Here is a 144,179-nt window from a genome sequence, read left to right as displayed (position 1 = left end):
GCACCACCCCAAATATTTATTTGTCTCTTTTGTCCTTCCTTTCTTCCTCTTCCCAAATAACCAAAGATGTGCTTACTGTGACTTGAGATTAGTTTGCATTTTCTAGAATTTGTATAAATAAAACCATATCATATGCATTCAGTTTTTATCTGGCTTCTTTCAATAAGATTATAATTTTGATATTTATCCATGTCATTGTTCAAATCAATATTGAACTCCTTTTCATTGTATGGTATGGATATATCAGTTTGTTTATCTATGTACCTGTTGATGGATATTTGAGTTATCTTCAGTTTTTTAGCTATCAAAATGAAAGCTACCATGAATATTCCTGTACAAACTTTTTTAAGGGCATATGCTTTCTCTCTCTCTCTCTCTCTCTCTCTCTCTCTCTCTCTCTCTCTCTCTCTTTTGTGGTTATGGTGTGTCGGGGGAGGCAGATATCTAGAAATAGATTGACAGGATCAGATATATGCAGACTCAATTTTTAAAGAAATGACACCCTTGTTTTCCAAAGTGATTGTACCATTTTCCATCTTGCTAGCTGCGTATGAGAATTTTGGTTCTTCCTCATCCTTGCCAACACTTGTTAGGGTTAGTCTTTAAAAATATTTAACCATTCTAATAGGTATGTAATGGTGTCTAATTGTGATTCCACATCTTGCATTTTCCTAGTGACTAATGATGTGCAGGATCTTTTTCATGAGTTAATTTTCATCCATACGTCTTCTCTGGCTAAGTATTCACATATTTTGCCTATTGAATAAAATTAGTTTGTTTCTTATTACTGTGTTTAAGTGCTCTTTATATGTTCTAGATGCAAGTCTTTTATCCAGATATGGGATTTGCAAATAGTTTTTCCTTTTTTGTGACTTTCTATTGTTTTCAAAGAGCAGAGGTTTGTAATTTTGATGAAATAGGATATATGTCTTTTCTTTTACAGATTGTGCTTTAAGTGTATATAAGAAAGCTTTGCCTAAGCCAAGAGACATTCTCCTGTTTTCTTTTAGAAGTTCTATACATGTAGTCTATAAATTTAGGCTTATGTTTCATTTTGAGATAATATTGCATATGGCATAAGACATGGAGCAAAGTATTCTATTTTAGTTTTTTTTCCCAATGTGATCAATTGTTCAGCACTGTTAATTGTCTTTACATGTTTATCAAAATTCAGTTTTTCCTATACGTGTGGATCTATTTCTGGCTTCTATAACTATTCCATTGATTTGTCTCTCATTCTGTCCATCATTACTATTATGATTACTATAGCTTTATAATAGGTTTTGAAAGCACATAATATTAATCCTTCTACTTTTTTCTTATTTTTTAATTAAAAATTTTTTTTGCTATTCTAGGTGCCTTGCATTTTTATTTGTTCTTATTAGTTATACGTGATAGCAGAATGCATTTCAATTCATTGCACACAGATATAGCACAACTTATCATTACTCTGGTTGTACATGATATAAAGTCACACCACATGTGCAGTCATACATGTACCTAGGGTAATGATGTTTTTCTCATTCCACCATCATTTCTGCCCCATGCCCCCTCCCTTTCCCTCTCTCCCCTTTGCCCAAAGTTCCTCCATTTTCCCTATGCACCTCCCACAACATTATGAATCATCATCCAAAGAACATCTGTCCTTTGGTTTTTGGGGATTGGCTTTCTTCGCTTAGCATGATATTCTCCATCTCCATACATTTACATGCAAATGCCATAATTTTATTCTCTTTTAATTCTGAGTAAAATTCCTTTGTGTATATGTACCACAGTTTCTTTATCCATTCATCTGTTGAGGGCATCCAGGTTGCTTTTACAGTTTAGCTATTGTGAATTGAGCTGCTATGATGTGGCTGTGTCACTATAGTATGCTGATTTTAAGTCCTTTGGGGAGAGACCAAGGAGTGGGATAGCTGGGTCAAATGGAGGTTCCATTCCAAGTTTTCTAAGAAATCTCAATACTGTTTTCCATAGTGGTTGCAACAACTTTCAGTGCCACCAGCAATGTATGAGTGTATCTTTTTCCTCACATCCTCGCCAACACTTATTATTGCTTTATTCTTGATAATTGCTGTTCTGACTGGAATGACATGAAACCTTAGAGTAGTTTTGATTTGCATTCTCTAATTGCTAGAGAAGTTGAACATTTTTTTCATATACCTGTTGGTAGATTGTATATCTTCTTCTGAGAATAGTCTGTTCAGTTTCTTAGCCCATTTGTTGATTGGATTATTTATTTTTTTTGGAGTTAAATTCTTTTTATATCCTGGAGATTAGTGCTCTATCTGATGTGCATGTAGAAAAGATGTTCTCCTACACTGTGGGCACGGTCTACACATTACTGATTGTTTCATTTGCTGAGAAGAAGCTTTTTAGTTTGAATCCATTCCATTTATTAATTCTTGATTTTATTTCTTGTGCTTTAGGAATCTGGTTAAGGAAGTTAGAATCTAATCCGACAGGATGGAGGTTTGGGTCTACTTTTTCTTCTATTAGGTGCAGGGTCTCTGGTCTAATTCCTAGGTCCTTGATCCACTTTGAGTTGAGCTTTGTTAATTTCATTTTGCTGCATATGGATTTCCAGTTTTCCCAGCACCATTTGTTAAAGAGGCTGTCTTTTCACCTACGTGTGTTTTTGGAACCTTTGTCTAGTATGAGATAACTGTATTTATGTGCTTTTGTCTCTGTTTCCTCTCTTCTGTACCATTTGTCTACATGTTTATTTTGGTGCTAATACTATGCTGTTTTTGTTATTATAGCTCTGTAATATAAGGTTTGGTATTGTGATGCCTCCTGCTTCACTCTTGTTGCTAAAGATTGCTTTGGCTATTCTGGGTCTCTTATTTTTCCAAATGAATTTCATGATTGCTTTTTCTATTTCTATGAGGAATGTTGTTTAGATTTTAATTGGAATTGCATTAAATCTGTAGAACACTTTTGGTAGTATGGCCATTTTGACAATATTAATTCTTCCTATCCAAGAACATGAAAGATCTTTCCATCTTCTAAGGTCTCCTTCAGTGTCTTTCTTTAGTGTTCTATAGTTTTCATTGTATAGGTCTTTCACCTCTTTTGTTAGATTGATTCCCAAGTATTTCATATGAATTCTGGAAACAGTTTGTCAGATTCTGACTAAAGTTTGTTGAGATTTTGCTTGTGATTCTATGAGCTACAGATCAACCGATGGTGTGTATGTGTGGTGTGGGGGGTGAGGATAAGGTTGAGGGATGGGGAGAAGGGAGATTTTAATAATAGTGAGAGTTCTGCCTTACAAAGTGTTCTCTCTTTTCATTCACTTAGGTCTTCAATTGCTCTAGGCAGGGTTTTACAGTTGTTGTTTTTTTTTTTTTAAAGAATTTTTTTTCACAATACCTTTATTCTATTTATTTATTTTTATGTGGTGCTGAGGATAGAACCCAGGGCCTCACACATGATAGGCAAGTGCTCTACAACTGAACTACAACCCCAGCCCGGGTTTTACAGTTTTGAGTGTATAAATCTTTCTCAAGATTTGGCAGATTGGTTTATCCTTCTGTATTTTGTGTTTATTAAGTTTTTTTAAAAGACTTTTTTAGATTTGTTTTAGGTTCATAGCAAAAATGAGCAGGATGGAGTTCCCATACACTCTGTGCTCCCACTTATGCGTAGCTTCTCCCACTGTCAATATCCCACACCACAGTGTACATTCTTTACCACTGATGGACCCACATTGTTACATGTAGATCACCCACAGTCAACAGTTTACACTAGAGTTCACTCTTCATGGATATTCTATGGCTTTTGAGAAATATATAGGGATATGTGCCCATCATTACAGTACCAAGAAGAATTGTTTCATTGCTGTAAAATCCTCTATGCTTCTCCTAGTCATCCCTTTTTCTCCTCCCTCAGCAACCATTAAACCTCTTGCTACTGTCATAATTTTATGTTTTTCCAGAATGTCAGATAGGTGGACTCATACAGCATGCAGCCTTTTCTGATTGACTTCTTTCACTTAGTAATATGTATTTAAGGTCTCTCCACATCTTTTAAAGGGTTGAGTTGATTTTATTTTATCACCGAATAGTACGCCACTGTATGGATATGTCACAACGTGTGCACTTACCTACTGAAAGACATCTTTGTTCCTCCCAAGCTTTGGCAATTATGTGTAATGCTGATATAAATAGTCATGAGCAAGTCTTTTTATTTTTTTATAGACAAAAGCTTTCAGCTCATTTTGGTAAATACCAGGGACCACAATTGCTGGATTATATGGTAAGGGTACACTTGGTTTTATAAGAAATAGCTAAACTAACTTCCAAAGTCGTTGAAACATTTTGCATCCCCACATCCTTGCTGATATTCCGTGTTGTCAGTGTTTTAGATTTTCACCATTTCAACAGATATACAGTGATATTTTATTTTAATTTGTAATTCCCTAATGACTTATGATGTTGTTATCTTGTCACATGCTTATTAACCTTCTGCATATTTTCTTTGGTGAGGTATCTGTTCAGAACTTTTGTACATTTAAAACTTTTATACATTTTAAAACTAGATTTCTTATTATTGAGTTTTAAGAGTTGTAGGTATATTTTAGATATTTCACAGACAGATATGTGATTTACATATATTTTCTCCAAGTTTGTGGCTTACTTTCTCATTCTCTTGAAAGCACTTTTGTTGAACATATTTTCTAAATTTTCATAGAGTCAGGTTTATTAATTCATTCAAGGATTATATCTTCAATTTTGTATCTAAAAAATGTTATCACCAAATCCAAAGTCCTTTAGATTTTCTCCTATGTTATCTTTTAGAATTTTTGTAGTTTTTAGTTTTGCATTTTATATTTTGATCTACAACCCACTTGGAATTCATTTTTGTAAAAGGTGTAAGGCCTGTGTCTAAATTTGTTTGGGGTTCATTGTTACCTGGTCCCACCACCATATGTTGAAAAAGTTTTATGTTCCATTAATATATTTATGTTTTCCACCCGTACCAACTGTCTTGTTTGTCTGTAGTTTTAGAGTAAGTCTTTTTTTAAAAAAATAATTTATTTATTTTAATTAGGTATATATAACAGAAGAATGCATTTTGATTCATTGTACACAATTGCAGCACAACACATAGAATATATTCTATGGTTGTACACGATGTAGTGTCATACCATATGTGCAGTCATATGTGTACCTAGGGTAATGATGTCCATCTCATTCCACCATCTTTCCTGCCCCCAAGCACCCTCCCTCCCCTCCCTCCCCTTTGCCCAATCAAAGTTCCTCCATTTTTCCCATGCCTCCCCGCACCCTGTTATGGATCAGCATCCACTTATCAGAGAAAACATTTGGCCTTTGGTTTTTTGGGATTGGCTTACTTCTCTTAAAGTCAGGTAGTGTTAGTCCTCCATTCTCCTTCATTATTATGCTCTCTCAGGGTCTTTTGGCTCTCCATGTCAACTTTAGAGTCAGTTTGTTGACATACTCAAAATACTTTGGTGGTATTTTGATTGGGTTTGTGTTGACTATGTAGATAAAGTTGGGAAAATCTGATGTCTTGACAATAACGACTCCTCCTATCCTCAAACATGAAATATCACTCCATTTATTTAGTTCCTCTGAGATTTCTTTAACTAGAATTTTATAGTTTTCTCCATTTAGATTTTAAACACACTTTGTCAGATGTGTCTCTAAGTACTTCACTTTTTGAGTACTAATGTAAATGATATTGTTTTTAATTTCAAGTTCCACATGTTCATTGCTGGTATATAGGAAAGGAACTGACTCACGTCTATTAAACTTGTGCTTGTCAGTTATTAGTTCCAGGAATTTCTGTTGATCATTTCAGATTTTTTGCATAGACACGTTACCTGTGAACAGAGACAGTTTTAAGTCTTCCTTCTTAGTCTATGTGCCTTTTATTTCCTTTTCCTGCCTTGCTGCATCCACCATGTTTTTCAGTACAGTGTTGAGAAAGCAGTGGTGAGAGCACACAACCTTACCAGGTCTGGGTCTTTGTGCAAAGCTTCTGGTTTGTCACCATTGTGTGGGATGTTACATGTGGGGTTTTGTAGATGTTCATTATCAAGTGAAGAAAGTTTCTTCTTCTCCTACTTTGCTGAGAGTTTTTATCATAAATAGCATAAAATAATTTTTCTGCATTAATTGATACGGCCATGTGGTCTTTCTTTTTTATTTGGTATATTCATTGAGTTTTTGAGTGCTGAACAAGCCTCACATACCTGAAATAAATGGCATTTGGTTATAGTGTCTGATGCTCTCTTTTCCAATTATAAATTTCAGTTTCTAATATTTTGTTATGAGTCTTTAGAGTCGATTCTTGTATGTGGATCTTATATATTGATCCTGTAACTTGCAAGCTAATCTGTTAGTGCTCCATCTCTTGGATTTTCTAGAGGATACCAGGTGAGTAGTCACGAGCACTCTGTGTCTGTCTCTGTTCGCTACTCTACCTCACTAGCTCCCTTGGCCTCTCATACTCCCTTTGTCTTGAATCAGGGGAAATAATGGTCTTGATCTGGGTTCCTGCTCCATGTACCTTGGCCTGGAAATGCTCTTCATAAAGTAAAGCTATAGGGCTTACCTCTTTTTCACCTGTCCATCAGGATCACTGTTGTTCACTGACTGATGCTCAAAATTTTTAAATTCATTGTTCCATATATTTTGTCAGTTTTTTGGTTTTCTTTTTTTTTTTTTTTGTCATACTGGGAATTGAACACAGGGATGGTTTGTCACTGAGCTATATCTCCAGGCCTTATTTACTTATTTATTTTTGAGATAGGGTCTAAGTTGCCCCGGCTGGCCTTGAACTTGTGATCTTCTTGTCTCAGGTTTCTGAATAGCTGGGGTGTGCCACCACACCTGGCCCTTGTCTGTTTTTTAAAAGATTTAAAAAATACTTTGTATTTTTAGGCCATAGCTTATTCAACTATTGTCTTACTGGTAGATATTTAAGTCATTTCATTTTTTTTCAGAAATGAAATGTAAAGAACATTCTCCTCAATATTATCAGAAAATTATGCTGAATTTTGCCCAAACAATGAATTGAGGTATTTAAAATTGTGTTGAAAATTAGCAAAATTGAGTGCCCCTTCTATTAAGAATATGATTTTTAAAATGACTAAAACATAGAGTGAAAAAATAGGAATTCAGAGTCACACTCACCTTATCCAGACCCCTAGGGGAATTAGGTATTCTGAATAAATGACATTTTTAGACAACTGAAAGGTAAAAATCACACTAAAATATGATGTGATCTCAAGCTAATATTGAAATCCTGAAGACCATATTATATACTTTCTAATTTTACTGTAAGAAATAAAATTAAGTAATTTAACATCTTGATTCAAAAACATGCTTATAAATATAAACATTTGTATTCAGGTGTAGATGTGGAACACTGAGATGAATCACTACTGGCAAATGCCCTCAGGGTTACAGAAGTAGAATGGCTATGCATTTTAGCTGATTTACTGGTAGAATGATTCTTTTCTTCCTAGTGTTCTCATAAAGTATATTTTATCTGTAGATCTTTATCAGTTATCAGAATCTGTCACTTCAGATTGATTTATATTCATGTCTTTTTATTCTCTCCAGATTATTAGTTCCTAGAGGGCAGGGACACTGTGTTCTTCATGGTTTTAAACCCCGCAGTGACGGGGTAAATATTAGGTATGATTAATTATATCAGGTGTACAGAGGACTTGGGAGGATGAGAAATTTTATCCATCCCTTTTGGATGAACTGTGGCATACTTAAATATGTTATTTAGAAAAGCAATATTGAAAATGCTAACAGTCCAATGTGAAAGCAAAACAAATCCTAAAGTTTATTTTTGTACTGATGAGAGTTTAGTAATATGTACATAGACCAGCAAGAGCCCATGAAGAGAGTAAGGGATGAATGGAATGGGCAAAGGAATCTCTCTTCAACTCTAAGCGGGAAAGAGCTCTTATTGCAACCATGTCTCCCTCTCTACATGTGTTCTTGCTGGTCCATGTACACATCACCAAGCTCTTTATGAGTATGTACAGAAGTTTTAGGCTAAATTGTAGATTATTTCCTTGCTTTAACATTGGACTGTTAACATTTTTATCACTGCCTATTGAAAAAGAGAAGAAGAAAAGCTTAGGCTTGATTCGGTGGTTTGGGTTTTTTTTCCTATCCAATAGTTTGTCATGAAGTCAACAAAAGGGAAATTCTTAAAATTAATTAATTGAAAAAATTGCATACACTGAACACTTACTATTCAATGATTACTCAGCTAGGGAGATTTGGGATCTACTTTGTAGTCTTTTCCCTCTAAAATGGAATTTGCTTTTGGGGCAAAGAAGGCAAACCCCAACAAGAATAAGCTAGAAATTAAACTATAAAGCACTTCTCAAAGGTTTTTTTTTCACACTATGAATAATTTTTTTTTGGCCATTTGAAAACATAATGTGGAAAAAGGATAGCCAATCCCAAGTTTGAAAGAGAGAGAATTTTTAGGAAGATTTGGCTATACTTTGACAGAATTAACTTCTGCATTTGAAATTTTATTCATAATTTATGATTACTATTCCTTCCCACGTTCCAAGAAGGTTAAACTAAGAGTGAAATATTTTTCTTTCTCTTTTCTCTTTTGTCTTTATTTTCTGTGAGGATTGCTTGAACACCCCCAGAGAGTGGTCCGAAGTAGCTTATAGGAAAGATGTACTCTAGAAGAAAGACATATACTAAGAAACATGCTGATATTCTGTTCAAGTGTTTGACTGCATTGTTTAGGAGGAAGAAAAAGGATCTTGAAAAAATGATGAAGAATACTATATACAATATTATATTTCTAAATTACTGACTTTCAAATACAGAAAGATTCTGTTGTAGAGTATATCCTTCACTGATGAATTTTCTTTTCATTAAATTTTTTTTCTAATTAGTTATACATCACAGTAGAATGCATTTTGATACTTCATACATACATGGAGTAAACTTCTCATTCTTCTGGTATGAATTTTCTTTTCTGGTACAGTTGGTGTGTGATTAATTTTATTAATTGCTTAACTATACCATCTTTGCATGTTAATAACTCATTGAATCAATTTGGTGACATCATTGCATTTTAGTAACTCACTAAATAAATTCGGTAACAATTGAATCTAGAGCTTGAATAAAAAGATAATAAAGGTAAGGTAGGTTAAGAATAAGTTCCTGGGGCTGGAGGCATAGCTCAGAGGTAGAATGCTTGTTTAAACAATGGAAATGGGTTATTTCCACACATTCTTTTTCTGTCTTATCATATTTAAATGAGCATATCTTGGTTTGATTTTCTGAAAAACTTATGAAGAAATAAAGCAAAAAGTACTATAGACATTTTATGTGTATGTAAAATTGTGTACAAGTATACAAAATGCTTAGTTGTGAATGATAAAAAACATTCATTTAAATATTCATTGGATTATTCTTTCATAAGAATAAAGAAATATGGCATCTAATGTTTTAAAGCATTGTGTGTTTTGAAGAATGGTGATATTTTATTCCTGGTCTCCACTCTGTAGGTAATATAAAAGTGAGCAATTAGGTGCTATTAGTAAATACATCTTTGTTAATTAAAAACATCTAGATTTTTAACTTTTCTATATGGGGAGCATTAAGGCTAATTTCACAGGCACCGTCTTCTGGTCTGCATTGACTTGGTCTTCTGGACTGTCAATTGATGCCAATGGTATTAGGTGGCTCAGGTTAGTGGAGATCCCTGGTATTGAAGTGATGATTTAGTGAAGCCCTAGGGTTTTGTGGATGACACCTCAAGTGTCACCAAAAGGGAACAAGTGGGTAGCCTTGTCCTGTGCCCAGATTTGAATTATAGCAGTTCCACATTTCTTCTGCATATTAGAGTTCTACAAAAGTCTCCTTTTGAAAAACGCTTTCTTTTACAAAGAAGATATTTGGAAACCCATGATACAGACGCACTTCTGGTGCTTTTTTGTGTATCTCTCTTTTCCTATGAAAAATTCATCTGTGGGTAAAACTTAAATGAAAATGGAAAGTACCTACACAATCAGCACCTAAAGCACTATAATAATCCATAATTGCTACAGTTATTAATGGCATATCATTAGTGATAGCTCACTAAGGGATGTAGCAGAGGAACAATAAATTATAGGTTATGACTAATTCTCTCTACCTCTCTCCAACTGTTTCTGCTAATTTTAGAAAGCAAACAGGAAAGGGAGTGAGAGAGTAGTACTATTTGGGGGATAATCCTGAATCTGTTCTAATTTTTGAAAGAAAGTAAATCATTTGTGTGATTGACATTCTAATTATTACTATTAAAATTATTTCAACACTCCTGGTTACTAATGACATCACAACACCACACACCCGTGGAGAATTTTCTGTGGAAAGGAGCTGAGAGCAGGAAACCTGCACTGATTTTAAAATATTACAATTTTGGATTGAAATGGACATTCTATTGAGGATATCTTACATTTTAAAAAAATTTTAGTTATAGATGGACACAATACCTTTATTTTATTTATTTTTCTGTGGTGCTGAGGATCGAACCCAGTGCCTCAAATATGCTAGAGGAGCGCTCTACCATTGAGCCACAGTCTCAGCCCCAGGACACCTTACATTTTTGAGGTGAAATAGTATCCTGTGCTGTTGATTATTTTTAGCCATAATCTCATCCGAAGAATATTTACATAGCAAGAAGAAAACATCCTTGGAAGAGGACCAGTGATTTTGCCTCTCAGGATTGGTGTGAGGATCCCACAAACCCTGTGACTAAGGTCCACCAGGAAGCTGGCCTTCTTTTGCTGGAGTAAAAAGGGGCGTGGTTCAAAGAACTAGAGTCTGGCGAGTAATTGAGATATGGTAGAACTTGATCTTTAAGTTAATTAAAACGGATCCAAATGGCTCGCTTTGTAGCACTGCAATTCTCAAAGGCGAGTTTTGTGAGATATCTGTAGAAAAGTGAGTTTCAGGAAAAAACTTCTATAAAGAGCACAGTTAAGAATCTGTACTGTGGCCAGAACTTATTAGGCCAAGACTGTGGTGTACATAAACTCTTTAGGAACAACTCATGGATCATGAGTGAGTTAAACTAAAATTGTGTCAGACTAACTGAACTGGCAAGCTGGGCCAATGCTTCGTGGGAGGATAGTCCTTGGGGACAAAGCATAGAAAAATGACAAGTGAAGGCTACCTTTGATAGCTTGATCCACCTTCCCTGCTTTTGATAGTATATCGGTATGTGTGAGCTGGGTGGTAGGTTGGGGTGGTAGTTAAGAGGTGAAAATCTTTAAGTGGGAAAATACTCTTTCCCTCACAACTGAGATTTTTAAAAAATATTTATTTTTTTAGTTTTAGGTGGACACAATATCTTTATTTTTATGTGGTGCTGAGAATCGAACCCAGTGCCTCACACATGCTAGGTGAACGCACTACCACTTGAACCACATCCCCAGCCCGCAGCTGGGATTTTTGAAAGTGTCCTTTGTTGCTCCTTTCCATGGCACCTGCAGAAATCCACACGACCAATCCACAAAATTCAGATGTCGTAACAATTCTACCTGTGACTGTATAAATCAATGCTTATTTTAAAGGATTGAGAAAGGATTGGGAAACTGCAAGCCGTGAACATCACTAACAGGGATTGTAATCCCTCTGTGTGAATTTTGCTTCAAAGTATGAAGAAAAGCACCTACTAAGACACATTTTATAAGTGCAGGACATGCCTCAAAGAGAAGAAAATAGCCCATGAGGCACGAGAGCCTTCTCTAAGTATAATTCAATCACTCCATCAGAAATATGTTAAAATATGTTAAAAAGTGGGAAGATCTTGAACTTGAGACAATTTCAGGTTTTCAGGAGAGCTGGGGCCAGTAATTGCTGGGGAGTCTGTTTGCACAGAATGTGCTTCTGGGAGGGAAAGAGGAAAGAAGGAGCAAAGTGGGAATCGGCTGCCATCACGGCAATGTTTGCTTGTCACGCACTTGTCAGATTTTGCATTTTATTTTTGAGAGTCTGAGTAGAGCAACACACAATAGCCAGAGCATACATGACAATAAAACTCTGATCCACAGCAGGAGCCCAGAAGCTAGACTACAGCTTCTTCAGTAACCGGTTCCGGAGGCTAAACCACAACCTCTTGAACGACAAGTTCAGGAAGCCAAACTACAGCTATGCAACCAACGGCCCTCAGTGGTATGAATGTGGCCAATGACTGCCAAGCTGCCTCTTTTTGTCCCAATTTCCAAGTCAGGACCAACCACAGAAAGACAAAAGTGTTCTCCCAACCAATCACATAGGGTGCTCCACAACTAGTTATCCTGCCTAGTTTCCCCATAGCAACAAGCCCCCATCAGAGCCCACCTGAAACCTTCTTTTTTTTTTTTTTCCCATGCAAAGATTTCCCACTCCACCGTCTGCTTTTGCATCTCTTCCAAAAGTAAATGATGGGGCTGACACCCCTGTTAGAGCAAGCTCTGAATAAATTTCCTGGTTGTTCTCATTGGGGTGGTTTTCACTTATTACCACATTCTATAGTGTATATGTTTGTTTTCACAAAACAGTGTTGTTTAGCACTAATGCATTAAATTGCCAGTGAGTAAAATGAATGTTTTGGAATGGCACTCTGTTTAATCCTATAACTCTGGGCGCTTAGAAGCCCTAGTTTAAGAATCATTAACTTTAGGATCACAGAGTCTTTCTTAAAAACAATTATGTTAAGGCATAATTACACACTGTATCATTTACCCATGGAAAGTGTATGGTTCAATTATTTTCAGTTAAATGCATGTGCTGTACCACCATTACCATGATACGGTTTTAGAAAATTTTTATCACCCTAGAGTTTCCTTATGAACACTTGTGTTTATCTCTGCTTCCGTTCATGCTTTAGACAAGCACTAATCTCTAGATATTTGACTGTTCTAGAAGTTTTATATAATTGGTATAATTTCTAAGTCCTTTTGTATCTGATTGCTTTCAATTAGCATAATGTTTTCTCTTTCTTACGGCAAGTATTCCACCGCGCCCATAAACCATATCATCGTGTTTATTTATTTGCTAGTTCATGGACACTTGGATTTCCAGTTTTGAGCTTTCATGAATAAAGCTGCTATGGCTGTTCACTTGCAAATCTTGGTGTGGCCATTACATTTTCCTTGGGTAGATACGAGGCATAGAATTGCTGGATCATATTAGTAAATATAGTTTTAACTTTTTAAAAAAATGTTCAACTGTTTTCCAAAGTGTGCTGTCTATTTTCCCACCAGCCAAGAGTGAGGTTTTTAACTTTTCCACATCCTTATCAACACTTGTTTTTTTTTTTCTTTATCAGAGCCATTTAAATTTAAACATATATTTCCCTAGTGACTCAAGATATTGATCATCTTTTTATGTTGTTTCTAGTCATTTGTATCCCTTATTTGGTGAAATATTTATCCTAATTCTTTGCACACTTAAAAAATCTACTTGTCCTCGATGTATTTTGTATATAAGTCCTTTATAAGATATTATTTGCAAATATTTTCTTCTAGTCTGTGTTCACATTGCATTTTCTTTTCTTTTCTTTTTTTTTTTTTAAATATTTTACTCTTTAGTTGTAGTTGGACACAATACCTTTATTTCATTTATTTTTATGTGGTGCAGAGGATTGAACCCGGGTCTCACACATGCTAGGTGAGCGCTCTGCTACTGAGCCACATCCCCAGTCCCTCATCTTGCATTTTCTTAAACATATCTTTTAAAATGCAAAGTTTTATATTTTAATGAAGTTCAATTTATCAACTTTTCTTTATGGACCATTCTTTTATTGTCATTTCTAAGAAATCATTGCCTAACTCAAACCACAAATATTTCTCCTGTGTTTTTGTTAGTATAAAGCTAGGTTTTTAAGTTTTAGCGTTTACGTTTATGATCCATTGTGGTTTCTGGGTATGGTGTGAAGTCAGACTTTTTTTTTTTTTTCTTCATGTATGAATACCAATTGTCTCAGCACTCTTTGTTGAAAAGACTATTCTTTTCCAAGATGAATTGCCTTGGCAGCTTTGTTGAAAGTTAACTGATTGCAAATGGGAGGGTTTGTGTCTAGATCTTTTCTTCTGTTTCACTGATCTAGATTACACTGCTTTGATTGCTTGTAACCTTGTGATAAATTTGAAATCTGGTAATGTAAAACAGCCGATGTTTGTTTTGGCTATTCTAGGTCTTGTGCACGTCTGTATGAAATTTAGAGTTTGTCTAATGTTCCATCATCCTCCATGCAGCTTTGGCACTGAGAAGGCTTAGGGCCTGGTGATGCAGGTTGGTCAGTCCACTGAAGTGCTTGATGTGTGTGACAGATCAGCTACCGAGGAACGACTGTAGTGAGATCTCTTGTGTCTGCTGGAGTAGGAGATGGCAAAGAAGTAAAGTTTGCTTCTTTGAGCACTTCATAAAAATTCTCACAATAACAGCATGAAGATGGTATTGTTATAACTTTCACTTTTTAGATTAAGAAACTGAAATTCATAATGGTTAGGTAAATTACAAACAAATGCTAGAGTTAGTATTCAAACCAGGATACTGCACCCTAGGACATTGCTTGTAAATACTGTGCTCTATAGCTCTGCTCACCAGTCTTTCTAGAAACTGGGAAGGGTGAGCACTCAAGAGGTAAGGCTGACAGACTAATGTTCAGAAAAGAGTTAATATAGTAGGCCTTAGACTTAAAGAGGCCTGCTTGCTGTGTTGGCTCTTGATTGGCACCTGGGACCTTGGATTTCAGGAAGGTTCCCCCACCTTACATGGTAAGAGGGCTCCTTGTGCTCAGACTATACAAATGATGTGGCTCATACTGAACACCTGTTTTCCTTCCGGGAACCTGGAAACTTGGCAAGTGTCTACATCATGCCCCCAGGGAAACCTATATCCAGTGAGCTTCCCAGGTGGAGAGTACTTCACACTGTCACAGTTCAACACTTGGAGGAATGAAGCAAGTCCTGTGTGAGGAGGACTGGGGAGGACTCTTGGAGGGTTATACCTGGTTTTGTTCTGGAAAACTGTTATGCACAGTTTTCCTTTTCTGATTTGGCTTTGTATCCTTTTGTTGCAATAAATCTTAACTCTGAGTTCATCTATACACTGAGTCCTGTGATCCTTCCTAGCAGATGACTAAAACCTGGGGTGATGGGGACCCCTAACATTCTTAATCATGTGAGAACTTATCTAGAACTTATATAGACATTGAGGCCTCATTTGAACCCATCAGGATTGTTGCAGGGACAAAGTTGATGGGGAGATCTTCACATCCATAAAAAGTAAGGAACTTAGGAGAATTTCTGCTTACACCCTAAAAAATATGAATTTAAATTTAAATGAAAAAAACCATCAAAGTTGAGGCATGAATTGATGAAAATTTTTGATAGATTTTTTTTGAAGAGCAAAACAGAAAGTAAATCAATTAGAAAATGCAAGTGAAGGAAATAAAAAAGAAACTACATGTGGAACATTTAGAAATAGTCATTGAAAATCAGAGTAAAGTTAGATGTGTTTTGGACAAATGGAATATTTTTGTGATCCTTAAAACAATTAGTATCTCCTGTTGGAAGAAGAAAGACCTTATGTCAACACAGGAAAAAATGCTTCAGATTAAAGTGGTCATTTTAAAATTTTTCATTGCCAATGTCAAGACTAATAAGTAAGGGATACATAATATGTTACTAAAAAAATACACTTTGAAGTAGATTATTTAGTGCATTACTATTTTATAGTCTTTATAGGAATAACTGTAAGTATATAAGTATGCATTGGCGTTTTTAAAAATATTTTTTTACTAATTTTTTTTGATACACATGACAATCGAATTACTTTTGACATAATTGTAAAAGCATGAAATATAGTTTGCTATTTCAGCTCCAGTCATCCTATTGCCCTCCCTGTCTCCCATACCTTGTTCCCTTCCCTTTAGTGTACTGGTCTTTCTGCTGTTTACTTAAAGTTTTTTTTTTTAATTAGTCTCTTGTGGATGCACATGTTGGTGAGATTCACTGTGAAGTATTCATATATGTACCTAAGAAAGTTAGGTCAGATTCATTCCATTGTCTTTCCCTATCCCATCCCTTCATTCCCTTTTGTCCACTCCACTGATCTTTCTTTTCTTCTTCTTTTTTAAATCTCACTTCTTTCTTTGGATTAGCTTCTGCATATCAGAGAAAACATTTGACCTTTGACTTTTTGGGATTGGCTTATTTCACTTAACATGACAGTCTCCAGTTCTATTCATTTACTGGCAGAAGAAGTCATTCTTCTTTATGGCTGAGAAATACTCCCTTGTGTATATATACTATGTTTTCTTTACACATTCATCTGTTTAAGGCATTTAGGTTGCCTCCACATCTTAGCTATTGTGAATTGTGCTGCCATAAACATTGATATGACTGCATCACTATAGCATGTTGATTTTAAATCCTTTGGATTTATACTGAGGAGTGGGATAGCTGAGTCAAATGATTCTTGAGTCAAGAATACAAAGAGTAGTTTTTTGAGGAATCTGCATACTGCTTTCTAGAGTGGTCATCCCAATTTGCAGTCACACCAACCATGTATGAGTATACCCTTTTCCTTATATCCTTGCCAACATTTATTGTTACTTGTTTTCTTGATAATTGCTACTCTGACTGGAATGAGATAGAATCTCAGTGTAGTTTAATTTGCATTTTTCTAATTGCTAGAGATGTTGAACATTTTTCATATGTTTGTTGACTATTCATACTTCTTCTTTTGAGAAGTGTCTGTTTAGTTCATTTGTCCATTTATTGATTGGATGATGGTAATTATTATTATTATTATTGGTGTTATGTGTTTTGAGTTCTTCTGTTTCCTGGATATTAATGCCCTATCTGAGGAGCAGGTGGCAAAGATTTCCTCTGTAGGCTCTCTATTCTCATTCTTGATTGTTTCCTTTGATGTGAAGCAGCTTTTTAATTTGATGCCATTTCATTTATTGATTTTTTATTTTACTTCTTGTGTTGTAGGAGCCTTGTTAAGGAAGTCAGTTCCTGAGCCAACATGTGGGAGTGTTGGGCCTACATTTTCTTCTAGGAGGTGCAGAGTTTCTGATCTAATTCCTGGGACTTTGATCCAAAAATGTGTTTTTAAATTTAATAATAAATTTATAGGGGTCTATGAGATATTGTATGTACAATAACACATTCACGAAAAAATGCAAAGTATTGTTATAGTTTGGATACAAGGTGTCCCGGCCAGAGCTCCTGTATTAATGCAGAAATATTCAGAGGTTAAATGATTAGATTTTGAGAACTATAAACTAATCAGGCCACCTTAGTTTGAGTGGATTGACAGGTGGTGTATGCCCTGAAAGGCTTTATCTTTCCTGCAGCCCCTTGGCCTCTCTCTGATTACTGGCGGTGATGAGCTCACTAGGGTTCCTCCCCAACACCTTTCCGCCATGATGTTCTGCCTCACCTTGGGCCAAAGCCAGTTGACCAATGGACAGAGATCTTTGAAACCAAACCACAATAAACCTTTTTTGATTTGAGTTGTTTGTGTCAGGTATTTTGGTCAGAGCAACAAAAACGGACTAACACAACTATTGATATAAATTTTCCATCAGAAAAAGCAAATAAAAAATATCACTCATTCCACAAGAATGTGCTTATGTATATTGATAGGCGGGCAAAACAAACTCAGGGTAAAAAAAAAGAAATTTTGTGAATGCAAAGGTAATTTCCTTGAGCAGAAAAACTATAACCAACCCTCAAAGCATATTATTTTATTCATTTCAAATAAATACATTCAAAATGTATGTAAACCAGTTTCATTAAGTAAAAAATGTGCAGAGTCACCTGCACTTTCTTTGTAATTTTCTTGACAGCTTTTATTATTTAGTGGGCCTCAGTGTCATTCAAAGAGGAATGGCAGAAATTTTAGGCTTTGAAAAAATAGAGTAATTTTCATCTAATTGCAAATGGGCACTACAAATACACCAGTAATATTAATAGCTATCAATTAGCAAAGGATTCTTGAATTTACATGTAGATGCCCATACATTAATAAGTGTGCATGAAATTCATGTACTAAGTAGTTAAGTGCTATAAAACAGTGCTGGACTCACAGTATTTGTGTTATATCTGTCTATTATTTAATTGTATATCATATTAAATAAGTAGAAGTAAGTTCTGCTCTATTAGTTATGAATGGAGGTAGGTGATTTTCAATCTGAACTTTTGACTTTGGAACTGTCTATTTTAGTAGTCAGCGTATAATTGATGATCATTAAGGGCTGAAAGGTCAATCATTCTCTCAGAAATGAGTTAATTTTGACATCATCTTGCTAGGAGAGAAGGAAATATGACATGAATGACTGAGGCAGAAGAACTGAACGGGATGTTCCTAGGAAAGTAGTATCTGCTCTGTGTTACCATCTATATTTGTTCTTCAATGTTAGATTCTTTGCTGATTTTGTTAGTAGGTTTTACTGTAAAACGAAACATTTTCTTTTTTATGTGACTCTTTCTGGCAAGGGGTCATGATTTAATATATGTTACTTACAGGAGTGAGTGTAGGTGGTGGGTGGCTTCTGATGTCTCTCCTTGATCCCCGCCTCCTGGTATTCATGCTTTTGTGTAAACTCTCTCCATGGATGTGGGCTGGGCTCAGTGAATTGCTTCTGATGATCAGAAAACAACAAAAGTGATGGGAAGTCATGTTTGCGTCTGAGTTGCTAGCATTCTTTGCATTCTCTCTTGCTGCCTTGCTTGTTGCAACGTGAGGAACTTTGTGGAAAAGGTCATGTGGCAAGAAACCAACTGACCTCTGGCCTGAGAAACAGGCCTGAGTTCAGCAGCATGACAGGATCTGAATCCTGTCAGCAACCATATAAATGAGTTTGGAAAGAAATATTTCTGACTTGGATCTTGAGATGACTGAGGGCTTGAAAACGTTGAGAGCTAGAGGGTCCAGTTCTGTGTCTGGATACACGACCCAGAGAAATTGTGAGATAATAAATGCTGTTTTAAGCCATTAACGTTTCGTGATAATTTGTTACACAGCAATAGGTGGCTAATACACTGAACAAATTGAAGAACTGAATAATTACTTCATGAATTTGGTTTGTGGAGGCATACAATTTGGCTAATTTAACTCTAATCATCTGAGACACTATATAAACCTCTCTGAATAGGTAAAAGGAATTATGAAGTGTTTCCAATATAAACTGTTTTTCTAATAACTGTCCTTCCCCCATCCCCACCAACTCTACACTCAGACGGAGCTTCTATTTATTTTACTGACAGAGATAGAACTATAACAGAATATTTCTTTATACTTAATTGCTCACTAGCCAAATGACAAAAATAAAATAACTTGACAAAAAATGCTTTGCATCTCATAGCTGCTGGCTATGTCATGTCAAGGAACATGAAATACAGCATGTGTTTATAATTCATTCATTACCCGGGAAAAAAAATTACTGCCCATGGGGTATTCTCGCCAAACTGCTCCTTTGAGTGATCAGCCTGGATCATACCAGTCATGATGTGTCACATCATACTAGACATTGTGGATTGGCACCGTCACATGCCCTGTGCCAGATGGAAACTGTCAGAGAGATTTTCTTTGAACTTAGCTTGTATTAATTTTCAGTGCTTCCTCTCACCCTACATGTGTAGTAATAATTCAAAAAGTATTTTTGTCAGAAGGTTGAATCCTAGAGAATGTGATGAAAGATATTTTGTCAGGTGTGCTATTAAGAATTTGCCATATTTTCTTCTTACGACTTTGGGTCAGTTCGTCCATGTGAGCAAAGGTAAGGAAAGTCAGGCGGAAGCTGACTGAGTTACTTTACTTTGCAGCAGCAACCAAATGAAATTAAGAGGTTTTTCTGGTTTTATTTTATCCAAGGTATAACTTAACACTTTTGTGCAAGTTTTGTAGCTCTGGTTTGAGGTTGTCCTACTAAAGAGTTGTGGTTTTAATCTTCTGATGAATATTGCTGACTCTAAATAATTTAACTTCTGGCTTAAGGGTAGCTTTTGGATGGCACAAATTTCTTTCTTCTGCTTCTGTATTTAGGGCACTCTAATTAAGCATTTCAACTAGAAGCAGAAGGTGACCTCAGGTTATCTTGGGGTTTAGTTTATTGGCAGTTCTGATAAAGAGGTTTAGGGAGAAGAAAATGGGAGTTTCCCGAAAATTTCAGCTAATTTTAATGTTCTACATTAATTTGGATTCTTTAAATAAAGGAATCAAGGGTTGATTGGTTTTAAATATCTCCTGCCTGATGTTGATAAAGGTACAACGTTTATTCATAAAAGTAGGAATTGACCCTAATGATAACTGGTGTGTAAATCTATAGATGAATGTTATAAAAATTCCTAACATTATTGATATGGGCAATTGGACAAAGACAGCCTATTAAACCATGAGTCAAATTTACTTACTTTCTGGGAGTGTGCTGGTCTTTTTAGAGATAAATTGATCTTGATTATCTGTTATTTGCTCAGCTTACTTGTAATCAGCCAGGAGCGGCAAGTTACTCAGCATTCAGGCACATGCAGTCCTGATAGTGCTTTTCTCACAGAGGATTCTAGTGGGAGTTGCTTTCAGGCAACTTCAAGACATGGTGCTTTCAAATATTACATGAAAGGAGGCACTTTCTCTAAATAATTTGATAGTGTGGAAGAAGTCAATGGACAATTACCTGTATATATTTAATTTTAGGCTCATCTCCCTATTTTAAAATTACAAGTAGTTGTTCTAATATACACTGCTATTGTATACATCAATGTATTTACTCTCACTGTTCCTTTTGCTTGAAAATTTCCAACTAATGTTTATTTCTCCTTCAAGACTCATCCCAGGTGTTGTCTCCAAAAAGATGACTTTGAGTGCCTCACTCAGATTAGCTGCCTGTTTTCTGTGTGCATACACCCTAAGTTTACCTTCCTATCCTAGCACTTTTTACATTGTACTATAAAATTGATTTACTTGTCTGATAATTCTCTTTACCCCAAGACCATAACATCTGAGGTCAGGAACTGTGTCCCCTTTTAACACTGTAGCCCAAATGACAAGGATAGCACCTCACATAGATTTCATTTTTGCCATGCTAGGGATCAAACCCAAGCCTTGTGCATGCTAGACAAGTGCTCATCATCCACTGAGCTACATCTCTAGCCCTCAATAGCTCTTTATTTTGATATTAAATAAATAAACAATTTCAACTTCAAAAAGATGACCATTCTGTTTGTTGGCTCTATGAAGAGTTTTCTACAGTTTTCTCTTAGAATTGATAATTTATTAGAAATTTCCAACCATAGAGAATCACAATTCAGAATGTTCCAGATCAGATCTTCCAGAGAGTTGGTGGTCTAACAACCTTATTTTGAAATAAAAAAAAAAAGCAAAGTTACAAGTGTATCATGTTTGAAATTTTGAGAAAGGACTTGACTCTTTTGAATCAGATCCTAGTTAACTAAAATTTTGATCTCCATAGATGGAGAAAGCTTTCTGATAACCAGTTTTACCTGAAATCATTACTTTTGGTTATTAGTTACTGTTTTGGGTTGTTCATCACTGTGCTAGAGATTGAATCAAGGGCCTCATTTATACTAGGCAAGCCCTCTACCACTGAGCCCATCCATTGCTGGTATGCAACAAACTACCCCCAATCTTAGTGATTCATAGTTGTGTGGATTACAGTTGTAATTAGATGGCAGTTGGTGTTGGAGTCCTGTGAAAGCTTCATTGGGTTGAATAGCTAAGGTGACTTCTTCATTTACCTGTCCAGTTCCTTACCTGCTAGAAAGCTGTGGCCTGGAAGCCAGGTATTTCCCCTTCCCTTTCTGCCCCATCTTTCTCTCATTCTGTCCATCTAACTTCTCCATGTGTTTATCTTGGACTTGTTCATATGGGAGTCTTAAGGTAATTGGACTTGGTACATGGGAGCTGGCTTCCCCCAATATGAATGTTCCGATAGACCCAGTTAGAAGCTTAAAGCTTTCTTATGACCCAACTAGAAGTCGAATAGTACCTTTCTGCTGTATTATATTGGTAAAATAGGAGTCAAAATGTCAGCCCAGATTCAAGGTGAGAGAGCCACATAAAGCTGTTGGGAAATGGTTCCTAGGAGAGTCACCTTTGGAGAAGAGCTACTATTCTACAGATTCCATTCTTTTAGAATATGCTATTCTTCTACAAATTCTATATCCTTTCCTTTTGTAATTTATTTTATCATATTAAATATTTTAATATATTTTTAAAGCATGGCAGGCAGAATAATGGCCCCAAAGATGTTCCTGTCTTAATCCCTAAAATCTGTGAATAGGTTTGGTCTCACAGCAAAGGAAATTATTAGCTTACAAGTAGAATAAAGGCATCAGTCAACCTTAACCTTAAGATAGGGATGACCTGGGTTATTTTGGGGGAGAAGTGTCCAGTTTAACCACAAGCATCCTTAAAAATAGAAGAGGGAGGCAGAAGACAAGTCAGAGCCAGAGAAGGGGATGTGACCATAGATGCAGTCAGAGTAATGAGATATAGGAAGGACTCAACTTTCCTCTGCCAGCTTTAAAGATAAAGGAAGAGGTCCACAAACCAAGGAATGCAGGAGGTCTCTGGAATGTAGGTAAGGCAAGGAAATGGTTCTTACCTGAGCTCATAGACAGGAAAAGTGTTTGGATTTTAGCCCTGTGAGACCTGTGTTAAACTTCCAACCTCCAAAACTAGAGGAGAATAAAATACATTACTGTAAGCCACTAAGTTTGTGGTAGTTTGTAATGGGAATAGTACAAAAAGAACACAAAAGGCAATATAAATTTGAGGACCAACAAAATGTATGCATATATCTCCACTTCGTGCATGTGTTCACTCTGAGCAGTTTAGAAAATGACTGTGCTATTACACCTCTTCAGTTACAATGTAACTTTTATGATATAGGCAATGTTCTTTTTGTTTGCTAAGAGGACATTTGGTAGTCAAAGTGATTTAAGAAATTAAGATACATTACTCTGTATCAAATACTCTATTTTATATCCTTGACTCAACCTCAAATATTTGGGGCTGGGAAGATTAAATATTTGGGATATAAAAAAAATTATTAAATAAAAATCCTTTATTATTTCAAGAAGATAAATGTATGACATACTTTCCTGTTTGAGTAAGTTAAAGTGCAATTAAAAATAAAGCGCTAGAAAAAAAGTGTGCACAGGAAATTTTATTGCCTTTCAACCTTTTAAGGGAGAAAGAACACATATTAGTGAGCTGGAAAGATTATAGTGAGATATTTGCAGTCTATTAGAGATACTACCAAATGATTAAGAAAAAAATTCTTTTTTGATTAAGTTTTGTGAGAAATTGGCTATAATCTCATGAATCAATATTCTATATGTATATTTTTATGGAAAACATTATCACAAAATAATATTTGTTGCTTATACAACAAAACTAATTTTGCACTTCATCTGGGTTTTTTTGTAGAAAAAAATCAATTTATAATTCTATCAAAGATTTTCCTTTAATCCTTTGTTGTTGTTTTTTTTAGGTCACACTTTCCAGACACACACACACTCACAAACACACACAAACACATATTTTTTAAACAAAGGTGGATGAAACTCATATGCTATTTTACCTTAATTTTAACTTGCTTTGTGCTCAGCAATATTTTGCTAACACATTTCCTTTCAATAAATATGTCACCATAATTATTCTTGGTGGCTGCATTAGTATTTCACTAAATGGATGAACACAGTTTGTTTAATCAGTTGGCATTGTTGGCCATTACACTCTGTTGCTAAGCAATGGTAAAATTAATTTCTCTACTTAGAATATTTTTGAGCCTTTGTCAAGTTCTTTCTTTAGGATGCTTTCCTGAAAATAGAATTTTAGGATTATAATGGGTGCGCATATGAATGTGTTTTGATATCCTCTACATTTATTTTATTAAATGCAAATTTCTGTTACCTTTAAGAGACATTTCAAAGACCCCTTCTGTTATTTGATCGTTTTATTCTTGGTAATACTAACAGCTCTTATTTCACATGCCAGTGTGCATCTTGGATGACCACTAGAGGTCATCTAAGAAATCAAATATCCCACCTGAGGCTCAAATTTTTCAGAGGTTGACCTTCATATAAATCACAGAATAATCTTGAGTTAATGCTTGCTAACTCTAATAACATTTAATATTAAAGTCACATCTCTTTTCTTCCTGTGCATCATCTTACTAAAAAAAAAAAAAAGCCTTTATGACTGTGGAAGACTTGACAGCATTTAATTGTATTTTCTCTGTGGCTGGGAGGTGGTGCATGGCCTTTGGTTTGTAACTTGTTTCTTTTTCATTTTTTTACGTGTCACCTTCACAGAGTTTGCTCTTTTATACTTATTTGAATGAATTTATGCCAAACAGCTCATCTAAGAAAACTTGAAGTCAAGTGACTAGTGTAAATTATCTTGAGGCTGTTTTATTAGGGTGGTAAGTACTTTTGCTCTTCTTCCCTTCTAGAATGACATAGAAATGGATGTATTAGAGTTTAAGCAATTTAAGCCCATTTTATAATAGTGTTGGTTATTCATAGTGTATTGCCTATACTGAAACTGAAAAACCAAATGGTTTATAAGTACACTTTTATACCATGATAAAGTTAAAAAATTGTAAGTTGAATCAACTAAAATTTGGTGACCATCTGCAATGAACAATTTAAAAAGTTTTGTTGTACAAATCTTCTTTGCTTTCTGTGAAGATGGGTTAGAAAGGACAAGCACCAAGCTTGATGGTTAATTTTATATGTCAGCTTGGCTGGGCAATGAGAAGCCCAGAATTTTGATTAAACATTATCGCTGGGTGTGTCTATGAGGGTGTTTCTGGTAGAGATTAGTATTTAAGTTAATGAACTAAGTAAAGCAGATATCCTTCCTCCAAGTGGATGGGCATTATCCAATCCTCTGTGGACCTGAATAGAACAAAAAGGTGGAAGAAGTTTGGATTCATGTTCCTGGGCCTGGCTGCATGATCTAGAACAACAATTTCCTGCTCTTGATGTTTCTGGTTCTCAGGCCTTCAGGATTGGTCTTGAATCTGTGCCATCAATCTTTTAGATCTTAGACTTTGAAATACCTCACCAGCTTTCCTGGATCTACCACCTACAGATGGCAGGCTATGAGACTTCTCAGCTTTCACATTACTGAGCCAATACTTTGTAATAAATGGCATTCTCTCTGTCTAATCATATCTCTTATTGGTTCTGTTTCTCTAGAGGACTCTAACTAATACCACATACTAATCAAGGAAGTATACTGATCAAGGAAGCAATGGACCTCCTATTTTTCTTCTCTGTCAAAATTAATTTGTTTAGGGGCTGGGGTAGTGGCTCAGTGGTACAGTGCATGCCTTGCACGTGTGAGGCACTAGGTTTGATCCTCAACACCACATAAAAATAAATAAAGGTATTGTGTTAATCTACAACTAAATTTTTTTTTTTGAGAGAGAGAGAGAGAGAGACAGAGAAAATATCAATATTTATTTTTCAGTTTTCGGCGGACACAACATCTTTGTTTGTATGTGGTGCTGAGGATTGAACCCGGGCCGCACGCATGCCAGGCAAGCACGCTACCGCTTGAGCCACATCCCCAGCCCCTATAATTACATTTTTATTCAGCACATGTATATATACTTTTTTAAGGTTAAATGATCATCACAGTTTGTGGTAAGCTAAGTTCTCTATCCTCTTTCAATGTACAGTGCTGATGGGATTCTTCGGAAATCTTTTAAAATATGCCATTTGCTATGGTTTGATGTTGTTTGTCCCCCAGGGGTTCATGTGTTCATATCCTCACTGTGCTTATGTGGGAGTTGATTTAACCTTGAAGAGGTAGGTCATGGTAGGACTCTGTAGGTCACTGTGGATGCTGCCCCTAGAATGGAATGATGGCCCTGGGAATGAGTTCTCATGAGAACGATTTGTTTTAAAAGTCTGAACCTGAGCCCTGAATCTCTTTCTGGCTTCTTGTTTGACGATGTGACCTATTCTCCCCCACACACTCCCATCTACTATTGCTGTCTGCCATGAGGTGACATGTTATTTGGACTTTTGGTCTTAAATTCTGTGAGCTCATTAAACTTCTCTATAAAGTTAATATACCTCAAGTGTTTCATTTAAGCAAAATATATACAAAAAGGGGGACTAAATCAGAAAATAGGTACCAAGGTCTGGGGCTGTTCCTGGGATTATATGATTGTATCTGAAAATGCAAACATGTCTGAATCTGGTTTGCAGGCAGTGGTTGAAAGAGTTTGAAGGAACAGGCTAGAAAAAGCTTAGAGTGCTGTAAGCAGAGTATGACAGGTGATTATGGTGAGGACTCAGAAGATAAGGAGACTAGGGAAGAGCTGGATGGACCATTGGACCAAAGGCCATCCTTGTGATACTGTGGCAAAGAACTTGACTGCATTGTGTCCATGCCCTGAGACTTTGTGAATGGCTGAATGATAAAACTAATTATCTGTCATTCAAGATCTCAAAACAAAGCTTTCTGATTGCAGCCAGAGTATTATTAGCTGATTTTGGTCAGATTTATAGTGAGCTTTGAAGCAAAAGGAAACAGAGTGGGGAACTTGATAATTTGAAGGCTGGCCAAGAAAGGAGTAAAAAAAATAAAAAGGGTGTTTGGGACAGGAAGATGTGGTGGAGCTACAGATTACCCCAAAGAGAGGAAGCCTGTCCTGCTGATTGTCAGGACAGTTGGAAAGAGTCCTCAAAGGCACTGCAGAAATCTTTGAGTCTCCCTGGAAGTGTAAATTTGCTTTAAGGTCTGAGGCTGGGTGCTCTCCAAAGGCTCGCTCACCAGCACCATGTTGGGATTCTGACTGCAGCTCCGTGGCCAATGTATTCACTGTTCATAAAGGCCCAGGCTCTGCTTGTGGTGGCAGTAAACCTGTAGATTGTGACATGCATATTGTCCTGGTCCTACAGGTGTGTGAATGAGTTATGGGGTCATGATACTTTCACTAAGATTTAAAAGGAAGGCCTGGGAGTCTAAGCAGAAGTTTTCAGCAAAGTTGGAGCCCCTGGGGAGAGTGCTTAATGGGGGGATGCCTTATGGAGCTGTGGGACAGAGCCGTGGTAGGACCACAGGAAAGTAGAGCTGTCAGCAATGTGCCAGGCCTGCCTGGAAAAGTGGCTGACGTCAGCAAGTAGCCTCAGAATACAGCCCTGTGGAGTGGTGACCAGCAAAGCAGTAGGGGTGGCATTACCCCCAGGCCTTAGGGACCCACCCCTTGCCGTAGTGTGCGCAGATTTGAAGTCTGCCCTGCTGGGTCAGTTATTCCTTTATACTTACTTCCCTATTTCTCCTTTCTGGAACAGGAATATTGTTCTGTGCCTGTCTTGCTTTTGTATCTTTGCATGTTAAATTTTATTTTAAGGAGACTCCAGTTGAGTTTGCCTTGAGTCTCAGAGGAGACTGTGGACTTGGACTTTTAAGCCATATGGGCATGGGTTAAGACTCTGGCACCAGTAGAGATGGAATGATTGCATTTTGCCTTGAGAGAAGGACATGGCTTGGACATTGTTTGTCCCCAACAGATTCATATGTTCATGTTCTCAGTGTGGTGATGTAATACCAGATTCTTGGGACCCCCAATAGACCTCCAGGAGCCGAATCCGAAGCAATCACACAAGAGTCTTTATTGCAAGCTCCAGCCTGGCCTCACAACCGTTCCTATCGCAGTGGTCCCAGGGAGTGGGTCCTGGTCCTTTGTTCAGTGAGATTTTATAGGTTTTAGGGATACTCTATGTGTCACAGCATCACACAGCAAATCATTTCACAGAGCGGGAAAATCAAACAACAACTCTTAACATTGATTAGCACATTCACTGGCGGGAACAAGTTGGGTAGGGGTGATTGGTGAGTACAAGAGGGGGATTCCTTTGAACTGATTGGTTTAAGCCACGAGGGGTGTACGTGCTAAACTACATGGTTTCCCAACATGTTATCAACCACCATAAACTACTTGGGGGTCATCTGACATCCCAGGTATTTTTCCTGTCTCATGCTGATTGGTGGTTGCTAGGGGGTTGCTATGGGTCTTCACCTAGCCTAATTGGGTCTCCTGTTATTTGCAGACAAACAACTCAGCAGGGTGGTTATCTGCCTAGGAAGGCTCTGTGGGTTTTTCCAAGGACAAGGGTCACACCCCCTTCCTTAGGACAGGCCTTGAGGTAGAGCTGATATTATTTATTTTCAAAAATGGAGTCACATCAGTTTCTTAGCGATATGGGAGCTGATGGAACTTTTAAGAGGTAGGGCCAAGTGGGAAGGCCGTAGGTCACTGGCGGTGCAGCCTTCAGGATGGAATACTGGTCCCTTGGAGGGAGTTCTGATGGAAGTGATTTATTACAAAAGCCTGAACCTAAGTCCTGAATATTTCTATGGCTTCCTGTTCAATGAGGTGATTTCTCTCTACCTGAGGTTCTACCATTGCTATCTGTCATGAGGTGATGAACAAAGAGGGGTGGCCCTCACAAGACCCTGGTTGGGATTTCAGCCTCCAAAACTATGACTTAATTAAGGCTTTTTTCTGTATAAAGGTGGTCTGCCTCAGGTATTTCATTATAGCAAGGAAAAAGCTACAGCAAGGAGTATAGAAAGGAATATACAATATTCCTTGAAAAAAATATACTAAGGGGCTGGGGATGTGGCTCAAGCAGTAACGTGCTCGCCTGGCATGTGCTGGGTGCTGGGTTCAAACCTCAGCACCACATAAAAATAAAAAAAAATTAAAAAAGATGTTGTGTGGGCTGGGGATGTGGCTCAAGCGGTAATGCGCTGGCCTGGCATGCACTGGGCTCTGGGTTCCATCCTCAGCACCACATAAAATAAGATGAAGATGTTGTGTCCGCCGAAAAATGAAAAATAAATATTAAAAAAAAATCTCTCTCTCTCTCTCTCTCAAAAAAAAAAAGATGTTGTGTCCACCGAAAACTAAAAAATAAATATTAAAAAATTCTCTCTCTTAAAAAAAATTATAGGGCTGGAGATGTGGCTCAAGCGGTAGCGCGCTCGCCTGGCATGCGTGCGGCCTGGGTTCGATCCTCAGCACCACATACAAAAAACAAAGATGTTGTGTCCATCGAAAAATAAATAAATAAAAATATTTAAAAAAAAATATATACTAAAATATTATTTTGATAGAATCATTCAGTATCTTAATTCATATCTACTCCCCCAAATAAGAAAAACTACACAATATCACTTGGCAATAATCTTTTGGAGGGCCTTTCATCATGGAAAAATGTCTTCAGTTTGGGTAGATGCAGTAGAAATAACATTTGATTTCAGAGTGCCCAGATAGCTGCCCATCTAAATTGGATGCTTAATGGAAAACACTTCTCATATAATCTTTTTTTCTTAGCAATGATCTTCTATTGACAGTGACATAAATATTATAAATATTCTTCACTGTTCTTGTACCTGTTGTTCTTAGGATCCCTTTAGAATCATACATTATTGATCCTCTCCCCCCTCCCCCTCAAAGAGCATTTGCTTATGTGTATTATGTCTAGATAAATTTAATATATTTGAAGTTGAAATTGAGAAAAATTTAAAATAGATAAAGGGGCTCAGGAGATGACTCAGTGGTAGAATACCTGCTTAGCATGCATGAGGCTATGGGGTTCAATCCCCAACAACAAAAAACCCAAACCCAGGACCAAACCAAACCAACAACAACAACAACAAGACCCCAAAACAACAACAACAACAACCAAAATAAAATACAGATAGTCCTTGATTTAAAATCTTTCAGTCTTACAGTGATACAAAAGTAATACAGTGGCAGTAAGCTTCAGCTCCCTTTCAGACATGCAAGATAAATGAACAATACTTTAAGCTAGGATGTTTGGTAGATTACATGTATTCAATGCATTTGTGACTTACAATAGTTTCAGCTTATGATGGGTTTATTGGAACATAACCCCATCATAAATTGAGGAGCATCCATACTGACCATTTATTTAAAAATAAAATACCTATTGCATATTAGCATAGGTACCTATTTTATGGAAAATACTTTCCAAAACTGAAATAAAAAAGCTAGAAGAGTGGCATCTTTTAATTTTGTTTCAAGTTCCTATAATGTCTGACTCAATATGCGACAGCTGGGTTCTTCATATCTTCTCTTGCACTCCAGTTCTTGTAATGTCACAAGTCATGTAGCCTCGGGAAAACCTCCTGAAAAGGTGAGGATAAAAAAAAGGCAAGCGGCATCTTAGCATTATTATGAAAATGGTTTTGACTTCATGGACTCCCTGAAAAGGTCCTTAGGACCCCCAGCATCTCCCAGCCCACACTTTGTGAACCACTATGCTGGATTATGGAACTGTGGCCACCCTTGTGCATCTTTTCTGCAGAACAAAAACATAGGAGCTAGTATTGCTGAGTGGTATTAGTATTACAGCCTAGGATTTGAAGTCTATCTGCCATTCAATTGCTTTTAAAAAAATTATTATTATCATTATGGGAAGAGTTAAACTTGTAACCCTGAGTTTTCTCATCTGAAAAGTGAATATGACAATGTTTACTTTGTGGGGTTGTTTCTTTAGAACTTGCATTCTCAGTTACCCGCTAAGAATATCTGATGGCTTTAGTTATTGTGATGTCTGAGACTCTAGTGGATATTGAGTATATGGGTAAAGATCTGTTTCTAGTCCTCCAGAGAGGAGGACTTGGTTCCATACTAAGTTCAGAAAACAAATGAGTAGTTGAAAGATACTGTAGTATCTGTATATAAAATTATTGTTAACTGCTACTACTATTACTATGAATATTGTCCCCTGTGTTACAGTGAAGACGCTGAGGTCCAAAGCAGCTCAATCACTTTCGTAAGATTCATGTGAGAAGAGATGGAGGTGAGAATGTTCTGGGGTTACCTACAGAGTCCACATTCTTAACCAGTACCTTTCGTAACCTTCTAGGTAGAATCTTGTCGTACTACAAATCGTGGAATTGGAATCAAGAGTTTGATTTTGATCTTTTTCTGAATGTGTATTTATATTATAGGAAAAAAAATGATTAAAATTTACATCCATTATTAGATTAACCATGGAAGCATTGTTACAAAATAAGGGGTGTCTCATGTTGATTTTTTTTTCAGTCATTCATTTGTAGTCGGTCACAATTTCATATACTCACCAATGGTACCATGTTAACTTGAATTATATTTGCTTCCATTGCATCTGGTCTGACTTCTCAGAATTTCATGTTACCATTTATGCAGTTGTCTTCTTATGTTTTTCTCTACAGGGATTCTCACTTTTGATTGCATAAAAAATAATTTTCACTCAAGCGGCAGCGCACTCGCCTGGCATGCGTGCAGCCCGGGTTCGAACCTCAGCACCACATACAAAGATGTTGTGTCTGCTGAAAACTGAAAAATAAATATTAAAAATTCTCTCTCTCTCTCTCTCTCTCTCTCTCTCTCTCTCTCTCTCTGTGTCTCTGTCTCTCTCTCTCTTAAAAAAAAAAGAAATAATTTTCAGCATGATTATTACTCAACAGAAATGAATTGAAACATTTTTAAAGGAAAGAGAACTTCTTTCATTTGTTAGACTTTGTGAATGAAATACCTCAAACATGTTTTTTTCCTTCCATTTCAAGGATTTTTAACTGCTTTGGACCGTCTTGTTATATCAGTGACATAATTCTCCAAAGCAATTGAAATCAGAGTAATGATTTAATTTTGTTTTCTCCAACAATAATTTGATACAAAATTGTATTTTTTTTGTATTTGCATAGCAATTACATGGCTGATTCGGAGCTGGGCGTACGAGGATAAAATTAATCTCTTCTGATGAGTTTTCTTTTATTAAGCAGAAACTTCTATGTATAACTGGACTGCTGATATTCATTGTTTTTCTTGGATAAAGCTATGTGGCACCATTTAGGTAATATGTGCATTTTAATTTGTGTTAATAAGGGTCAGCATTACCATCTGGACTATAATATAAGGCTACCTCTTGAGGAAAAGAAATTATCCATTTTAAAACCCTTTATAAGACTTTCCTTTTAATAACGTTTATTTAATTATGATATTGAAGGATAATTTCATTCTTTCAGAATCAAAAAAAATTTCTTCATTGAAGTAAGCTCAAATGCTGTGAAGTCATCTGGTTTGATGGGTCAGAAAGAAGTTCTGGATGAAGTATGAAACCTCAGAGATCCATCATGGCTTCCATCACATAAAAATGTTCTGGCTCTCCTTTGCCTCCCTATCTTCTTTAAGCATTTTGTTTTTAATGTCTCTTTAAAACATGCACTGTGAAAGTCTCTCCTCCCCGGGGTTCTCATTGATCAAAGTCATCAACATCCTTCCTCCTCGCCTGCTAATTCTCTATAAAATAGACGAACCCCTACCAGGCTGATTCGATGAGGTTTCTGGATCATTTCTCGTGTGTTTCTATTTCTCTCTTCTGCACCCTTTCCTACCCTATTTCCAGTCCATCTCTAAGCTGCCTTTGCCTATGTTAAGTTAAAACCCCTTACATTTTATAAGGTAGTTTCAAAAATTTATATTTGGAGGTAGTTGTTCCCCCCCCCCCCAGTTTAAAACAATAATCCTTTGGGTGGCTTCCAAATTAATTAGATAACACAATTTTATATACAAAACCTTCCTAATTTAATATAGTGATTATACATCATTCGCATACTTGAGAATGCTATATAGACTGTGTTTAAAAACAATTTCTAACACAGTGATTTTTTTTTCAGTGTTGGTCAACATAGTGATTTTGAATAGAGCAGATATAATACTCAGAGAAGCATGAAAAAAACTCCCTCCCATGGTTTGGTTTACATGTAGAAGATTGTTTTTAATTTTAATGAATTGTGAGCTTCAGACTACACAACAAGAAAAGAGAACACTGGCTTCAGAAGTTGGAAGACTGTGCAGATGTACAATAATTTTGATATCCTTAAAGAATTGCTCCTTATACACCTGGGAAAATATCTAAGGATTTTAAAGATCTATTTTTCCAGGGAAAAAAGAGTCGCTTTTAAAAGAGTCACGCTGAGGCAGGGCTTTAGGATTTCTCCATTGTAATCCAGTGGGAAAGACTCTAAACTCAGTCCTGCACAATGTATAACATAGTTACAAAAATTCTGTCTTAATTAAAATTGCCTCTCATGTATGGGGGAGGCAATGTCTTTAGTGGTGACAATTTCAATCACTTATTCTGTCAAGTGAATGCATTTTATCATGGTGTTGCAGCTACTACATTTTTCTTTAAGAGACTTCCGGAACTTGTCCTGATATCCAGGATCTATTATGGAAATAAAACTAGAATTTTCACATAAAGACTGAAAGGTGCAAGAAGCAAATGCATATCACTTCCTAATCTACAGATTCACAATTCTTTTGACATAGGAAGGGGTACCCTTCCCGTCTCCAATCTATATTGTATGAAAAGCCTCCTAGAAGGTTCTTTTCTGGGGAAAAAAATGGTCCTCTTTCTGGAAAATAAATATTTACATGGAATTCTTGGGAGATTTTAAAGTCTATGAGATGTGCTCAGTATTTGGAAAAAAGTTTTTTGAGTTAATCAAGTGAGCTTGCTACCTGCACTTGGTGAACTCAGGCATAATTTTGAGGGCAGATGTTTCTCAATGAAGGCAGGAGTCCTTGAATGAATAAGATCACTAACCTGAAACTCATGCTGCTAGAGATGCTTTTATTCTACAGAAGGTAAAAATGCTTCCAAAGCTGAGATACTTTTCTTGGAGATGTTGGAGACTTTATTTGAAACTTCTTCAGTACTTCTTTTACATAGAAGCTTCTGTATAAATTTAATCTCAATGAAATTTAACAATGTCCTAAATAAAAAAATGACATTGTGGGATGTCAGTATAAAAGATGAATTTCTTCTTGACTCCTACTTGTGTGGCCCAATGGGATGACAGATGGCGTGAGCAACAGTAAACTATTAGCTCTCACCCTACATCAACTTCTTCTTTTTTTTTTTTTTGGAAGGGGAGAGACCTTCTCAGCCTGTATCACTGCTCCAGGCAGCCTACTAACTGGTGATTTGTGGTAATAGCTCCAGCCATTCTAGCTTTATCTAAGTTATATGTTCTTCACACCAGGCAACTGACTGATGATCACAGAGCTTAAAATAACTCAGTGAATTTGGATTGGAAAACTTAAAACTCTTTTATGCTAAGATAATGTTTGCTACTGTATTTGAAAATGATCTATTTACTCAGTTGCACAAGATGGTAAAATGCTTTATGCTACATTTCCTATTATTTCTCCCTTAATTAAGCAATGGAAATTAAATGAGGGGATATGTGAAAGACATTTCTGGAAGGGAGACACATTCTGTGAAGCTTTGGGGACATTTCTAATAAATAACTTGAAGTATTTGGAAAAAGTTTTGAGTTACTTTGACAAGAAAAGTAGAAGCAATATGGATGGAAAGGGAAGTATCAAGACTTTAATCATACACTCCAAAGATACTGGAAAACCATATGTGATAAATCTGGTTCTTGATATTTTTTGGCTACCGATGGAATTGACGGTGAAATCTTTGTAAACACTGATTTTAGGAAAATAACTAAATTCTTGGGAGATTTTAAAGCATATGAGATGTGCATGGATTAAATTTAGAAAGCATCAGAAGAAAAAGAGTCAGTGTGTATGAAGGAGTAGCTCAGGAGGTAAAGGGAAGACAAAGGTGGGAGAAAACAGTTTCTCTGAAGCTCCCATCAGCAAATCCAGCCTGACCTGTGTCCACATGCATTTCTCTGGTTGGTGGTGTTTCTCCTCTTACTTCATCTAATCTTGTATCTGTGCTGTACACCCGCATCCATGCTTCTCATTGGCTCTCTCCCCCTCCCCCCTTCCCAACATTTCATCCTACCAGAACACTAGCTTGCTTTGGTCTTTCCTGTCTTTGAAAAGGAAACCCATAATATTCCAAGTCTTCATAGTTCTTCCAGGGATCCCTCCATTGTAGCTCCCCCTTCACAACAGAGTTTGAGAGAGAAGATGTATCTATGTTTTTCTCTCCTACTAACTCCATTGAGACCCCTGACATTCTTACTGCATTTAATCCACTACAACTCCCATTGCCCACGGATGCTGTCATACCTCCTTCTTCCCTACGCAATCTCAGCAGCTGTCCCTCTTCATAAGACCCTCAGGACCCAGCCCTGTACAGCCTCCTCTTCCACCTGCTCCTCCTAGCTCACCATGTTTGGGTCTCACTTGTTTTCTCTTAGGTCTTTGGATGTTTCTAGCTCTTTTCTTCCTCAGGGCCTGTCCCTGCTGGGGATCTTCGTTTTTTTGTTTTTGGCAGGAGAGAGCTCTTCTGTACTCTTTGCATGGATAATTTTTCATTCTTGGCTCTTGTCTTTAAATGCTGTCATCTTAGATGCCTCCCCTAATGCTTTATTTATACTCAGTTCTTCTCTGTTTTAGCCCTACCCCCATTCTTTTTCCTACTTGGTATTACAATTTATATAGTTGTGTATTTGTAGTTCTGTGGATGACTGCTTTTCCTTCTTCCTTTTTCTCTCCCCTTCCTCTTCCTCTTCCTTTCCCATCTTCCTTACTAGTCTACAAACTTCATAAAGGAGCCGTATTTATGCCCTGTCCACGGTCATGGCTTTGCTATCTGGGACTGTGCGAGGCATTACCTATGAATAAGCACAGAAGAGATTGATTATAAAAAATATATTTAATGGGAATATAATATTTAACAAATAGACAATAGTTTTCATCCAAATAAATAGGTCTCATTTTGAATTAAAGTGCTTAAATAAAAAATAATCCTCTCGAGTAGTTTTAACAGTTTTATTCCTTCATGCATATGATACTACTATAAATAAGTTGTCTTTAGTTCAAAAATTTTAGTGAGCTTTTGAAAAGCTTTGGATTTTATTTTAGCCTCCCACTTGTCCAAATCTGCATGCTTGTATTCAGTTTAAATTAAGTCAAGGTGTGTGGCTCGGTGCACTCTTATAGAGGCTCAAGTCCCCTACACTGTCATATTTACTCCACTCCCCTCTGTGATGCTGAAGTGCCACCTTTTTTTTTTTTTTAACTTTAATGTCACCTGATTTGGGTCACTCTCCTAAGGCTTATTAGCTTCCACTTCCCAGTCTAATTGCAGCCAGAAGCACAGAATAATTTGAATACTTTTGACAGGGATAGCTTTGGATAATCTTTTATTTATGTAATTAGTTTGGCTTAATTAAGGGTCAAACCTGAGGGGCTTCATCTCATATCCTGCATTAAATGCTTTTAGTTTTACCCAGGGTAATTCCATTGCAGGACAGATAAATCCCAGCAGGACATTCTGACCTGGTTCCGTCCCCAGTACACACAAACAGATAAACTCAATTTGAGCTTCAAGGTCTTTGTGTTTTTGACTTATTCATCTTTTCCAAGGCTGCGTGGCACAAACATTGCTTCCGTTCCGTTTTCCCTTTATTCTTTCTACTTGACCCCAATCTTCTCTTTTTCTAATATGAAAATGGACGCATTATCTTCAAACAGCTGTTGATAACTGCCTATGTGTCTGGGAAGGGAAGCTAACTCCCACTGGGACACGAGGCTTTTCCATTTCTCCTCTCTAAGCACAGAAATTCTTAGAAAAATGATTTCTTGTCTTTTAGAAATTTTAGTAGGTATAGAAAGTTAAAAGATTGGAAAGGAAGAAAAGATATTCTTCATTAATAGCAGGAGTCCTCGGGCTGCTAAGTAAAGGAGGGCAGGCTGGAAGACAGGTCATTGAGACAGAATTGGCGAGCAAATTAACAGGAGGGCTTAGGACTGAAAGCAAAGGTGAAAGTCCTGGAGATCAAGGTTTTGTGTGGGATGAATAATGAACATATCATCTACTCATTGCCGTAGCTTTCATTATCTTGGTTTTACTCCTATCCGACAAATGCCTAGGACTTTGTGGATCTTGTCCAAATTTGTAAAAGGATTTTTTTTTTTTCTATGAGGAGAAAAAAAAAATGTATGTTTGTGATGAAATGCTCACCTTCCCGTCTTTTCGCCTTTCAATTCATTCCGTACCATGCTGGCAGACCATCTCCCTGAAACACGCCTTTCATCACGTGGCTTTGCCAGTCAAGAATCTCCAGTGGTTCCCAATGGCCTATTGCTTCGAGTGTGAACATCTCATTGTGTACTTTGACCACATCCAGCATTATTTCCTACTGTTTGTCCACACATAACCTTTGCCATCTCCCCTCACTTACTCCTGGCTTTCTCTTGGCTTTTGCATTTTTAAATTGGTTTCTACAGAACATATCTATTTTTGATACTAACAGACCAGTTCTACTATGGTTGATACAATATAAATAAGGTATGTTTAATAATTTAGCAGGGTGTGTCCAGGGGAATACTAAAGAAAAACACAAATAATTAACTTTATGCAGTTCTGTTGCCTGGAAGGACTTTATTTTCTCCTTATTATAATGTCAATATATATATAGATCACAGAAGATCGTTTATCTCGTATGGTCTGTATCAGTGCTTCACAAACTTGAATATGAGCAAGAATCACTGGGAGACCCTATAAAAAAAGAGATTCCTGGGTCCAATTCTCAGAGATTCATTCACATAACTTGTGGCTTGGGACTCTATAATTCCCAGTTCTAACAAGTTGCCAGGTGGGGTTGATGCCAAGTGTTCAGGATTACTTCAAGGAACTCTAGTATACCCAACAATCTTCAATATGGGGAGAAGGGGTGACACGCCAAGGAAGGCAGTTGACTAATCTGATGATTCATGGCTTGTAGATAATAGCTCTGGGACTCAGGTCCTCTGAGTTGTGATTGAATATCATGACTGCTGCCTCCTGTTGCCTTGTATAATCTATATAGTTGCAGACGTGCAGCTCAAATCTTACTTCAGTTGAACAACAGCAAAAAAATGAGGACTCTTAGTTGTAATCATCTCTGATGCTTAGCGACTACATTAGTTCTCGAAGTCAAAGCCACAGAACCAGTCTTCCCCTGGGTTTTCAGGTTTTTGGCCACAGACCAAGGATTACACTGTTAGCTTCCCAGGTTCTGGGGCCTTTTTGGACTTGAACTTGGCCATCTTATCAGCATCTCAGGCTCTCCAGTTGGCAGATTGCCTGTTGTGAGACTTCTCAGCTTCCATAATTACACAAGCAAATTCCCCTAATGAATCCCTTCTCTCTCTATATATATATCCTATTTATTTATTGCCTCTGGAGAACTCTTGATTAATTCACATTATGTTACCAAATCATACATGGTTAACAAAAAAGTCCAAAGTATAAGATAGACTACTGACTTTAATGTAACAATATAAAATGCTCATGACTATGATTTCCAATGTCACATTTTGTTGTAGTATCAAAGAAGAAGAAATACACTGAAAGAGTATTAAAATACTTCCTTTCTTAAAACAATATATTTGTGTCAGGTCACTTTGATCCTTAAATAACCTATCACAACAAACTGAATACAGAGGCAGATATAAGGAGTGAATTGTCTTCAAGTAGGCCAGATGGTAAGGGGAAATTGAAGCAGCCTTTATCAGTGCCACTTTTCTCACCAAACCATTTATTTATTTATTTATTTTGGGAGATGTGGCTATTTATTATTTATTTATTTATATGTGGTGCTGAGAATCGAACCCAGGGCTTCACACATGCCAGGCAAGTGTGCTACGCTGAGCCACAGCCACAGCCGCAGAAGATGTGGCTATTTTAAAAATAACAGTATGTCACTTATGATGCCATACAATGGGTTGGTTATTATTTTAAAGTAAATAAATGTTTTTAAAAGTCTCAATATTATTTTCTAATATGTTAAGTAATAATAACCGAAATCTATAGCATGTTTTTGAGAGTGTAAAGGGATCCTTAGACCATAAGTTTGAGAATTGTTGTCTAGTTTTATAATTTTTTGGTAACTGATTACATTCAGTATGTTAGTAAGATGAAAATAGAAATGGCCTAAACATAAAAATAACAGTAATGGCAAATACTTTGATTTAGACTTTGCTAAAATTAAAAGAAATTCTTGGTCATAATGATAAATGTCTGGGAAAAAATTCTATTATGTAAAATATTTTTAATCATTTTTTATTTTACTTCAATAATGCATACACATACATTAAGAAGTCAAATTATGTTTTAAGTGTACTATCCTAATCTTTACTACTGATTCCAGGTACTCCATGGGTAATTCCATTTAGTTTTTGTAGTTGTATTTTTCTAATATTTACCCCCTTGACGAGGTCCCTATGTACTGATGTGGAGTCAGACAACCTCACTGTCTCTTGAGAGTTGGCTGTTCTGTCTCTTCCCCAGGGACCAGCTCTGTATAGTCTCTGACACCACTGAGCCACCATGGAAGAGCCTCTCACTTCCAGCCTACGTCCCATGTCCCATGTGCACCTCTTGCCTCACATCCACTATTGACCCTGCTTTGTCACCTGAACCATTGACAATTGTGTTTGCTTAACTAAAAACTGTGAAGGGTATCTTTGACCAATAAATATAGAAGCTGGTGGTTGAGTCTTCCCCCTACATGCTGCTTTCAGTAAATGGCCTCATGTCATGGTCAGTTATGCAGCCTCTCACAGGGTGATCTTGTGAGAATGAGCCAGCAGTCTTGCTCTATTCCAAAAGTAGGTGACTTGATTAATAACTTGGCAATCACCTTTGATGCATGCTCATCCTATACTTTTCTCATCCCCCCTTTCCCTCATTTGTCTTAAGAAATGGGCAACACACCAGCCTTTGCCTCTGTCTCTACTTTGTGAAGAACACAGGCAAAGCCTCTCCACATTTCCAAGCATGTTTTAAACTTTTATTCTTGATTTTGCAACTTAAGAAATTACCAGTTCACTTCTTTTTTTCCTTGGAAGATGAGGATTTAAACTCTTACATTTTCATCCCCTCCTATAATATATTTACATCTGCTATGTCTTCGGTAGGTTCTGTTTCAATTTTGGATAAATGAATAGTCTGTGTGTTACTATAACTGTCTTAGTATATTAGAACTTCTTTATGTAGTCAAGTATACTGAAGAATTCATTAATTCAACTTGAATGTGTACCTGTGTGTATGTGTGTGTACAGTCTCCTCCTTTCTGGGAAACTCCATTGTCTTGCCCCCATCAGAACTTGCTTTCTAGGTTACTACACATCTGTCAGTCTGGAGTATGTTTTCACCATCATTCTTTATTTCACTTTTGTGTTTTAGTTTTTTTTAAGTCTGTCTACTTTTATACATTGATAGTTTGGTGTGATGGTTAATCTGTCAACTTGATTGATTGGGAGATGCCTAAGATCAAGAGGCTTGTGGGTGGATTGATGAGGGTGCTTCCATACATCTCTGGAACAGTAAACTGAGCCAGGAGACCCATCCTGAATAGAGGCTGCACTGTTCAATAGACAGAGGGGGGAGGGGGGCCTGAATGGAATAAAAGGTAGAAGGAGGAGGTTGACATGCCTGTATAGCTCCATTCTTCTTGAGCAGGTGTGTCATTTGCTCTTTTTTAATATTTATTTTTTAGTTGTACACAATACCTTTATTTATTTATTTATTTTTTTGTGGTGCTGAGGATAGAACCTAGGGCTTTGCACATGCTAGATGCGCGCTGTACCATTGAGGCACAACCCCAGCCCTTGACATCACCTGAGGATGTCAGACTCCAGCTCCTTTACTCTCAGTGTAGACCCTGACCAGTGATTCTTCAGGGAGCTTCCAGGCTTTCAGTCTGGGACTGGGACTGCATCATTGATCCCTCTTGTTCTAAGGCTCCAACCTCTGGCCTGAGCAGCTACTGGTTTCTCCATAGTTCCAGTGTTCAGATGGCCACTGTGGGACTACCCAGCCTCTGCTCATGTAGGCTTCCCTAATAAGTCTCCTTTTATAACCATGCATATACGTACCCTCTTGGTTCTGTTCCTGTAGAGAACCCTGACAAATACCTTTGGGTAGGTATTGAATGCTAAGTCAATTATCATTTTCCCTCAGGCATTTCTGCATTGTCTCTCTGTATTTTTCTTAAGAAATTTGATAGCATTTTGATTTCTCATCATCTAAGAGATTTTTTTTTCTCTTTCTGGAAGCTTTTAGAATCTTTATCACAAGTGATATGAAATTTTATGGTGATATGTCTTGATGTGTGGCAGTAATGGCTAGCTGTCTACTGAAATCCCTTCTTCTTTTCCATAGTGTGGATCTGAGGTTGGAAAGAGGCAGATAGATGAGAAACCTGGCTTTTTAGCTTTTCGGGGGGATGGATGTGGCCATGGACTAATTCTCATCAATGGAATGTTAGCAGGTGTGTGCTGTTTGTATCAGCATTTGTATGAACTAGTATTCTGCTTCTATGCTTTGACTTTCCCCTTACACAGGCTGGAGGGAATGACATCGATGAGCTAAGGGATGGCAGAGCCACCAGGTGAATGATCATAAACACCTGAATCATCACAGGGAAGAGGCCTCCTTCAGTTTTCAAACTTATATTGTAGTTGAGCCATATTTTAGGGTCTTTTTATTTTTTAGAAAAATCATGATATCACTTATTTTAACTAAGAAACTGTGGATCTATTCATGTATTAATTTGAGTACTTCGTGGGTCCTCTCTCTCTCTCTCTCTTTCTCTCTTTTTTCCATTCTGGAGATTGAATCCAGAGCACTTTAGCACTGAGTTACATCCCCCAGCATTTAAAATTTTTATTTTGTGATAAGATCTTACTAAACTAGGTTGTCCTTGAACTTGCAATCTTTCTGCCTCATTCTTCCCAGTGGCTGGGACTACAGGCTTGCACCACCATGCCTGGTTCTTGTCTGACACTATGGAATATGTCCTTTATGTTTCTTTTATTATTTCATTGATAACGATTGTACTTCACTTTCTCAGTTCTTTCTTTTTAGAACACAATTAGATGTGGATCTCTGGGTCAATCCTCTAAATTTTCTTATTTTTTATTTCCTCTAGTCCAAACTTTAATTTTTGGGGGAGGGATAGTGTGCATACATGGTATGCCTTCAATGCTATCTTTACCACTTCTAATGCACTCTTAGTTATATCACAACTTTATTTTTAAAAGCTTTTCATTTCTGAATATTCTTTTTTCTAGCATCCGATTCTTATTTCATACTGCAATACCTTTATTTATGTTTCTATAGGTATTAATTATCATTGTTTTAAAGTTTTCTTCTGCTTCCTGCATTTCTTCCTCCTCCCCCGAATTTCTTTCATGTATCTTCTTATTTATTTAGGTCTGTTTCTTAAATAATAGGTGCTTCTACTTAAAAGATTGCTAGTCTTTGAATATCTATCTATAGAAAATATGGAACCATTGAAAAGTTGGTCAGAGCTCTTTGTATATGTGTGGAGAAACTGCGGGCTTCACTATAGGGTGATGAGGTGACAAGGTGGCTTTTTTGTTAATACATCGAATAATTTCAGTATCTGCAGGTCTACCTTGGATTAAGTAGGGTCCTCAGGAAACACCCTCCCATTTCTGGATTTGGAGGTTGGGCCTGATTTCTGGCTTTCTAGTCAAGGGGGAGCATTGGGGAGAAGAATGTAGTGGTGGTGGGGTTTGGAATTGAGCCTTTTGATCATTTTACACAAAGACTTTCACTTATTCTGTTTTCATATAGTATATCACCTCACACTCAGGGGTGCAATCATCTTTATAAGGAAAACCTGTTTTCTTTGGGGCTCAGGAAAGAGGAGTAGCTTGACTTCTTAGCTTGTACATGGAGGGATCTGGGTTTTAATTGTCTCTATCCAAATTTACTCAAACTCCTGCTTTCAATGCCACCTTGAACCTGCACCATCAAATGTACCTATTTGATACTACAACATCAGAAGCCTCCAGGCACCTAAGTCTGAGACTCTGGGGCAGGAATCACTGTCTTTTTTTGTGGCATGTCACCATCTAATCTGATTTTAGCCCTTTCTGTTCTGTTAATAATTCTCCATAAATTTTTCAGCCTCCAAAAGTTTGTTGAAATTTTTAATTTAATGTCTCTTCATCTCCTATACATTTTGAGAAATTTTGTATTAAAAAATTTTTTTAGTTGTTAATAGACATTTATTTATTTATTTGCAGTGCTGAGGATCAAACCCAGGGCCACACACATGCCAGGCAAGTGCTGTACCGATGAACCACAATCCTAACCCCAGAAATTATATATTTTAAATTTCTTTTCTGCCACACTAGTGGCAGAGAGAGAAACAGAACAGATATGTGTGTTCAATCTCCCATGTTTAACCTAAATTTTTGTTTTATAATTTTTAAAGAAGGAGCTTGGAAAATATTTGTATCTTTGTGATCATATAAGCATAAGAAAGGAAGAGAGTAGACAGGGAAAAAGTTTTATTAACATTTTATGTCATGCTTTATTCCTTATAATTTTACTGAAAAGCTTCTTGGCATATCCAGTCCTAAGCTCTTCGTGGGTTAGTCATCCAGTGTGAAACACAGCGTTTCTCTTTAATCTTCCTTGAAAGTAACATTAAACTTTAAGACATTAAATTCTTTACTTAATCTATAGAATATATTGCTTATATAAATTGTCAATGAACTGTGTTAATGAGATCCACCACTAAGTAAATTGCTTAAGTTCTCCTGCCAGTCAGAAAACCATAGACACTTGGGTGTAGTTTTTCTCCTAGCTGACAATTCAAATTAAAGAAGAAAAATATTGGCTCTAGTGGATTAGAACCTGAAGCACAACTCAAAGCTTAAATGCTGCCTTTATATTGTTTTGCAGAAATGTCTTCTCTATTAATTCAAATTAGGTTGCTGGAGGGCAGAAGGAATGGTACTGACTTCCTCTGTGTTCCCTCTCTTTCCTTCAGGAGTATTTTTAAGCTTTTTTTTTTTCTCTATCTCATCTTTGTCTGAATCTCCTGATATACTTGTCAAAAATGCACATCTACTATATCAGAATCTCAGTGGAACGGCTTTGAAATCAGATGTTTAGCAGACATGGGAGGTGATTCTTAGTACTGTAAAATTTGAAACCTAATTTCATAGTGTGTTCAGTGGCATAGACATTATTAAGTCCTTGTTTAATTAAGTGAATGTTAGTCCCATACCACATCTCATTGAAATTTACATATTCATATTTACTCCTATAAAAGAAAATTTTGACAATTTTTAAAGACTAGGCTTTGATAGGTAGTCTCCAACAAAGCCTATGTAATGATCTATGTAGCTTCAGAGAAAATTCTTCCAAAATTCAGGTGGGGACTATTTTATGTTAATAATTGAATTTTGAAGTTGTGGTATTATCTTTTCTTTTCTTTTTTGTTCCCCTTGAAACATTTTTTTTAGTTATACATGATAGTACAGTCTATTTTGACATATTTATACAAACATGGAGTATATGTCATTCTAATTAAGTATTCAATATGAGTGAGCCTCATCTCTTATTTCCTTTAGGATGTTTTTCATTTTCTGCTATGTTCTGTTCCAGAACAGAGCAATACATACGTATTGCTTTGTCACAAATCACCTTGAACTTAACAGCAAAGATATCATCCTATACTTACAGATTATAAGAACAAAAAATTTAGATAAGGCACAATAGAATGGCTTCTCTCTGCTCCACAAAGCCTGGAGCTTCAGCTAAAATCATGGTGGCTGGAATTGTGAAGGGACTTCTTCACTCACTTTATAGATGGGAAGCCTAGAAGGCTGGGATCAGCAGATGCTATTGACCAGGCATCTGGTCTCTCCCTGAGGCTTGGGTTTTGAGAGCTTGGAGCTGGATTCTGAGGGGGAGCATCTCCAGAGGGAGCCATGTTAGGGTATGATTTGTGGGAACCAGGCAGAAGCAGTGTGGCTTTTTTTGTGTGCTTTATAGTTATACATAGTATTTGGGTTCATCTCAACAAAACTCATACCTGCATGAAATTCGATTTCAGTTCATGATCCTTCCCCTTTTCCCTCCTCCTTGCATGGCTTTTTATGACCTAGCCTTGGAAGTGACAAGCATCACTCCTATCTTACTGTATAGTTCAAATCATTTACAAGTCTACCCATCATCAAGGGGGAGCATATAGATTATACCTCGAAATAGGAGGTGTACTAAAGAACTTGGTGGCCATATTTTAAAATCACTACAATGACTAAACCAAGAAGCACCTTAAATCATTCAATTTCTAAAATACTTTTTTAGTTCTTTGATCATTATAAATAAGAATACTTCTCTCTCTCTCTCTCTCTCTCTCTATCTCTATCTCTCTTTCTCTTTGTACCAGGGATTGAACCCAGTGGCGCTTATGTCTTATTTTGAGACAGGGTCTTGCTAAATTGCTTAGCTCCTGGTTAAATTGCTGAGGCTGGCTTTACTGGGATTATAGGCAAGTGTCCCTGACAACCCCTTACGCCCTTTTCTTTTTTTGATGATTCAAATATAGGCAATATACCTAGCTATATATTCTTTTTTTTTTTTTTTTTACATTTTTTTTTATTGGTCGTTCATAACATTACATAGTTCTTAATACATCATATTACACGGTTTGATTCAAGTGGATTATGAACTCCCGCTTTTACCCCGTATACAAATTGCTGTATCACATCAGTTACCATTCCATTGATTGACATATTGCCTTTCTAGTGTCTGATGTATTCTGCTGTCTGTCCTATTGTCTACTATCCCCCCTCCCCTCCCCTCCCCTCCCCTCCCCTTTTCTCTCTCTACCCCTTCTACTGTAAATCATGTCTTCCATTTGTATTCTCTTGACTTACCCCTCCTTACTTCTTATATGACATTTTGTATAACCCTGAGGATCGCCTTCCATTTCCATGCAATTTCCCTTCTCAATCCCTTTCCCTCCCACCTCTCATCCCTGTTTACTGTAAATATTCTTCTCAAGCTCTTCGTCCCTACCCTGTCCTTGTTTATACCCCTTATATCAAAGGAGTCATTTGGTATTTGTTTTTTAAAGATTGACTAGCTTCACTTAGCATAATCTGCTCTAATGCCATCCATTTCCCTCCAAATTCTATGATTTTGTCATTTTTTAATGCAGAGTAATACTCCATAGTGTATAAATGCCACATTTTTTTTATCCATTCATCTATTGAAGGGCATCTAGGCTGGTTCCACAGTCTTGCTATCGTGAATTGAGCTGCTATGAACATCGATGTAGCAGTGTCCCTGTAGCATGCTCTTGTTAGGGCTTTAGGGAATAGACCGAGAAGGGGAATAGCTGGGTCAAATGGTGGTTCCATTCCCAGCTTTCCGAGAAATCTCCATACTGCTTTCCAAATTGGCTGCACCAATTTGCAGTCCCACCAGCAATGAACAAGAGTGCCCTTTTCCCCGCATCCTCTCCAGCACTTATTGTTGTTTGACTTCCTAATGGCTGCCAGTCTTACTGGAGTGAGATGGTATCTTAGGGTAGTTTTGATTTGCATTTCTCTGACTGCTAGCGATGGTGAGCATTTTTTCATGTACTTGTTGATTGATTGTATGTCCTCCTCTGAGAAGTGTCTGTTCAGGTCCTTGGCCCATTTATTGATTGGGTTATTTGTTATCTTATTGTCTAATTTTTTGAGTTCTTTGTATATTCTGGTTATTAGGGCTCTATCTGAAGTGTGTGGAGTAAAGATTTGTTCCCAGGATGTAGGCTCCCTATTTATCTCTCTTATTGTTTCTTTTGCTGAGAAAAAACTTTTTAGTTTGAGTAAGTCCCATTTGTTGATTCTATTTGTTAACTCTAGCGCTATGGGTGTCCTATTGAGGAATTTGGAGCCCGATCCCACAGCGTGTAGATCATAACCAACTTTTTCTTCTATCAGATGCCGTGTCTCTGATTTAATATCAAGCTCCTTGATCCATTTTGAGTTAACTTTTGTGCACGGCGAGAGATAGGGATTCAGATTCATTTTGGTGCAAATGGATTTCCAGTTTTCCCAGCACCATTTGGTGAAGATGCTATCCTTCCTCCATTGCATGCTTTTAGCCCCTTTATCAAAAATAAGATAGTTGTAGTTTTGTGGATTGGTTACTGTGTCCTCTATTCTGTACCATTGGTCCACCCGCCTGTTTTGGTACCAGTACCATGCTGTTTTTGTTACTATTGCTCTGTAGTATAGTTTGAAGTCTGGTATCGCTATACCACCTGATTCACACTTCCTGCTTAGTATTGTTTTTGCTATTCTGGGTCTTTTATTATTCCATATGAATTTCATGATTCTTTTATCTATTTCTACAAGATATGCTGTTGGGATTTTGATTGGCATTGCATTGAACTTATAGAGAACTTTTGGTAATATCGCCATTTTGATGATGTTAGTTCTGCCTATCCATGAGCAGGGTATGTTTTTCCATCTTCTAAGGTCTTCTTCTATGTCTTTCTTTAGGGTTCTGTAATTTTCATTGTATAAATCTTTCACCTCTTTTGTTAGGTTGATTCCCAAGTATTTTATTTTTTGGGGGGATATTGTGAATGGAGTAGTTGTCCTCATTTCCGTTTCAGAGGATTTGTCGCTGATATACAGGAATGCCTTTGATTTATGCGTGTTGATCTTATATCCTGCCACTTTGCTGAATTCATTTATTAGCTCTAATAGCTTCTTTGTAGACCCTTTTGGGTCTGCTAGGTATAGAATCATATCATCTGCAAATAGTGATAATTTAAGTTCTTCTTTTCCTATTTTTATGCCTTTAATTTCTTTTGACTGTCTAATTGCTCTGGCCAGTGTTTCGAGGACTATGTTGAACAGAAGTGGTGAGAGAGGGCATCCCTGTCTTGTACCAGATCTTAGAGGGAATGCCTTCAATTTTTCTCCATTCAGAATGATGCTGGCCTGTGGCTTATCATAGATTGCTTTTACAATGTTGAGGTATGATCCTGTTATCCCTAATTTTTCTAGCGTTTTGAACATAAAGGGATGCTGTACTTTGTCGAATGCTTTTTCTGCATCTATTGAGATGATCATATGGTTCTTATTTTTAAGTCTATTGATGTGGTGAATAACATTTATTGATTTCCGTATATTGAACCAGCCTTGCATCCCAGGGATGAATCCTACTTGATCATGATGTATAATTTTTTTGATATGTATTTGAATCCGATTCGCCAGAATTTTATTGAGGATTTTTGCGTCAAGGTTCATTAGAGATATTGGTCTGTAGTTTTCCTTCTTTGATGTGTCTTTGTCTGGTTTCGGAATCAGGGTGATGTTGGCCTCGTAGAATGAATTTGGAAGTTCTCCCTCTTTTTCTATTTCCTGAAATAGCTTGAAAAGTATTGGTGTTAGTTCCTCTTTAAAGGTTTTGTAAAACTCTGCTGTATACCCATCCGGTCCTGGGCTTTTCTTAGTTGGTAGTCTTTTGATGGTTTCTTCTATTTCCTCTATTGTTATTGGTCTGTTTAGGTTGTCTATATCCTCCTGGCTCAATCTGGGCAGATCATAAGACTCAAGGAATTTATCTATGCCTTCACTATCTTCTATTTTATTGGAGTATAAGGATTCAAAGTAATTTCTGATTATCTTCTGTATTTCTGAAGTGTCTGTTGTGATATTGCCTTTTTCATCCCGTATGCTAGTAATTTGGGTTCTCTCTCTTCTTCTCTTCGTTAGCATGGCTAAGGGTCTGTCAATTTTATTTATTTTTTCAAAGAACCAGCTTTTAGTTTTGTCAATTTTTTCAATTGTTTCTTTTGTTTCAATTTCATTAATTTCAGCTCTGATTTTAATTATTTCTTGCCTTCTACTTCTTTTGCTGTTGTTTTGCTCTTCTTTTTCTAGGATTTTGAGATGAAGTATGAGATCATTTATTTGTTGGTTTTTTCTTTTTTTGAGGAATGAACTCCAAGCAATGAATTTTCCTCTTAGAACTGCTTTCAATGTGTCCCATAGATTCCGATATGTTGTGTCTGTGTTTTCATTTAACTCTAGGAATTTTTTAATTTCCTCCTTGATGTCTTCTAAAACCCATTGATCACTCAGCAACCTATTGTTCATTCTCCAGGTGATGCTTGCTTTTTCCTTTCTTCTTTTATCATTGATTTTCAGTTTCATTCCATTATGATCAGATAAGATGCATGGTATTATCTCTACCCCTTTGTATTGTCTAAGAGTTGCCCTGTGACATAGTATATGGTCTATTTTTGAGAAGGTTCCATGTGCTGCTGAGAAAAAAGTGTAGCTACTTGATGTTGGGTGGTATAGTCTATATATGTCAATTAAGTCTAGGTTGTTAATTGTGTTATTGAGTTCTATAGTTTCCTTATTTAACTTTTGTTTGGAAGATCTGTCCAGTGGTGAGAGAGGTGTGTTGAAGTCTCCCATGATTATTGTATGTTGGTCTATTAGACTCTTGAACTTGAGAAGAGTTTGCTTGATGAATACAGCTGCACCATTATTTGGGGCATATATATTTATGATTGTTATGTCTTGTTGGTGTATGGTTCCCTTGAGCAGTATGAAGTGTCCTTCTATATCCCTTTTGATTAGCTTTGGCTTGAAATCTATTTTATTAGATATGAGTATGGACACTCCTGCTTGTTTCCGCGGTCCATATGAGTGATATGATTTTTCCCAACCTTTCACCTTCAGTCTATGTATATCTTTTCCTATCAAATGCGTCTCCTGTAGACAGCATATTGTTGGGTCTTGTTTTTTGATCCATTCTACTAGCCTGTGTCTCTTAATTGGTGAGTTTAAGCCATTAACATTTAGGGTTATTATTGAGATATGGTTTGTTCTTCTATCCATATTTGTTTATTGATGTTACTAAACCTGATTTGTTATCCTCTTTGACTACTTTCCCCCCTTTACTGTCCTACCTCCCATTGTTGGTTTTCAATGTTGTTTTCCATTTCCTCTTCCTGTAATGTTTTGCCAAGGATTTTTTGAAGAGATGGTTTTCTAGCTGCGAATTCTTTTAACTTTTGTTTATTGTGGAAGGTTTTAATTTCATCTTCTAACCTGAAGCTTAATTTCGCCGGATACACGATTCTTGGTTGGAGCCCATTGTCTTTCAGTGTTTGAAATATGTTATTCCAGGATCTTCTAGCTTTCAGAGTCTGTGTTGAGAGATCAGCTGTTATCCTGATTGGTTTACCCCTAAATGTAATCTGCTTTCTTTCTCTTGCAGCTTTTAAAATTCTCTCCTTATTCTGTATGTTGGACATCTTCATTATAATGTGTCTAGGTGTGGATCTCTTATGATTTTGCACATTCGGCGTCCTGTAGGCTTCTAGGATTTGGGATTCTGTCTCATTCTTCAAGTCTGGGAAGTTTTCATGTATTATTTTACTGAAAAGACTGTTTATTCCTTTGGTATGGAGCTCTGTGCCTTCCTGTATCCCAATGACTCTTAAATTTGGTCTTTTGATATTGTCCCATAATTCTTGGATGTTCTGCTCATGGTTTCTTAGCAGTCTTGCTGAGCTGTCTATGTTCTTTTCCAGTTGAAATACTTTGTCTTCATTGTCTGATGTTCTCTCTTCTAAGTGATCTACTCTGCTGGTAGTATTCTCAACTGAGTTTTTAAGCTGGTTTACTGTTTCCTGCATTTCTAGGATTTCTATTTGTTTGTTTTTTATTACCTCTATCTCCCTGTGAAATTGATCTTTTACTTCCTGGATTTGTTTGTCGATGTGATCTTTCATTGTCTGATTTTGCTGTCTCATGTCTTCCTTGAGACTCCAGATCATCTGAAGCATATATATCCTCAACTCTTTATCTGACATTCCATCTGTTGCAGCTATTACCTCTTCTAAAGTTGAGTTGACCTGCATTGCTTGTGGTCCTTTCTTTCCTTGTCTTTTCATACTGCTCGCGTTTCTTTCTGCTTGGTGCAACTGTTGTGTTTTGAAATTTACCCCCTATTTATTTATGTTGCTCTTGTATACTTGAAAAGTCTCCCTTGCAGGTGCGGGCGGCGGCTGTGCCCCTACTCCTATTGGGGTGACGTGTCTACCACGCTGGCGGCTCTCTGGGCCTGTTCCGGGAGTGGAAGGCGGCTCTGCTCTGTCCCTATTCCAATTGGGGTCTCGTGACTACAATGCTGGCAGGACGCTGGGCCTGTTCCGGGCGTGGGCGGTGGGCTTGGCTGGCGGGATTCCACCTAATGGCAGTCCCTAACCTCCCTGCTTGCTAATTAATGGCTTCTCTGAGGCGCCACGCCTTCTGTAGCTGCGGGGCAGGCCGCGCAAATCAGTTGGCCTGGATCTCCGGGGTCCTGCTGCTGGCTGTTTTGATGTTGCAAGCTGTTGGAGAGTGGTGGTGTATTTTTCAGCTTTCCCGGATGGTGGCCGCTGACTGCCTGGATGGAGTGTCCGCTGTTTTGATGTTGCACTCTGAAGGAGAGTGGTGGTGTATCCTGCTGCAGGCTGCTGGGATCCCTGGCACTCTATCACTTTGATTTTTTCTGCTTGCCCCTCCCCCAGCGCTGGCTAGCCAGGTTTCCTTTTGGCTGCTACTGGGAGGAGGGGTTGGAGGTCAGGTGTCTCTGGTTTCCCCCTAGCCTGTATGGAGGCTCAGCTTGATACTCCCTCTCCCGGCAAGCCTAGGAGAGATTTTATGCGAATTCCCGCTGTCTGGGGGGTGAGCTGAATGACACCGACCTGTTTTGATGTCGCACTCTGAAGGAGAGTGGCGGTGTATCCTTCAGCTTTCCCGGATGGTGGCCGCTGACTGCCTCGGCGGAGTGTCCGCTGTGGGGGATGGGACTGTACCGCTTCCTTCCCCTTCTGAGAACCCGTGCTCGGCCCAAGGGTCCGTGTGGGCTTGGCTGGTGGGATTCCACCTATTGGCCTTCCCTAACCTCCCTGCTTGCCAATTAATGGCTTCACTGAGGCGCCACGCCTTCTGTAGCCGCAGGGCAGGCCACGCGAATCAGTTGGCCTGGCTCTCCGGGCCCTGCTGCAGGCTGCTGGGATCTATATATTCTTATTTACATGATACTTTTCCCAGCCACTCTGTGGTGTTGATTTGACCAATGACGTCACTGATGTGTTAGAGGTAGAACAGCACGGTCAAGGTTGCACAGTAGGGGAGTTCTGACTCCAGAGCACGGGCTCGTGGATACTATCTAATCAGCAGTACTTTCCTTTCAGGTAAGATCCTCCGTCACTAAGTCCAGGGAAGTTGACATAATCTAATGTTGATGCTGAGAACTGAAGTAAATTTCGAATCACATTCTATCAAATATCCTAAGCTTTTTAAAAAGTTGCTTTTGGCTAAATGGTGGCTGGATCGTAAACCTTATCATCTTGGAAAGCACTCAGGGACTACAAATTTTTAAGGTTTTCATTTCCTGTGAAAAAAGAGAAAATGTTCCTGGTGGTACTCTGCTGTTGAATTTTGACCAGGGAGTAAAAAGATGCCTTTCTCTGTGAAAAGGGCAGACACTTCCATTTGTTTTCCCCTGAGGGGTTGGCTATTTGGTCTAATTTTTGTGATAAGCTGACTAAGGGTCACAGAATGTCAGGCATGCACAAGGCCTTGTGCAGCTAAACCTTGGACAGGAGGATGAAAGGCAGATAGCAGGTGGAGCCATAAATAGAAAGCAGGCCTAGGAAGGGTCAGACCAGGGCACATGGAGTTAACTTTCCCGAATCAGTTAAAGCAAGACTCATAGTCCATACACTAGGTTGAGTTAAAATTTGGTTAACGAAGCTTAAGTTCAAACTGGAAAAAAAAAATAAATCTAAGTGGGGGAAGCTGCAAAAGTCACCTTCTATTGAATAAAAACGTGAAACCAGTCCAGCTGTGCTTTCTCTCCTAGAAGGCCTGTTTATTGGCCGGTGGAGGAAGAGAGGCTGAAGATGGGTATTTACTCTCCTAAAGATTTACTTATGGGTCATAGAAACAGCAGCCAATTCCTAACAAGCAGTTTGAAAAACAAGAAAGAAGAGGACAAAACTCAAAAACTTGTTTCTTTCTTTTTCGTTTTTCTTGGATTTCTGTGTTTCCTAACATAGAATCATTGACCTGGGAACCTATTTGTATTAATTTTCTATGGAAAGATGATGTAGTCTGAACTTATCCTTTAAGATATGGGGCATCTCTTCTTGATATAAGGATTTTCCTGTACCCATTAGTTATATGCTTATTTTATATCCATCCTCCATGTTGCTTAAATTTGTAAATTCATAGATAATTAATACCTAGACTTTTTCTCTTCCTGAGAAGTTTAGGTAAATATTACAATGCTTTGAGTCAATCAACAACATTTATTTAGTACAAGTTTATTTTGTCCACTATTTTATTAGTTTAAAGGATAACAGATAGATAGATGGCAAATCTAGCTATGCCCCTTATCCATTGGTCACCTTTTAAATTGGTCACTGTCCATTAAACTTGACCTTGGATTTTTTACAACATGTTTCAGGTATTCACTCATATTTAATTTGAGTTGATACTTGAGTGAGGCTTAAAGCATTCTTTTTTCTTTCTTTCTTTCTTTTTTGGTACTGGGAATTGAACCCAGGGGTGCTTAACCAATGAGCCACATCCCCAATTCAGCCCTTTTGTTTATTATTATTATTATTATTATTATTTTTTTTTTTAATTTAAGATAGGGTCTTGCTAAGTTGCTAGGGCCTCACTCAGCAAAGTTGGCTTTGACCTTTGGATCCTCTTGCCTCAGCTTCTTGAGCCACTGGGATTTATAGAGTATGCCACCACACCTGGTGCTTAAAGCATTCTAAGTGCTAATAGTGAATATAGAAAGAATGTAATCAATTTGGAGCGACTGTGGAACAGGTCAGATTGATTTAAGGTAGTGACTGATAATCACATATCTTACAACAAATGGAGATCATCCTGGAACTAGGTGTAGCAGATGTGGCTGATGCTCCTCCCATATCTTGTTGGATACTGAGTTTTCCTGCACCTGTGGAAAGTTCCCACCCCACTGATACGTTCCCTTCCTTGAGCAGGAGCATCTTTCCCTTTGTGTACAGGCTCTCTCCAGTGTTACTAGACTTTCTCAGCTGTGAATCATAAATCAGAAAGTTTGGGGAGCTAACTCTGTGCGAGGCAACTTCAATAAATAGAGATGGCGGGGGGTGGGGGGTGGCAAAAGGCCATTCTCCCTATCTTCTGCTGGGAGGGTCCTGGGGTTTGTCCCCAAGGGTTTCTCAGAGGATCTTCAGCAAAATTGAACCCCCTTTGCTTTTTATTACCATGAGTCTGGCAAGATCTGGAGTGAAGGAGGATAGACATGGAGCAGAGCTTCAGTTGAACTGTGATCAATGTGTACGAAGGATAAGAAACAGACTTTTTTCTTTTAAATTACTGAGATTTTGGAGCAATTTGCTACCAGCATATCATTAGCTAAATTGACTAACAAAGTGGTCCTTAAAAACGTCTTAATTCTTAGATTCCCTATCTTGGTTAATCATAGTATTTACTAGGAAGATTTTACATTTATAGACTTAAAATTCTTGAGTCTAATTCAATAGTTTTGGAGTGGAATGTAGAAATCTGCATTTAAAAAATTTTCTTAACTGGTTCTAATGATCCATTATTGCTTATTTGAAAGGTAAAAGGAGATTGACAATTTGAGAAGTTTCTATTCTTTTAACTCTTTTATAACAAATGCCATTGTGATCTGGGTCAGAATTTGAATTAATTATTAAACCTTTTCTCCTAAAGAGCAGAAAATTAAGCTCAATTATATACCTAATAAGGGAAAATTCAGAATTAGTATTATCAAAACTAATAAAGCTTAATTGTACATCATATAAAGGCCATCAGAGTTCAAACCTAATCAAAAATGATAAATGCAGCATGTTACTAAGGCCATTAGTAGGTCAGAAAAGCAAAGAGTAGTAGCACTTTAATAATAGAAGGTAAATTTGTTGCATAGATATACCCAAAGAAATAGTACCCTTGCTATAAGAATATTATGTGTCCACAAGGAGAACTCACATGGAGGCCAGATCAAATTAGAGGTGGTTTCAAGGGCAGTTGATGAAATTTTCTAGCATCGCACCTGGCAGCTCTGTCCCGTTCCCTTGTCTAGGTCACTGCATATGTTTACATTGTAGAAATTACTTATGCAATTTTGACCCTATACTTTATACCTACTCTGAGGAAGTCATTTTAATAGATGCTTCTGGTTGTTTAAAGTTCCTTAAGGAAAGTGTAGCAAAATAGTGCTTCACCTATAAAGGCAACTGAAGACAGAATATAATAATTACAATAAGAAAGAAACGCTCCCTATGCCTACCTAGGTCCCACAACGATCTCTGTCTGCAGGGACCCTTGCATGACAGTTCAGTGTAAGTCCCATAGTCAAGGATATTGCTAAGTATGTTCCACAAGACTCAGAGCTGCATGTGCTGCTGCAAAAGAGGCATTCTCCCTGCTTTTGCTTCCTCATTACCACTCATCTGAGTACAATCTGACATGCGACACTACTGTATTTCTCAAACTAACCCCTCCAAAGTTCACCAAGGACTTACTCAATTTATCATCTCTCCAGATTTTGACACCATTGATAAATCTCTTTTCTTGAAACTTCCTTTTCTTAAAAGAAAAAGACTCTACAATAGGGTACTAGTCATTACATGTCTATTATGTTCTCACATTGTGCCTTAGAGGCGCAACAGGGTTTTCATTTACTAAGCACTTGTTACATGCCAGGGACTATAATATGTTATTTTATTTAAGACTTATAACAACCCAGTGAAGTTGCCAATATTAGCTTCATTTTTCATATGAGGAAATTGAGGTTTAGAGAATTTCAGCCATTACCCACAGTCATAATAGAACAAATACACAGAGGTGAGACTCAAACCCATGTTAAACTCTAAACTTGTGTTCTTTATTATATGAGAGTCTCAGAACCCTTTTGTGATGGTCAGTTTTATATAAATTTGACTAAGCTAGGGGATTTTAGTTAAAAATCATTTCTGGGTGTGTCTGTGGGGTTATTTTTGATGGAGATTAGCATTGGAATCAGCAGTAGACTGACTAAAGTCCTCACCAATGGAGGTGGATATCTCCAATTTATTGAGGTCTCAAATATAACAAAAAGTTGGAAGAAGGGAAAATCTACTTTTTCTGTGTTTGAGCCAGAATATCCATCTATCTTCTCCTGCCCTTAGACATCAGCACTCATATTTTCAGGCCCTCAGACTTGGACTGGGAATTATACCACTGACTTTTGTGTTTCTTCAGCTTGCGGATGGCAGATAGTTTGAACCAGTTCCAATAATAAATTTCTTTTACTTCTTATGTAAGAAATTTATTATTGGATCTATTTCTTTGGAGAACTCTAATATGGATTTTGGTACTGAGAGTGGTTCTAGGGGCACAGATTTTAAGGATGAGTTTTCAGAATTGGTCCTGGTATATTTGAAATTGGCTCTCTAATCTTATTAGATAGTTTCAGTAGTGAAGAAAGCACTGATAACCCATGGCATGAACTGTTTGTAAGTAGATACATGAATCAACTGTATTGGATCCTGTTAATCAATGACTTCAAGAGAAGCAAGGAGCTAGGTGGCTCTGTGTACATATGTTTAAAAATTTTTGGAAAACTAAAAAATATAATGACATTGGTTGACTGCTCTTAAGGTTGCTGAACAAAATGATGAAAGAAAAAGATCAGCTCAAGGATTCTAGTTTCCAGCTCAGTGACACATAAATGACCTAAAAATGTATCCCGAGGAAAGCTTTGCCTTCTATGGGCACAGTCCTGAAGTTGCTAAATATTATATTCAGAAACTCATTTTGCAATTGACTCATTTACAACAGAAGTTTAACTCTGAGCTTTGCAAATGTCTACTTTTAATGTGAGGGCACTAATTGGAAAAGAATGGGATTCTCTAAATTTGGATGTGTGTGTGTGTACAAATCGTGATGAAGCTGGGGACATTGAACTCCTAAATTCTGATGAATCTTCTTTACCTGTGGAAAAGATCTCACCTCCAGAGAAGAGACTTCACTGCCAGTGAATTGGTCTTCCTACCTTCAGCAAAAGTGACTTTCCTAACCCATGTAGAAATGGCTTCCTCACTCTGAGTGGCAGTAGAATTCTGACCCTATTGGTAGTGACCTCCCCACCCATGGTGGCAGTGGCCAACTAACCCATAGTAGTATGGTTTTTCTATTTCAGTCTAAAGGGATAAACTTTTCTCGCTGAACATGCGGTATACACCCTCCATGGGGCAATTGTCTGCAAGACAATGCTGATACTTCTCAGATTCCACCCAGTACCCCTTTTTGCTTCTAGACCTACAACTGTACTCAAAACGCAGTAGGACCCTAAAGGTGAGTTACAAAGTATAAGGCATGAGGAAGTGCACTACATTCTGAAAGAATTACTTGAGTCTTCTAAAATTTATAATCATGCATAATTCATCTTATCATATTTCTGCATGTATCTAACATAGTTTTATAAATCTCATTCCCCTTTACCTTCCATTTCCCTCCCCTCCCAATCTACTTGCTCTGTTATACTGATCTCCCTTCTATTACTTCAATTAGTGACTTTTATATATATGGTGGTATATGCATACACAGACATAATTTGGTAGATTTGTCTATAGTTTAATTTGGGAGATTTCATTCCCCAGTACCTCCCCTCTCAACTCCTTTCCTTTATTCTATCATTCACTCTTCTATTTTCTTGAGATCTCCTAACTCCTTTTTTTCCCTTTCTAGTGTCCACATATGAGAGAAGAGTTTTTAATTTATACAAAAAAATGGGAATATATGTGGGAATGGATTGTAAAGGTGTGGAGTAATGGTGGAAGAAACATAAAGTTTGATAAGGCCTCATTTATCAGTCTGGGATTATTAAACAAAGATTCTGCATATACTCTTTCAGCTTGGGAGTTATGAAGGACTCTACCTGTTTCATTGGTTGGCTGAAACATGGGTCAAAAGATGACTATCTGTGAGTGAATTGGAAAATATGGCTTACTTTGATTTAACATAGAGGAAGGAATTTAAAGACTAGGGTGACTGGGATGTTAGTGTGTAACACCTGCACACTCACAAAGAGAAGATCCAGAAAACATACCTTTCACTTTGACAAATAACTTATGAGGAGAGCCCCAGCGTCCTTGAAGTGTTCCCTGGTTACTCTTCTATGTCAGTCAGACCTCACAGTGGAAACCCAGGAACTTATCTAAATGCAGTGGGATAATTGAATCTGGGGATACTAAGGGCCAAGTAATGGCACTCAGCTGCCAAAAGCAAGGTGTCATGGTTATGTGAATGGATGGCAGACTCAAAGTAGTAATCAGAATAGTTGGATTCCCTTAGACCTATGGGGTTGATCATCGAGTTCATATAGGAGTGAAATACTTGGGAATCCTACTATATTCTTATTTGATCAGTATAAGAGGAATACTTTCAGGTGAAGTGAGCAAAAGTCTAACTTGAATCATGGAGATGGAGATTCATGACCACTCAATCAATTCCCAGAATTGAGCCACTTTATGAACCCAGAATCTCTAGAATAAAGATCCCCTTGAGGAAGGACCCTTGTACCCTGCTGAAAATTTATACTGCAAATCTTTATTTCAGCCTTCCTGAAAGGGTATTAGGACTTTTTACTAGGGTATTTATTATGCTTTGGAGGAAAATAAATAATCAGACTTTTTGAGGACTATTAAACATTGGCTCTGAACTGATGCTGATTCCAGAAGGCTCCAAACTCGACCATGGCCTCCAGTCAGAGCAGAGGCTTATGGAGGTAAGTTGATCAGTGGAATTTTAGCTCAGTTCATCTCACTGTGGGTTCAGCAGTTCCTCAAACCCATCTTGTCATTATTTACCCAGCTCTGAACACATAATTGAAATAGACATTAGCAACTGGCAGAATCCTTACCCCCTTTCACTATCAAAAATTATAAACAAGCCCAAGGAGTTTTTATGTGACTTGTATTTGATATTTTTCACAATAAAAATTTAAACTGGAAATTTAAAAATATGTATTAATTCATTTAAAAATAATTATACATTTGTATAAATATTATTATGAGAAATAACTATGTTAAGCAAAACTATAATGACGAAAGTGACATTTCCTTCACTTTTCCACTTCTTCTTCAAATGTGTAGTTGTAAAAAGGAGGAATATTATAATAGCATCTTTCAGATAACTGTGGGGTTCTTCCTTTGAGGAACACACACACATTCAATAAGTGGAGTTTTCTTAAAGGTTAGTTGTAATGTGAAACCTGAACCATATCTGTGAACTTCTGTTCTTTCACATTAGAATTCTTTGACCTATTTTGCACTCACCCCAACCCCATTTTGTGCTTTGAGTAAATCTTTTACCTGTGCATGACACAGCTTGGGAATTGTGAAGGGCTTAGGAGTTGTCTAGAGCTTTCCCTAACCACAGCCTTTTATCACCTTCCATTAAAACCAAATTTGAGTTATGAAACATGAAACTAAGTGTGTATTATAAAACATGAAACTAAACAGGAATATAATTAAAAGAAGGCAGCAAGTTTCTAAAGTAAATTGCTGAGAGCCGATAAAACTACAGACACTTTAAGGAAATTTCTGATTTTTGTGAATATTGAATCAGAGTGTGGACTTGGAACTGTCTTGATAATTCTATGAGGCTGATATATTATTTCCTAGATGCCAATGTATTTGGCAATAAATATAAACAGGTATTCATCTTTTGCTATTAACAATCTAATTAACTTTATTATCATTGATAGTTTTTAAATGTTCCAGGTCAAGGCTATTGAGTTCTAATTTTATCTTGGCAGCATCTTAAAATGTTACTTTGTTCTATGGCTGCTTTCCACCAACCCATTCAACATAGGTGACATTTCACTACTATAGATTTTCTCTCTCTTTCACAGAATGGAGATTTCTCTGTACTCATTAGCATTTGTTAAAGGCAATTGAGGATAAACATTCTCCTACTTTGGGCCAGGTCATTTTGGTTCCTTCCTTTCTTCCTTCCTTCCCCTACCTATTGTGACTAAGTGTAAAGTAGATCATACATTCTTTTCCACTGCAAATAGAGGCATCTGACAAGTTTATGTGTTAGAATCCTTTTCATTCTCCAGGCCAAGAAAGATAAGGATATAAATAGACAAGATATAACATGTTGGTTAAAATGCAATCATTGCTCACAAAGAGGTGAAAGCTCAATACTGCTCTATAGTGTGCTTGGTTCTTGTATATTTTCTTTGGACTCAAGAGGCAAGGTTCTTGATTTTTATACTTCCCACAGCCTTGACTACAGCAAAAGGAGACTGCTTTCCTAACTAATTTGCAAAGTGGATGACCACAAGACATTTAGAGAGAGTGTTATTTACACTTAAAAAAATTACCAACTACTTCAATGTCTTCTCAAACTTGTGTACACATCTCTAGATCAAATTCTTCCCTAAATTATGAGTCAGACATACTTATGTATGACTCGTTACTTTTCAGTTTTTAGTGAGTTGAAATTCTGAAAGTGTAAAGTCTCTCTTGATATTCTCTGTAGAATTAGTAAATTATGTCGATAGCTGGAACTTTACATTCTCAAGATACTTTACAAGCCTCTCAGGACTTTTTTTTTTTTTTTTTTAAGCCCACGAGGAGCTGAGGAGAGAAACTTATTTGAACAGGGATATTAAGCTGGTGTAGGTCCCCACTGTCACCTCGGCCTTTCATGATGTTCTTGTGGGCTCTCTGGCTAAGGGATTGTATCAATCCTTGCCTTCATTACTTAATTTGAGCTCCACTTCTGAGTCACCTTTTTTCTAATGTTCTTGAGGAAACTGTACAGATAGGAAGGAATGTAACTCATTAGCATTTCCTTTGCCCCTTCTGTGTGCAGCTAACTTCAGCTCCCTTTTAGAGAATCAGCACAAGTCTCTCCTCTTCCAGAATTTCATGGTCAGCTCTCTCATTTTTGCTGGACTAATGTTTCTCTCATGGTACCTTTCATGTGCCTCCATCTTAAGAATGGCAAAACACATCTTAACTGAAATAGAAGACTTCTTTATTTCTTTATCTCTGGTGGCTGCTGCCATGTTTGGTATAGTCAGGGATGGGATCCAATGGTACTAAACTAGTCCCATGGTGCCAACCAAGGAGTTTTAGTTAAAAGTGATGACAACCTCTCTGCCCTCATAAGTTCAGGGAATGAAAAGGAAAGACCATGCCTTAGTTGAGATGGAGAATAGAAGGAGGAAGGAAGTTGAAATTTTTCAGTGAAGAAGAAGTAAAAGAATAGCCAAATGGAAGAGAACAGTCTGTCCTTGCTGACATTGCTGAAATCCTTGTGTAGCTAAGTCTATAAAAACAAAAGTTGTTAGGATAGGTGACTCATCTCACACTTTAAGATAAGCATAGCCCATTTGGGCAATGAAGTTATATTATTCATGTACTATATACCGATGTTTCAATTAATGACAGACTGCATCTACATGGTGGCCTCATAATATCATATGCCTAGTGAGGTCCTAGCTGTCTTTGCCTGAGTTCACTGTGTGATGTTCATACAGTAATGAAATCATCTAATGATGCATTTCTCAGAATGATGCATTGTTAAACAAAGCATGACAGTACTTTCTCTCATCAAATGTTCCACTTCTACCATATTATATGAGTTCTAACTGTTGATTATGTTGGCAGAGGATGAAACATTTTTTTTTCCCTTAGATTGCTACAAGTTTTTGAGGGGTTGGAGGCAGAAGAGTGGATGTTTCCTTGAGACATGGTAGGGAAGAAATATGTCTTACACCCCGGAATCCCCAGGCCCATTGAGAGGCTCCTATCTGGGCTTTGTAGCATCCCCATAAGAAGCTAAGTGCCTATATTTATAATATTACAATGAAAACTGGCATTTTTTTCTGTATTTATACTAAATTATTAGCTTTCAAAGCTTATTGACTAAATATTAATGAATGAATTGTTTTCTTCATACACAGAAAGAGCCCAGGAAATACTTTTCTTAGAGATTTACCCAAAGTAGCAGATAGTCTCTTCTCTCTAATGAGTAATGGTGTCCTTTTCTTTCACTTTTCCATCCTGTCCAATAATAAGCCCATCTGAAATCACTGGATTTGGATAAGATATTTTGGAAAACCCACACTTTGGGCAACTTTCCCCTCCTGTTCTGGCTGCCTGAAAACAGGGGTTCTTTATTCTCAGAATCTGAGGAAATCTGTGGATGTAGCTAGAATGAAGATGGGAAAACTTTCATAGAATAATGTTGTTTACACACTGGCAACGAGGAGGAACTCATTAAAACCAAGTTTAATGTGACAATTTTAGAAGAAGAAACTATATATTTCTTTTCACTTTGATAGGCATAAACCTAAGCCAGGTATCTCTTCCATCTCTCGGCCTCAGGCAAATTCCTTGATTCAATTTTATCTTTCATAAAAATGGTATGTTTGTGGAGCAGGGTGAGGGTGAGGATCTTAAGCAACACACTGTGATATTGGAATGTTAAAAATATATGCCTCAGACAGCAGTTTGACATTTGAAGAGGCTATCATGAAAAGATTGAGAAAGCAGTTGAAATCAATTTGGCTATTCTTCATTTGTACTGTAGTGAAGAAACACGACACTAGTAATAAAGTTCACATTATTTTGGTAAAAATATCTTGAAACAAGCCTTTTATTAGGAGTGTGAATAAAATTTATCACAAGAGAACAAACAAACAAAAAATTCAAACACCCTCAACTAATAAAAAAGATGCACCCCAAATTTAGCTATAAGCCATGCAAGGACTGAGGACTGAGGACTGAGGTACTTGTGTTTTGATATTTCTCCTAATAGATAGATCTTCTTGTAAATTAAGTTGTGACTATTTTTTCATTTTTGGATCTTATTTAAACAGGTCCAATACTAGTGGCTGAACCAGTTTAGTAGAAAATAGTGTTCTCATTGTATACGACCTAGGGCAGTGCTTTACAGATTTTTACAACAACGAGAATGTTTCCATTTGGGTGCCCACAGAAACAGACTTTGAGACTGCTTCCTTGTGCAAAATAATTTATTTGAGAAATGTAAGAAACAACAGTAGGGAAATGGGAAAGTGAGACAGGGAAGGGAAGGAAGCCAATATATAGTACATTATCAAGCCAGTTAATACTAATGGCCTTTGGCACTTCATCTCAGAAGGAAACGGGGTCACAACATAGAATACACACTTCAGACATATCCTAATTTGGAAAGGAGGACTATCTATATCTATATATCTATGTACCTATGTATTATCTATCTATCTATCTATCTATCTATCTATCTATCTATCTATCTATCAATCTATCTAATCACCTCTCTTTCTACCCACTGTGTCTTCTGTCATCTAGCTAGCTAGTGGAATGTTAATTCTTTACTCCCGTCATTCATTAGTTGAGGGATGCTCCACAGGGAATAATTTCCAGAATTTGTGGTCTACAATTTTCTCAGGTAGAACAGGCTTTCAGAATCTTCAGAGAAAACCCCTCGGGCAAGGAAATTCATAATGGTAGGTGAAAGCTGACCCATAAATACTAGAAATCCACTATAAGTTGTCACCCATGAGAGACTTGCTCTGTATCTACTAGAGAGGGCATTTACTTTCTGAGAGGGCATTCTTGCATTACCCACTGAAAATGTGAAACTTTAAAATACATTATAAGATATAAATATGAAGTTTTGCTTCATAGTATACTGATAGTTATAAGTACATTATGTTTAAAATTACTATCAGTTGAAAAATATTTTTCTACAATCTAAAAATTTTTTAAATAATAAAGAATGTCTGCCTGTTTTCTTTTGAAACTGGAGTCTAGGACAAGTGTTGCATGCCAGTTTATATGGGGACCAATTGCAGGGATTAGGGGGTAGTGCTAAGGGAATGAGATGGGAAAGAAGGGAAAAGCAAAATAAGGATGAGTTATCTGTGTTTGTTGATGGGTACTTCATCATGTGGTTGCTGGTATCTTCTGCGGAGCCTATCAAATGCTTTTTCAGAACTGTCTGACCAGGGACCAAGAGATAGAAGTGTTTATCCATCATCTTTCTGTTCTGTAGGGTTCACTAATAGTACTATAGGCAATAACTGTGCTGCCTGCAAGGTGGTATATGCCTGAATGACAGTCAGGTTCTGAAAAGCTCTGGACTAGTAGCAAGGGGTGAGAAGGGCAGGCTAAGGTGGGTCACTGTCAGATTACATTTGGGAAAGCTGCTAGAAACTTGCACAGAACTGGTGTTTGAGATGAGATGTGGGCTACAATGATGGACTGTCATGGTGCATACAAAGTACCAATACAGTGAATGTCTGATGGGAGTTGAGGGTAGGAAGGGGCGTGCCCTAGGGTGATGTGTGGGTTTAGCATATCCTACTCCTTTGTTGAATCCAGATGCTTTTTGACAGTGCACTTTCTCTCCAAAATCAATCAATCAAACAAACTGCATTTTTTTCTTCCTTTCCTCTCACAAATAGTCACTTATTAACATCACATTGTTATATAAATTTGTTACTCCTTAAAGTTACTTATTATTATTAGAATAATAACAGTTAAGACCATTTAAGCTTTTTTCCTTTCAAAATATAATAACCTACTAAGTTATGGAAACATATTTCATAAAACTAAACAGAAAATATAAATTACTCATACATCGCGCAGCCTTTAATTTGACTTAATTTTCATGAAAATCCACATCCTTCTTTGTTACATTGAATGTGGAGGCCTGCTTTTCCATACTCATGTACAGAAGTAATGACAAGGTAGTTTAATTTCAACTCTGCTGGCAGTTACAGCTCCCTCCAACCACACACTCGGAGGGAGCCAGGAGCATTATTTATTACAGTAAGTATTTAAAGGCACTGTCATAAAGAACTCAATATCACATCAGCTGCTGCTGTGCATTCCTGTAGTACTGTCTCTGAAAATAGGCTGGTGTGACATCAGACTCAAGGGAAATGGCAGGAAAGCTGCTGATCAAAGAAAGTTTCCTTTTATTATACGAAGAGATAGAAAATGCGTATAAATAAACATTTAAATATTTGATTTAAGCTTTTGGCTTTATTGGTTTAAATACATTGAGTGTTTCATTATGTCAACAACAGAAGTCTTTTCAAATCAAGATTCTGGAAAGACTTTCAACTTGTGAGATTTTTGAAATAGATACTGGTACTGGTTTTTGGTCATTCCTGACAGTGATTACTCCTGAATCTTAATGAAGAGAATTACAAAATTTCCCCTGACTTGTGACTGCTTCAAATCAGAAGGCATATGGGATTTCCTCATCCACAAAATAGGCATGATAATCATGTCTGTAGTTTAGTGTACAGAATGAGACTAGAGCAGGGCTTGGCACATGGTAAGCTCTCAGCAAATGTTAGTTGTTAATATTTTTATGTTTATACATTATAACCTGCTTGGGTCATCAGATGCTTATCTAAATCTGTGTAGTAAAAACATCCAAATATTCCAAGCACATAATAGGCTAATTAGAGGCGCCATCAACAACACTACAATATGGTTAATAACAATGTTTTGTGTACTTGAAAATTGGGAAGAGCAGATTTTAAATGTTCTCATGATAAAACAAGATTAATATTTGAGATAAGCATATATTAATTAGGTTGATTTAGCCATTGCACAATATAAGTATATTTTAAAATGTTGTACACTATAAATATTGACATTTTTATTTTCTACTAAAATTAATTACAAAACAATAAAACAACATTACTGATATCTTTAAGCCCTCAAATTTAAACTCAAATGTAATTCAAAATTTGGAAAATTATATAGAAAATTTAAGCCATACTTCCAATTATTCCTCAAGTTTTCCCAGTGTGTATATTCCAAGTGAAACATGGGTGCAAATTCCTCCATATGTTTAGCAGATCTTCAGTGAATTCCTACAAAGTGCTAATGCATTTTACATTATGGAAGATTCATCAGTGATCAAAGCAGTTGGAGTCCCTGATATCAGTGAGATCAAACTATAAGAATAAAGGCAAGACAATGAAAAAATAAGCAAATATATGAGTGCAGGTAATTATAGACTAAAATAAAGATTTAGAAAAAGAAAAAAAAAAAAGACTAAGGAGCTAGAAAATAGCTGTGGGAAACCATTCCACAGGGAAGTTAGTGAAGAATCCTCTAAGGAGGTGACATTTATGACAAACATTAAGAATGACACTGAGAGGAATGAATGAATGAATGAATGAATGAAAGAAATGAAACTAAGTCAGCCACATAGAATGGAGGGTGATGAGGAGATGAATCATTTCATGAAGAAAGACCAGCAAAGGCTAGAGGTAGAAGACCATGTTCTTGGATTGGTGTGATGAGGGAGAACTGTGCAGAAAGAGATGGAAGAGGGGGACAAACCCACAGTTAGGAAGGTAGATTTTTTCTGATAGCCAGGTAGTGATATTGAAGGGTTTCAGCAGAGGACAATAAAATCTAACTTATGTTTAAAAACATCTGGTTATGGAACATGGACAATACTGTGGTAGTGATATAAACAGGAAATCCATTTGTTGACTCTGAAGTTGTCATGGGAGAGATGGTGGTGCCTTGGCATGTGGCAGTAGTATAGATACAGGACAGTGAAATGAATGTATTTTGGAGCTAGAACCTGGGAAGACTTAGTGAAGGATTAGAAAGTATGGAGAGAGGAAAGATTCATTGATTTTTAACTTGAATGAGAAGATGGTAGATCTGTTTCCTGAGTTGGGAAATACTTGGTGGGAGAGCCATGTTGTTTTATGAGATTCTTCTTACACATTCAAGAGGAAGTTTCAAGTAGGTAATGATGAGCTCTGACTTGGATTTAGCTATAAATTTGGAAGCTATTGTAATAGATGATTTTTAAAGTGTGAAACTAAATGTGACCATCAAGGGATACTATTGAACAAATATATATAAGATCAAAAAAGAGCATGGATTTTCCAACAAGATTTTAATAGACAAAAGCATGAAGAGTGACTTGAAAGTAAGAAAGTAGAGCTAGTGATACAGGCAGCTCATTCAAAGAACTTTGCTGAGGAAAAGAAGGAGAAAAAAAAGTATTTCCTAATTTGTTGGGGGTGTGCATTTAGGAGATTTTGTTTTAAAAGATGAGTTGTAGTAAAAATATTTGCAGACTGATGGAAATGATCTAGTAGAGATAGTGGATAAACAGCCAGGCATGAGGAGATTATTGAAGCTGTAAAATCTTTGGGAAGGTGACAGGGTTGCAGCCAAGGCACATGTGGAAACAATTGCTTTTGATAGGTGTAAAGACACTTTTAAAATTGCAAACAGGAAACATTTGGAGAGTTGATGGTAGAACTATGACAGAATTCTAATTTAGTAGTTTTTTTTTTTCAATGACTTTGAGACAAGATCCTCATCTGGGAGGATAGAGAGGAAGGTTGAGGATAGAGGAAGGTCATCTGGAAGGTGGGAAAATAAACTTTCTTGGAAACAGTAGTAGGGTTGCTAGGGAAGGTGACCAAGCATTTCTTTTTTTTTTTTTTTTTTTTAAACAGGCACAAAATCCATTTTATTATACAAGAATAGTACACAGTAAAAAGAGTATTTCACTTAGTCCTACCATTCATAGGTAAACCAGTTTATAGTTGGTGTGCAGCTTTATATTTATATTCAGATTTATATTTATGCACATATACATATATAAATATTTTCACCAAAACACATACCATGACATAATGGTCTCTTGGTGTTAATTTAGATCTCCCGCTCATTTGGTATCCGTATTAAGTGTGTATCATTAATAACGTTTCACTTGGATGTACCAAAATTCATGTAATTCCATTATTGGACATTGTTTTAGTATATTTAAGACACTAAACAAGGCCCCAAGCCACATCTTTGTTCCTCCATCTCTGATATTTTCTTAGGATAAAGTCAGAGATGGAATTGCAAGGACATAAGATGTTAGTAACCTTTTTTAGGGCTTGAAGATGTCTGAAAGGTGTATCTGTTACATCCTGCTTCCACACGAATTCCTCTGTGTAGCCAGTGCCCAAGCTACAGTTTCCAGCGCAGATGAAGACAGCCAGGATGCCCCAGTCAACACTCCTGCCCAGTCTGTCTGTCTGCCTTGAGGTGGTTCAGCAGCTGTGGCATGACCTGCTCTGGTTCAAGGGCTATCTGAGCTTTGAACTTCTGGAAAATGTTATTTTCCCTGGATTCATGCTTTACCATGGAATCCAGTTCTCCCTCAAGAGCTTCATCCGTGCTTCCTGTGATCTCAAAGTCTTCTTCCTTTTTCACAACTTCAGGCACAATCTCCTCCTCTGTTTCTATGACAATTTCGAATTCAGGAAAAAGGAAGTTATGGCCTGGAACTGTATGGTCCAAATGACCTTGGGTACAAGGCTGCTTGTGCTCCAACCTCCAGTCCAGCGTCTGATGCTCCTTACTGCAGTAGTGTGCTTGGTGGCATCCGGAACACGTTTTGGGGCCTAAACAGCCACAAACCCTGCAGAGATGAGCGACCGACTTAAGTTGGAGACACACAGGTTCTGATTCTGGGAAAGGGTTCTCAGAAGATGGCTCACAGGAGTAAAACTCATTTTTCCTGGATAGCTGATTCCTAAAAACTTGCTGGGGAACTGCTGGCTGCGCAGCCGCCACGCAGGCACCTGCTCTGCAAAACCCAGTTCCCCTCACTGGGCCCGGGTTGCCGCCATCCAGGAGCAGGCGAGTGCGTGCGGGCCGCTGGGCCGGAAGCGGAACTCACCCAAAACCGGAAGCCGGAATTCGGGCCGCATTTTAGGTTATCATGAAATCACGGTGAACCCCTTGAACCAAGGTGTGATATTTGTTAGCAATATACAAGTGCTGACTGGCAGGCAAAGAGAAGAAAGAGAAGAAAAAGAAAACGGATCAATTTTTTTTTCTTTTAACTATAATGGAGCAAGATAGGAAAAGGACATTGAGTATGTTTCTGAGAGTTTGATTATAGTCACAGACTACAGATTCTAGCTTGCGTTTGAGGTGGAAACCAAAGACAGGGAGTGGGTGAAAAAGTAGGGAGGCCATAGATGGAGATCAGAGTGAAAACAGAAGTAAAGAAATGGACCCTCTAGAGTGATCTGGGAGAAAAACTGTCGTGGGCTATTTCAAATGAAGGTTTTGGTGGTGATGCGTGCTCTCATTTGAATGTCGCTGTCTAAGCTCATGCTGAAATTTAATCCCCTTTGTAAGGCATTAGGAGGTGGAACCAGGTGGGACCTTTAAGAAGTGATTAATGGATTCAGTCACTCATGGATTAATGGGTAATCTCTAGCGTAGGTCTGTTATAAAAGCCAGTTTGATCTGTCTCCTGCCACTCTCTGCAGAATTACCACAAGCCTTGCCAGATGCAGCCCTTTGACCTCCCGACCTCTAAAACCTTTATTCTTTACAAATTACTCAGAATAAACCTTTATTCTTTACAAATTACTCAGTCTTTGGCGTTCAGTCATAACAAAAAACAATGAACTAACAAAATGCATTTGCTGACAATAACAACATCTTGGTAGTAACCACAGAAATGGGTGACTAGGATGGCAGAGAAGTGTATAAAAATGAAACTAAAAGGTCTGAAGGTGTAGCTCAGTGGTAGTGTGGTTGTCTACCATGCATGCACAAGACCCTGGGTTTGATCCTCAGCACTGGAGGGGGGGGAGGGAGGGAAGGAGAAGGGTTGGGGGGGGAGATATCAGAGAATTGGAAAACCAAGTTTCTTGATAAGTCATTTCTATGGTTGCTGAATTACTGAGGAATGAGGAATGGTGTAGAAGTGGAGGAAATGTAGGAATAAATGGGAGGTCTGTATAAATTAAGTCTACAGAAGAGAGTAATGGGAGGGTGGGCAGCATAATAAGATGGCATAGCTTCCTAAGACTGTGGGTTTTGAAAGCTTTTAGAGAAACAAATGATTGAAAAGCAGCAGTGTGGATCAAAAAGAACACAAAAAGGCTCCTTTTCTGTCCTTGAGACAGCTGCCGAGAACATTTTTAGATAACTGTAGGAGCAAAGGGACATTCAAGGAAAAGGTGAGAGTATGAGTGGGTTTGTTGGTCATAGATCTGCAGTTCCAAAAGGCACAATGAGTGGGTGAGGGAGGGAGAGAAAAGGGTTAGTTACGATATGGAGCATATCAATGCTATCAATGCTGAATTCCTGAATAATTTCAGTTTTAGGTAGTGACTGACCTCTTCCAAAAGTTGATGGAAATGGTGTTGGAGAACACAAATGTGCCTTCCTCAGCTATTAGATACAGGCATACTTCAAGAAATCACATGGAAAAACTGTGCTGTGCCACAGAATTGCATACACATTTGAAATGCTTGAACTTGTGTGTATCATACTTAAATGATCAACTCTTAGGTTATTGGCACTTAAGGAGTGTCATAGGAGTCCTGCTTCTGTTTTAAGGGCATCAGCTTTTAGGTTAGACTAGACTTGGAAACTTCTCTCTTCACAAAGAAGATTTGGGTAAAACCTTAGTGAAAATTTCAGATAAGAGTAGAAAACAATTCTAGTAGCTGATTTTAGACATTCTTTCATATTGCAACGTAGGGGACAAAACTTGTCCTTGAGAAACAGTGAAAGAGGACTCTTTATTTTTGAATCTGGATTCTAAGTGATTGTGTACGTAGAGCCTGTGTTAGTGCTCTCATACAAACAATTGACTATAAAAAGATACAGTAGCATGGGAAGCAAACAGCATGGAGCAGGAAAAAAACATGGACAGTAAAAGAAAGAATAGCAAGGGGTTAGGGCCTCATTAATTCTTTTTTTTAAAATTATAGATGGACAAAATACCTTTATTTTACTTATTTATTTCTATGTGGTGCTGAGGATCGAACCCAGCACTCACACATGCAAGGTGTGTGCTCTCCCACTGAGCCATAACCACAGCCCTAGCGTCATTAATTCTTAGCTAGGGAATTTAATATTAGAACCTCACTGTTCACTTAAGAGTCTTTTTTGGTGTGTATAATTATGCTAATGCATATATAGTGATCATATTTAAAATTTCAGTTCCAATAATGTTGATAAGTTGTTCTTAACTACTTTTTTTTTCTTCCTGAAGTTCCAAGACAAAGAATATTTCCTCATTCTATTAAATGTAGCTATCTGGATGTAATTTAACTTGGATGACAATTGCAGTCAAGATTCTGGAACTCAAAATGGGGAAGCCAGGTAAGCCATTCCATTTTTAGAATGTTGTTTTAATAAGGTTTATTCCTGTCTGGGTCTGCTGCATTTTACATATGCAATCACCAGCCTGGGAGTAGGAAGAGTTATTGCCATGACAACCAGGACTGACTGACTTGCCTTTCAGGAATGGTGACGATTCAGCATGTTTGTAGATGATACATACCTGTGGTTCTCAATGACTTTCTAGAAGGTCATATGGTTTTGGCAAATGGTTCTAGTGGTGTAGAAAGATGGAGAAGAAAGAATGTGAGCTAAATTATAACCATGCCTCTCCCTAAGTCAGGTATGTATCCTCAAGCAAGTCTCAATCTATTGGGACCTCAGTTTCTTTATACAATTATATGAAGCTATAGCTGAACTATATAGTCTTCAGGGTTGCTTATGGATCTGTTTCTCTGATTACATAGGCTTATGTATGTATGGGCATACAGAGCAAGATAGTCTTCTCTACTTATATCATAATCCTGTCATCACTTTAAAGTATTTTGTGTATTTTCTGTTTGTCTTTGTTTCAAAACTTCTTTATTTAAATCACAAAGGAACCCAACTTCTTAATTTTGTAATTTTTGATTTGGCTCATTCTCCACATTTTATTAAAAACAAATAATCCAAAACTCTTGCAGATTAAAAGTTATCATAAAGAAAGATGACTCTAAACAAGTTTTGAACAATTGTAACTTTATTGGGTCACAAGTATAATTTTTCAAGGGAATGGATTTGAATGCCTCAGTTCATTTGATACATGTGTACACGTTTTTTTTTTTTAAAGAGAGAGAGAATTTTTTTAATATTTATTTTTTAGTTTTTGGTGGACACAACATCTTTATTTCTTTTTTATTTTTATGTGGTGCTGAGGATCGAACCCAGCGCCCTGCACATGCCAGACGAGTGCGCTACTTCTTGAGCCACATCCCCAGCCCCAAACATGGGTTTTTCTAAAAACAAGCAAGCACTTCAATCAGCAGTTGATTATTTTGATTATTGTGCACAACAGAAATGTAAACCAAATCTGCATCATGAATTTGTTCTTTATTTTTCCTGGCTGTGTGTAGTAGCTGGCAATCCATTTTGGCTATCATTTGTATAATAGCTAGTGAACTGCTGGTTTTTCTGTAACATAAAGCAATGTTTCATAATGAATCATTTTGTCTGTTCATGTTCAAGTGCCCCAGCTCTCCTATCACCTGAAAAAGCTAGTTATGATAGTATGGTTTCAATTGTCAGAAGCCCTCTTTATTCTGGGGGAAAAAAAAAAGATTGACCCACATTTAGATATTTTCCTATTCAGAGGACTTTGAGTACACTTTTATATAACAGAGCCATTGTTCTCTTGCAGTTTCTCCTCCTCACTTCTAATTAGGGTTCTAGGGTAATTAGAATCATCATTTCTTTAATATAAAGGCACACAGGACCAACCTGTTACTTGCTTATTGGAAAGCTCAAGTATGGGCTAGCTTCTTTTGGTCCATCTTTCTATTGTGCTTTTGTCAGGTGCAGTTGACTTAGATGTGTCTTTTCACTTTGTCTTTCTTTGCTTTTCACCTTTATTTCCTACTCTTCTTTTTATTCCATGCCCTTCCCTTAATCTAACCTGTTTTCTCAGGTCTTCAAAAATTTCCCTTTCTTTCTCTTAAATGTTTCCAGACTTTCATCTGAATTCATGTGTTTATCTTTTCTCATTTTACCAATCAGCTCATGTCCTTATGGCCATGGTTCATCAGGCACAGGTGCAGGTACATGGGTCCCAATGTTTAGAAGGGTTCCCTGCTTGATTTAATACCTACTGTTGCCATCCTGAAATAAGTTTGAACTAGAACCTTTGTGTTTTCATTTTGCCCTGCCCCACTCCGTTATGTAGATGTAGTTATTTCTCTCCCCTTCAAGTTGGACAAGTATTTTGTATTTTAATTTGTTTAAGTAATTTTCATTCATATTTTTTTTTCATTTATTACCTTTTGGAAGTACATCACTCTGATTATTAATGTAATCCTTGTTAGGTCTGTTTATTTCTCAATCCTTCAGGAACATAGCTTTATAAAAAAATTGTGTACAGTTGACTTTTTTTTTTTTGCCACTCTATGGGAAAGGGAGCATGAGAATCAATAGAGATTAGAATTCACATAGGGAATGATCATTTTTGGAGAGCATTGTATAGTTTTTCACCTCATGAGGTTAAATTTTCTTCCTTGTTTGTTCGGGTTAATTGGTTTGCTCTTCCTGAATACACAATAATTGGTGGTTGGGGGAGGCTACTGGGTGGCAGAAGTAAGCTAACTGAGGTTAAATATCTCTGGTAATAAAGGAGATGGATTGTTGTATTTTTTGCTCTTAAACGTAAAAAAAATCAATCATTTTTTAATTTTCACAGTTTTACTTGAGGGAATTAGTAGGGTTTAAAGACTTTTCTAAATATATTCAGATATCTTTTTTTGGTTTTCACAAACCAAATGGCCTATTTGGCTGGTGGCAGTCTGAGTCACTTTACCTTGTGATACTGTCTGTGAGGAAGCATTTAAATAGTAACACAGTCGATGTGCCCCAAGGTTAACCCACGTGTAAGCAACTCTTTAAAAAAATTTTTTTTTTTAAATTTAAGCAAACCTTTGTGTATCCCTTATTTGGAGCCAGGCAGTGTCCTAGGCCCTTTAAAAATGCAGTCTCATTTAATTCTGTGAGCTAGGACTATTAATTACTTCTATCCTATAACTGAAGCAGAAATAAATTATATAATTTTCCCAAAGACACGGTTGTTCAGTTCTAAAGCAAAAATTTGAACCCAAGCTCACCGATATCAAATTGGTGAGCCTAGCATCTTTTTTTTTTTAAATTTTCTTTTTAGTTGTAGATGCACACCATGCCTTTATTTATTTATGTATATGTGGTGCTGAGAATTGAACCCAGTGCCTCACATGTGCCAGGCAAGTACTCTGCCACTGAGTCACAACCCCATCCCTGAGCCTTGCATCTTATAACTTGCTGCTGTCCCAATGTGTCATCTGTTTAATTTTATCTGTCTAGTCCCTCACAGAGTTGGAAGCCTAGATGAGTGATGGAATAAATTGTTAGGATAGTAAAGGACTTTCCAAGTCTCTATTTCTATAACTTCTCTTCAGTGACAATATGTAATATCAATGTAAATGGATATGGAAACAGACAAACCCAGATACTAGAACTGCATGTGACTCTAAAGCAGAAATATCTGAGATTCCATCTTGATCCTGGTTCAGATGAACACCTGACAGTATGTTCCTGGGAACTAACGTTCAAGAGATGCTTCACCAACTGTCACTATCCCTTTTGGAAACTTGTGATCACAGCTGATGACAGTGCTGAGGCCTTTTATCTGCTGCCACACTTTTTCTTTTGGCTAGACATTACAGAGAGCAGAGTTAGATGGCCAATCAATGTGCTGCATCAGAATCAATAGATCTCAGTAAGCATTCCATTAGGCCCCAGAGCCTTTCCATTTCTCAGTTCTGTCTGGGCTCTGCACATTCTCTCATGAAAAAAGAGAGTTTGGGGATTATTTTCCTCTACCTGTAGCTTCACATGGACAAATGAATCCCCTATTATTGTAGAAATCTAGTCAATAAAGCTGTCAGAAATTTTAAAACATTGACAGTAGGGCCAAGTTCAGTATACTTAACCTCTGTAGTAAGTTCTGAGTGTGAGATATAAGAGGAAGAAATAATGTTTAGAAGAAAGTGCCTTAAAATTAAAAAAAAAAGAAAATAGTTAAAAATGTTAGATGATGGAAGAGAATCCTAAACCTGAGGTTTTGATAACTGAATTTTGGCTTGGTTCTGTTATTAAGGATCCTGGGCAGTTAATTAAATGTCTGCAAGATGAATGGATTTAACCTGGTAATTGTTAGTATCCATAACAGTCAGGAATGTTAATTTCTTTTACATTAAAGAATTTTATTCCTTGAGTTCATTTCTATCCTGGGAGGACAGATACTCATGGAATTCACATGATTCAAACTGGTATAAGAAGTGGTGTCAGGTTCTTATTATTGTGACCTCTGCCCTTATCTTTTACTAGCACCTAAGTATTGTCACTTGGCTTCTGCTTCCCTCTCCCCACATTCAATAGCAAGTCAGAACCCATATGTCAGCTTTGCTCTTATTCTAGAACCTAGGAATTTTTTCTCTGATCTCTTTCTTCAGGAAACAGGCAAATAGGGCTCGAGTGGGTAGCTTTACCTCCTACATATCTTAATTTCTTTCTTAGAATCCTAGAAATAATGCTCACTCAAAATAACAGTTTCATACATAAGTTAGGGTAATGCTAGCAGTTATAATGGGTAAATGTCAGGCCTCAAGTGGGTTACACAAATTGGGTATTCTTGATTGACTCGTGGCTTTCCTTCAAGCAGCACTTCAGAAACCTAGCCTCCTTGTATCACGGGCCCTGCCATCTTCTCTATGTACTTTTCAGGGCCACCATGTTTGTCTGTAGCATGCATTGGAAGGGGTTCATCATGAAGTGTCATGCATGGAATCTTTGTGTGAGCCAGACCTGGAAATAGTGTACATTGGTTTGGTTTCTGGTCCATTGACTACATCCAAGATAGCAGGGAAATGTAATGTAGTTCTTACATACAAACAAAAGGAAACTGGTTTGATGTGTAGCCTGATGTTCTCAAAATCTAGACTGCATCAAAATCACTTGGAAAGACTGAAGCTCCAGACTATTGGGTTCCTGTTCTAGGTCTAATTCTGTCTGTATTTCTCATCAGTTTCCAGGAAATGCTGATGCAGCTGATCCAGGGACAGCACTTTGAAAACTACAGAGCTAATCACCCATGTCCTGTATTTCCTGAAGAATTTCAACCTTGAGGGAGAGAAGAGAAGAACAATTGATGGACAGGAGAATTTTAGCTTGTGGGGAGGTGGGTACTATGGAGCAAAGGTGACTTGAATGTGGTCTTGACTCTACTAAGCTGTGCGGTGCTGCAAGTGACTTCATCTCTTTGTGCCTGTTTTTCTGTCTGTGAAATGGGAATGATAAACTATCAGTTCCACCAAAAACAAGAGATTGTTGAGATCAAATGAGATATGTGTGGGGTGAAACACTTGTCTTAAAAACACTTGTCTTAAAATTCCTCTTGAGGCAAGAATTGTCTTTTTTAGGAAAAATATCTTGACAATTTACTTGCGGGTGGGAAGGGAGCCTTAAAGGAGACAAAAGGAGGTAAAACCACTCTGCAGAAGAGATGAATGGGGATTTAGAAGGAGAAAACACTCAGGAGAGAAGGGAAGAAAGCAAGTGAGGGAGGGCTGCTGATTGCCAAAGCAATAGCTAATGCTATTTCATTTCTTTGTGCTTCTGAATGTAAAACTTCTCTGTACCCCCAAACTTTGGTAAAGTTTTGTCTGTGAGAATCGGTGAACAGAAAATGAGACTGGTTCAGTTCAGAGCTGAGACAGGAGGATGCCTGGGGTGGGAGAGCAGGAGTGAAAGTGAAGGCTGGAAGCAGGCACTAGAGCCACCGTTATCTTGAAAACCTAAGCCTGAAAGTTTGGTTAACGCTCAACCCAGAATATTTATGGAACTCTGAGTCTCAAAAGTTTACATAGACGGCTAGGGGTGTAGAGAATAGTAGAGTGCTTGCCTAGCATGTGCGAGGCCCTGAGTCTGATCCTAGAACACACACACACACACACACACACACACACACACACACACTCAATATATGATTGATAATTTCTGTATATCCCAAAGGCCATCTAAAATTATAAAATTCACAGTAGTATCACTTAAATTACATTTTTTTCAAAATCTTCCTTATTCATCCATGTATTGTTTATATTCTTACACTCCTAATTATACCTTTATCAAGAGTTTATGTCTTATTCTTTTAAGTTTAGGTGTGGCTGCATTTTCTTAAAGCTACAAAATTATCCAAACAGAACAGATTGAATTTCAAGGGTAGGAAGTTTTTCTAATAATAATTTATGGTCCAAGTATAATGTGATGAAGGAAGGTGATGTACACACAGGTTCCCAGCCTGAATCTGCCAAATGGATCGAAATAGGAGTAAAAATTTCTGGCCGTAATTAGAAATGTTCTTAATTATTTCCAAAAAATGCTGCATTGTATGTGTATTTTTTTTTCAGTAAAAGAATGTGTAGAGATTTCACCCCGGGGTAAGATTTTCATTTCCTATGCATTTTCTTCTGAAATTATAAAAAGATGGGCCTCTTCCTTAATTTCTGAGAAGAATATTATAACACTTTTATTATCATGGTACAGTTTTTGAAAAGTGTAAATTTTACATTTTCACCTTTGTTGTTTCCCCCAAGCCCCTGCCTTTTTGAGTATTTGCAAGCTTCTCCAAATGACAGGCACATCCACAATGCAAAGAATTATCTTTTTTTTGGGCTGTTCCTGGGGGTAATGATTAGTAGCATCTTCACTGAATATTTAGCTTCCTCAAAATTGCTTATCTGTGCTGTGGATCAGTGAAAAAATCTGAGTGAGCTGTCACTACTTTACATAATTAAGTTTGTCTTGCCAGCAAAAGAAAGTAACAAAGTATGGAGTGAAAGAAGCCTAAGGTTGGCTGTTTAAAATATTTTCTGTTCATGCTATTTTTTCCACTTAAAATAACCTGAAACAAAATCAAAATAGATGAGATTGAGGAGGGAATTTATGCAAAACAGTCAGGCTGACAGCTCACATTTTCCTGTAAAACTCTTAGGAATTTTCTTCCTGCAGTCCCCTCCGCAGTCAATGATAAATAGTAAATGCTAAAAAGAAAACAATTTCCTATTGTTCAAAAGCTGACTGGTTTGGTATGTGGGTGAGGCAAAGGCGAGGATAAAGAGGGAGGTCCTATTGTAGAGAACAAATCAGAGGCACCAAAAGAATAGATAATTCATATCACTTTACATTAGTACAAAATCACAGCACCAGACTGGGGCTAGCCCCATTATTTTCCACTTAGAAAATACGTTCCCAAATTAGTGCCTAGATGGAATGGCCAATCACTTTGTAGGCATGCATGGATGAAAACACACTTTGTGGGCGGGACTTGTGGCTCAGTGGTAGAGCAAGCACATAGGAGGCACTGGGTTCCATCCTCAGCACCACATAAAGATAAATAAAATAAGATAAAAGTATTGTGTCTATTTATAGCTAAAAAAAATTAAAAAAAAGAAAACACACTTTGTTGCTTAGCTGCACTTAATCCTTTATTTCCCTTTCTTTTGAGTGGGCTGGTACACCCAATGGAATCCCCTCCCATGTATTTATTGAGCTTTCTGATGTATGCTAGTGTCTTTCTCTGGTTGGTGTAATAGGGAAAATTGTATTTGCTTATCTATTGCAAATGAAAATCACCTTGGGAATATAAAGAGCATTTTCAATTCTGCTACCATTATTTCAGAAGCAATCAAATGCAGAGGAATGAAAGTCAAACATAGAGAAAAATGCTGATAGATTGGGCAATCTGCATGGCTCTCTGGGACCATCATTATTTCAGTGTTCAAGAGGAAAATGCACATTTGAAAGATGATAAATTCCATCACGTACAATCAATCATTCATCTCTGATAGCAACAATAATTGTGGAGGAGCTAGCATTCAGATATTATTAACTATCTAGTCATTGTATTGTTTCAAACATACTAAATTCTTATGTAAGATTATGTGACCATCCCTGTCCCATTAGAATATGACTCTGGGATAATTTTCAGATATTGGTTCTCAGTGTCAATCACCTGTGAATGATGAGGTCAAGTAAATAATGTGGGCACTGAGAGCAAGATGTTTGGCCTTGTCTTTGTTCTAGAACATTTTGTCCCTTTGTTCCAGATTTTAAAAATAGACTATCTGCATTTTATGCATGCGTTTCTCCTTTATAATCTGAAGGTGATTTTATTAATACAGTAAATCTTGGTTGTCTGATACTTTAGGAAGATGCTTTTTCTGGGTAAACTAAAAGCCTGATATGGCTCTTCCTGATGTTCTTAAATATTTTATTAGCAGTGTCTCTTCCCCTCCCCCTTCCTATTCATAGTCTCCTTCAGTTTAATGATATAAAGCAGGTGGTAGGATTGTCAAGTCTGGGTTTCCATTAGAAACAACCCCTGAAAACCTGGTGTGTTTTCTCCCTTATTTTTTCCCATTATTAGATGTCTCAGGCTCCAAAGGCTCTTATAGCAGTTTGGAGAAGTGTATATCTTGTTTGAAGCCAATGTTCTGAGAATTTTAGAGCTATCAAGTCAGGTATTGTGGTTTTTACCCTTTTCTTAAAGTTTTCAGTTGTAGATTCTGGGATTCTCTTTTTCTTCCAAACTCTGGAGAGAGCTCAGACTTCAAGACCACCTCCCCTCCCACTTTCTTCTGGTGCTGGAAGTTGTATTGCCAGGAAGGGATGGGTTTGCCTTGCAGGGAGATGGAGCTGACTTGATGTTTGAGAAAAGGCCATTTAGTTGCTGACAACTTCTTTTATTAATTAGAAGATGGTTCAGAAATTTTATCATTCTTATATTTAGTAATCCTCTCCACCAAATATAAATGAGGCTAACTATTCAGATTATTATTTAGTGCAGGAAATGAGGCTTACCTTCTTTTTATTTTTTATTTTTGACAGGAGAGAAAGAAAAAAGAGAAAGGAGAGATACTATAGGGATTATGATGCTTGAGAATCTGCTGCTTTGGGATAGAAAGAGAATGTTAATAAGAATTAGAATAGAAGACGGTCATTCCCTGCTCTATTTGAAGAGGCCTAAAAGCTCCTGTTGTCCCCACACCCCTTATAAACCTTTTATTGAAATATGATATACACACAGAAAAGGGTGCATGTCATAATTATGTAGCTTGATGCATTTCCACAAACTACCATGTAATCACCACTCAGGGCAGAAAACAAACCTAGCAGCACCCAGAAGTGCTCCATGTATTTCCTTTCATTTATCTATCCCTCACTCCCAAGTGAGAATATTCTATCTTCTAGCAGCACAGATTTTTTTTGCCTTTTTTTGTCATTTAATATAATATAAACACAAAAATAATATATGTATATATTACATAGTATATATATATATAGTATAAATAGTATACATTAATATACCAATAGTACTGGTTTATATCATATAACAATCATATATTTTGTTAACTATAAATGGAATAACATAGAATACGGTCTTATGTATGAGCTCTTTTCAGCTGTGTGTCTATGAGATTCTTCCATGTCATTGCATGTAGTTTAGATCACTCATTCACCCACTACATTTTAACTATCTTAATTGAATTTTCTACTCGTGAACTACCATTTTCTTAGAGAGCTGAGAGTGGTTAAGAGCAAATCAGGAACTAGGATGTCTATGTGGAAAGCACAGCTCTTCTATTTATTATTAGATCACACGGGACAAGTTACTCAAGCTTTCATTGCTTCAATATCCTAACCTGTAAAGTGAGGGTAATAATGCCTTCCTTCTGGAGCTAGTCACTAATGAGGTAGATATTAACTTATAATTGATGCATGAAAAGCATTGAAAAGTGCCTGCGTATGGACAGCACCACGAAAATGTAAGCTATTATTGGTTCTGTAAGTGGCACTGAAGTTCCTTCCCTCCATGTTATTTTAGGCTCTGAGCACAGAATGGGATAGTGCAGTGTGCTAACTTACCAAAAGTAGGGAAGATGTGACTTGCAGAACTTGAAGGGTTTGTTCATTTGTTCTTGGTTTCCTCTCCACTAATCTTAGAGCTAAGTATTTACATCTAATTTTCAAAAGTTTATTTTAAATTAAAAACTCTACATACTGGAAAGCTAATAAATAATATCATATATAGTGGAAACAATTTAATTTGCTACAACAGCTATTTTTTTTCACAAAACGAGACAGGAAAGTATTAGCTGTAACCAACTGCATAATTTTACTTTAATCCACTGTCCCGGTCCCTTATAGACTGTCAGTGCTGACAGCATTTTATGGGAATGGCAATGTGGATGATCAAAAGTGACCAAAGCCTTTTCCACCTTCCCTTTCCTTCCTTACCTCCACTTATCTTCCCTTACTCTCCTCTCCCATCTCATCTCCCACTTTCTTATACCCAGATCCAGGAAGACCAGAAACAACGGTGCAATACTGTTTATCTGTGAAAAATAATACACTAATAAATCCTAAATTATGTTTTTTCTCTTTTCTTCCCATCTCAATATTTCTCCAGCCAGCATCAGACTTAGGATATACAGTCTCACAGACTTGAAACATGTTTTGTGGAAAATGCAATTCTTTTTATAAGAAAGACATTAGACAGTCTTTATAAATGTCTACTAAAATACATAGATATTTTATTATTTAAAGTGAGTTTTACATTTCCCCAGTATATAGCTTGCGTTTTGTTATTTTGAGCAATGTCAGTCTATAAAAACCTCCAGTTCTAAATGCCATCAGGTGCTGTGATTTTCTGAGAAAGTGGTTTGAGAAAGTTCAACAAAAATTGCACTGCTATTGCCTATTGCTTTAGTCCAAAAAAAAAAAAATCCAATTTCTCATTTTCATTGGTATATAATGTGTGAAAATAGAATTTCTAGAAGACAGAGGACACAGATATTATAAAGTCTTAAGGGGAGCTATCTTATGGAGAGTTTCTTGGCTGGCTTCTCACATATAAAATTACAAACAATGTTTGATAGTTTATCAGGAAATACAAAAGACTATATATTTCTGTCAAAGTAAATAACTCTATTGGCCTCATTAGCTCCTATGCTCCGAGGAAGCAAGTATGTGTATAGAAATGATACTAGTGAACTGAGTTTTAAATAAGTTTTCTATAAAATAGAAATTTTAAATACTGGAATAAGTCAACTTCTATAGATATCAACACTGGAGGTGTGGGTAAAGGAGAGAGTAACCTTACTGCATTGTAATGTAATGGTATTGAAGTCCCATGATTATAGCCAGGATCCTCTTGAGTATTTCAAGATGGAATTTTATTAATGATATTAAAAAAACATTTTTGGTTTACCTACTTTTGTCTTTGTTTTACACACTTATCTTATTATCCAGTCTTTTAAGATTCCCTCCAGGCTGTGTTTGTGAATGTGAGTCAGGATGGATAAACAATGCATGGCCTTTCTGTACTAGTCTGTCAACCCTGAGGGAATTATTGCTGAAACTATTTCAGAGGATTAGTAAGGTGAATATCTTGGTCCATTCTGTGCCACTAACAGAATACCTTAGACTGGATAGTTTATAAAGAACGGATTTGTTTCTTACAATTCTGGAGGTAGAGGAGTCCAAGATCCATGTGTGGGCAGTTTTACCACTGGGTCAGGGTCTGGCCTCTGCCTTGAAGATGGTGCCTTAGATGCTGTATCCTACTTCTGAAAGCTCATCTCCAGAGGCATTGAACCCACCTATTGGTGAGGGGGGAATCTCTCATGACTTAATCACATTTTAAAGGCCCCACCTCTCAAGACTGTTACATTAACAGTTACATTTCAGCATGAATATCAGAGAGGCCAAACATTCAAACCATAGCAGTGATCCTAGTCCATGTGGGATAGTCTAGTTTTAGCATGAAGAGCCCCGTGTCTTAGAAAGTCCCCCAGTCAGGCAAACTGGGATGTTGGTTACCCTGTGGAGAGCTTCTTACCCCTAGATATCTCTATCACTACTCTGTCACAGAATCCTAAATGAATCCTTTGGACTGTTTTCAGGAGTTCTATTGTTAAAAATGCACCAATATAACACATTAATATCAGTCTTCACCCATTTTTTATAGTGAAAGTCTATTTATCAGACATGTAGCATCCATTTAAGTAAGTGGGCTGAGCCATGTCTGAAGAGTAATTACTGATAGTGGAAGGAAAAGGACAGTACCAACCATTTGTTAAGCACCTACTATATCTAAGGAATCTGTGGGACTCTTAATAGAGACAGTTCAGAGAGAGGACACCAGGCCTCTGGAGGTATGAGATTGGGTTAGGAGGTGAGAGATGAGGAGCAGCTCTAAAAGAAAGGTGTTATAGGTTCAACCCCTGATCTGAAATGTTTGGGACCAGAAGTGTTTCAGACTTCAGATTTTTTTTAAAAAAAAAATTTTGCATATACATATGAAGAGATCTTGTAGGTAAGACCCAAGTCTAAACATTAAATTTATTCGTGTTTCCCATTCACTTTATACATATAGCATTAAGTTAATTTAGCACAATATTTTAAATTAATTTTGTGCATGAAACAAAGTTGCATGCTGTGGAATTTTCCATTTGTGGCCTCAGGTCAGTGCTCAAAAAGTTTCAGATCTGGAGCATTTTGGATTTTGGAGTTTGGGATTAGGGATATTCACCTGTACCTTACCTGGGTGGAGAAATCAGACTTGAGGACAAACCACAGACTGGCTCTTGAATCCTAATTCTGCATTTTTCTAACAATGTAATATAAAACTTTCCTCATAGGGGTTGTTGTGAAAATTACATAACATATCATGTGAAAAATACTTAGGATACTGCCTCCTTCTTAGTAAGAACTACATAAATTTGATTCCACTACTCCTGTTGTTGTTTTGTATTTTTTTTTTCAGGGACACCCTGCTTGGAAAGCAACTTTTTCTTATTTATCCTCACTTTCAAGAGCTTATTATTCCTTTCTTTTTGACATGTAGGTAGGCTATTTGATGTGTTTGCTGGAAATCACAGGTTTCTTGTTTATCTGTGCATATGGATGTATAAATAGAAAAGAAACCAACAAAAAGAAAAAAGATGGTCATAGTAGTCAACTTTTCATTGTTGTGATTGAGATACCTGACAAGCACAGCAGAGAGGAGAAAACATTGAATTTGGCCAAGATTTCAGAGTCTATGAGATTTCTCAATCTATGGTCAGCTAAGTCTACCACTCTGGGCCAAGGGTGAAGCAGAACCTCATGATGGATGGATGTGGCAGAGGAAAGGTTCTCAATTCATGGCAGCTAGGAGAGAGGGGGGGAGAAGGAGGGAGGGAGGGAGAGAGAGATAGGGAAACGGACACACACACACACACACACACACACACACACACACACACAATTTAAACCCCAAAGGAATGATCCCAGTGATCTACCCCCTCCAGCCACACTACCTGGCTATAGTTATCACACAATATAGTAGTCCTTTCAAATCACTAATTCATCTAATGGATTAATCCACTGATTAGGTTATGGTGCTCAATGTTGTCATTTCACCTATGAACATTCCTGCATTGTCTAACATGAACTTTCAGGAGACACCTCATATCCAAACCCTAACAATGATCTGAACTTTGCTTATAAAATCACAGACACAGGAGCATTGTTTTTCTTCTGTGCCTCTTCTTAGTTCAGTTCTATTAGGGTTCTTCCAGTTATCAATTCAGAGTCTTCAATTTTTATGTGATTTAGCTCACACTTAAGGGACTATATAAATGCAAAATAACGAAAAAAGGAGAACGATTCTGGGACTTCCAGATCTGTTCTATCAAAAGAACTGCAGATAATTCTTCATTTTCCTCCACATAACTCTGCCTGAACATTATTTATGATGGTAGCAAAAGAGTAGACACAGAATGAGAATTCATTCTGCTAAGGCATCTCAGTTATTCATAGGTGAACTGACGGCCTGAGCTATCATCAAATTTCACTAGCAACATTCCAACGATATAGTCATATAAAATTGGAATTGGAATGAAATGTAACTTCACATGTATTTGTGAATTTAAAAGGAAAAAAATACCATTTCCCCCTATTGGTGTCAATTTAAAGTATACTTTTCTATTTTCTACGTAGGTGCCTACTGAAGATAGGCACCAGTATTAGTGGCAATTGTGGCACTTTCTAAATATATATATCCTTATATAAGTATTATATGTTACATGTAAACACTGAAAGGACCTTTAAATACTTGACATAATGTAAAGAACAGAAAATAACAGATTGTCCAATTTGTAAGGCATAGGAAAGAATGCACATGTTGGATGAGTTTCATCAGTGTTTTAATTTCAGTTTTCTTTCTGCTATATAATGCTATTTTTCTTTTTTATAATTTTGGATTAACACTTATTTTTCTCTTTAGAATATAGCTAGATAATTCGATATGTACATAAAATGTGTAATGATCATATCAGAGTGTTTAAGAAAAATTTCAGCAAATTATATTGACTAGGGTTCTAAGAACAGAGGGAAGAAACGGAAGAGTGCTTTCCAGGATGCCAAAGGAGATCCGATAGTTTTAATAATTTTAAAATGCTAGTAAAATAAAAATATAACCAATATTGTCAGGAAGAGCATAGGGAGGTGGAGCAAAGACAGATGTGTAGAATATATCCACAATGCCTGATCATCAACTTTTTAAAAAAATTATTAAACCCTAGAAAATTCTAAGGAAATGATGCCTTACTAATTGTTTACCTGTAGAGAACACTGTACTTTTATTTTCCTTCATAAAGTAAAGGAGTAAAAACAGAGGTTAAGCTCCATTTGTTTCTGATTTCTAACCACATTTAGTTAAAATTTTTCTCAATATGAGATTGCATATGGGTACAATATGTACTCACCAATGTCAAAATTTATAGGCTACCAACACCAAAATTAATGTATTATTTGTTAAAAGTTCAGTTTTTTGACCATCCCTCAAACTTACCAAATTATAATCTCTGAGGAATATGTTCTAAGGTTATCTCTTTAATAATCTCCCCAGATGATTCTGAAGCACCACAATGTATGGGAACCATATCTAAGCTTGACTCTTTCACCTTGATTAATGGTTTGATATTGCAGATAAAGTAAAAGAGGTCTATGCATTCCCTCGGTTTTAGTGCTATTTGTACTATTTTCTTTGCAGGTGATTTTTAGTTCTATTGTTATGTTGAAATGCAGAATCTGAAAAAAACTACCAAAGAAATTTCTTAGAATATAAAAGGTTAACTCTCTAAGGTATGGGTCTGTGAGGTAATTCTTTTGCATAAACCTATGTGGTTTAAGTAAAGGACAGTATTTCTGTTAGAATTCTGTAGAACAAACTGCTGCTTCAGAATGGAATAATAATGTCATTTAGTAGGATTTAGCAGGTTTTTTTTTTTTTTTTGTAAAGGCTCAGATAGTACATATTTTAGGATTTGCAAACCATCTCATTGCAGCTACTTCACTCCAAAGTTGTGGTATGAACACAGTCACAGATACATGGACAATGCATAAATGAATGGGCATGACTGTCTTCCAAATGTGATAGTAGAAGCAAATGTGACTCCATTTTGTTTTATGACTTCATCCTGTAAAACAGCCATGCCAAGTAGAAGGGTCATGACTGGGGCAAGATGTTCTTTTCCTTTTGCTATAGAAACCTTTAAGAACACGGAACTACCTAATGGGGCATTATTTCTGTAAGTAGGGTAATAGGGCTCTGTTTCTATAACTGGGGTGACTGGGCTAACTGTGATTAGTTAGGTTCCCTCTGCTTGACTGCACTCTCCCACTTCTGTAACCTGGCTTGCTTGCATTGGCTAGACCCCCAAACATCCCTTTTGCGGTTTTCAAGCTTATAAGGAGGGCCCTTGCAATTGTTCGGGGCTGATCAGGGGAACAGCTTTATGTTCTGGTCAGCCGCCACCGGTGCATGCGCTTCAATAAAGGCTTGATTCGATTATACGTGAGTGGTCTGGAAGTCAGTTTATGAAACCCCAGGACGAAGCTTTAACTGTAACACAATAAAATTTTATTTACAAAAACTTTATTTACAGACTCTATTTGCACCATGGTTCATAATATGCTGATCCTTTTCCATAGAAAACATTCGGTATGTGATTCGATTAATATTTAAAATAAAACCCCACATATATGGAATATTTATAATCTATATTTTTGAGAAAATCGATAAAATAAAGTACAAAGTATGGATGTAGTTTTTCCTTTACTTTCTATTCTATTTTCTTTGCTTTCTATTTGTGATACAGTGGCCTTTTTGGAACTAACCAAAGTGTGGGATAGTTTGTAATGTGGCCACAAATTGTCCTCTCATTAGGAAGTTAAGTCTGTTTTCACGGCCCTTTCAGTTGGGCCCTGTGGTTTTCTCCATCCAATAGAAAGCAGCAGAAAGGGGTGTTGGGTGGTTAACCCTAGTCCCCAAGAGGGCTGTGACTTCCAATCTCACTCTGATAATCCATGTAGAGAGAGGACCCAGCTGCCTCACCCAGCCTGGCTGTCTTAATTAAGGCCCAGCATATGAGTCTACCCAGCTGAGAACAAATTAAGCCCAATTATCAGGTCACAGAATTTTGTTTTAAGCCACTATGTTTTAGCATTTTTGTCATGTAATAATAGATAAATGATATAAATAGGTGTAAGGTCATGAGCTGAGAGTGAAAAGGGGAGTGTGTGTTTGAGTTTCAGTAGAAATATGGAATGGGCAGTATGACATAGCACATTTCAGAGTTTTCTTGAAAGGACTAGGGAAATAGAGTAAGATCCCTGGAGAATACCAGGAGTTCACTATGGTAAAGGAACTCAATGTGGTTTATGAACTTAGAAGCCAGTTACCTGGGCATGTATGTATAGCTATCAGGTATATACAGGTAAGAAGCAATTGTGTTTGATTGAACCACAGGTGATGGTGTTTTAGCAGGTGAGCATGATGAAGGGAGAGAAAGGAAAGTAAAAGTATGGTTTGATTATAGTCAGTGAAGCAATTAAAATATCAAACTATATAGAATGGAAACTGAGGATATGGTGACTATGAGAGACCCTGAAGGATCAATGGATTGTTGTTCCCTGTGAACAGGGTATTAGAGAAGGTGAGCGGAAAGGATGGGAACTGGTTGCCAAAGACTGCAGGACTTAAAATGGTAATCATGGAGAGGACCATAGTTTTCTAATTTTGCTGATTTCCTTTCCCAGAATTCTCTCCTTCCCCATGTTTCTATTTAGGGAGGGTAGACCCGGTGCAGTGGCCATTTTGTTTTTAGGCTCAAGGGTCTAGTGTGGTGGTTTTTTAGCTCTTGTGCTCTCAGCCACTTTAGGCTCAAAGGTCCAGTGTGGTGGTTTTTTAGCTCTTGTGATCTCAGCCGCTGGCGTATTTCCCTGCTGGGCAGCAGCAGCTGGGGCCTGCTACTGTCCCACCTCTGGATCCTCCTTCAGCTTCTCCAACCTGGTATTCAAGTGTGTGTTTTTTGGCTGCCTGATAAAGGGCACCAGCTCCTGCAGGACTCCTGCTTCCTTCAAGTCAGAGGCAGTGAGAAGCTCATGGGGGTTCCTGACTGTCCTCAGGGGTTCTAACTTGTCCCTTGCTTTTCTCTGCTTATATCCAGGTTCCCTTTTTAACCAGCTGCCCTGGGGACTTCATGCTTTCTCATCTGACACGAGGACAACAACCTGACAAGAGTGAGTAACCAACTCCCTTGAGTCTGCGTGGTCCAATCCCTGATTTGTCATTTTGTGGTTTGGTTTCTTTGACTGAACCCCGACAGGGAGGGAATACTGGTATTGGTAAGCTCTAGGGGATGAACACACGTGTCAGTGGACAGGGAAGAGTAAATAATAAGCTCACTGGGAGAGAGATGGTCAAGGAACTGAAATGACAGGGAGTTGCTAGGATAATCTTTATGTATACTGAGCTCACCAAGAATTTTGACCAAAATAGTATTGGAGAGAATGATATTGAACCCAGAAGCTGAACCTGGGGATGGAGGGGGTTTTGCTAAAAGGCTATATAATAACTAAAAGGAGCTATAGTAGTTCTCTGGGCTGATAATGTAGTTCTGTCTGATGGCACAAACTCTCAAGGGGAGGTTGAAGGGAATGATGGAAGGAAGGGGTGCAGTATGGCATTGGGTAAAATAGGCACAAATGAAAATGGAGGAAACCGAGGAACGATGTGACTGGAACTGTACACATGTTGCTAAGTCCCACAGCTCCTTTGTGTGAAGTTCCTTTTTTCTTCTAGCACACAGCACTTTTCTGACCAGACTGTGTTGTGACCTAAGACCTTAGATATTGATCTGGTGACCAGGAGGAACTTTTGGATCAACTGTGGGGAAGTGAATCTAGTTAATTAGAGGAAGTGTGCTGATGGGTATTAGTTGTAGCCCCAACACCAGCTGCGTCTGGTGATAGGGATATGCCGCCCTCTTAAGGATGGGGCCTAGCTAGGTATGGTTACATACCCCAGTGGCTCAGGAGGCTAAGGCAGGAGGATTGCAAGTTCAAAGCCATCCTCAGCAATTTAGTGAGGCCTTCTGTAACTCAGAGAGACTCTGTCTCTAAATAAAACTCAAAAAAGGACTGGAGATGTGACTCAGTGGTTAAGTGCCCCTGGATTTACTCTCCAGTACCAGAAAAAAGAGGGGTCTAGTGTAGAATGCCACAGGGCTCTCCTGGCCTCTGAGCTCTCTTTTGGGTTAGCTGAGGACCCTGTGACTGTTATCTGTTTTCCCTCTGCACTACCCTGTTTCCCAGTTCCTCATAGACACAAATCCTGAGAGCACTCCCCAGTAAATGTGCATGTACACTGAAGCCTTAAAGTCTGTTTACTAGGAAAGGCACCAATAATTCCCTCTTCTAGAAACACTCCTTCCTGTTTCTAGGGTGCCACATTTTCTTAGGTCCCGCCCTGCCTCATTAACTTTTCTTTATCAGTTATATCATGGGTTTTTCTTTTCTCTCAGGTTTGTAAATGTTTACATTTTTCCCTCTACATTCATTTTGAGATGATATCCTTATTCAAGATTTTAAGTATTATAGATTTTCACAAAATGGACTGAAAGAACTTGGATTGCTATGTCAAGGATAGGAGTCTACTTTCAAGGTTAGTTGTCATAAATTTGAGACCAGTTAACTTGATTATATAACTTCTCCTCCTAGCCATATTCAGTTGATCATAAGTAGGCATTTACTCATTCATTTAATATTGGTTTGGCTTCTTCTTTGTCAGACATTTCTCTAAGCAAACGAGAACAAAATAGACCCAAACCCTTATCCTTGTGGGGTTGCTAATCTGGTAGTCACATCCCATTTCTCATAGGTCCTTATTGACAACTGGGTAACACTGAAATTCTCTGATCTTTAGTTTCTTATTCTATTGATTGGAAAGAAAAATGACTATCTTGAAAGTTATGTTGTGAAGATCAAATGAGACAATAAAGTGTTTAGAATCTTACACATGTTAGGGATTCAATAAATAGTTCTGACTTATGTCAGAGATAGCATGATATATGTATATATATGTGTATATATTTAGTCTTGGATTTAGTTGCAGCTAACAACTATGGGATTTCAAATGTCCTTTAACCCAAGATATCTATTTTACAGCATTAATAAAAGAGATGAGTTCATTCTATCAATAAATATTTAATGAGACTATTTTGTGTTGTGCACTCAGTAACAGACAATGCAAATTTTTCATTTTTCTTTTGCTTCAGGTGAAATGATTATTAAATAGACTTTGTACCTTACAGCATGCTAAACAAAAACACACGTTTCAACATTTGCTTGCTTCTGCATCAGTCCTTGATGAGCCAGTTATGTTGAAAGTCTTTCTTCCTTACCCGCCCCCAAAGTTTCTACAACTTGTACCTCCACTTTCAGCTGACCCTAATCCTCCCCTCCCACCAGAGACTAGATTCTTAGAAGTTAACGTATTGCTTTCCTTTTTAAATTTTTAAGTGATGTAAGGCAGTTGCACATTTCCTGTGTCTTTGACACTAACTAGCATTTTGCACCTCTCTGCCCTGACATTGATCTTTCAGCTTTGCCTGTGTCTCCCAACCCGGTTTCCTTTTGGGGATGAATTCTTCATAGTTTCTTCTCAGTTCAGTTCTCTTGTTCAGTATGATCCCTCCACTTGTGCCTTGATTCTGTCCTTGTCCTGTTTCTTCTTCATACCTCACCAGCATTCTCTCTAACTTTCCCAACACCTGCCTTCCAGCCAGTACCCTGTGTTTCATTTGAGTGTTTCCCTCAGTGTTGGTCATGTTCTTTCTCCTCCTCTTCTCCCTCCATTTTCTCCATCTTCCTTCTATCCTGCCTCACTTCCTCTTTGGTTTTGTTTTAATTTCTGCTTTTTATTCAGGCTGCTGTATTTTTAGAGGGATAAGAAAGAATGAGAGGTGGAGGAGAAGGAGTCTTGGGTCTCTATCCTTGAGCTTTATTGTTTTATTTATCTTTGTCCTTTCTTATATTCTCATGGGTATGCATACCCAGCTTCCTCCTCGCTATGTGAAAAGAAATTCATCTAAGGTCCCCAAAGACTGCCTTGTTGCTACAGGCAGAGGTCCTTTCTCCTGAAAATCTTGCTGCACTTGGAGTAGTTCATCTAAAACATTCTTTATGTCCTATACCTCTTTTCATTTGTTTTCTTCCTGCCCTGACCTAAACTATAATCCAACTACTGATAACCTTGACCTATAGTTCAAATTTGCATATTTATTACCATTCCAGTCTAAAAACAGTACGATTTTTTGGGGGGGTTTCCACCTCATTGTTCCTGGGTTAGTCTTTAGTGAGACTACATAAAGCACATGGCTGAAATCTCTACTAGATTTTGTAGCTCTGTGTGATGTTACTTGATGCTGAATTAATCATTTATGCCACAGCAAAATGCCACATCAGCATTGAGATAGGGTGGAAGCAGAAAAGGATCAAATCCAAAGCTTTTCTTTCTCCGTTGCTTTCTTTCCTGTCTTGTAGTTGGTTCCACTCTCTTCTTCCGAAATACAAAGAGAAAATAAGGAAGAAATATCAGTAGAAAGATGGACTCATATGCAGCTGTAGGAGTTTCTCAACTTCTCAGCTACAGCAATATGGAAAGATGATAAACAACTCTTCCACATTTTCCTTCTCAGTGTGCTATCTCAGTCCTTAGAGCGTTCTTTCTCTATTTTAGTGTTGGTCACTTGTTTTCTAAGGGTTTGCTGGCCAAGAAATCTCCCATGGAGAAAAATATGAATTGGTCTACTTTATTCTCTTCAAGTGAAATTAGTGACTGAAACTGAAAGCTGTATTTGCTAGCTGCTGGATGAAAAACAGACTTTAAAATGCTGATTGTCTAATTTCCATAAGTAATTGGAAATACCTGAGATAGCTCCTTATGGTCGTATACTAGTCTTGTGAAATCTACATAGGGTCCCTAAAAGGTAGGCTTACCTACAGAAGAGAAGAGCTGTGTGCAAACTGTGTGTGTGTGTGCGCGCGCACGCGAACCTTGAGGGGGTGTGGAGAGAGATGTGTGAATTTGGGAGGTTATAGGAAATTGTTGGTTCTTAGAAGAATTTCAGTTATACAATTTAAATGCTGAAACTTTTGACTACCCATTAACATGATACATCAACATTTAACAGAACAATGAAGCAGAGAGAGGATCTTAAAAAGTCTTCTACTTTAATTTGGCACAGAAATTGGCAAACTTTCTGTAAAGGACCACATAATATTTTAGGTTTTATAGGCCACATGGTCTGTGCTGCATCTATTAACATACAATGCATATTACTAGAGTTCTTGGACCACAGTGAATAAATTTCAGATTTCATTTATATTCTGGCTGCAGCAAATAGAGGTAAAGGCAAAGTACTTGATGTTAAAACTTTAAAAGGCTTCTTAGGACACTTCTTTATGCATCAACTTCTCAAAGGTGTTAGAAACCACCTAAGTGAACAGGCTTCTCCAAATTTAGGACTCCTGGGAAAAGCCATATGGAATAGAATGTGCTTCAAATAACTTGGTTCCTTTTTCTCTTGCCTATCAGAATGCTCTACTGTAAAATGCTGTATTCCTTGATATTAAGAAATAAATCAGGAGATTGTATTCATTTTTACACAAAACAGTGTTGGAGAATAGAATTGATCATCGTTTTTCATGATATTTGGCTGTTCATTGGAAGCATTTGCTGATGTTTTAAAAGTGGACTAGGTGTTTAAGTCACTTGTACTTACTGATGTTTAGAAAATAATATGTTTTAAAGGTTATAACCCTTAGAATTTTAATCAAACTTATTTAAATACTAAGTAGAATTATGGGTTGGAGACTAATATAATCAAGGGAACATAAGATTTTTAATAACCAAATTGCATTTGTTAACTGCTTAACTTACTGGTGCAGAAAAATGCACTGGACTATAATAAGTGAAACAATCTGGTAAAGGGAAGAAAATGGAGAAGCTAAATGTAAAAATGTTTCTAGGGCAAATCAAAGTATTTTGAAATATTTATGCTTACCTGTCTATATAAATTCTTAAAACTCCATATAGTATTCTATTGGAAAGAAACTTAAAATGTATACTAGATATGATGGTACTGCCATTTTTCATGTGGTATCGTAGAGATACTTTGTTTCATTGACTACTGCCCCCAATTGTGCTTTGGCTATTCATGATTTCTTTTTTTGTGGGGGCGTGTGGTAACTGGGGATTGAATTTAGGGGCACTCAACCACTGGGCCATATCCCCAGTCCTTTTTTTGTGTTTTATTTAGAGACAGGGTCTCACTGAGTTGCTTAGTGCCTTGCCTTTGCTGAGGCTGGCTCTGAACTTGGGGTCCTCCTCCCTGGGCCTCCTGAGTCACTGGGATTACTGTGTGTTTCATTGTTCCTGACTTGTGATTTCTTTTTATAGATATAAATAAAGGGGCAGAGTTGCCCTAAGTAGAAGATATGAAGTATTTGATGCATTTAAACTCCCTTCTTGGGCTGGGTTGTGGCTTAGTGGTAGAGCACTCGCCTAGCACATATGAGGCCCTTCATTTGATCCTCAGCATAAAAATAAATAAAATAAACTCCCTTCTTAGTTCCTCCCTTAAACTGGTACCAGGAGCTTCTCATTTTCTTCCCCATATCCAATGCCTTGAATTGAGAACTAACTTACGATGAGGTTTCAAAATGGTCCAGGGGGAGCTCTGGGGACAGATGCCTCCCTTTCTTGGGCTCTAAATGGGTGTGGCCACTGAGGCTTATGTTAATATTGCTATCAATGCTCTAAGCAGCAATGGTGTCTTATTGGTAGATTGGCATGAGAAGTCCAACCTTTATTAAGAGTATAGACTCACAGGCATTTTGATTTCCTTGCTATAAACGTTTTCTGATTTTGGGGAAAAATGTATTAGTGATATACTTGATCATTCAATGTAGCCTCAATTTCTACAAATGTTTTAGAATTAGACATACTCATTGATCTAAACTTGATCTCTTAAAAGCAGAATGTTAGCTCTCACATGATAAATTCAAAAGAGGAAATGGTAGCAGTTAGTTTAAGAAAAGCATAATGAAGCATCTGCAAAAGAGTACAAAGAATTTGCTAAATAATAAAACCATGTCTTTCAGTGTTAGGTATATATTTTAAAGGAGTTTGACTAAAATGAAAGACAAAATGTTTTATAGTTGTGCTATCTTAATGGAAGCTACTTACAGCAAATAACTACAATTTGCTTTTTGATCTGAATGCTGTAAAGTCACTTATCAACAAAAGCAAATAAGCATGATTTGTCTTCAAAATTCAATTTTTGTATTTGTATTGTAAGCAACCACCAAACTTCTAAGCAACAAATGGGTGAGTTGACGAAATCATTCTAGTTTTCTGAGTAAAACCTAAGTAATTCTCAAAAATGAGACTATGAATACATGGACAAAACCTCCTTTCCCCAGATGGTTTCTCTTATTTGTATGTTTAATGATGAGAACCAAAAAAGGAAAAACATAATTCTCTCTTGGAATATTGAAGAACAAGACAGATTAATAAATATTTATTAAATAACAAGTAATTCTAAGATAGTGTACTAAACAGTGTTACATCAATAAAAATAGTGGGTCAAACATAGTTCTTGTCCTAAAACAGGTACAAAGATAAGTCACAATAGAAGTTAAATAATGTAACTTACAGTTAAAGGCACCAGGAAAAAAAAATGTCTTGGCCAATGTAATTTGTAATTGATAGCCAATTCAGTTTTATAGTTCATTTCTTGTCAGACTTTATTCTTGTAGACAGGCCATTCAGTTTATAGCTGTGGATAGAGGCACCTCCCTAAATCTATGCCTTTAGGTGGTATATGAGAAGGTGAGGTTTGCATTTCCTACTTATCAGTGGTATCCAAAATAATCAAACTTATGAATGCACAGAGTAGAATGGGCTGGAGCAAGAGAAATGAGGCACTGTTCAATGGTGATAAAGCTTGAGGTTTGACATATGAGTAAGTTCTAGAGATCTGTGCCTGAGGTTAACAATACTGTATTGTGCACCTAAGATTTTTCTTAGGACGATAGAGCTCATATTAAGTGTTGTTACTAATACGACCGGTTACCCTAATGAGTTCTTGCTTCCCTGAAAGCTGAAGTATAACACCAGAGAAGCACTCTGAGGCAAGTGTAGAGTGTAAAGTAAAAGGCTTTATTAAAGGATCGCAGAGAAGATATCCCCCCAGAGGAAGAAGGGGATCTAAAAGGTGTAATCCATGGGAAGGGGAGGTCTTATCCCTTTTGTATCTAAGGTCTTCTTTTGTCCTTCTACATTTCTGTTCTTTTTTTGCTTTTTTTCCTCTATATAGCATGTGATAGGGGATGCAGGTGGGAATGCCAAATGGTGGAAAACAGATGAGGCTGGAGAGGAGTGATCTCGGTAGGAAGGACTTAGGATGATTTGATTAGCACCTCCCTATTTGCTGGGAGCTGCTTCATTACAATTCTTTGGAATGGGCCAGGGCCTTGGGGCCATTAACATTTCAATCTCCAAGGTGTAGTGCTGATTTCCTGGGTTTAGATTGGACTCCATTTTCTTTATTTGACTCCATATCAGACCCGATTTACCTAGCTACACTAACTACCTATCTTTAAATCTGGCTTTATTCCTAACAATCCTCCTCCCCCAAAACAAATAAAAAAGCATGAAGACTTTTTTTAGAAGTGATGAATATGTGTATTACCTTGATTACAGTGACAGTGTCTTCAAGACTCATCAAGTTGTACACATTATGTGTATATAATTTTTTTGTATATCAGCAACAATAAAAACAGATTTCTGGTTTCCAGCGATTGTGGAAAGGGGAGGGTTGGGGAATGATTTCTAATGGGAATAGAATTTCTTCTTGAAATAGTTTAAATGATCTAACATTGATTGTGGTATCTGTACTACTCTATAAATATACTAAAACGCGTTGAATTGTTTATTTTAAGTGGATGAATTGTGTGGCACATAAATTATATCTCAAGGCTGTTAGCAAAAAAACAAACCAAAAGATCCCAAACAGCAGACTTGTCTATATTCTGTGGCTGAATGAAGGTTTTGTTTTGTCTTGACAGATGTAGGAGATTGGTTTCTGTCATCTGGCACTTCTTATTGTTTGATATCCAGGAATTGTAGGGGGAATCAGATCTGTTTTGCTTGTTTGATGGTAGCAGGACCTGGCTTCTCTGTGAAAGATCATACCTTGTATTTGAGTCCACTTTTTCATTGCTGTGACCAAAAGACTGACAAGAACAATGTAGAGGAGGGAAAGTTTATTTTGGCTCATTTTTTGAGGTGCAGTTCATGGTTGGCCGACTCCATAGCTCCAGGACCAGATAAGGCAGCACATCATGGTAGAAGGGAAGTGAATCAGGAACTAACAACCAGGAAGAGCGCTCTGCTCATCAGGGGAAAAAGAAATGAACCTCAAAAGTATGGCCCCAGTGATATGATTCCTCCTGTCACATTCTCCACACCCCCACCAAAAAAACCCCTGTAGTTATCATTCTGTTAATCCATATCAGTGGATTAATCCACTGATTAGGTTTAGGCTCTCATAAATTAATAACTTCACCTCTGAAGATTCTTTTTTTTTATTAAGAACTTGCTGTTTTTAAGTAGTGAGATGCTTTATTTTTTTGCATTATAATTCTTATTACACATATATACCAATATTTTGCATATCTCTGTATATAAAGTTTGTTGACATCCAATTCTTGTCTTCATATGTGTACTTGGATAATGATGTCCATTACATTCCACCATCCTTGCTAATCTCCTGCCCCCTTCCTTTCCCTCCCACCCCTCTTCCTTATCTAGAATTCATGCATTCCTCCTATGCTCCCCCTCCCTACCTCACTGAGTCAGCCTCCTTATATCAGAGAAAACATTCCACATTTTTTTTCCCCTTACATTGTCTCACACATTAGCTTTTGGGGACACATCCATGTCTAGACCATGACATCTTGCTTGCCCTTGGTTCATGTGGTTTAAATCGAACAGGGCCATCTCCGATTCCTGGCTGGCTAAACCAGAACCCTGGATCCTCACTGGGCAAGGTGTCACTGTCTGCTGGGGCTACTGAACTGGTCATCTATGGGGCTTGGAGTTCTCATTAATGTCTTCCTTGTCCTTTTGGGAAAGCCCACTTGAAAGTATAACCAGCACACAGGAGAGGAAAGAGAAGTCAGCTCCACAATGCATGGACCTTGATCCACCTACCCCTAGGCTTGGTAAGCAGTCATGCTTATGTTCACCAAAATTTTGGTGAATAACAGCATATAGAACAGAGGAATCATAAGATTGTATCACTGTTGTCTTAGTTTATAAACACACTATGATCACACAAAGAAGTCACCTAATGATACAACTCTCAGAATGTACCCTGTCCTCAAGTGATACAAGTGTCTATGCATGTCACTTATAAACTCTATTTTAAATATCCTGTTCTTTAGGAATAGGATTTTCAGTACTGTTTATTCATTTTAGAGCTCTTTAAAAGTTGAAGGTAGAAATTAAATTCTCTTGTTCTCCAAATATTTTTTTTTGTTTTAGAAGATAATCATGATTTTAAATTCTATGTATCACATCTGGGTTTAGTATCAAATTTTAGTTAACATTTCGAGCATCGTGCTTAGCTTTCTAAGCTTATATATGGTATAATTGTGGATATGTTTCTCATTTTCTACTCAGAATTGGCATTTTTGTTTAAAACATCGTACATTACAATTGAGTCCTACTTGGGTTATCTACTGATTCAGAAAAGAAGACAAACTTAAGCACACTTAAGTTTTCAAGAGTTTAAGCATTCAGCTGTTAGTAAATCAGGGCAACACCAGTCCCAAAGCAGCTAATCCTCCTTCAGGATGGGCAGGAAGGGAAAATTCATAAGGTGATTGTAAAAACACAATTAAAACAATTTTGATTGTTTAGAATTGGAAATTCCTAGTTTTAGAGGTTTGTTAGTGGTTTACACCTGATAGTTTCTAGTTTATATTTAGTTTATATTTAGTTTATATTTAGTTTATATTTAGTTTATATTTAGTTTATATTTAGTTTATATTTAGTTTCAATTTACTGTTTATATTGGGCTTTGGTTTGTTCATGATAAAAATTGTCAGTCATCCGTGCTGAGTGGAAAATTTTTTTTAACATCATGAAAGGCTTCTGAGGCCTATTTTAATAAACTTATAATTTCCTGTTATACCTTTTAAATCATTTCTTTCTCAGACACTTCATTATATACAAAGTGCTGTAGAAAAAAATTTTGAGCTCTTTGTATGTATTTCTTAGTATTCCTGTATGGTATAGTACATGTGTATGGTATAACTGCTACTAACACAGGCATGCTCATTCTTTGAAATGATATTTAAGCAATCCTATACAATTTTGTTTGAAGGAGAAGTTTTTAGAAAATTTTAATGTCAAACATAAGTATCTTAATATGTCGGCAATGTAACATTTTTAATAATACAAAGGAAAATAGAATGACTTTGAAATCTTTGTCCTTTGAATGTTTAACATGGATTTGCTGACAATATTACCAGAGTCCCAGGACAAAGGCCCTGACTCTGAGGGTCCTATGGTGCCAGGTTATTCTGATAAGCCAATCAAAGAGCTCAACAGTGGTAAAGGGCAGGAAAAGAGCTTTTAATCAGTGTGGCCATGCTGAGAACAGACATAAGAGTACTGTGGCCAATGATTTATCTTGAAGGGGCTCATAGAAACTTTAAGAATTTACAGAAAAAGGCTAGGGCTGGGAGCATTCTTGGCTGGGGGATTTGTATAGCTAGAGAGTACAGCTGGTCAGGCTGTAGTCGGGTTCATCATTGATTTGTATATCCCTAATAAAATATTCAAATACCTTTGGCCATTTATATTTCCATATTAGCCAAAGTGAACTATAGACTCAGTGTGATCCCTATCAAATGCCAGTGGCATTTTTCACAGAAAGGATTGGTTCTGGGAAGGTCATCATTGAGAGGTAATTTGGTTCCTATCCTGAGATGATTGTTCCTGCTCAGGGTGGCTGCTTTGGTTCCATCATGGGTTGGTTGTTCCTGCTTAGTGGGGGCCATCTCATCATGGGGTGATCTGTTTTGTACTGTTCTTTGGGGGTAGTTTCAGTTCTTTGTCATAAAGATACTTCATGGATCATTGTTATGGCCCTGGAATGCAAGGTAACTGCAGAAGAGTGGCTCAGAAAGAAGGGTTAAGAGGCAAACTGAGTCAGGGAGACAAAATGTTGGTTCTGTTACTGGACCTCTGTTCAAATGTTTGATATTTGTACTATTGATTGAGATTTGAATTTTTTCATTTTGAAAAACTGACTTCAAAAATGTGAGTCAAGTTATCCTGGTGGGTAGAAATCATCCTGGTAAGGGAACAGAGAGGAGAGGTTTTTAGGGTCAGATATTTCATTGTCTCTAAGTGTAAATACCTTTATCCTGCTGGGAGTGGTGGCGAATGCCTGTAATTCCAGTGGCTTGGAATAGGAGATAGGAGGATTGCAGGTTCAAAGCCAGCCTCAGCAAAGGTGAGGAACTAACTAACTCAGTGAGACGCTGTCTCCAATAAAATACAAAATAGGGCCCGGGATGTGGCTCAGTAGTTGAGTGCCTTTAAGTTCAATCCCTGGTACCAAAAAAGAAAGAGGGAACAGAAAAACAACAAAACAAAACCTTAATCTGCTCTAAGGTGATGAGGGGGGAAAAGGGATGAAAAGGGAAAACAAAGGATGAAAATGACCAGAAGAGCAACTTTAAGCAAGCCATTGACACTCACTGAGGTCTTAAGCACCCATTTTAGCTTAGGGAATTTTCTTCAAGTGTGCAAGCTCACATGAAAGCCTCTGTGTGTAAGAGGAAGGATTGTGACAGGGTGGTGGCAGTGGGAGTTTGTATACCTGTTCTCACAGACCATTTCTAAAAGCTGCTGGGAGCAACTCTGTTTCAGTCATCTTGTGGGAGGCCTGGTGGAGACACTGTCTAGGGACTTGGTCTCTTTTGCTGTGGATGATGATGCTTAGTGTGATCTGAGGGTCTATTACCTATTTAGATAGTAAATTATAAATTAGCTGAGAATAAACCAAATAGATAAAGATACATAATTGAAATCTTGAAGTCAGCCTCAGAATTCATATAATTTTTCCTTCATTTAAACATGGCTATATTTATTTTATCCAAATGGACAAGTTTTAATGGTAAGTTATTGTTTTTCTCATAACATTAGTGGAAATGTAGTGACCATCAGTGAAGACAATCAGTTAATCTTTCTTCATCTATAGTGCATATTTACCTGGCACCAGTAAAATAGTATAAAATCTTTTAGCTCTTACCAAGAAACTAATTAACCTATCAATCACCCCATATAGTCACCCTGTATCTTTTCAAGTGAAAATATGGAGGTATTCCACATGTAAATGAGGTGAGGCAGTATTAATTTGTCTTGCTGTGTCTGGCTTATTTCACTTTTGATGTTCTCCAGGTTCATTGTTAAAAATGGCCTGCTTTTTTTCAAGGCTGAATGTTGTGTATATGTACACAATAATTTCCTAATAGGCTCTTTAGGTTGTTTCTTAATAGGCTCTTTAGGTTGTTTCATGAACAATGTTACAATGAACACAGAAGTACATATATCTCTTTGAGACGGTGATTTTTATTTCCTTTGGATATGTATTAAGAGGTAGGATTACTGGATTACATCAGTTGTATTTATAACTGAGTAACCTCCATAGTCTTTTCTGTAATGGCTATACCAATTTACATTCTCACTGACTGCATTCATATTCTCTTTTCTGTGTGCCCTTAATACTTGCTGTCTTCTAACCTTTTATTAGCCATTCTAACAAGGAATTGGTACCTCATTGTGGTCTTGATTTGTATATCCCTAATAAAATATTCAAATACCTTTGGCCATTTATATTTCCATATTAGCCAAAGTGAACTATAGACTCAGTGTGATCCCTATCAAATGCCAGTGGCATTTTTCACAGAAAGAGAAAAATCCTAAAATTCATCCGAAACCACAAAAGACCTCAAATAGTCAAAGCAATCTAAGCAAGAACAACGAAGGTGGAACCTCCTGATCTCAAATTGTATTACAAAGCTATGATAATCAGACAATATGAAATAAAAACAGACATAGATAGTGGGGCCGAAAACAGGGCCCAGAAATAAAACCCATATATATATATATTCAACTGGCCTCAACAGAGGCACCAGGAATATACAATGGTGAGGATGTTTTCTTAAACAAATGGTGATTAAAACTGGGTATCCACGTGCAAAAGGATGAAATTGGATTTTTCCACCATACATAAAAATCACCTTAACGTGGATTAAATACTTTATGTAATACCTGAAATTGTAAAACATCTGGAAGAAAATGGGGGAAAGCTTCATGATCTTGCTCTTGCGAAAGACTTTCTGTGTATGACACTAAAAGATAGGCAACCAAGGTAGAAATAAGCAAGTGAGACTACAACTATCTACAAAGTTGTAGCACAGCAAAAATAGTCAATAAAATGAAAAGGAAGTCTATGGAATTCTGAGGAAGTCTACGGAATTCTGAGGCAATATCTACAAACCAGTAAGAGGTTAATACACAAAATATATAAGGAACTCATACAACTCAATAGTCAAAAAAAAAAAAAAAAGGAAAAAAGGAACTAAACAAATACTTGTCCCCTCAAGAGGAAGTCCCTTCCTTTTGATGGGCATACATTACATTCAATAAATTGACAGTATTTAGAGATTTAAGATGTGGAACCATATGTGTCAATATTTAAGATCTACTGGCATAATGACTCCTTTTATGTGGACATTTAAATTTTCAGACTTTAGTGATAACTGAGTTACGTCCTACTGGCAAAAATATTACCAGATGAGTTGTCTTGGATATTATAAGACAGAGGGAATAATCCACTGCATGCCATAAAAATTAAATGGAGACAGCCAGTGTACTCAAGAACCTAAAGTTTTAATAGCTTAGGGCCAGCTGTGTGCACATAAAGGCAAAGGATGTTTGTCACTGACACATGCTCACAGGAACGGTAGGTTTAGTCTCCTCCCCCATTTAAGCCTAAGAAATCTTCACATAGCAAAATTGTAAACTCTCACTCTCTAAGTTGGCAATGCTAATTATTGTTAGAGAGTTGTGGGATGCAGTGTTCAATATTGATCATGTAGTACAATTAAGGTGATATTGCCAATTTGTTTATTTTAATGTCTGTTTTATTTATGATGAAGCATATTTAACTTATTTGGAAAGTGAAATACCCAATTTACCCAACACAAAGCCTATTTCAAGTGCTTGGCTGCAATCGATAGCTCTGTAATGAGGCTGGGATGTGCTTATCTGTAGGTACTGCGGAAAGTGTAAGTGCGTAGCTATCAGGGTACTGGCATTTGCCTTGGAAAACAGATTCTTGGCCCATTTTAGTCCATGCTATATGCTGAGTCATTTCTGCTTTCTCCCTGACTGATTGTAGGGGAGCTCAGTAGGGCAGCCAAATGACCTGCTTTCTAATGGACAGGGCTGCATCTGCACCACAGGAAAGCATTTTTAGTGTTGCATTAATGAAAATATGCCATGAGGTCAGTACCTGTCCTAACAGGAAAGATTTCCTGGAGTGTTTATGTAAATTCAAACACCCCAAGCATATCCTGAATTAGGAACCACATGCTGATTTCAGGCTTGAGCCATAACAAAAGATATTTGAGGGGGGAGTATGGGTACTGAGCATCTCAGAAGAATGGTTTTGAAACAGAAGCCAATTTCAGTAGTAGCTCAAGGGGATCTCTTTCTGAGATGATCTTTTCTCTGATTCAAGTTGCATTAAACAAGCCAGAACTTGTACATATTTTCTTAGAAATTGTACCTATTTTACTAAAAAATAGTAAATATTGTGTGCTTGTGTGTAAATATGTGGTCATGTTCATGCCAGTGGGTTGGGGAAGATCCGTTAGAAAGAATATTTCCTATGCTAATATAACCTGAGAATTTCGAGGGGCTTTTATGTATTAGAGAGATGTTCTAAAGCACATCAAATGTTCAGGGAAATTTTGCTACAGTCTAGCCTAGGGAATTGTTATGTCTGCCTGACATTGGGTCTTGGAGATCTTATGGGAGCTCTTATGTAGTGCTCACACACCCTGCTGATTTCAGAACAGAAATTTAGAGTGAGCCATCTCTTCTGACCTCCAATTTTGTCTTTAACTTGAGGTTCTACACTGCTTTTATACTGGCAGACTGATGGATTCAGAATTTCTAGGGTGGAAAACAAAAAGGAAATTTAGAGATATAGAAATGATAGAGTTGAGGATTATAGGTGATAGTGTAGCACAACCTTGGTCACCAGGGTGGGGTGGGGGTGGGGGTGGGGTGGGAGGGAGGCAATGCCTTGAAATTAGACAAAGAATGGAGGGAATGGGGATTCAGAGAAAGCAGAAAGGTAATAGGTTGGAGTCTACACCATAGGTTGGAGTCAAAGTAGGATTTAAAGCAGTGGAGTTAGGATAGGAATAAATGTCCTGGAAGAAAGGGGACTGGTGAATAGGTGGCAGAAGAGGCAACGGTTGGCTCCATGGAGGCTGGCTATGGTTCAGCAAGTTTAGGACTGTGGTTGATGATTCCAAAATTGTTGTGATGGTTTAGATATGTGGAATCCTCCAAAAGCTTACGTGTGAGACAATGTAAGAATGTTCAGAGGTGAAATGATTGTGTTACGAGAGCCTAAACCTAATCAGTGCATTAATCCACTGATGAGAATTAACTGGGGCATAACTATGGGCAGGTTGGGTATGGCTGGAGGAAGTAGGTCACTGGGTGTGTGCCTTTGGGGTTTATTTTGTCCCTGGTAAGTACAGCTCTCTATTTCTTTGTTGCCACATCCTGAGCTGCTTTCCAGTACCACACCTTTCCATCATCATATTCGCCTCACTTCTGGTCCAGAGTGATGAAATCTGCCATCTATGGACTGAGACCTCTGAAACCATGAGCCCCAGATAAACTTTTCCTCAATTGTGTTGTTGTTACAAGTCTTTTCATCATAGCAATGCAAAATCTGACTAAACCAATTGGACTACAAATTTTTGGGCAGCAAGAATAAAGTAGATGCTGGTAATTCCCATTTTGCCCATTTGCTGTCTAAGGCTGAGTGTCTGTTCAGTATGAAGTTATTTTATTCCTTTTCATTTATAACCCCTAATTGTTTATCAGTTCTTCTGTCTCTTTAGGACACCTTGGGCAAGTCTGCTTGCTTCCCATCCATTTTTTTTTTTTTAGTTAATGGAAGTCCAATCCTGCCTGTTTAGAACTTGACTTTGACTTTTCTTTTAACATAGGGTAGTGTTTAAGAACCAGGACTCCTGAGCCAGAGCTAGAATTTTTTTTTTTTTTTTTTTTTTTTTTTTTGTCACTAGATGGATAAACTAGGGCAAGTGGCTTGAATTCTTTAGATTCTTGTCCTTTACATAGGACACTAGTAAATATCTCTTTGGGTTGTCATGAGGATAAAATTAGTTAATACCCAGTGCACTGCCTGCCATGTAATGTTATGTGTTTGATTAATATCACTACATCCCTGTTCTCATGTACTTGGGGGGCTAGCATGAGGAAGAAACTGCTTTGTTCTTCCAGCCTTATGAGGGAGTTGGGAGGTAGGTATTGCCTGGTTAGGAACATAATTTGCTTCATTCACTTCTGATTTCTCTTGTGTGTATGTGTATATGGGTTGGATATGGAGAGGGAAAATTGGAGGACAGAAGTATCTTGTATAACTGGATCCTGAGACTGCTTTTCTGGATAACTTGCTGTCTCCTGAGGGCCTTTTCGAAGCTGGTGTCTGTTTGTATAAATTTATATGTATAAATTTTGTTGAGGGTCCTGAAGTCCTCCCTTGAAGTTCTACATTGATAAGGAGGCCTCCTCCATCCCTCAGCTTCTGCTCCAAAGACCTTACTGCTTTATGCCCCTGGTGACCAGTGGACAACCTTCATTAGTATCTTGTCTCATTCCCAGTGAACTAAAAGCCTTAGAACATTTGGGAATCTTAAAAAGTAAACCTTCAGAAAAGCTGTCTCAACAAAATCTGACATTCTGTTTTAGAATATAAAGGTGCTTAAATAGTAAACAGACCTACATAGCACCATTCTGTCATGACAAAGTTATTGGCCTAGGGTCATTTTTAAAGGGATGTTTTCTAAGAGGGCAAGGTGACATCATAAACACTGGAGGGGCAGTACTTACATAATGGAAAAGCAGGTGAGATTCTAGTGATGAGAGAAAGTCTCCAAATATGTTATGCTGCGATCCATGAGAGAATGTCGGCTTTAAACACCATGTCAGCCCAGAGGTAGCTGTGTCACTGTGATTAAAAATAAGAAATACATATTTGGTCTCTGCCCACTGGTTCCATTGTAATTTTTTGGGGTGATAGGAGCACCTATCTTTTGTTATAGTATTTGGTCTTAGTCCTGGGTGGTGTTTTAAGAGCTTCTAAGACCTTTGGAATCTCCAGTATGAAAATAGTGTCTTTTTGTAAGTTAGTGAAATGACTGGAAGGCTTCAGGATAGGACATAGTTATTAAAATACAGCATGATTTAAATCACCCCACCTGTGGAAACTTTATAAAAACTCTAAATGAAGAGTTTAAGCAAACTTTCTGATAGATGCATCCATGTGCCTGGTTGGTGACACATCTTAAACTTTTGGGGAGCAAGAAGCTTCTGGTTTTGAGATCCTTCTGGGCCTTGCTTTCTGTTCCTCATTATCTGGTTCTTGGTATGTATTTTTTTTAGGTAATATCTTCATAACAGTAATAGTAAAATATTCCCCTGAGTTTTATGAGTCATTACAGCAAACTACCAAACTTGAGGGAGGGGGTTGTGGGAAGCCCTGATTTATAAGCAAGTCAGATAAAAGTGGCGTAACCTGTGACCTACTGCTTGAAATTGGCATTTAAAATGAAAGAACACTCTTGTGGGAGTGAGCCCTTAATCTGCGTGATGTTAAAATTGAATTAAATATTAGGATTCACGTTTGGTTTCTGCAGAGAACAAGAGAATTGCATGGAAAAAGCCACATTTGGTACCAGAAGAGCTGGGGAGTAGAGGAGCAGGGTTCTGCAGTAGCCCTCAACTCTCCCTTCTTCTGATTCAACGATAACCCTGGAGAACATAACTGGTTCTGAAGAGAGGAAGAAGACTAATCCTTGCAAAAGAGACATGATGTTTGCCAGTGTTTTCTGACTCAAAGTAGACAGAATTAAGCAGGTTTAGAAAGAAGCTCGCCTTTAAATGAAGTTTTCAGTTTTGACTCCGAGACTGGGTAATGTTAATTCTGAGCTGAGAACATCCTCTGGATCCATGTAACTTTTTGTTAGGAATAATAGGAATAGTTTTGGTTTTTGCCTGTGGTTTTGCTGTTTTAGGGAGACAGGAGCTGCCATGGTGAGTTTTCAGGAGTAGTCAGGGACGAGTATAGTTGATCTTTGATAGTACCCTTTTGTATTCCATTTGTTCACCATAATGGTGACATGCTCTCAGTTTTAGAATAACTAAGGCTTCACTGATATTTTTATTGTTATAAAATGAATCTTACACATGGATTTAAGTTAGATATCAAAGGGCATATAATTTTGAGATGTAACTATTCTAATTTATCTTGACTTGATAATGCTACTTTGGTTAATGATCAGGAAGCAGTAAGAGGAAGAAAGTCTCTTAGGGGCCTATGCTGTTTTGTGGGGAGCTGACCTAATTCTGTGCTCTTCTCGGGCAATGCTGTACCACTTTTGCTCCTTTCTTTGGGAGCCCCTGCAGACTGTTTCCCAGGTTCCTTTACCAGCAGGGCTCTACAAGATAGTTGGAAGTGAGAGGACAGTTGGTTATTTGGTAGCGGTAGCTGGCATGTGCAACAGATGTTGGAATGGGAGATTGAGGGGGGGTTTGTTTTACTGGAATCTGATCCAAGTTTTGAGAAGGTTATGATATTTATTTTTATTTCTTGTGGTATTGGGGATTGAAACCAGGGCCTTGTGCATGCAAGGCAAGCACTCTACCAACTGATCTATATCCCAGCCCAAGCTTGTGCTATTTTGAAGATTATCACTCAGAACACAAACACCTATTCAAATGACCTATCAAATAGATCATTTATGTAAAATTGATGGAAAAAATGTCAAATTAACACAGTTCTAGACTCATGCTTTGATGCATCGGGAATTTGTATGAATTTTCTTTGTCTTCTAAAGTTGGTTATATCTGTGAAGAAGACTAATTTTAATTATCCTCATTGCTAACTTGACCACTTTTTGCATGACTATTCAAGTAATTCTTTTATTATCTTTGAAGTATACAAACCTTGCTGGACTATTCTTGTTCTTCACTATTCTGAGTTGATTTTCCTTAGGACATAGGACATGATGTCCCTTTTATGTATAGATTCAAGTTTTTTTCCTTTTTCAATTTCAAGATTTTTTTTCCTTTTCTCTAAATCAGTGTTCTGCCCTATTTTATTTTCACCTTTTGGATAGCAAGTTATGCATATGCCTTTTCTCAGCAACTATCACTGTCTAATTTTATACTTAAAACTTAACATTTGTTTAATTTTACTTTGTCTTTCCTGCCCTGTGTAACCCTTTCTTTACTTTGAGCTGTGTCAAATCTCCCTGCAATCCTTAGTTTTCATTTCTTCCTAGTTGTATTACTAATACCCCTATCACCCATTCCCACTCTTTGCCTCTGTTGGTCATGTTTTCTCTCTTCCTAAGGTTTCCTCCAACTTTACCATGAGTTCTTTGATCTGTAGTGTGATATTATTTAGTAGAGGTGATTGTTTTCCTCAGTTTAAAAATTCATGGTATAAGTTTAGATGACAATTTTTGTTCATCTTTACAGCCAAAGGTTTTGGGTGAAAGTTTTTTTCTCTGTCTTGTCTTATGATACTTTTAAATAGCTCTGTGTTGCTTTCTTTATCATCTTGGAAAGAGGTGACTATATCCCATGCTAGCTTTTGGAGGATGATCAGGTTGGACAGGAGTCAAGACTGTATTCTAGACATTTCTTACATATTTTTGTGTGAGTTTGTTGAAATGTTTTTCAAGTCAATTAGGCAGTTGGTGAATTTTTCACTACTATTGAAAGTTTGTCTTTTCCCCTAGTATCCACTACTACTTAGAAAGTAAGGGACCTACCATCTTAGCTTCTCAGAGCCACATCTTGTCTAGCTAAGCTCTTGTGCTTACTTGTACAGCCTGATACTCTTTTGCAAAAAGGGACTTGAGATTTTGCACCTCAGTGTCCATCCTCCAGTTTCAAGCTGTGGACTGTTACATCTTTCTCTGAATTCTACCCTTGCTGTCTTCATCCCACTTCTTCAAACCTATTATTTGATCACTATTGTTTTTGGTAGCTCTTCCACTTTTATTTGAAATTTAGGATTTTGTCTTTACTTCAGTTTCAGAGAGTTGTTTTGTGTTTTTTGTTCTTTTTTCTCCTGTTTTGACAATAGAATTCTCAGATCATGTTCATTATAATTACTTGCAGTGCCTATTAAAAATTCAGGTTCCCAGGGTCCTTTACAAGGTCTACTAAAGCAGGGCCTCTTAGGTTGGCTTCCAAGTTTCAAAATTTGTATTATGAATCCATTATGAATTTTACATACATAGAAGTTGACAACCACTATTTCAGGGAATGAATAAATCATGACAGTTCTTTAAAGTTCCCTTTCTTCATCAAACATGGTTTGCAAAAAATTTGCCCCGAATATATTTAATGATTCTGGTTCTGTATTCTTGTCTCAATATTGCTTGCTGCTGTGCAGAACTTGGGTCCTACCTGTGATCCGTTTTTATTTTCTACGTCTATGAAAGTCCCTAGGAGCTTCAACTCCTCTAGGGTATCAGTCTATATGCCATATACACTTTTTATCCTGCATTGTCTGAAATTCAGGAAGTTTCCCCATCTTCTTGATTTGTTTAAATCCCCAGTGAGTAATGGCTTCAAATATAAGTATTGGCAGCTGTTGGAGCTATATAATATATCCAAGTCTCTCGAGCATTCTTTAAAGAACTCCTAAGATCTACTCAGTACATATAGCAGGTCTTAATATTCCTATGCTAAACCTCTGGTCAGCTTATTGGAGCTGTGAAAATGGAGAAACTTCATGAAGAAGGAGGGGGAATTTGTAATTGTCTTTCATCTGTCTGCCTACCATTCCAAAAATGACAGCAAGGACTCAGAATTTTAAAAGTGAGAAAGGTGGCATTTGTGTTTCACAAGTCTTGATTTTTGTCACTCTTGGTTTCCTGTGAGCTGATCCCTTTTATGCTGTTTAGAGGTTGACTTCAAAATGGCAACTAATTAAAAGTAGAAAATTTAGTATCTTTTGAACATGAGCACTACTTTAGAGATGAGAGAAGTAGCTGTCCTAGATTTATTTTAAAGTGATTTACTTTTAACTCTTTGACCAAATTGAGCATCATAGTAGGTTACTACTAAATACAGCTCACAGATATTTTTTTCTATGAAGATATATCTTAATTTTCTTTCTGGTGCTAACAATCAAAGTGGTGTATCTCTGCCTCAAGAATATTTTTTCAATGGACAGGGATATGATCTGAATATCAACTAAAAAACATTTAGAAGTCTTAGGATACCAGACTTTGACCCTAACAATATTGTAGCATGTTTAAAAGTAGTTATTATTTTTAAAGTGTTCCTCCAAGTAGCATCAGATTTTAATTTTTTAGATTATGTTTTCTCTCATTGGATATAACCTATGTGTGGCAGTTTGACTTGGCCAAAGGCTTTGCTGCTGGGGTAGAGCACAAGGCAATTCCAAATAGGGCAGATGTCACAGTCTTTCCTAACACAGCTGCCAAAGTGACATTTGTGGAAGGTATGTTTCTGTCCATAGCCAGCAACTCTTGAGAATAACAGTCTAACCCTGACTTGTATATCATGCTTAGGTTAAAGCATAGAATTTTATATGGAGACATTTAGGGCCACCATGCCTTGGGCCAAAAAAAGTAATATATTGTACAATACATGTTTGCTTTGGCTAATAGTGATGAAGGTCAGCATTGGGATTGTTCTTTCATGAACAAATCGTAAAAGATGGACAGGAAGGATGCTAACATTTAGAATGCCAGCTATGTCCCAGGTATTACAAGCTTCTCTCATTTTATTTCATCCTTGCAATAACGTTGGTTTACATCACAGTACTGTCAAACCGAGACTGAGATTAATTGACTTGCTGAAGGTCTTAGGTCGCAAGTAGTGGGTTGGAGTTTGAATCCTGGCAAACCTGGTTAAAAAGATCCCTCACAAATACTGCACTGTCCTTTCCAGACCTTTTTGCTGCTGCCCATGAATATTTTGGACAAATGTTAAAACATATTGAAATGAATTGATGTTCTTACAATGATGTCTGCATATTGGTCATCTTTATTTGGAAAGAATCCTAATCTGTAAAATCAACATGTGCACATGAAAGTTTTTAGAATGCTTACTCTGGAACATTCTGGTCTTTATATTGGAGAAACCTGAAAACTGTGCCCTTGAGCAAGTTTTTTTTTTTTTTTCTGAGCCTCACTTTTCACTGCTATAACATGGTGATAATAGTAATGTTTAAGATTGTAGAATGAATTGGAAATAATACTTGTAATGGGCCTAGAACAGTGTGTGGCATCCAGTAGGAATTTGGAAACTGGGAGCAGATGTTACTATTGACAATCAAGAAGTTCATTTTTTGGGGGAATCATTGCCAATTTATTAAGGAAATTAAAAAAAAAAACTTTTCTTTTTAGTTATACATGACTGTAGAATGTGTTTTGACATATCAAACATACATGAAATTAACTTCCCATTTTTTGTGGTTGTACATGATGTGGAGTTACACTGGTTATGTATTCACATATGAATGTAGGAAACTATGTCCAGTTCATTCTGCTGTCTTTCTCTTCCTATCCCCCCTTCCTTCCCTTCATTCCCTTTTGTCTAATCCAGTGAACTTCTATTTTTCTCTCCCTCCCCACTTGTCTTATTTCACTTAGAGTGATAGTCTCCAGTTTTGAAATTCCAGTTTTTTTGAGATAGTATACTTTTTGCTATGTGCAAGGATTACTCAAGCTTCTAAAAATCCACATTCTGTGCTCACATTGTAAATTTGTTGAGATAGGCACACCAATTGGATATAGTAATGACAATATAAGTATTCTTATATAGTAAGTTGGTCAAAATTTCAACACAGTAAATTAGTGGGCTATATATTTATGTATTTATGTATGCTTTCAGATAGTTACCTAATGCTGAATTCTCAGTTTCATGAAGAAATCAATTTCAATACAACTTGCCATTTCAAACGCATGCACAAAAGTAATATTAAGAATTCAAATCCGGGCTGAGGATGTGGCTCAAGCGGTATCGTGCTCGCCTGGCATGCGTGTGGCCTGGGTTCGATCCTCAGCACCACATACAAATAAAAAAGATGTTGTGTCTGCCGAGAACTAAAAAATAAATATTAAAATTCATTCTCTCAAAAAAAAATTCAAATCCATTAAGGCAGCCTTAGTAGATCTATCAAGATCATTAATACTGTCACATTTACTCTTCATTTTGTTTTGGTTTTCCTTTAAAACAAAACAGAGCAAAACAAAAACCCAACACTTTGGAAGTATGTTAAAGGAAATCCCAGATTTTCTAAATGCATCTCAATGAGGGCAGTTTATTACCACAACATTATATATAGCACACTTAACAAAATGAGCAACGGTTTAAGCTATCCTGAAGACTGGGCAATCCGGGCCTTTACACGACTTGCTAGCTTCACATAAATTCCACGGTTGCACTTAAAATCCCTTACCATTTGTGTTGAATCTAGAGCAGACTCTTGTGGCCTCTTCTTTTCATGACTTTGATCTGTGCAGAAACTAGGTCACATTGTGTAGAATGTGCCATATTCTGGATTTGTCTCTGTCCTTCTGGCATTTAACTTGTTTTTCTATTTCACAAATGAAAGAGCTCTAGTGTAGAGGCTTGATTATATTTAGATTCTTTTTTTTTTTTTTTTTAAGAATAGTCAGATGATACCAGGTGTTTCCTAAAGAGGCCACAGGGTCTGATTGTCCCACTTTTGGTGATGCTGAAGTTGAGTAGTTTCAGATACTGAAGATACTGAAGTCTTCCTTTAATGGTCATTGTTTGATGTATCATTTTGTTAGTGAATAAAAAGTACATTTCTAATTCTATTATTCTTTAAAAAAAAACAACTTTATGGTGGCATAATTGACATGCAATAAACTGCATACATACCAAGTGTGCCATTGGAAGTTTGGACATAGGAACACCTGTGAAACCATTACCACAATCAAGTTTTTGTGCCCCCCTCTGCTGCTGCTCATTGCCTTTCTACCTCCATTCCACTGATTTGCTCTGCTGTTAAAGATTAATTGGTACATTGCCTGTTTTTTCTAATACTCATCCTCAAAAAGTGAAACAAGGGTTGTTTACAAAAGAAGTTTTAAAAAAGTTGTTTCATTCAGGATGATAATTCAAAAAGTTAAAAGAAACCATTGTACTTTGTTACACTTGAAAAATGAAATGAGTTTAAGTTTGGCCTGTTATATGTGATTGATGTAGAAAACAATAGGAACGAGATGGTTCGAGAGCTTCCCAAAACTTCTTGACCATTAGTATTTCCTCAGAGAAGTCATTTGACTGATCTTCTTCCCCCATACAATTTTTGCAGATCTCTAGGATCTGAAAGATAATAACAGGACAGGGATTTATTCTTTTTCCTTTATTATGTTAACTACCCAGGCTTGGCTGCTTACATTACAATAAAACATACAGTATAATTTCTGGCATCTACACAAACATTTTTACTCTTTATTGAAACTGTAAGCAGGGTAAATTGTTCTTTGCTTTCCAGTTCTTAGATTTCAATTTATCTTTAGCTAATTATTTAAGGCAGAATACAATGTGTTGTAGTTTTTCATTTGGCAGGCATATGAATTGTGGAGCAAAGATACCTGATTCAATAGGACCAATAACTTTTAGACTCTCTGCCTCAAATCCTACCACTAGGAACACATTGTGATCAAACTAATAACTCATAGAGCTTGGCATGATACTGCAGAAAGGCAGAAACTTAGTGAGGGGCAAATGAAATGCTGCAGCTATGGGAAAAGTTGAACTGACAGTGAAGTAGGAAACAAGTAATTTAAAAATGAGTGCAACACGAACATGATGGCAGCTTGATTTTAAAAATTTCCCTGAACTCCTCTTATTATTCTTGTTTGTCTGTTTAGTTTATAAGTGGCAATACCCACAGGTATATCAACAAATCAATAGGTGTTTTTTTTCCCCTAAGCCCCACATGTCTTTGGCCAAACTACCAACAGCAGTAGGATCTGTCTAAGATGAACTGCTTTGATGCAGCGAAGAGCAAGAAATGAAATGCAAACATTAAAATCTCAACCTTGTAACTTTGATTACATAGTGACACTATAGCTATGGTAATGATTTTTTTTGTCTTAAAATCTATTTTATCTCATCTCTTACCAGCTGACTAATTTAGTGTATTTTCTTCCACTTTATTTTTTTTTTATTGTCAACATTTATGTGTCTGTTTTAGGTGTGACTTAAGAGCATGTGGCTGGAAGCAGGGCTGACGGTGTAATTCCACATGGTTGTGAATGGTGTGAATGGTAGATCCATTTGGGTTGGTCAGTACTTGTACTATACTAATTGAGTTTTGTTAATGCAAGATGGCAATCTTGGTAGTTCAATTAGAGAAGTAAGTTTTTTTTTTGTATGAGTGATTGATTAATGTTTTTAATTTCCACCATCTTACATAGTTCTGTCACAACCAGCCAATTTCTTATTTGATACCTTGTGGTAAGCTAAATAATATCCTCAAGCCCCATATTCTAATCCCTAAAACATATTAATGTTACCTTACATGGCAAAGGGATATTGTATATGATCTTTTTAAGGATCTTGATCTTATCCCAGGTTATCTGGGTGGGCCCAGGATAATCGCAAGGGTCCTTATATGAGGGATGCAGGAGTTTGAAGTTATGTGAGGAATAGACCACGAGCTAAGGTATACAGTAGTTCTCCAGAAGTTGAGTAAAGCAACTTCTTAGACAACTTGGGTTGCCATAAATTCATATCCTCATAGTGTTGAAGACTAGAATTCTCAAGATTAAGGTGTCAGCATGGTCAGTTTCAGGTAGAGGTCCTTTTCTTGGCTTGCACACGGCCATGTTCCTGGCTGTCTTCAGACGGGGCTTCTTGCACATGGGTCTTGCCTTTGCCTCTTCCTCTTCTTGTGAAGATAAGGAAGGGCCCATCCTTATGACCTTGCTTAACCTACTTGTATACTAAAGACGTTATCTCTAAATACGGTCACCGTTGGGGGGGGGGGCGGGAGGAATACATGTCAGTTCATAGCAAGCAAGGCCACAGATTATCCCCTAGAGCTTCTGGGTAGAATTCAGCCTTGCCAATATTTTAACTTTAGATTTCTGGCCTTTAGACTTGTAAGAGAATGAATTTGTATTATAAGCAAAACTAAGTATGTGGTTACACTGGCAAGAGGAATACATTCCTTTTCATAGTTTTTGGTGACTTTTTAAAGAGAGGATGAGTGCCCTTTGGAATTCCAGCTTTTCCTAGAAACTTGAAACTCATCTATGAAACTGACCACCACAGTGAGCCTCAGGCTTGAATGTCCTCTGGTGCTCTGAGAGGCCACCAAGAGGGGAATTAGACAGTTCAGCACTTGGCAGAACTCTTTGTAGTAGAGAGTCCCTGTGGCATTCATGAACCTCACATTTACTTTTAATTTTTGGCATCTACAGATGGTTTCTCTGCCAACTTGGCAAACCTTTTTACAAAATGTGTTTCAAATATTGTATCCAGAATTTTAGTTGTTCCAAACAGGAGGGAGTCTTCAGGGTGTGGGGTCTGTCATAATGGTGGAAATGGAAGTCTGGGGAGTCTTTCACAATTATTTTTCAGAATTACTCCTCCCCCTTTAGGCAAGGTATACAAGCCTCATTACTTGAAATCTTTCTTACTGCTTCTCTGGAGCTTGGGAGTTATCAAGCCAGGATTTCTGAGTTAACCTCTTATCTGGGAAGAGAGAGAAGTTAAACACTAATCACGTCTATCATGGGCTTGTTAGAGACTTTTTGTCTAAAGAATTCATTATCTGCTATTTATAAAATATTTCCTGGGAGGGAAGAATTTGGCAGCCATGTCTTTGCACTTGAGTATGTGGTTCTTAAAACTCACCCTGTTTATATGCTTGCATCCCAATTATCTGGTGGATTGTTCTTAAAGAAAATGCAAAATCTGGAGTAGAGACATGGATTTCACTGTCTCTGTGCCTACCCCAGAAGTTTCTTCTTCTTTGATTGTGTATAGGTTCTTAGCATATGGTTCACTTGGGGCTTCTCTAATTCCAACAGGGAAAAATGCTGGAAAAGAAAGTGAAGGAGTAGGAGGGGCAACCAATAAATCAGCTAGGTGATTTTTTTCATTCCAGGTTGACTCATCTGTATTAATAAGGACAAATTTATCTTTTCATATTTAGCATTCTTTAAAGCTCAGCTATAGTACTGATAAGAACTGCATTTAAACATTCTCTTTTTTTTCCCCATAGTAGTATTGGTTTGGTAATGGCTTTAATAGAGAGTCATTGTGGTTGAGTCACAGATAATACATTTTTTTTAAAGTGCATTTTCTCTAAGAATGTCACGACAAGCTATTAAAATGGTTGAGAAATAGAGGATGAAACCTATTAATACTTGAGTGGAGTCAGAATGTTCTTATTTTTAATATAAGTGGCAAATGCCAAATAAATGTTTGGTATTGTTAGATTACAGAATGAGTTTATTGACAAGCTGGGACAATGTAAATGAATACATTTTCTTGTGTGTGTGTGAGAATTGAGAATATTATAGGAAAAGTTGGGTAATTTGAATTAGAGGAAATACTATTGTTAAAATATGTATGCCAATGAAATTTGGGGTAGAAACACATATTTGAGGTTTTTTCTGTTTTTACCATGAGCATCAGAAAAGTGATTACATTATTAGCTTATACATTGATAAACCTTTTTGAAAAATTGTTGCTGTAGCAACTATATATAACCCTCAAAAAGTACTCCATAATTATTGGCTTTTAATCTTCTATAGTACATGATAGATAATTTATATAAAAACTTTATTTTTAAAGGAACTGTTTTTTGATTTAATTCCATTTAGAATCCTTTTAATTAACTAGAAAATTAGTTTTCTTAAACTACCAATTATTTACTTTGAATCAACTTTGTCTTTTAGAAGGCTTCTCTCAACTAAGTAACACTATTTCTAGTATTCTGTAATGCCGAAGACTATTATACTCTCTGCTTGAAAGTATTTTGTTAGTCCTTTATGAGTTGAGGTGATCAAAACGGAAGGCAGTAGTCACAAAAAGGCTTTCAATAATTTTAGTGTTATGTGCTCACTACGTTTTATATCCTGTCCTCAGTATAGTTTAAATTTTATTTATCCATCTTTGAACTGCTTCTGCTCACTGAACAAATGTTTTTTGCCTGAAGCTGGTGCAGCTAATTCAGAACAATGAGTTGAATTATAGTTAAATTGTTGTTTGCATTGTGCATTATTAGGTACTTTGATACCAGGACTTGAAATTTGCCAACTTCTTGAAGACATTGCTGATTCCCACTCTCAAAACTGGGTGAGGGTGTTAAAATAGGATAGCTTATGCAAAGTCTGCTCCTTTTGTGTGTGAGCTCCCCCAGGTCTCCATCCTGGAGTGACGAGGCCTGTTCTGATGGTTGTAGATGGAGGACCCTGTAGCTAGAGCATTGCATATCAGTATGCCTACTTCCACCTCATCTGTCATTTTATACTCATCAAGAGTCAGTGTGGCCATTCTAAGTGAAATTCCTGAATTCCAAAGCTGAAGATAAAAGAATAATCTTTATAGAAACATGACACATGAAGTAAACATAATCTAACATTGGGTTTTGCTTTATCATCTATAATATGAAAAGCTAGAAGACAGTGAGAAAATATCTGTACACTTGTTTCTTTGACCTTTCTATTGTGGTCCTGTCTACATGCTCTGGAAAAGTAAGACCTATAGCCCAAGAATCTTATGTGTAGGTAAGTTATCATTCATCCATGAAGAAAAATACATACCATTTTGGGGTATATAAGGATTCATATACCATGAATATTCATATACTATGAATCCTTATCTAAGAAAGTACTTTGGGTTGTAATTTAATCAAATGACAATCAACTGATTTCAAGATAGCAGAAGTAAGGAAGAGAGAAGCCCCATGAGCAATGATTCTTGCTAAGTATATGTGGTCAAATCTAAAAGGGTGTTGGAAATGGAGATATGACCTAATTACCCCATATCTGAAGAAAATGTTAACATTGATATAAGGCTTTATTTAACTATTTTATGAATATTGAGGTTTTTACGGATAAGTGGTAGAAATCATGAGAGAAAAAACTCAATCTTAGTTATTCCCCAGGGATCAAACCCAGTGGTGCTTAACCACTTAGCTACATTTCAGCCCATTTTGAGACGCGGTCTTGCTGGTCGCTAAGAGCCTGCTAAGTTGCTGAGGCTGGCTTTGAACTTGCAATCCTCCTGCCTCAGACTCTGAAGCTGCTGGGATTACAGGTGTGTGCCACCATGCCCAGCAATAAATATTTTTAAAGTCTTTGCTATGTCCTTTTATTTAGGAACTGAGGCAGATGAGTTCACCTTGGTACATATATCCAAGTAGGAAACAATGATGTACAGAGGGAGGCAAACAAGATAATTTAAAAGAGGATAATTTAAAAGATTCTCTGAGGAATCTAAAATAGGATAATTTTATATTGTATGTCCTAAAATAAGATAGTTGAGAGGTAGGGAGTTGCACCTTAGAATGAATGATTGGGGAGGGTTTCTGTGAAATCCTTTGATCTTAGATTTGAATGAGAAGGAGCAAAGTTGAGGGTGCCTGGTTTGGGTGACCCTCATGTGGCTTAGAACTCCTCTTTGAATAGCAACCTTTGTACCTTTCCTGAGCCAGACCGCTGCTGGGTTGAGGTAAAACTTTGGGTTCTCAGTTCATTTGTGGAGTTTTCTGATGAGTGAGCCACACGTTTGGAGTTGAAGAGCCATTTGTTGAACTCCTGAGTCCCATGGTTTCCTGCCCCCCCCCCCACTTTTTAAAATTTCATCAAGGAGGCTATATTAAAAACAACAAAACCAAAAAAACCCCCCCAAAACTCCAGATCGACCAATTAGGCACTGGATATAGAGAATCACTTAAACATATATACATGCATAGATAATGACTGCCTAATTTATGTCCAGCCATAAAAGGAGAAAAGAATATCAGGAATTATGGTTTGAAATTATTTGCAGTGGTAATTTAATAAAGCTATTCTTTTTAAAGTTATTTATTTTCCTGATTCTTAAGAAACTAAGGATGATGACAGATGAGACAAGTCTTTCCAGCATCAGACATTTGAGACCAAAGTGCATGAAGGATTCTTCTACATTTTTTGGCAGAGGGCTGACATCTGCCTGCATCTGTCTGTACCACAGGCCCAAGGGAGTAGGCTCTTCTACCTTTTTCTGCTTGCAGGATTCCTGCTTTTTAGGATACTTAAAAACTGGATCTGAGTTTTTAATGAGACATTGAAGAAACATCATAATGAACTTCAGGGAAGCTCAGAAGTCAGAACTAAAGTAGAACAGTGAGTGTGCATGTATGTTTTTAAATTAAAGAACACTGGAAAGTATAAATGCTGAGCACTATTTCTAAAATTCAAGAGATACTTTGAGAAAATTTTTAAAAATTCATAAAATTTTAAAAAATCTTTATGGGGCACATTATGGTAATTTGATACATGATACTGCATGTAATAATCAAATCAGGATAAACCTTCAAATGTTAATCATTTTTGTGTGTTGTGAGTCTCACACTGATCTTTTCCAGTCATTTTAAAATATGCCATTGATTTTTTTTCAGCTCTTTCCAATGCTTCCCCGTCTCTAGAGACCACTATTCCATTCTGTTGTAAAAGATTGACTTGCTACTTCCCACAAAAGAGTGAGCACATATGGCATTTGTATTTTCTCTTTCTGGCTTATTTCACAACATAATTACCTCCAGTTCTGTGCACGTTGCTGCAAATGACAAGATTTCACTTTTTTTTTAATGGCTGAATCATATTCCATTGTTTTTCTATAGCCTTCACCCACTAATGGGCATCTTGGTTGATTCCACAGTTTAGGTGCTATGAATAAGTGCTGCAATAAACGTGAGAGCACAAGTATCTTTTTGATAGAATGATTTCATCAATTTTGTATATTATGTTAGGTTTATGTTGTTGTGACCACAAGACCCGATAGGGACAACTTAAAGGAGGAAGAAAAGTCTATTTTGGCTCCTGGTCTTTGGAGGTTCAGTCCATGTTTGGCCTGCTCTGTAGCTCTGGGTCTAAGGTGAAGCAGAACATCATGGCAGAAAGGTATGGCAGAGGGAAGCTGCTCAGTTCATGACAACCAAGGAGAAGGAAGAGCTGAGAGTAAGGAGCCACAGATGACAATCTCTAGGGGAAAGTCCCCAGTGACCTACCTACTCCAGCCATATCCTACCTGCCTACAATTACCACTCATTAGTCCATTCAAATTATTAATCAAAAGGGAGATTATAGGTAACTCATTGTGGTTTTGTTTTCCTGGTGATGAGTAAGATTTGAGATTTTCATATATTTATTGAACGTTGGTATGTCATATATAATATATATGTTTAGTTGTTTAAATATTGTTTAGTTTTCAGTGGATCTTTATTTATATGTGGTGCTGAGAATCAAACCCAGTGACTCTCACATGCTAGGCAAGCACTCTACCACTGAGCCATAACCACAGTACCTTGGTCTGTCTTTTTGAGAAGTATATTTAGTTCTTCAGTGCATTTTTTAATTGGAGCTTTATTTTTCCTGTGTTCAGTTTTTGACTTCCTAACATAGTCTGGATATTAATTCCTTGTGAGATGAGTAATTCACAAGTATTTTCAATTTTTATAGATTGTCTTTTAATTTTTTGATTATTTCTTTGGTTGAACAGAGGCTTTTTAGTTCAACATAATCTAATTTGTATGTTTTTACTTTAGTTGCCTGTACCTTCGGGGTCCTATTTCGGAAAATCTTTGCCTATACCAGTGTCTTAAAGGTTTCTGTTTTCTTGTAATTTTATAGTTGTAGCTTTAACATGTAGGGCTTTCATTCTATTTTGAGTTGCTTATGTACGGTAAAAGGAAGCATACTCATTTCATTCTTTCACATATGTATATCCAAATTGGACAGCACAATTTATTAGTCTGTTATTTCTTCATTGTGGGTTCCTGGTGGCTTTGTCAAAAATTAATTGGCTGGGTGAAGAGGATTAATTTCTGGGTTCACTATTCTGTTCCACTGGTCTGTCTGTTTTCATGATACTACCATGAGTTTTTTGGTCACTGTAACTTTGTAATAAGTTTTGAAGTCAAATATTGTGATGCCTCTAGCTTTTTTGTTATTTTGTTCAGGACGACTTTGACTTTTCTGGGTTGTTGTTGGTTCCATATAATTTTAGAATTGTTTTTCTACTTTTGTGAAGGAATTCTTGATTTTAAAAGGAATTACGTTGATCTATAGATTGCTTTGGGGAGTACTGTTGTTTTAACAATAGTAATTCTTGTCCAATTCTTCTGTCCCCTGTAACTTCTTTCATCAGTGCTTGAGAATTTTCTTGTAGAGATCTTTTACTTCTTTGGTTAACTTTATTCCTAAATATGTAATTTTTGTAGCTATTGTGAACTAGATTGCTTTATTATCATCTTTCTGCAAGTTCATTAGTGAATAAAAATGCTGCTTTTTATATATAGGTTTTTTATAGCTTTCAACTTCATTGAATATATCTGTTGGAACAGCTTCTTGGTGGAGTATTTATATTTTTCTATGTATAAAATATCATGTGCAATATGGATTCTATAACTTTTTCTTTCCAATTTGGATGCCCTTTCTTTGTCTTGCTTAAATATACTAAATGGTGGAAGTGGACGTTGTTGGCTTGTTTCTGTCTTAGAAGAAATACCTTCAGTTTTTCCCCACAACTAGTGGGTTTTTCATATACCATAACCTTTAGTAATTTGATGTATTTATTCTGGTACCTACTATATTTTTGAGTTTTTATCATGAAGAAATGTTGTATTTTAGTGATTTTTTTTGTACCTATTGAAATGATGATACAGTTTTTCATTCTTTTGTTGTGTTGTATTATAATTGATTTTGCATATATTGAATCAGTTTTGCATCCCTGAGATGAGTCTCTCTTAATCATGGTGTACGATCTTTTTCATATGCTGTTGAATTCCATTTACTAGTATTGAGAAAAATCTATATTCATCAGGGATATTATATGTCTGCAGTTTTCTTTTTTATTGTATGTAATGTATGGTTTTGATAGAAGAGTAATGCTGGCCTTGTATAAAGTTTGACAGTTACTTCACTTCAATTTTTTGGAATAGTTTGGAAGAATTGGAATTCCTTTAAAAAATGTTTCATAGAATGTAGCAGTAAAACCATCAGGTTCTGGACCCCCCCCCCCCGATGGCAGACTTCTAGTAATGTTAACTTGCTACAAATTTTTAGACATAAATCCAATAGATGACAGGAGGACTCTTGGTCAGAGAACAGATTGTATTGTAATAGCCTTCAGCACTGGTTCCCTAAACCACAATCTCTTCAGTTACAAGGTAGTGGTAGCTCAGTGTTCCTTTGAAGTATGGTTGTGCTGTATAAAAGGATCCCACAGAATATGAGAATCAAAGCTTATAAGATGGCTGCCATATAGGCTCATCCTATCCTAGGGGGGAGGCAGAGGGAGGGGGAGAGAATATTTTGAAATGTGAGCAAATGGCTATGTGTAGCAGTCTCTGAATCTTGTTGGAGCAATATACTACTTGTAAGTCCCAGAATGTGTAGAAATGTGAGACTATTCTTGTAGAACTATCTTGCAACAAGCTGGTTATTGTTCCAAATGCTTAAGCAATGCTACAATGAAATACTTCTGGAGGGATGTATTTTAAAACTAGACCTCAAGTAGTTCCCTGTTTGACATCATGGGATTAAGGTGAAAAGGAGAACCCCTTAGGAGAACTTTGTGTCTACAAGCTCTTCCTCAACATCTGTGTGGGGGAGAGTGGAGACAGACTGATCCAGTCAGCCAAAGTGTTGGAAGAGCTCCACAGGTCAGACTTGTGTTTTCCAAAACTAGATAGTACTGTTAGATCTCTGGTGTCAGGAGAAATGAAAGGACTCTTGTTCACTGCATTGTTTGTTTGGCCAAGGCTGAAGAAATTCTGGAGAAGGGTCTTAATGTATGTGGGTATGAATGAAAAAAATAAATTTTTAGCTACTGGCAACTTTTGTTTTGGGGTCTAGGAATACTTCATCTGGGCATCAAATACTATCCAAGAATTAGTATCTATAGTCTGGATCTGTAAGTGGTGCTGGGTGGGCCAGGTTTCAGCATCACAGAGAAGTAGTTCAGGACCAGCTGCATTGGAGCCAAACAGACTCCGCAAAGAAAATGTCATGCACTGGTTCCAGCAGAAGTATGATGGGTCTGATGGATTCTATGATGGCAAATAAATTCCTGAATTAGTTTAAATAGCACCCCACAAACATCTGTGTGGTGGAGCACTACAGTTTATAGATATGAGAACACATATGTACATATCATGTGTATTGAGATTATAACACAGAATTCATACACATTCTGAATATTAACTGTGTATAAATAAATGAGAAAAGGTAAGCCTAAATTATGATCAAATAATGAGACTGTAAAAAATGCAGAATTGTGATAAAGTAGCTCCATAGGCTTTAAAGATAAAAAATTAATTGAAACGAAAATTTAACTGGGTAGTTTGAGTAGAAATTTAGATTCAGCAAAGAAAATGAACAAAAATGGTTTTAAAATGGAAATAAGTGATGAAGTTCTATGGAGACATGTATTCAGATCATTTCTCCACGTGTTAATTGGATTATTTGTTATAACTTTTTGAGTTACTTATGTGTTTTGAATATTAATCCTGTGTCAGATTGGATAGGTGGTCAGCTTTTTCACTGCTGTGACTAAAAGACCTGACCAGAATGATTGTAGAGGAGGAAAAGTTTATTTAGTGGTTCACTGTTTCAGAGGTCTCAGTCCACAGACACCTGACTCTGTTCTTCAGGGCTTAACATGAGGCTGAACATCATGGCAGAAGGGTATGGCAGAGGAAAGTAGCTCACATGATGATTCAGAAGCAAAGAGAGACTCTACTGGCCAGATACAATGTATGCCCCAAAGGAATGCTCCCAATGTCCTATTTCCTCTACCCACAACCTACCTGCCTTCAGTTACCACTTAGTTAATTTCCATCAGGGAATTAATTCACGGATAGGGTTAAGGCTCTTATAACCCAATCATTTCCCCTTTAAACCTTCTTGCATTGCCTCACACATGAGCTTTTGGGGGACACCTCCCATCTAAACCATAACAGTTGGCAAATATTTTCTTCCATCCTTCAAGTTCTGCGTACTGATTATTGTCTTGGCTCTGCTGAAGCTTTTTAGTGGGATGTAATCCCATTTGTCTATTTTTGCTTATGTTTCATGTGCTTTTGGCATCCCAATTAAAAAAAAAATCCCTGCCCATTACAATGTCCTGAAGCATTTTTTGTTTTCTTCTAGGATTTTTCTACTTGGGAGAGACTGAAGAGAGTAGAGGAATAGAAAATCTAAGTGTTAAGGATTGAGAATTTTCTAAAATTCCTGAAAGATGAATGATTGGAAAAAAGCTGAGCAGCCAAAGGAAAGAAACTTCCAAAGGAAAGTTAGAGGATGTAGACTCTTTAATAGCAGCACAAGTCGAAGCATTTTGAAGGCCTGAGGGGGGAGAGTAAGTGTAACTACTCCTTAAGCACAAGGGAAAAACAAAGGCTTTGTTTTGGGGCAAATAAAATTAAAAATTTCATGCCAAATTTTAATCATCTAAAAATGTGCTTGAGGAAGACATGGAATGGTTCCAGAAACAAGTAAAATACAATGCTAGGATATAAATTAGAATTAAAAGTGCAAAAAGAGAATGGGTAGAAAATTAACAAACAAAGGCTAAATATAAACAAACACCATAAAAATGTCTAATTTGTGATTTGAAAATTGAAGACTAAAATATGGGTAGAAGTAGTATTTGGGAAAGAATCCAGTGTTAAAGCTTTTAAAAGTGGTTTAATAATGTAGGAGAAGGGATAAAATATGGACTCGAAATTCTTACAATGCATGTATGGTCACTGAATTAGGGAGCCTCTAAAAGAATAGAAATGACTGAAACAATGAAGTGTAGAACTCAAACCCAAAGACAGAAAGAAATGGGGAAAAAAAGCAAATAATGAACACAATATAAGGTGTTCAGAAATGAGTGCAAGTATTAGTGATTCCCTTAGATGTAAATAGAGTAATTCATTTAAAGTTTTAATTAGCAGTCTGGATTAAACACACAAAAAAGCTCTTGATTAAGAAGGCACAATTAAAACATCAGCATATAGAAAACTTGGTACAGAAAGATAAAGTAATAAAAAGAGAACTGATGTAGGTTATTCAAGTATCACAAAATTCAGCCTTCCTAAATTGTTGATGGAGGATCACACTTCATATTAAAATCCATGGGAAGGTATAACTCTAAACTTGAAAATACACCTAGTAACTTCACAACAAGAAAAGCAAAAATGGACAAGAGCACAAAGAAAATAATTTCACTATCCTAGTGGGAGAATAATACAAATTGTCTCTGTAATTGTTTAAGCAGACACGTCAGAATAGAAAAGATTTGAACACAATTAGTGGTATTGATCTAGTAGATATATATAGAACTCTGTACAAAACAATTGATAGAAGACCCACACTTCTCAAGTACACAGGAAACATTTACATAAATTGACCATTTAGGAGGCCATTTACCATGCATATATTTCAAAAGACTCAGATTATGCGTACCACATTTTCTAACCACAGTGTAATTGAGTTAAAATGTCTAACATAAAGATAACTAAAAACTTCCATGGCAGAGATGCTTATTATCCTCTAGTAGCTATCGCCCTTTCTTCCTTCTAGAACCTGAGGTTTGAGTAGAAACGTGGTGGTTCTGTCTACCTTGCCACTAGGTCCGGAGAAGACCTTTTGGAGTATAAGACTTGGTGCACCTTCCTGGTGAAATGTTTTAAAGAAGAAATAGCTCTTGATTTATTTCTCCTCTTTGGCCCCGCCCAGGATACAGATATCCTATGGAGCATCAGCTCCTTTGGCAAGGGAGGGGCAGCACCCTGGGGGCTAAAGGGGTAGCAAAATAGACAGTTGGTAGTGTGGAGAAGGCTCTCAGTATAGCCTGCCCACCCACCTCTGAGAGAAATATACTGCATCCTTTTCAGAGCCACTTTATTTTTGGTACTTACTAACAAAAGCTTAGCCATTGGCATCGCTAATTAAGGCTCCCACATGCATAGAAATTATACAAAATTATGAAAATTATTAAAAATATCCTAAATAGTTCAGGGTCCAGGAAATCTATTTTTTAAAATTATTTTTTAGTTGTAGTTGTACACAGTACTTTTATCTATGTGGTACTGAGGATCGAACCCAGGGTCTTGCATATGCTAAGCAAGTGCTCTACCACTGAAACATAACCCCAGCCCCTCCAGGAAATCTTACTAGAAACTAGATTATACATAGAACTGAGGAGCAAAATATAGTATAGAGAAGATGCGGGTACTGCTAAAGCAGTACTTACAAATTTGTAGTCTTAAGTATTTGGACGACAAAATACTAAAATTTAATACATTAAAGATTTTGTTTAGAAAAGTATGAACCAATTTTTGTACACATTAGTTTTTTGTGGATATATACACACATTTCTATTTCCTCATCTCTTAAAAAAAATTTACACTGATAAAGATATATCCATTTCAACCTAACTCATTTTCTCTTCCTTTCCATATTGTAATTTCATTCTCATATAATGAAAACCTTGAGACTGTTATCTTCACTGTTTTTGATCAAATCCCTGTACGTAACAAGTCTCCCGTTTTTGCCACCATACTATCCTACACTTGGATGCATTCCTTATTCCATTGGAACTTGAGCGCACTGTGCAGGTGGCTCCTATATACATACACTACCCAACATGGCAGGCAACCCCTTCACCTGTATGTTTCCCCACACTGCTTGGTTGCCAGCAAGCATCAGGCCACTGGGCATGGGTGATTCTTGTCTGCCTGAGTTCTACCTCCCTGCTCACAGCTTGTTTATAGTCTGCAATCTGTGATTGGCCACTCCCATGTGTGGATCCTCTCCTAAACCAAAGTGCTTTCCCTCTCCATGTTAAGCTATTCTCATTCCCTCTCCTGTCCCCCTATATGGTACGGATATCCTTCTCAGCTTGCTGGCTCTCACTTTGTCATGCCTCTCCACAAGCATCATTTCATGACCACATGAGAGCTTGGACACCCCTGCTGGGCGACCACCCAGCCTACAGCCTCACTTGACTCATTCTGACACCTTTTGCTGGATCTGTTCTCTAGATGCCTTGCTCAACCTGCTGAAACTCTGGCAGACAGATGATAGCCTCCTTCTAGCCACCAGGGATATTTTCCTTGTTTCCTTTTACCTAATGACTTTAATACTGAATGTTCAGGATTGTTTGAGAAGAAAAGGAAAAGAAACGGATAGAAAAAAGAGATGTAAGCCCAATTCTTCCCACCCCCACTTTCAGGCCTGAATAAACTCTTAGCAAATACTGACAATTGTATTGAAAAAACAGGAATACTGCAGGCCAGTTCATCATAACATAGATGCAAAAATCCTAAATGAAATATTAGAACTCAAATAGAGATTTTAATAGGACATAAATAGATTAGGACCATGTTGGATTTATTTCAGAAATTTAATGTTATGTGATGTTAGAAATGGAATTAATGTTATACATCATGTTCAAAGAAAAAATGGTAAAAAATCATGGAATACTAGTAGGTGCAGTAATAATATTTAAAGTAGTTCAGTATCTTTTCTCACAGCAAAAGTTCAAGAAACTAGGAATAGAAGCAAACTTTCTATACCTAATAAGAGTACTTATGAGAATCTTGAATCTCATAAGTACAAGCATGATACTTGAAGTATAGTGTTGAACATTTTCTTTTCTGAAATCAAGAAAAAGGCCAGAATGTTCACATCTGTACACTATTCCATCATCTATGGGTGGTATTAATTAATGACCTACACAAGGCAAGTCAAAAAGGAAGGCAAGGGCCAGAACTTGTTTTCTCAATTTCTGATTTCTACAACATATCTTTATCTTTATCATTATCACTTAAGGATTTGAGGTAGCTTATATACTTTAACAACTGGAAGGTGTGAGAAAGTAAAGGTAAATTCTTAGTCTGGGCTGGCTTTAGTGACCAGAGTGACGAGAATATGGCATAAGTGATGGACTAAGGCTTTTGAGAAGAGGTCAGATGAAATCTTAAGTTCACCTGGATCTCTTGGAACACCATCTTTGGGAGCCCTAAAGACAAACAAGTTCTTATATTGAAGTTTCCTGAGATCTTAAATATTAGAGAGGACATGAGTAGATGATCAAGTCTTGTCACTCTTCACATCAAAGCCAGACACACATTTGGGTCAGGCCACTTAGACCCTCCTGATCATCCCATCTCCCAGCTGGATCCCATCGAGTAGTTGGTATCAATTCCACATGGAATAGAGAATTGCTGAGCTGAATGCTGCCTGAATTGTTAATCCACAGAACAGAGATTTAAATAAAAATTTGTTTAAAACCACTTTGTTTAAAATTTGCTTTACAACAAGATAACCAGAATATAAGTGTAACAGAAGTACAAAAACTAGAGCTTTAAAATAGAAATAGATATTTTCCCTTTACATTTATTTATTGCCTTTAAAATTTATTTCCCCCCTTATTTATTTCTGTGGATTACTATGTTTTTAAAATTTCATTCAGAGCTGGACTAAAATTTTGGGTCACAATAGTAGACTTATAATAATTATTGGAGAAAGATGAAGTATGTGCTTCTTTTGAAATACTCCTGCCCCCAAACCTTCAACACAATTGTTTAATAATATTTTATTAAACCCACTCAGTATTCATTTCCTGAAATATAGAAAGATACATAAGCTTGATAGTAATTTCTTAGGTTAGAAATGATTTAAATTCATTCATCTGTAGGATTTCTAAAGCTGTGCTTGTTGAGATAAATGTATTTCTAATCATGTGCATCCAGACAGATGTGTTGACCTCTGTCATGATTTAGCTGAGCACATTATTTAAAAATTTCCCTTAAAATATGGGGGGGGGTCCAAGTCAAGAAGGAATGCATGATAAGTTTTGGCGTTTGTGGAAGCAAACAATGTTTATAATTTTTTAAAAACCCTTTAGTGGAAACAAAAAAATGACTTCCTATGACAATTCTGAGTTAATGGAGTCAAGCTGGGTTTTAATTATAAGTGAATTTGAGATGGACAGATGCTTAGACATTTCATATAATACAGCTGGGCATAGCACAGAGTGTCCTTGTCTGAAAGTCCAGGCACTTAGTCCCTAGTACTCTCCTCTTGTAGTTTGACTAGGAAAATTCTTTTGCCCTTTGGGGCCTCAGTTTCCTCATTTATCAAATGAGGAGGTTGTTGAGCTTCAATAAAATGTGAGACCTACAAGGAAGCTGAGAAATCATCTAGTTTTGACTTATTTTGTAGATAAAGAAATACACATACCATCATCCATACATAACATTTATTGATGAAACAGACACTTTGAGAGTGAAATGGGGCTCTAAAATAATTAAAAATTGAAGAAAAAAACCTGTTATATGAAACTCTGGTGTAGTTCAACTCAAAACCATTGTCAAAACCAAGAATTATTCAAACCAGAATACATTCATGGGTACATAAATCAAACTTCATATTGATAATCTAAGTTTCATGAGCAACTGATTCTTGGTGTACAGTTTATCAGTTTTTTAGATAAATGGCTTTTTTTCCTCAATTGACTTTAAAAAGTTTTCTTAAAATTGTAATACCATATGAAGTTACACTTTATGGTTAATAAGTCATATAACATTGACAACTTTAATTAACTTTTCTCTGTAGATCTTACTCTTATGCAAATTTTCTCTATAGGTGTTTATATCAGTATCAGTTCAACTAACATAGACATTTTGAACAATATTTCATATTAACTATTTTAGCCAAAATATTTACTGTTTTGCAAATATTTCATAAGATGAAACTCATTTAAAAAAATCCCTATTTTTTCCATATTAAATGTTGTAAAGTTGTAACTCTAATTTCTTTCCACAGTTGCATAAATTCAAAATTTAAAAGTAAGATGATGTTTTGGTTTTGATGTGAGACATCCCCCCAAATCTCATGTGAGACAATGCAAAAAGGTTCATAGGAGAAATGATAGGATCACAAGAGCCTTAATCCAATCAGTAAATTAATCCCCCCCCATGGGATTAACTGAGTGGTAACTGAAGGCAGGTAGGATGTGGCTGGAGGAGGTGGATCCCTGAGGGTGTGTGGCTTTAGGGTATAAATTTTGTAGCTGGCAAGTGAAGTGTCTGCTTCCCTCTGCCACATTTTTCTGCCTTGATGTTCAGCCTCACCTTGAGTTCTGAGGAATGGAGCCTGCTGTGTATGAATTGAGAACTCTGGAACCAGGAGCCCTCAAATAAACTTTTCTTCCTCTAAAATTGTTCTTGTTGTGATTTTAGTTGCGGCAGCAAAAATGTTAGTCAAAACAGAAGTCTACCAAAAGACTCCTCCAAGGTGCAACTTATAAATTTTCTTAGTTATGTACACTCTTTGAGATTCATATAATTTTCCAGTCCTTTATTTCACTGGGCCAATTTAAATTCTCCATAACATTTAAAAAAAATAATTGCAGTTAATGAAAACTTCGAAAGCTGAAGTTTCTTAACGTTGATGCTTTGAATGATTTCCAGCTAATTTTAAAGAAAACCAAAATTTAGATCACTGATTCATATAAAAATTGAATACCATTGTCAGATACTTGATATACAAAGCAGTTCTCCACTGATGCAGTAATTACTAATTGGCTTGATGATAGTCAGCAAAGGTTTGCAAGTGCTGAAGGATATTTTTGTATTAAAAATCAGCTTCACACAAATCACAATAGCCAAGATGTGGAATTAACCCAGATGCCCACCAATGAAACGATGACAAAGAAAATGGTATGTATGCACAGTGGAATATTATCCAGCCATAAAAAATGGCATTCCATCATTTGCAGGAAATTGGACAGTGCTGAGAACATTGTTAGTGAATCGTCAGACAAAGAAGAACAAGTTCTGCTGTGTTCTGATAGGTATAAGGTGAAAAGAGTGTATCTGAATGTAGGACAGATATTCCTAGAGGCTGGGGAAGGAAAGGAGGTGGCAGATGATCAGAACTAAAACATGGGACGGGGTGCCAGGTTGTGTGTTCTTTAGGACACCAGATGACTAGTCTCCATACGTTGCGTATCTTATGAATAACAGAAGAGGAGCTCCAAGCAGGAAGTAAGGAGAAGGAAGCGTTAATGACCCCGACTTGATCAGAACACACAGTGTGGTGTGTCAGAACTGCCCATCACAAATGCACAGTTATTGTCTTAAAAAAGGAATTTAAGGAGATGCTTAAAAAAAAAATCAGCTTCACTAAAAACATGTTGTGATTCAGATATTCTACCTGAGGAGTGAGCAAACTTTTTCTGCAGAGCCACATAATAAAATAGTAAATAGTTTAGGTTTTCTGTGCCATGTGGTGTGGATTTTCAGGTTATCAACTTTGCCACTGTAGTATGATAGTAGCCAGAGACATTGGAAGCCAAACAGATATGGCAGTTTCATAGGCCACAAAAAAACAGAGCACCAATGGCTGGCTAGCTTAGAGCAACAGAAGTTGATCATCATTTTGGAAATTTAAAAGTCCTAAATTGGGTCTTGGCAAGGTGAATTCCTTTTGGAATTTCTGAGGAAAGATCTGATTAGTAACTGTCTCCTAGTTTTTGGTGATTGCTGGCCATCTCTGGCATTCCCAACTGATGGCAGCCTAATTCCAATCTCTGACTCTCTTGTCACATTATCCTTTGTGCCTGTCTCTGCATCTCCTTGTGTGTGTCCAAATTTCCCTCCTTTTAGAAGGATACCAGTTATTAGGGTAGGGCCCATCCTAATCTGACTTCATTAAACTTGATTCCATCTGCAAAGACCTGTGATGATACTGTTATTAACTAGCATGATTGAATTATTGGCAAAGGTGTGCCACTAATGGAGCATGTTTTTATTTTGCACAAGAATACTTGTAAATAAAAAAAAGCCAATTAACTTATGGGGTAGCATTTGATCTAAATGAAAAATCAGGCTGCACTGACTGCTGTGTAAATCCCTCTGTTACTAAAGGCATTGAGTCATCATCTTTGGGGGCACGGCCTTACTAGCTCTTGAAGTTGATGCTGGCTCTTTTACTGACTTAAGTCTTGTCCTATGATTGGTGATACTACTATGACCCTTGTGGGAGATATTAACTGCCAATATTTTGTGAAATTTTTACCTTATCATTAATGTTCTTGTGAAATGGATATTTAATGCTAAATTTTCATTAGCCATGTACTGGAGTGTTTCAATTTATTGACTCTAAAATGTTTTTTTTCTAAAAAAAGAAAGATGCTATTGAACCAAAAGTGTTTACCTTATCCAATAAGTGAGAAAGCTACCTTAACAGGAGTTTTGAGACTACTTTTTCTGTGTGTTATAGTAGGGCTACTTAACTTATATTTCTTGAACATTTTTAAGGCATTTCTGGCCTGTAATATCTCCACCAATTGGCATCCTCCCCTCCTGTATAACACACACTGACTGTGGCTCAAGCTGCATCTCACTTGGACAGTGCAGGTGGTTGTTGGGCAGCTATGTTAAATGCTTTCTGCTCTCACTGGTGATAACTAGACGAGGTCATGTTGCTATCTCTGGTAATCATGTTTTGTTTCATTATCAAGTGTCCGACATGCAATCTTGGAAATGGAGAGACTAGTTACAATGCTTCTAAAAATGGCCAAGAAAAGAGATGAACTCTGTTTATCTCTCAGGTTTTATAAAGTTGCATGTTAAAGTGAGAACACTGTTCATTGTACTTTGTCCATGCTCTCAGAAGTGACTTTTCCACTGTGTATGTGCCCCTTTGGTATTGTCTCAAGCATATTTAGGCTTAGTTTAATGCAACTTTTCAAAAAGTTTACTTAAAAAATCCTGAAATAAATGCTGAACTCCCAGGATAGAGGAAAACGGGCATCAATTGCAGCTGTCATGGGTAACTGAGACTTACAGGCATCCTTATTATGCTGTCATATAGGAGATTTTTAAATTCTTGAGCATATCAGAGGTCATTTATTATTATAAAAATGTACTTTGGCTTCACTTTGTATAGTTTTCTCTTGTGTGTTATTTAATGTTCCCTAAATTAATTTGCCTAAATAAATTTCCCTAATTTTTAACTCCCTTGGAATATATTTAGTTTAAAGCGGGTTAAAGAAGTTTTCTTCTGGAGAGTAGAGCTTACTTAGTCTCTAGAGAAATATAAAGGGGTCTATTCCTGAGCTAGTGGGCCTCAAATTTTTATTTGAATAAGAACCACTAAGGGTGCTTATTAAAACTATAAACTCTGGTCTTTACTGGTGTCAGAATTAAAAGTTCAGTTATGTTTTGGGCATTTTAAAGGCTATTGACTAACTTGTTTATATTTTCAAAATGCTTTTATTCCATGTAACAAATACTGGGTTTCTATTATCAAGCAAATAAGTTGATAGTAGGTTAAACCATTAAGTTTCAAGTTTTCACTTTGGTGAATATTTCAATGAAATTGACACAGGTGCATTAAAATAGGTTGGAAACCATCACCTAGATCTTATGTTTTATTAATTTTTAGTAACATTATGTTTTAGTTAATATATAATAACTTATATGTTATATAATAATTATGTTCTTATTGTATATTATACATTATATTTAAAGTTTTCCATGTCTGATACAATGGGACAAAATGTTTTAAAAGTTCCTGACTCAGTGAGGCAGGTATCTCAGATTAACAATAAACAGTAAGTGTTGCATGTTTTACTAAGAAGAAACAGATATTTAGAAGGGCAGAACTCTAGGAAAACAACCTTCCTTTAATGTCTAGTAACCTGAGGCAGGGTGAAGTATAGTTTGTTTTAAAAACTTGTTTTAAGTGCTGGGATGTGATTAAGGGAAGGCCTTGTGGATGCCACAATGAAGATAGAGATAATGTTAAAATATTTATGATGACAGTCTTTCATATTTTTATTTTAAATGGATATTTCCAAATATCAGAAAAATCTTTTCATAATAAAAGTTTATTCTTAAATGTAATTTGGTAGTCCTCTAGAAAAGATTTCATAATATTTTATAGCAATTGCCTAATGAAAACAAGCCTAGTTAGTAACATGTCAATTATTCAGTAAAATTAGAAAGCGAACTTTTTATGAAACGGGTCTTTTATCAATTTAGCATTCTGTTTCATAAAAATTCATTTTCATTATCAATTTAGCATTCTATAAAAATGAATTTCATCTCAATGGGGATTTTATTAAAATGGATACTAGCTTACTTCCAGTAAACTATAACTTGGAAATGTGCTATGCCTTGGTTTAAATATTGAATTATTCCTTACAAAATGGATATACCTTAGACCACATGTATTGTTTTGAAAAATCCATAACATATTTTAAGTCTATTTCCCTAAAAGTAACCCTGATACTTCATGAAGACATTAAAAATTAGTTTGTTTATTTCATTAACATTGTATGGTTTTCTATGTAATCGTTGTTATTGCCAGTCTAGACATGCCATTTATCAGAAGAGCAAGCATTATTTTGAAATATGGTTGGAACAGTTCAAATTCATGCTCAATCCTGAAAGGAGATCAAATTTTATATATTCTCACAAATTAATAGTATAACTTTTGATAAAGATTGTATGATCATATACTAGAGATTGGATTTATATTAACTTTTTAAAAATTACTAGTTGGATTGGAAAAATAATTTGTACACCAGGCAATAAGGGTGAGAACAGGAAATTCTAAGAAATAAGATATTAAGGGGTGTGTGTGTTAGATATGGGACTTGGTGATACATTTCATATATGTATATATATATATTCAATGTATGTAATTCAAATATTATATATATAATCTATATATAATCTATATTTGATAGTCCAGCCAAGCCCAATTTAGAGGTCCATTTTAAAAGAGGGACTCAGTAGACTTTGAAACTTTTGTATGCTACTTGAGGTAGTCAATACAGACAGATCCCCAAGGGAAGCAGAAAACTATTTATAGTAGGCAGAGGTCTATTTTGGTCTGTGTGGGTTACTATAACAGAAAATCATAGATTGGGTGGCTCAAGAACAAATGTATAATTCTCATAGTTATAGATTCTGGGGAGTCTAAAGTCAGGTGCTACAGATAACATGTCTGATGAAAGCTTGATTCATAGATGAATGTTGAGATGCATATATTCAGTTTATCATATAGCACTTTCTAACTGTCTTCATGTGATGGAAAGGGCTAGAGAGCTCTCTGGGGTCCCATTTATAAGGACACTAATCTCTTTCATGAGAGTTCCAACTTAATGTCCTAATTGCAATCTTGTGTCACTTAATTGTGGGAATTACGTTCTGAGAAATGCATAGTTAGGTGATTTTATCATCATGTGAACATCATAGAATGTATATATACAAACCTAGAAGTCAGTCTTTGACTTTGTCTTAATGTTATCAAGAGATTTGGGCCTGTAATTCCAGTGGCTACGGAGGCTGAGACAGGAGAATTGAAAGTTCAAAGCCAGCCTCAGCAAAAGTGAGGTGCTAAATAAACAACTTAGTGAGACCCTATGTCTAAATAAAATACGAAATATGGCTGGGGATGTGGCTCAGTGGTTGAGTGCCCCTGAGTTCAATTCCTGGTAACCACCATGCACACCCCCCCCCCAAAAAAAAGATATGGTATACATGAGATGTATGAGGGTGATGCCAACATGGTTTTACAGAAAACATTTTTATAAGTAGGAGTATAATCTAAAATGATAAAGTATGGTAATGTACAGTGATTACCAAGCGTTCCATATGTACATGTGTTTATGCTATACTCATTTTTTAATTTTTAAAATTTGTTCTAATTAGTTACACATGATGTGCTGTACTCTAGTACAACTGGCAGCACAGTAGGTCTACACCAGCATCATAAATAAGAATAATGTGTTGCACTAACATGATATCACTAGGCAGCAGAAATTTTTTGGCTCCATTATAATCATATGGGACCACTACGGTAAAAGTGGTTTGTCATTGAAACATTATTATATGGCAAGTGACTCTACTTCCCAAAGGACCCACCTTATAATGCCATCACATTGAGGGTTAGTGTTTCAACTTAAGACAAATGGTGAGGAGATGAAAACATCCAGTCCGTGGGAAAGTATTGACTGGGACTGAACACACAAAAAAATGCTGTTTTTTAGTCGTAGCATTGACTAAAGACGTTTGGAGCCAACTGGTCTTGTCCTCATGTCAGCCAGTGTGGACTGCTATATGAGTGGTATAACTACCTGTACATAACCTTTCTTGGATACTAGAGTTGGAGCAGGATATTACCTTCTCTTTGGTTGCTGCTAGTTGTCCACGACAGTGTCTGTATTAGGATAATTTGACTATAAACTCTTCATTGATGCAGGGAGGACTTGTGCTTTAGAAAGAACAACAAAGCTCTAGAACTGCAAATGTAGACTCTAGGGAAGGACACATAGCATAACAAAAATAAAAATAAAGATAAAAAGTCAGTCTTCCTGGACATGAGTCTAAGTAACTCCTTCCCAGTTTGCAGTATGGAGAATAGATGAGGAGGTTGGGGGAGACCTTAGGTTCTTATGGGTCTTTATTTTTGTAGAGGGTCTTAATGCTAACCCTCTACTTAACCCTTAGTAAGAGGGTATGAGGAAGCATGAAGAGGTTTCAGGGACTCTCAAAGTCCCCAGTGGGAATTTGGACTCCTGATCCCAGGGAGAGCTTAGGGGAAAAAAGAATGAATTTCCATCTTGGCCAGCATATTTGGATGCAGAAGAAAGAACATGCGTGACTGAGGTTGGCATGGGAAGGAGCAAGCACAATTAGTAGGCCTAAAGGGATCTTCTGGACAGAGAACAAAGAACAGGCCAGAAGAAGAATGTCCACTGGATCCTGACATGGACCAGTGAATCATGAGGTCAGAGTTCTCATGCTCCTCCCCAAGGACTTAGAATTAGATCTAACTTTGGCAAAAACTTTGTAGTTGTATGAAAACAATGAGTTGACCGGAAGTAAATGAAGGCTTCTGTAGAAATAAGTGAGTCATTGATCTCCTGAGAATGTTAACTGAGATTTGTTTGTTACAGATGTTAAATTTCTTGGTGGCAGAAACTCTCTTCTAACTTGTATATCTCTATTGCCCAGCATATTTTCATCTACTTTATAGATTTTTATTTAGCACCTGCTATGTCCTGAGGAAATTACAGTTAGCTCCCACCTGTAACTCCTAGTGGAACTGCAACACCTACACAGAGTTGCAAATAATCCTAATGCTATGTAGTAAGAACTATAATAGAGGGGCACTTAAAAAAATAATGGTAGCCCAAAAGGGATAGAGATTTACTGTATGGCAGAGCACTCTGAATAGTTCACAGGATATAGCCCTAATTCTTTAAGGATGAGTAGGAATTTATTAAAGAATTGAGAGAAGATTTAAGTGAATGGAAAACAAAGTTGATAGTCATTTTCTTCCCTCAGAATAACACTAACAAAAAAAAATAGTGTTATAAGCATAAGGAGATTGCTTGCTATATGACCTAAAGTTGTAAGATGATGGTGAAACTCACAGGACATAATAATTACAAGAATGTAAGTTTGAGGAGATATTACTTCAATGAAATGTTGACTAAAGATAAGTAGGCTAACTAGTCCTTTAGGTTTTTAAATTTTGCTACATATATTTTCTCCTTTTATTCTCTACCTAAAGAAATCCTTCAGTGGAATCTTGAATTTTCTGACCCTGAAATGGAATTGTTATTTACAAAACAAAATATTGTTTTAGGTTGGCATAATAAGAAACAGGGATGACAGGTGTGGCTTAGTAGTATAGTGTCTGCCTGGCATGAAACGCTATGGGTTTGATCCCTAGCACCACCCAAAGCCACCAGAGATCTATCTGCTAATAGATGACATGCCTATATGCATCTCCTTAGAGGTCTGAAAATGGGTGTTCTGGAACACAAGTTGTGCATGACCGATTATATCGTTGGCCCATTTTAACACTGGAAAACTAAAAGTAGTCAGGACATTAACTGAGAACATTGGAATAAACCTGTAATGGCAAAGTCAATAGCACTTGAAGTAATGCTAGGCATTAGTCAGCTTATTCATTCTTGTGATCAAAAGTCCTGATAAGTACAACATAGAGAAGAAAAAGTTTATTTTGGCAAGTGGTGTCAGAGTTTAGTTAATGGCTAGATGACTCCATACCTCTAAGCCCAAGATGAGGCAGAACTTCATAGTGGGAGGGATGGTAGAAGAAGGGGGTTCAGTCTACGACAGGAAGCAGAGTGGAGAGCCCTGCTCACCAGGGACAAAAGGAAAACTCCATCCCCCACACCAACCCACGTGACCAACTTCTAGCCTCACTCTACCTGCCTACAGTCATCTCCCAGTTAATTCATGTCAGTGGGTTAATCCACTAGTTACGTTCCAACTCTCATAATCTAATCATTTTTCCTGTGAACCATGTTTCATTTTCTCACATGAATTTTGGGGGGTATCCATTCCACATCTAAATCGTAATACCAGTTATATCCCTTCTGTAAAAATGAGTATTAGTGCATTATCTTAAAAAGATTAAAACTGTTTCAGAACTACTTAAAAACAGTGAAAACTTACTTTGGCACACATCTTACTGGTGTTTTTATAAGACATAACATAGATTTGGTATATCATGTTTTTGTTTGATCAAGTTTGTCTGAAATGGTGAAAACTTAAAAAAAAATGGGGAGAGAATATGAAGACCAAAAGTTCAAATTCAAGGCAGACATATAATAAAGCAATAATTAACTTTGAGGAAGTTTAAAGTTTTTCCTTCTGATTTTTTTTTTCTTTAGATTCTCACAGAACTCAAGCTTAACACTGCAGAACTAGCAAACTTCAAAATCCTGACTTTCCATGAACAAGGATTAAAAACAGAATAAACTGCCCATAAGAATTTAAGAAAATCTAGGATATCTTAAAGTTTGGCAGCAAATGCATTTCTTTTTTATACAGTCGCAAGAAAATGTCAAATCTTGGTACGTGTATTTAGAGAAATTGTATCAGAACAGGACTGCTTATATAAACTTGAACATTTAACATGTTAAATTTTATTAGAAACCCTTAAGATATAATGGATAGTTCTTACAAAAGAACTGTTAGATTTATGACTCTTGAGATATGTTGAGCATTTTGCTTTTTTAACTGGAAGATTTACCTACTGTTGGGAGACACTAATTTATATTTGCAGAATTCTTGGTTTATCATTGAATTAATGTAGGTTGTTGTTAGTTATTGACTTATTCAATTCTTTCAACCTTGAAACATTAAATATTGAACAGGAAGATTTCAAGCAAGGGTTTGTTCTATAACTCCTCACTAGAGACAATAAGAGCAGATTTTAGAGACAGATGGGGTAATGTTGCAATTCTACCTTTATCATTTGACATCTGCATGATATTCTTCAAGTTTTATCTTCCTCTGGAAAGTGGGAGGATGATAGTATTTCTTAGAAGCTTATAAAAATGGAATAAGAACACTTGATTGGCAGAAAAGATAGAGTTTAGATTTCACCCAAGGTCATTATGTCTTTGCTATGTATCATTCTTTTCATTAGTAAAACAAATAACACCTAACCTACCTCAGCTGTGTAAGACAAGCAGTACTACTTATATTGCCCTTTATAAACTGTGCAGCACTAGAGTGAGAGGCATTGTTGAATCATGTCCATGATCTAGATAATTGATATTACATAGGCCTTGGATGGAAAAGTGCTCAGTAAGGATTTAAGTAAATAATGTATTCATTAACAAATATAATTAAGAGAATGTATCAGAAGCTGATTACAGGGATTAAGTAGAATGCATTAAAACAGTGCAGTTCTGTATTTAGTAATATATTCAGTATGTGGGAGGTGTTGTAACATTATAGCTATCATGCTATGTGAATGTAGAATAAGATTAAGCAAGAATTCTTCACACCTTAAAAAGACCCCAATATGCAACAACATAAGGAATCACTTTAGTTTTAGAACTGAAAGGCACACTGTACCCCTTTAATACACCTTACATATGCCTTATAGTTTCCTTGTGTGCAAATGATATACATATTCCCTCAACCCCCAGATTCACCTTTTAAACTAGCTGAAAATTTATTACATCTATTTGAGTGATCAGAGGGCTAAATATTACTGAGTTCAGCTTCAGAGTTGTTCTGGAAGCTCAGTTAAAACTTGGTACTTTTCAACAAATGGTATTTGATTCTCAATAAGGGCCAGGGCATCCAAGTTTTGTTTAGAGTTCATAGTAAGCATTGCATGGGCATAAACAATTATACCATATCAGATAAAAATGCTCTCAACTTAAGTTATGTTTGTCTTTATCAATATCTTTTGGAGTATTTGAATAGGAAAGGAGACAAAAACTCACCTCTAGCTGGGCATGGTGGCACATGCCTGTAATCCCAGAGGCTCAGGAGGCTGAGACAGGAGGATTGGAGTTTGAAAGCCAGCCTTGTCAAAAGGAGGTGCTAAGCAACTCAGTGAGACCCTGTCTCTAAATAAAGTACAAAATAGGGCTGGGGATGTGGCTTAGTGGTGGAGTGCCCCTGAGTTCAATCCCTGGTACCTATCCTCCCCCACCCCACAAAAAAAGCTTGCTACTAGAATAGAAGCTTCTCAAGGTCAAGAGTGGTGATCTTATCTGAAATATTCACAAATGTCCATCAGGGAGGAGAAGGTGAAATATGACTGCCTTGGTGTCATGTAAACCTAGAATTCTGAGTATTAATGTTTTTTTAACATTCCATGACATCTATCAGTTATTATTTAAACATTACACCACAAGTTTAAAATTCTAGTCTTGTAACTTTGACTTCTAGAAAGACTTGAGGGAAAAATCAAGTTCTAGACTGAGAGCTTTGCTTTCTGAATCAGTAGCATAGTCTTCACTTATTCATGCTGTCTAGTAGTGTTGTCAATTTTTCACCTTGTAAATGTAATCCACTGATCTCATTTTCCTTGATAACTGAATTTAAAAACTAGGAGAGAGAACCTGAGGTATTAGTCATTTTATGTAGGTATGTGCTCAGACTAGCTAATGAAGGAGATCCTTGCTTTTAGAGAATGCCTCCAGGTTATCTGAGTTTGTCTGATTTTTATGTCAGTTGAGTAAAAGTTTAAGTTCTTATTTGTCAGGCTGGGAAAAATGATCCCTTAAGGAATTCACAAGGTATGGGCAAGATGTATATGAGCAACATCAATTTTAAAGTCCAAAGGAGTTGAAGGGAACCATGTGACTACAAGTCAAAGACTAGTTAACCTATGACCCTGAGATGGAGTGGGAAAAGAAAGAGCATGGGTCCTGGATTGAGTTCCAGAAGATTCCCTTAGTGTGTCTGTGGAATGGAGGAAAATTAGCAGCAGCAATTAAGAGTAACTGGAGAAATACATGGTGTCCTATAGGCTAAAAGATAAACATGTGAATCAAGGGACTGGTACAAAATAGTATATGGAACAGAGATGGCTGTTAGATTTGGTTTGAAGAGAGAGCACTTTGCATCAGATTAAGTATCCTTGTGGTGAGGAAGGAAGAAAGCTTTAGGGGCAGGGGTTAAAAGTCAAGAGGAAATGGACCTAGCCAAGATGGGCCTGAGACTGAAAAGAACTGTACCCCAAAGGAAAGGAGTGAAAGAGGCCAACAGTTGAAAAAGGTAAAAGACTCAAAGATTTTTATTTTTCCTTAGCAATGTAAACTTAATGATCATTTACTGTAACATTTGAAGAGCTAAACCAAGCATTTTAACTTCCTGCAATTATTTAACCATGTTGGCTGATGGTTTATTTGCCCGCACAGTTAATTATAGTTTTCATTGGCAAGAGTGGTTGCTAATAGAGTTAAAGAGTAGCCTGGTAGAATGTAAATACAGCTTATTGGCCTTTACCTTTGGATGTAACCACCAAATAAGTCACTAACTATTGCTAATGACTAATTTCTTAGAAATTGGTACTTGTTTACAGCATCAGAGCAGTTAGCCCTTGATCTTCAGTGAGTAAACAGTAAACAGAAGTTGCTAAATATAAGCACTGGGAATGTCCATGGGACTCTTACAGTAGAGAAGATGATTTTGGAGGAAGCCATTATACCTGCTGAAAAGTTGGCGTGAACTTGCCCATAGGTCACTCCATTTCCAATGGCTAATACTGTCATAAAGGAGAGAGCCACAGGTGCAGACTTGCTACACTCAGAAAGCAACTCCAGACTGCTGAGCTGTAGTATGATCTCCTATTATCTATCTAATATGAGGTGAAAAACTTTTCTCAAATAGAAGTTCAAGCTGTGTGGAGTTTAAAAAAATGTTGTACAACTCACAAATAAGGCTTTTGCCATCAAGCACCTCTTATTTTTGAGGAAATAGTACAATAGAAGAGGAGTTTGCCGATGTTCAGATGGAGTGCTGTTTTTATTGTGATTTAGATTCTGGGGATGATTTGAATATTTCTTCCTTAATTGTTACTTTTAAAAAATGCAAACCTCTAGGTTTTCCAGCACTCTAGGAGTTTCAGGTATTTAGGAAGCTCCAAGCCATATCAGGGCTCTTCAAAGTGTTTTCAGTATAAATCAGCCTAATGGAAATCGGGCACTTCCTCTTGATCAAGCTGTGCTTCTCAGTAAGATTTTTTTTTTCAAAAAACAAAACAAAACATTTGACTGGGATTTTATTCCTACTTTCTTGATAATCAGAAGCTCTGGTGGCTAAAATTTGTTAATTTACTAACATAAAAATAAATGGATATTTCCATAATAAACAGACTCAATGAAATACTTATTTTTTCTTTTTTAAAAAATTTCTTTTATTCTTTTTAGTTACACATGACAGTAGAATGTATTTTGACATATCATACATACATAGAGTATAACGTCCCATTCTTGTGGTTGTGCATGATGTGGAGTTACAGTGGTCATATATTCATATATGAACATAGGAAAGCTGTGTCTGATTCTTCCTACCATCTTTCCTATTCCCCTCCCGCCATCCCTCCCCACATTTCCTGCCTGTCCAATCCAGTGAGCCTCCATTCTTCCCTACTCACTGCCTATTGTGAATCAACATCCCCATATCAGAACATTCAGCCTTTGGTTTTTGGGATTGACTTATTTCGCTTAGCATGATAGCATCCAGTTCTATTCATTTACCAGAAAATGCTGTAATTTCATTCTTTATGACTAATACTCCATTGTTTATATGTACCACATTTTGATTTTACTTAATGTGCTTTATTCATCTGTTGAAGGTCACCTAAGTTGTTTCATAACTTAGTTACTGTGAATTGACCTGCTATGAACACTGATGTGATTGAGTCACTATATTATGCTAATTTTAATTCCTTTGGGTATATACCAAGGAATGGGATAGCTGGGTTAAATGGTGGCTCCATTCCAAGTTTTCTGAGGAATCTCCATATTGCTCTTCAGAGTAGTTGCACCAATTTTCGGTCTTACCAGCAATGTATGAATGTACCTTTTCCCACACATCCTCACCAACATTTATTGTTACTTCTGTTCTTGATGATTGTCATTCTGACTGGAGTAAGATGAAATTTCAGTGTAGTTTTAATTTACACTTATTTAATTGCTAGTGATATTGAACAGTTATTCATAAATTTGTCTGTTTGTATTCTGTGAAGTGTCTGGTCAGTTCCCTTGCACATTTATTTATTGGGTTATTTATTTATTTTTTTAGTTAAATTTTTCTGAGTTCTTTATATATCCTGAAGATGAATGCTCTGAGGTGCAGGTGGCTAAGATTTTGTCCCATTCTGTAGGCTATCTCTTCATATTCTTGATTGTTTCCTTTGCTATGAAGAAGCTGTTTAGTTGGATTCCGTCCCATTTTTTGATTCTTGATTTTACTTCATGTGCTTTAGGAGTCTGGTTGAGGAATTCAGTTCCTAAGTCAACATGATAGAGATTTGGGCCTACATTTTCTTCCTAGTAGGTGCAAGGTCTCTGGTCTAATGCCCCAGTCCTTGACCCACTTTGAGTTGAGTTTTGTGCAGGGATGAGAGATAGGAGTCTAATTTCATTTTATTACATAGGGATTTACAGTTTTCCCAACACTATTTGTTGAAGAGGCTCTTTTCTCCAATGTATGTTTATGATGCCTTTGTGTAGTATGAGTATTTATGCAGGTTTGTCTCTGTATCTTTTATTCTGTTCCATTGGTCTGCATATCTGTTTTGTTGGCAATGCCATGCCATTTTTGTGTCTAGTATAGTTTAAGGTCTGGTATTGTGATGTTTTCTGCTTCACTTTTCTTGCTAAGAATTGCTTTGGCTATTCTGGGTCTTTGA

The 144,179-nt window shown here is 37.0% G+C and overlaps 1 long non-coding RNA gene and 2 pseudogenes across 4 annotated transcripts; 1 reads left to right on the top strand and 2 right to left on the bottom strand.

Annotated features, from left to right (window-relative positions):
- Positions 1 to 29,740: 29,740 nt before the first annotated feature.
- LOC113184114 (uncharacterized) lies at positions 29,741 to 112,295 on the bottom strand. Of its 4 annotated transcripts, none has more exons than XR_013344311.1 (3): positions 112,163 to 112,295; positions 105,544 to 105,661; positions 29,741 to 30,218 (listed from the first exon to the last, which is right to left on the bottom strand). It is a non-coding gene; the product is annotated as an uncharacterized LOC113184114 (long non-coding RNA). The 4 variants fall into 4 exon arrangements; XR_013344310.1 differs by lacking the exon at positions 29,741 to 30,218 and adding an exon at positions 34,367 to 35,678; XR_003300950.2 differs by lacking the exon at positions 29,741 to 30,218 and adding an exon at positions 90,503 to 91,794.
- On the bottom strand, positions 67,763 to 68,611 carry LOC113184103 (programmed cell death protein 2 pseudogene; annotated as a pseudogene).
- A 7,334-nt stretch (positions 112,296 to 119,629) lies between the features above and the next one.
- On the top strand, positions 119,630 to 123,026 carry LOC113184104 (large ribosomal subunit protein uL5 pseudogene; annotated as a pseudogene).
- The last annotated feature ends 21,153 nt before the right edge of the window (positions 123,027 to 144,179 follow it).

Source organism: Urocitellus parryii, chromosome 9, assembly GCF_045843805.1.
Source record: "Urocitellus parryii isolate mUroPar1 chromosome 9, mUroPar1.hap1, whole genome shotgun sequence".
Classification (NCBI taxonomy): Eukaryota; Metazoa; Chordata; class Mammalia; order Rodentia; family Sciuridae; genus Urocitellus; species Urocitellus parryii.
Note: the sequence above shows the minus strand (reverse complement) of the source record. Positions and strands in the feature narration are given on the sequence as shown.